This window comes from Peromyscus eremicus, chromosome 1 (genome assembly GCF_949786415.1).
Source record: "Peromyscus eremicus chromosome 1, PerEre_H2_v1, whole genome shotgun sequence".
Lineage (NCBI taxonomy): Eukaryota > Metazoa > Chordata > Mammalia > Rodentia > Cricetidae > Peromyscus > Peromyscus eremicus.
Window position 1 is genome coordinate 62518993 of NC_081416.1, and position 124139 is coordinate 62643131.

General features: G+C 48.5%; 5 protein-coding genes and 1 pseudogene across 10 annotated transcripts; 5 read left to right on the forward strand and 1 right to left on the reverse strand.

The window, feature by feature from the left end:
* Nucleotides 1-18824: 18824 nt before the first annotated feature.
* LOC131904934 (homeobox protein MSX-3-like) lies at nt 18825-20347 on the forward strand. Its single transcript, XM_059255944.1, is given in 4 exon segments — nt 18825-18952; nt 19059-19104; nt 19106-19313; nt 19950-20347. Coding segments are annotated over 4 exon segments (780 nt in total).
* A 4759-nt stretch (nt 20348-25106) lies between these two features.
* On the forward strand, nt 25107-26131 carry LOC131905041 (cytosolic 5'-nucleotidase 3A-like; annotated as a pseudogene).
* A 4153-nt stretch (nt 26132-30284) lies between these two features.
* On the reverse strand, nt 30285-34653 carry Znf511 (zinc finger protein 511). The gene is made up of 6 exons (XM_059264908.1): nt 34456-34653; nt 34158-34231; nt 33646-33847; nt 33428-33552; nt 31357-31476; nt 30285-30656 (listed from the first exon to the last, which is right to left on the reverse strand). Exons 1-6 carry the CDS (start codon nt 34606-34608, stop codon nt 30578-30580), a joined length of 753 nt encoding a protein of 250 aa, XP_059120891.1. The 5' UTR covers nt 34609-34653; the 3' UTR covers nt 30285-30577.
* Nucleotides 34459-59614, forward strand: Tubgcp2 (tubulin gamma complex component 2). 3 transcript variants are annotated; one of them, XM_059264893.1, is made up of 19 exons: nt 34459-34715; nt 34932-35191; nt 39266-39451; nt 40884-41012; nt 42212-42388; nt 43463-43622; nt 47373-47580; nt 48223-48422; nt 48874-49063; nt 49744-49889; nt 50478-50658; nt 50955-51135; nt 54130-54302; nt 54592-54720; nt 55995-56115; nt 56454-56597; nt 57263-57391; nt 58569-58732; nt 59289-59614. In XM_059264893.1, exons 3-19 carry the CDS (start codon nt 39302-39304, stop codon nt 59422-59424), a joined length of 2718 nt encoding a protein of 905 aa, XP_059120876.1. In that variant the 5' UTR covers nt 34459-34715; nt 34932-35191; nt 39266-39301; the 3' UTR covers nt 59425-59614. The 3 variants fall into 3 exon arrangements, with proteins under 3 accessions (XP_059120876.1, XP_059120867.1, XP_059120881.1); XM_059264884.1 differs by having other exon boundaries at nt 34932-35127; XM_059264898.1 differs by lacking the exon at nt 34932-35191.
* A 3606-nt stretch (nt 59615-63220) lies between these two features.
* Adam8 (ADAM metallopeptidase domain 8) lies at nt 63221-83602 on the forward strand. Its single transcript, XM_059256131.1, has 23 exons — nt 63221-63231; nt 64128-64272; nt 65282-65358; nt 65501-65579; nt 65660-65736; nt 66048-66228; nt 66467-66529; nt 66610-66678; nt 66902-67068; nt 67236-67317; nt 67581-67729; nt 67812-67989; nt 68278-68367; nt 68476-68665; nt 68750-68825; nt 69147-69312; nt 69731-69808; nt 70169-70262; nt 74667-74781; nt 75466-75625; nt 80408-80473; nt 80712-80762; nt 83457-83602. Exons 1-23 carry the CDS (start codon nt 63221-63223, stop codon nt 83577-83579), a joined length of 2487 nt encoding a protein of 828 aa, XP_059112114.1. The 3' UTR covers nt 83580-83602.
* Nucleotides 83603-85176: 1574 nt separating this feature from the next.
* LOC131912649 (sperm flagellar protein 1-like) lies at nt 85177-92054 on the forward strand. 4 transcript variants are annotated; one of them, XM_059264971.1, is made up of 7 exons: nt 85177-85412; nt 85816-85927; nt 87170-87323; nt 87694-87886; nt 88229-88278; nt 88397-88495; nt 91717-92054. In XM_059264971.1, exons 1-7 carry the CDS (start codon nt 85277-85279, stop codon nt 91849-91851), a joined length of 879 nt encoding a protein of 292 aa, XP_059120954.1. In that variant the 5' UTR covers nt 85177-85276; the 3' UTR covers nt 91852-92054. The 4 variants fall into 4 exon arrangements, 3 of the variants coding, with proteins under 3 accessions (XP_059120954.1, XP_059120962.1, XP_059120951.1); XM_059264968.1 differs by having other exon boundaries at nt 85179-85412; nt 88229-88316; nt 88399-88495; XM_059264979.1 differs by lacking the exon at nt 88397-88495 and having other exon boundaries at nt 88229-88379; nt 91717-91822.
* The last annotated feature ends 32085 nt before the right edge of the window (nt 92055-124139 follow it).

The following is a 124139-nucleotide window of genomic DNA, read 5'->3' on the forward strand; positions in this document are numbered from 1 at the left end:
AACAAAATGGCCAGGGCAGGTGGGACATCAGACTGCAAGAAGCCCCTGGAGCTGGCCACCCCTTCATGAGAGTCAGGCTGAGGACCCCACACTTGCCTCTAGCCACATACAACTCAGAGTCTCATACACCTTTAGCACCTGTAAATGGCGTATTCTCACACTTTGGGCACCATATTATAGTGGAAGCATGGCAGCTTCCTCCAGATGGGATGTTTTAGGGGGAATGTGACCCAGGGGTGACCCTCCTAGGTCACAACACAAGGCCTCATTGATTTTAGCAACTACACTGTGGACTTTCAACTGCCTGTGGCACTTGGATGGGATTCCTTGTGTGTGTGTGGGGGGGGGGGTGTCCCTACAGGTGTCAAGGCCAGCAGTGATCCTCAAAGAGGTGAGAATGAAAACTTGGTTCAAATTGACTTCATCAACCTGGATCAAACCTCAGGGAGTCTGATGCCAGGCAGTTTATTGCCAACAAATTTAAACACAGCATAATTTTTGGGAATACAATACAATCCCTAGTGCACAAGGAAGCATAATTACATCAAAACTCAACTCAGGATACATGTCATTTCTTCTAAGAAGATGAGTTCTAGAGATAGGCTACCTGTGCTAGCTTAAGGACCTAAGGAAGGATCTGTCCTGGTTTCAGTTATACAGATAGCAAAGAGGACATTTAGGCTATTAGCCACCTCTGGTCCTGATTGTGGGAGCTTGGGAGAGCCTCTGGCTATACAGATAATGTAAGGATCATTTAGACTATTAGGTATCTCAGGTCCTGGCTGTGGGACCTTGGGGAAGCCTATGGCTGTACAGGTAACATAATGGTCATTTAGATTACTAGCTACCTCTGGTCTTGGTTGTAGAAGATTGATATGGCCTAGCCCAACAGATATTGAAGATCATCAGGCTATTAACCACTTCCAGTTCCAAGCTTTCTGGTTGGAAGAAGAGGTTTTACATATTTTCCATTGAAAAGACAATCCTGCATACTTAACATTCCTGGTTTCCCTGGTGATTTGTGTGCACAAGGACCTTTGAGCTCCCAACGCTTGTGATCCTAGAATAGCCCCCACCCTGTAACTACTCCTATAATCTCATGGTGCTTGTCTTCATGGAGACATAAAAAGCTAAAGTTGTGGGCTAGAAAGACGGCTTAACAGTTAAGAGCACTGACTGTTCTTCTATAGGATCCAGGTTCAATTCCCAGCACCCACATGTCTCACAACCATTTGTAACTCCAGTCCCAAGGGATCTGATGCCTTCTTCTGACCTCCACAGGCAACAGGCACATACATTATGCAAAGACCTACATATAGACAGAACATATACGCATAAAATAAGTACCTTTTTTTTAAAGCTAAAACTGGGACATACTCTTCTCCCAGGAATCCTGTGATCCAATGCCCTGCCCCTCTCTCCTCCAGTCTCCATGAGTCCATGTTCACCTGTGAGATAAGGAACCTTTGGAGAGGAGCAGAACGTGGCAGCTGTCCTGGGGATATACAAGGGGCTTCCTGAATGGTGAGAGCCGATCTGCCGCCATAGTCTGGGCTTTACTCAAAACATGCCACAGAACCGTAAGGCTAGACCCAGGAGGATATCCTAAGCCAGCAATGTGCATCTCACTACTTGGCATCAGTTAGGGATGAGATAGACAGGGAAGACTTGGCCAGCTGTGTTACATATAGGAGCTGTATTAGTCCCTCAGGACCTGACCTAGAGACCCCGTTTCTTTGTAAGCTGGTAGCTGTGGAAGCAGGCACCAGTCCTGGGACCTTCTTGTGAGTAGTGAGTCACTTGCCACAGACAGTTCTGTTGAGCCCCTGACGTCACTTGGGCTCTGCCCACTAAGGGTACATACTTTGCAGCCCCTGTCACCTGATGGAGTAGAGGGTGGAACAGTCTACAACCCTTCTAAGGCTGTAGAGTGTTTCTTACAGAGTTCCAAAGGTCTTTCTGACCAGTGAAGGGCCCCACCAGTTCTGCAACTTAGACCCATTGCCTGGACAAGTTTAGGATGGTACCCCACTGGCCTCAGGGAAGAGTGTGTCTAAGAAGGCCCTGGCCTATCCTTCCCATCCATGGTGAGACTCAGTTAATCACAGAGACTGAGCAAGACCCAGCCAGATAGACAGAGCTTGGAGGTCCTATGGCTGAAGAGTGCTGGGACATCCAATCAGGATCCTGTATATTGGGTTCAAATCACTCTACCAGAATCAGGCCTGTAGTCTAATAATGAGAATGTCGTCATGACACAGTAACCTCAGCCTGGAGTGCCTTCCTCTTTGCCTCATGAAAAACCCACTGGACAAGGGGGGAGTCACTGTGGAGGCCTTGGCACTCACCTTACCAACAGTGGAGTCATATATCATGACTGGTTAGCTGGCCTTGACCACACAGGAGAACCTGATGGCTGGCAGCCTGGCAAGTTCATCTGTCCCAACACTCCAGAGTCCACAGGCCCAGCAGCAAGAGATACTTTACAGAGACTTGGTGTGATGAGGCTCCTAGGGATGGGGTGGGTCTGAGAAACCCATATCCCTTCCTCAGCATCCTTCCCACATTCTCCAGGTGTGGTGCACCCAGAATCACATGGGGGGTAGCCCAGGGCTGTACAGTGGATCCCTGAATCCAAGGTCCTGGAGATGGAGACCTGCAGACCACAGCCCTGGGAGAAGGTGATAGTTGGAGTAGAGGAAGAGCCAGGCAGGGCTCCAGGCTACTGAGACAGGGCACATTGCTGTCCTTGTCACCAACAGAAAGAGGCAGTGCCTCCTGGAGCTTCTCACAGCCCATGTGAAAGATCAATGGCAGCGTAAAATGGCTCGTTTTACATGTTTCTCTTTGATTGTGTATACAAATGTGTTATTTCATGACTCTAAAAATCTTGGTCCTTTGAAGTGACAGACCTTTGTTGTGTCCTTTTTGTCTATCTGCCCTGTCTCCTGGCTACGAGCCTTTGGCTGCAGGGACAGGAATGTCATTGTAGCCCCTGACTGCCCAGAGGAGTTGCAGAGGCATGTGTGGGCATGTTTGTGTATGTGTACATAGATGATGTATGTGCATGCAGGTATGCACCTCCCTAGGTGTGTACATATGTAAGAGTGTGCCTGTGCGTGTGTATGCAGAGGCATACCAAACCTTTTCCTTCAGGCCCTGTACACCCTGGTGCTGAGCCTTAGAATCAGAGTTTCCAGAAGGCCACGGAACTCCTATACTCTGGCCTACCTGTTCTCTGCAGTGGAACTGTGGCCATGGCAGGGGCTGCCCACACAGTATGGGATCTACCCCTCAGTGTCCTGGGTACCTGCTCTGCGGTCCCTGGGTCTGGCCCTGGTGTAGATGGAAGGCCAGCTCTGTGGAGGGGCCAACACCCAACACTCAAGTATGTGTTGGTATCTGAGGTCCTTTCTATAAGCTGTGACTGCTGGCGAGGCAGGCCTGAGGACCAGGGGGAGCCCAATGGAGTCTAGTATGCCCTAGAAGTCTGTGAGGTTGGAAGACACCTCATAGCTTCTTGGAGGTTCCTCTACCTGGGTATTTGGATGGAGGACTTGCTTTGGACATCTCAGAGTCCAGAGACTAGAGTCCCTGGAAAAGCTCAACTTGGCCTATGGGGGCATCCATGTGTAGCATGAATCTTAAATGTCCTTATTAATAAAATCAAACCTGAAGCCAGTTATTGAGGTGAACACTGGATGATCAGAGAGACAGAACAAGCCACAGCTATCTCACCTTGCCAATTCCTCAGTTGGTCCTGTTTCCTCAGACTGGAAGCTTCTGTGTCCTCATCCCAATCGCTCTCAGCTGAACTGCTGCTCGAAATCCTGAACGCTTAACCAGCCAAATGTTTAACCAGGCAAATGCTTCCAGTTTCTGGTCCTCACGCCTTATAAACCTTTCTGCTTTCTACCACCACTCCCTGGGATTAAAGGCTGCTTTCTGGGATTAAAGGCGTGAGTCACCATGCCTGGCTGTTTCCAATGCGGCCTTGAACTCACAGAGATCCAGAGGGATTTCTGTCTCTGGAATGCTAGGATTAAAGGCGTGTGCTAACCTTTTCTAGCCTAAGTATCTTGTGGCTTTTCTGTTCTCTGACCCCAGATAAGTTTATTAAGGTACACAATATTTTGGGGAACACAATACCACCACATCCATGTCTATCATCAGCTCCTGGCCATGCTGATCTCAGTCAGCCTCAGTCCTTAAGTTACAGTAGCTCTGTTTACTTGCAAGAACATGCCAGGCCACAGCTGTTGCCTAACACAAAGTCTCCCCTCTCCTTCTGCTCCTCACACCCTTGTCTGCTGATTTTTTTGGCTAGGGGTCCAGCCCAGTGGTAGAGGGCTTGCCTAGCATGCACAAGGCTCTGAGTTCCATGCCCAGTGTCACCAAAGCAACAGCATTTGCTTCTCTTTGGAAATTACCCTTCAACTGTTCTTGAAGATGTGTAAAATGCATACCCAGAGAAGAGGCCTCCAGGTCTACCACTGACATCAAAGTTCCTTCTCTGAAAGTGTTGGAGAGATAGTCCAGTGGTTAAGAGCTCTGGCTGCTGCTTTTCCAGAGGATCAGAGTTCAATTCCCAGCACCCAAATGGCAGTTCACAACCATCTGTGCCTCTAGTCCCAGAGGATCTCATGCCCTCATCTGGCCTATGTGGGCATCAATAGTAGATGCAGACAAAACATCCATACACACAAAATAAATAAGTTAACAAAAAAGTCCTGTCTTGGTGGGTGTTAGGGAGTGGAGTCAAGTGCATCTGTAATGACACTAGCAGGATCTGGAGGAGTACTTAACCCTCGTCCTTCTTCATCTTGTCCCACACCTCTCCTGCAGAGACCAGGAAATTAAGTTTGTCTTGGACAGATGGATACTATGCTGGCTGAACCCTCAAAAGACATAATTCAAGCTGGGGATGTAGCTTAGTAGTAGAGTACTCTCTTATATGAGGCTCCAGGTTCAATTATAAGCACACACACACACACACACACACACACACACACACACACACACACACACACACACAAAGAGTGTTCAGGCACATCCCACAGATAGCACTGGCAGAAGCACCCCACTGAGGAAGTGCAATTTTATCCACCTCCAGGAGGTGGCACTGCAGCCAGGCCTCCAGGAGGTGGCGATGCTATTCAATGGAGGTCTCAGTTGCAGGATTATGAGAGCTGAGAAATGAGGGATCATGGACAGTGAATGATGACGTTGGAAAGAACACATGTTTGCTTCTGTGTGAGGAAGTCTAACCTGCCTGACCCAGTGGGAGTACTCAGCTGAGAACAAACTCAGGCCTCCTCCAAACCCCCTCATTTCTTCAAATGGGTGGCTGTGGCCAGCTCTATGCAGACTCTCAATGTATAGACTCTCAAAATGCACAAGGCTAGAGAGCCTATGGCAGAGTCCAGGAGTCATCCCATGACAGGAACACATATTTAGAGGACCAGCTTCTGCATTTTCTTCCTAGGAAACCTTCAGAGCCAGCATGGGGGTGGGGGTGGGGTGTCACTTCTCAAGACCATTGCAAAGGGCAGAGAAACATATCGGCAGCAACTGCAGAGATCTGCCAAGCTGGGTGTTCCCAAAGCTCCCCAACTAAGGAGAGGAACAGCAAAGAGAAACAATAAACAAATGCCCAAGATTGGAGGCAGGGACTCACTCAGAGTATATGGTACTTCTGAACACTGGGGTACTAACACATCTTCCCAGAAGCCTAGATATCCAGGGTGCTATATACGCCACCCTCCACAGGCCCAGATGCCCCTGTCAACAAAGATCAGAGGCACAGGTGTGTTTGGGCTGCTGAGGACATGTACTATCTTGCAAGAAAGCAAGGTGGGCCACCCTCAGGTGCTAATGTGCAGGGGACTTTCAGGGCATTAGCTGGACAAGAGAGTGGTGGACGTCCTGTCCTGTCAGACTCTGAGGAGATGCTGAGATTAGGATGCCAGGACACTACTGAAGGAGAAAGTCCTACTCACCAAGCCAGTCTCAGTCCCCTGGTCAGCACCCAGCTCTGGGGAACTGACAGGTCCACTTGGGGTCCGTACTGCTCTAACTCATGAACAGGACTTTCCATGCCTTCATTAAGGTGGGCAGAGTTAACCTGTCTGGCCGTGTGTCTGTGGGAACTAACTGCCTTCAGTCTGTTTCTTGTTTCCTGAGAGAAAGCCTTCTCAGAGAAGCACCCATGGTTGTGAGTTCCTGGATGAAGAGAACCCTGGGCACAGCAACCCTCCCAGGGGCAACTAGGACTTCATCCAAAACTGCCAGCTTCCCTAATTTCTATCCCCATTTCCAACTTGGGACCAACCTGAGGAAGCATGCCCCGTAGACCTTGGCTTCCCTGTCCTGCCTCCCAGACCAAAGACCTTAACTTATCATGCTTGTATCTTCCTCTGATACCCTGCAGCTGGCACTGTGGCTTTCTGGGCGAGCAGGGCCCACTCCACTGCCATAAGGCATCTTTGAGAGCCTTCTGTTAAAAAAAAAAAAAAACAACTGGGGTATATAGAGGTCGTACTTTCTAAGCTTTTCTTTTCTGAAGTAGCTCATGAAGACACTGGTCATAGGCTTCCCCACAGCTCTTGGACCAGCAGGGCTCTCTCTGTACTAGCTCAGACCCATGGCCAAGAAGCCCTGTTCAGACAGCCTGAGCACTGTGGGTGGAGATCAGCCTAGGGCTGAGAAAGGTGCTTAATCACCTATTACTAGGGCCAGGAGCCTCAGGATGCCTAACTAAGCTGGATACTCAGGTGAGGAGGAGCAAGGGCAGGGCTCAAGGTGGCAGGTTAATGCCAACCTTGCGAGATGAAGCTAGACCAGGCACAGTGGGGCAGCCTGGTCTCCTGACTTTGTCCACATGCGTGGGAGGCAGGCCACCACCTTCCCTACTCCTACTTGCATAGAGCAGATCTTTATGCAGTCTGCTTTCTTCTGGAGAATATGGCACACCCACTTGGAGTTACAAGTTGCGTGGTGCCCACTTGCCCCACCTGGGTGAGATGTCTGTTTACAGGAGATTACTGTAATCTTCATAATAAATAGCATGGTATTGTAAGGAATGTTTGTGTCAGTAAACCAAGCACATTTGAAAGGCAAATCTCATGTGGACATCCTAATTGCTAGATGTGTCATAGCCCTGTGGCTGGGCTCCCAGCGCCTACCTACTGTTGCCTGGAGGTGGGACTGGAGAGTGGACACGACGAGAGGAAGGGTTATAGAGGAACTGGGCCGCCATGTGTACACTGGGGCAAGTCCAATGGTCAGGACTTGGGGGTGTCCTGAGAAGGAACCTGGAATAACAAGGCAACTGTCAGGTATAGAGGACCCCAGCACAGGGAAAAGAGGTTTGGTGGGATTTGCTGACTACTGCATCTGAAGAAGACAGCAGGGTTAGCAAGATCCACCATCCCCAGGAGTGCTTCCAGTACTGAGGCTTTCCCACAAACAGTCCAAGCACAGCCTCAAGAGTTCTGCAAACCACAATGCACCTTCCTAAGGAGGCTCCATCCTTGGTGGACCATATATACAGGACAGACGTCCCATGCCTGCATAGTTCCTGCCCAGCCCCAGGTACATTGGCATCTGAACACTAGTAGTGATTAGTGTTGTGCCTTTCTGGCCATCTCTGCCCATCTTTTTCCTAGAAGTCGGGACAGGGAGCAGGGATCCCAGGCTAACATGCACTGAGCCTGCACTGTCCACAGCAACTTTGACAAACTTTTGCCAAACCCTGTCTGCCTGCCACCCTCTGTTCCACACTCTGTTCCTGAGACTTCCTGGCATGTAGGGTACATAAATTCATTTCTGCCCTCTTGAGAGGCACTCCGGTGGAGCAGATGATAAAAGAGGACCAGCTGGGGAAGAGGCCCTGACCCCAAGGGCTTCTTCCTGAGCCACCACCTCCACCTCTTAGGACAGGACCTTTGGGTTCCCACCCCTAAGGTTCCCAGCACAGCTCCCAATTGTCTTAGGCCCATTAGGATCTTGATCTTCTCATTAGTCCAACAAATTTTACATTCCAAAGACTGTCAAAAGACGAGGTCAACATATTCTGGGGTCACGGCTGGGCTAGAGGAGAATTGTGCAGGGGGTCTTTCCCTAGCCTTGAGCCCCTCATCTCCAGCCGTCTGTCTCGTCCAGCATAGCTACTAACTGAGCTGAACTCAACCAAGTCGAAAGGATTGGGCAAAAAGCAGGTGAAACAACTGCCTCCCTAAGCGGGGCGGGGCGGGGCGGGACGCAGAGGGTGCCGCCTCCAAGGGGCAATTAGGGGGTAGAGGAGGGAGGGAGAAAAGAGAAGAGGCGGAGGAGGAAGGATGAATGGGAGGCCATCAAGGGAAATGAAGGGGTAAGCGGGGGAGGGAATAAGTAGGAGAGGCCGGGAGACCCGTCCCGCTGGCGCGTTCCTCCCGATCTGTGGCTCGGCCCTTCAGCACGCGCGTGAGGGGCGGGGCGGTGGCCATTGAGTGGAGCTGCCATTGTGCCCGCGCTGCGAGTGGCGACACGCTCGAAGTCCGCTCCCTGGTGACGCCTGAAAGCTCCTTTGACCGGCAGCTCACCTGCAGAGCCGGCTCTATAGAGCCTCTGAACGCGCAGCAGCTGCCAGGGGCCGCGGGCCGGGCACCTAGGGGGACAAAGAATGGGGGCCGGGCCCTTTGAATGAGAGGCCACTTGGAAGCAGCAGGCATGTGCCAAGCCTCAGACTAGGGAAGAAAAGTGCCCTTGGTGTGTCTCAGCAGTGAAGGGGACCCTTTCTCAGCCGCTGCGCCCTCATGTGCATGACAAAAGCCCGGGCGCGAGAGCTTGGCAATCGCGAGCCCGCGGGGCTCTACTGCAGGCATCCTGTGTCCTAGGCACTCCCTTCCCTTCACCCTGGGCCTCCACACCCTGGTAGGAAAGCCGGGAAGAACCTGAGCCAGATCCATCTTGCCGAGCAGCCCTGGGTCGGACCCTCCAAGCTGGCAAGATCTGAAGGACCAATGTTTTCAGCTGTAAAGATTTGGGTTAGTCTTTTGGGCCGTCCCGGGGGCCATATAGCTGCTATAGCCCAACTCCAATAGGCATCTGCCATGGCTATCCAAAGTTTCATGCCACTACTGTCTCCTTCAGGACAAAGCAAAACTTTGTTTTCACCCAGGAAAGGCTCCTGCTTCCATTCTTGCCCGTTGTTCCCACTCACTGACCTCATCTATCCCTAGGCAGTCACAGCACGTAAGCCTACAGGAGTCTCTCCTCTTCAAGTAATCCTTGACCACACCACACCTCTTGCCCGGTTTTATTTGCTATCTTTGCCAAACAGCTTTTAAGGGAGGTCTCCCACTCTGCTGTTTCTTCCTCACTTTCTGCTGTCCTTGAAGTCAAGGAACTTGCCCCGAGGCCTCTGTAGAGAGCAGATGAGCCTCACTTGGCCACACAATCACCTTTCCCTTTGGTCTGGCTTCATGGGCTGGCCAGCGTGGCACAGGCAAGGTACCTACCTTTCATTCAGCTCTTATCTGAAAAATTCCAACTTGGCCATTCCTTGAAGTTCAGGCTATGGCCCTAGAGGCCACAATATCCTTGTTTTCTTTTTGTTTTTTGTTTTGTTTTGTTTTGTTTTTCAAGACAGTGTTTCTCTGTGTAGCCCTGGCTGTCTTAGAACTCACCCTGTAGACCAGATTATCTTGGAATTCGAAGATCTGCCTGCCTCTACCTCCCAAACGCTAGGATTAAGAGTATGTCACTATGCCTAGTGATGTCCTTGTTTTCAATACAAGACTTGTGTTCAATTTGACCATCCTGTTGATGCTGACTGCTCAGCTAAAGATAACTAGAGAGGCCTCTGCCTTGTGATTTGGGCTCAGCCTCGGCCAAGCCTTTTGCATTCAATCCTACTCCCGTTGAAGTAGGCAAGGCTGGCCACTTGCCTGTCAGCAGGCATACTGTGCATCAAACCTGTGCGCTGGAGCCCCAGATCCCATGGGGCCTAGTGTCTGCAGGGATCAAAAGTCAGGTTCTGAGCAGCTAAATCCACTGTGTGTGGCCTCCCAGTGCCTGCAGGGATGGGGCTGGGCTGCTGACAGGATTAAGCCGGATTACAAGTTCCCAGTGGGCTGAGTTCTCTCTGCATTGGCTGACCCAGACTGCTGGGTTCTGGAGTGCAGGAAGAAGGCTAAGGTGACTGTTTGTAATCCAGTGGCCCTGGCTTTTCTGCACACCTTAACTCCCTGTCCAGGTCCGAGAAAGGAAGAGGTGGGCAGGGCCTTAATGGTCACATCATACCCAACTGATTGTATTTTTTCTTTATCCCTTTCCACATAGGGTCTCGCTTTGTGTCTCAGGTTAGCCTACAACTCGCAATCCTCCTGAGTGCTGGGATCATTGGCAAGAATCACATTCAGCCTTCTTTGTAAGCTTTCTACTTACACAGTGCATTCCACAGCTAAGCACGATAGTGCATACCTAGCACTTAAGTTGAGGCAGGAGGATAGCTTCAAGGTCAAGGCCAGTATAGGCTGTATGAGACTGTCTCAAAACAGCAAACAAACAAACCAAGATGTGCTCCTCTCCATTCCACAGCCCAGTACCTTCACAGGATGAGACTATGTAACACCCATGATTCTCACTCTACTCCTTAAATCCTGATACAACTGACATTTGGATTGGACCTAGCTGGTGCTGGGCCTGGGGTTTGCCTTATGACCAAGCCAGTGCAGGGCTGGGACACAGAGAGGCCCAGGGTGGCAGGGGTCCATACACAGACACTTCTTCCAACTCCAGTTACAAACACAGGCTGGATTGAACCTGCAACCTTCCCTGAAGGAGAGGGCTTGTTTCCTGCCAATCTTGCCCAAGGCCTAAACTTAGGTGGACAACCCACTCTGTTCAGAGCTCCCAGACAGCCCTAACTTCTTAGCATATAATATCCACTTGAGGCTACTGATTAGGGAAGAAAGTGCTCTTTCCTCGGGATGGAGAAGGAAACAGTCCACTCTGCAGGGAATGAAAATGCCCAGAGTGAAGGTTGTTTTTATTTAAACTAGGGGTCTGAAGCATCAGTGTGCCAATGTGAGAACCCAGCTAGGAGGAATGCCCCTGTACTTGGCTGATGCCCCTTTCTTCCCACAGTTAAATACCTTTGAAGAGGCTGTACTCTAATCCTGAGGGAGTGTGTGGGACCCAAGGGATCCACCAACAGGGACCAGAGGAGAGGCTTGGCACATGCACCACCCTTAGTCCAGTTTTCCTGAGGCCAGTACCAGTCAGCATTTCAGTCCTGAGGCCTTTCTCTGGGTTTGCAGGCCTCTTCATTTACTGATTCCAGTTCCTCTGGGCTTTAGGAAACTCCAGGAATGAGATTCTAATGTTTTAGCTCTCAACTCCAGGTCCTAGGAGAGAACAGCCAGACACCCTGTTCTACATGAAGATCTCCCACATTTTTCGTAGTTCCCCCGTACCAAAGCTCCCAAGAGCTGCTGAGTACAGGTAACAATCTTCAAACCTGGGCAGCAATGGGGTTGATGGACAGGGGCTGGAGGTGAGAGGGGCAAGAAGCAGATTGCCCTCTGTTCATTTCCTCCATGACTGTTTGGGGCTTGGGGCTGACTGCTATGACCTCTATATTAGTATATGCAGCCCAGTGAGTCAGTCTGAAAAATGAGAAAAATAAACACAAAAATGTTGGACACTTTACTTTCTAACTCAGCAATCTGTTAACCTACTGGATCCTCTAATTTGGCTGTGGTTCAGAAACACGTGCAGCAAGGCAAAACCACCTGCTTTCGGGTCTGAGAGATGTCGAGGGCTTGTCGTTTTTGTCCAAGTAGAGTTAGGATGGCCAGTGTCTTCTGGGGCCTTTGGGCAGGGCTGAACAAGCAGATGCCACCTCTAGGTATCCACACCCAGGAGCTAAATTAAGGCCAGCACCGAATGGGGCAGGCGGGAGAACTGCGCTGCGGTCTAACTTGAGTTTTAAGCTTGGAATCCTGGGTCCCCTCCCACTTAAGAGTCCGCTTGGGGTCTTTCTGCTAGAGGCAAAGCCTGGTCGCCATCCCTGCAAGGATATGCTGGGGCCCTGGGGACAAAAGAGATCAATTCCGGGGTCTCCCAGCAGCCAAGTGACGCCGCGGTCCTTTAAACGATTTTCACAGCCGGGGAAGCCAATTGTATTTTCCAGCTCATTAAGCGGCGCACAAAGAGCCTGGCGGCCGACGGCTCGGATTCCCCAGGTCCCACCCCGCCAGAGACGGCCGTGCTTTGTCCGTGCAGTGTACCGCCTGTTTATCCAGGCCCTTTGAACACTGCCCTGCACGGCGGGGCCGCCTGGGAGAATCCTACTGGACCCGGAACAATGAGCCTGCAGCCGCCGGGCAGTGATTAAAGGGGCCGGACGCTCACAACATCTGGCCGCCGCTGGGGGCGCGGCCGTCAGCACCTCGGGACAAAAACTCGGTTGCAGATGCCAAGAGATGGCAGGGTGCAGTGGCCACAGGGACTCTCTGCGCGGCTGGAAGTGGAGCCAGGATCTTAGGGCGTGCTGGCTGGTGGAGCTACCTGTGGGAGGGACAAGCACTGTCCATCCTCATTACCACCACCGAGTAACTTAGCGGGGCTGGCGGAGGGAGGGTGGGGGTGGGAGTGGGAGGGGCGGGGGGGGGGAGGGAGTAGGCTCATGAGGACAGGATGGGCTGGGGAGCTCCCTTGACAGTGAGAAGGTTGAATGGTGGAAGGGCGTTTTCTAACCCCTGCTCACCCCATTCTGAGCTGACCTAAGGGCACCTCTCACCCACATGTTGGTGAGGCAAGGGAAGGACCCACAGGAATGAGGAGACCGGGATATCTCCCACTCAAGAGGCCTGCTCCCATCCTCACTTCTCAAGACAGCTGGCTGACCACCAGCACCCTTAACACACAGGACCAACCAACCTCTACCAGGATGCTACAGACATTTCTGTGAACAACTGCACCTCCTCTGGCCTGCAGCCTGAGAGAGCTCATACCCATCTAGCTATAGGTTTTGATGCCCAGCACACCTGAATACACAGTACTCCTCTATGCACTGATGGAAGATTTGAGGTAGTCCTTTGTGGTCCCCATGATCTTGCTCCTGAGATTCAAGGAGTCAGGAATAGGGTAGAGTTAAGACCAGCTTGGTGGCTATTGGCTATGAGAACTTTGGGGGTCCAGGAGTGGGAGGAGCTGTGCTGTCTCTCGCATGGTGTGTGTGTGTGTGTGTGTGTGTGTGTGTGTGTGTGCATGCTCCTCCTTCCCATCACTCTGAAAGGCAATACTGCTTCTCCCCAGGTGAGGGATCTCCATTTGGCACCACTCTGCAGGGATGTCCTAGCCTGTTGCCCTAGTCCCAGCCCCAGAGTTTAGGAGTGCAGGGTTGTCACCTATTATGACCACAAATATGTTCTTGCTTCTGTTTTTTAAGCACTGATCTTTTTTTGAAATGCCTCAAAAAACTTCTCTTTGGGCTTACAGACCCAAGAGTAATCTTGGTAATTTTTTGCATCACCTGTGTGTCGGGGGCTGGCCAGCAAGAGTTAAATAATCTGAAGATACCTAGAGTAGACGCTGGAGCCCAACTGATCTGTTGTGGAATATTATTTTAACTATGTAAAGATGTGTTGCATTTGTTTGTGCTGCATTTGTTTAATTAGGTAAAGATGTGTTACTGTTTTACCTTACCTGTCTAAGGCACTTGATTGGTCTAATAAAAAGCTGAATGGCCAATAGCTAGGCAAAAGAAGGATAGGTGGGGCTGGTGGACAGAGAGAATAAATAAGAGAAGAAGAGAGAAGAGAAGGGGGAGAGAAAAAGAGGGGTACACCCGAGGCCAGAAGCCAAGCAGCCACCAGCCAGCCATGGAGACAACAGGAAAGAAAGATATACGGAAAGAAAAGCAAAAAGCCCCAAAGCAAAACATAGATGAAAAGAAACAGGTTAAGTTATAAGAAGCAAGCGTAAGATAAAGCCGAGCATTCATAACTAATATTAAGTCTCTGTGTCATGATTTGGGAGCTGGTTGGTGGCACAAAAGAAAAGCCCACTACACTGGCCCATGGTGGAATGGAGGAGAGCCTGGGCAGATGGACATACAAACCTGGCTTCACAGAAGGTAGAGCCACAGGGCACAAGAAAAACTGCCCAAGCTGCACCATTAGCTGGCTCCAGGCACTAGATGGGGAGGTCAATCATCCCATCCTAAAGTCTTGAGGGACTCATCACACCTGCTGAGCTGGTATTGTGTGATCCACCCCTCACCCCCATACACCAGGAAGACGGGAACAAATGTCTATTTGCACCAAAAAGGGGGTCACAGGCAGACCAAGAGACCTATTCCAATCTAGAGTTACAAGAGTAGGGGTATAAGGGGCTACTCACAGGAGTGGGGGTGAATCAAAGGGAGCTGCGTCGCTGAAAAGCCCAACCCAGTACAGATGAGAACTCACAAAAGCTGCATTTGTGGAGCTCTCTGTACAGTCTGCAGCAGCTGTGACCCTGGAAGAGTTTCCTCTCCCCGACCATTATTACCGTTAATATGACCATAAGGAATGTGGCCACACTGAATAAATCCCCTGTCTCTGCTTTTCACTATTATTTCTTTCTTGGCCTGTTGGAGAAGAGTGGTCAAGTCTAGTTTGTTGGAGCTTCCAGGACCTAGGTTTTGACCCTAAAAAGGCTCATTTACCAAATCTGTGGCACTACCGGGAGGTTGTATGTAGTGGGTAGCTGTTCTAGCTTTGACCTTGAAGCACCACCCCTAGTGAGGTAGCAGGTAACTGTTACATCTGCCTATGACCTTGAAGTACATGACCCTGGGGTTTTGCCGGTCAGGACCCTTAAGATCTGGGATGCACTGCACGTAAGAAGCTCTCTTTTCTCTTCCTTGTGGTATTAGATGCTGAGATCTTGGACCAGGCAAATCAGTGTGGGTTACAGCTCAGCTTTCCCAGGCCCTACGATAAATCTCCCATGGTAGTAAATTAACCCTCAGATAAATTCCTTGCTCATTAAATAGACTCCGTGGATTTCTTGCATTAGTTGTAAAGTCTTTGTACGAGATGGGTGTAGGTGGACGTGTGTCCTTGAAGAAGGTGTCTTGACTTGACCACCACCTCACTTTGCTTCCAGCTGCCACAAAGTGAGCAGCTTTGTTCCACCACATGCTCCCCACCATAATGTTCCCACAGGCTCAGAAATAACAGGGCCAAGTGACCATGGACTGAAGGTTTGGAAGCCCTAGCTAAGGTATTTTATCCTAGTATCAGAAAGCTGAGTAAGTTTGTGGGAAAGAGGTCTTCCCACAATGCTTCTCAAGTCTAGCTGGGGTCGAGAGGTTATAGACAGAGGGCCAGGCCTCAGTCAGAGAACTGACTCTGGTCAAGCACTGTGGCAGCCCTGCCTGAGAAATCTTAAAAAGCAGACCCAAAAGGACCAACATGCTTCCAAATGATGTGACTGCCCCACAACAGAACTCAAGAATATGGAGCTGGTTGTGGTGGCACACACATTTGATTCCAACACAGGTAGAAAATGGGGCGGGAGTGTCTGGCAGTTCAAGGCCAGCCTGGTCTACATAGCAAGTTCTAGGCCAGCTGACATGATTTGGAAAAGAATGGCCTCCATAGGTTCATGTATTTGAATACTTAGTCATCAGGGGGTGGCACTATTTGAGAAGAATCAGGAGGTGTGGCCTTGTTGGAGGAAGAATGTCACTGGGGCGTGGACTTTGAGGTTTCAAAGGCCCATGTCAGACCCAGTCTCTCTCTCTCTCTCTTTCTCTCTCTCTCTCTCTTTCTCTCTCTCTCTCTCTCTCTCTCCATTTCCTCCCCCTTCCCCTGCCTTCTCTTTCAGGATGTAGCTCATAGCTACTTCTCCAGCACCACGCCTGCCTGCTGCCATGTTCCCTGCCATGATGATAATGGACTAAAGCACCTAAAACTTTAAGCAATTAATTGCTTTCCTGTATAAGAGTTCCCTTGATCATGGTGTCACATCAGAGCAATAGAACAGTGACTAAGACACCAGCCAAGGCTACACATAGAGATTTTTGTCTCAAACAAACAAACAAACAAACAAAGAATACAGACCAGACCTGAGAGTACAATGTAAAGGCTGATGCTGCCAACTATAACATTTACAATGTGCATCTACTTTTTTCCCTATAGAATGTGTTTAAACCACAAAAAAAGCAAAAGATTAAGAAAAAATTGCCTGGCGGTGGTGGCACATGCTTTTAATCTCAGCACTCAGGAGGCAGAGGCAGTGGATCTCTGAGTTCGAGGCCAGCCTGGGCTACAGAGCAAGCTCCAGGACAGGTACCAAAACTACACAGAGAAACCTTGTCTCGAAAAAAAACTTTATAAAATAAACTGAAACATTTTTAAAGAAAGAAAATTATGTGGGGGCTGGCAAGATGGCTCCATTGGTAAAGGCACTTGCCTCAAAAGCCTGACAAAACTGGATCCCTGGAATGTATATAAAGGTGAGAATAAAGAACTGACTCCACAAAGTTATCCTCTGACCTCCACCCCTGTGCCCCGGCAAAGGCATGTCCTCAATCGTACACACAATAGTAATAAACTAAGTTTATTTTTAAAAGTCAATGAGAAATTGGTCACAGTGATTCATGCCTTTAACCCAAGAACTTGAGAGGCAAAGGCAGGTAGGTGGAGCTCCATGAGTTTAAGGCCAGCACAGCCTACATAAAGAGATCGGTGTCTCAAAAAACCAAACATGCAACAGTGGCACAATTTTTATAGGAATAATCAAACACTTTTTGATTGAATTTAAGGTCTACTCCATCAGATGGAACCGACCCATGATACTGTTAAAGTGGTTAAGAACCTGAGACTGGATACATCATATGCTTGGGGGAAACCTACTATTACTATTCTGCTAAAGGAACTTGCAACAGGAGCTGGAGATGGCTCAGTGGTTAAGAGCACTGACTGCTCTTCCAGAGGACTCAGGTTCAATTCCCAGCACCCACATGGCACCTCATAACTGTCTGTAACTCCAAGATCTGACACCCTCACACAGACATCTATTCAGGCAAAACACTAATGCACATAAATTAAAAAATTTTAAAAGGAACATACAACAAAGTGACTCCTAATGACATATTGCTACACCCATAGAGCAGAGCATCACTCAGCCCACATCAGAGCATTTTCTTCTTCCAGTAGATGTTAATTAACAAGGAGATCCAAAATTAGGCAATGTGCAGAGAGAGCTTTTGGAGCACTTAGCCTTAAATGGGATTTTTTTTTTTTTTTATCAAATCCCTCCTCTCAAGGCTCAGGGATCTATACAGAAGAGGAGGCAGAAAGACTGTAGGAGCCAGAAGTGGTGGATGACTCCAAAGAAACAGTGTCTTCCAGACATGACCAGACTGATACAAATATGAACTCACAGAGACTCTGACAGCATGCAGGAGGCCTGTACAGATTCAAATCAGACAAAATCCCTAGCCTTCTCCAATGGAGTATACATAACTGGATTTATCTACCACACTCCAAAGCATGCCTCATGTCCAGGAGTAGATGCCAACACAAAATGGACTCCACAGTTTTTGTGCTATTTTTGTTTTGTTTTGGCATTTTTTTTCTCTTACTGATTTTCTTTTTTTAAAGTTTGTTTTGATTTTTTTGTTTTTGTTACTTTGTTGTTTTTCCTGTTTTGTTTTTGTTTTTGTTTTGAAAGAAAAAGAGAACAAGGAGGTTGGGAAGCTCTAGAAGGAGTTGGGGGGGGGAGAATATGATCAAATGAATTATATGGAAAAATAGGAAATAATAAATAAATATAAACAGTAAATACTGCTTTTATGCCCTAGCATATTAATCAGACTCGATTTCCTAAATCAATTTCCAATACTATTCTAAAATCCAAGCCCAGTTTTCTTCCTTCAGAAAGAGGCTGCGGAGCCAGTTTGCTCTGCGGTGAGGTTTGGGGATAAGAATCACCAGCAGCGACAGACTCTATCTGGCCTCAGCCACACCCTTCCTGAGCCCAAAGAATCCTCAACTGATGCTTTTGAGAGCCAATCGATCGAGCGGTTCCCACCCTGCTTGTCCCGGTCAGAGAAAGACTGCATCACTGGAGACCCTCTCTAGAGACCTTTCATGAATCTGCGTCAGCAATTCAGCCGGACAAATACAGGGCACCCAGAAGATGATCATGCACCCGGCATCTAGTTAAGGACTCTCAGCTCTGAGCAGCTTGAGGCACTTGCATCCTGCGCTGCATCTTAGCTGCATCTAAGGCTAGTAAGAGATCTTCCTCCACCACCTTCCCTTGACCTCTGCCTTCGGGATCAGAGACATGTCTCTCCAGCCGATTACTGGCCCAAGCTGGGACGCAAGAGCAGCCCTCGAAGTTTCTAATGGCCCGGAAAATGTTTGGAGACTCCAGAAGCCCTAAGAGAGACCCGAGACTAAAGACACCACAATTCGACCTCAAAGGATCAGAAAGCAGAATCTTGTTGGTCTCATTCGAACGCTATGACTAAAATAGTCGTGAGCCAGTTTCTCAGCAAGAAAAGCAGCCGGTCAACACACCATTGTAGGAGGCGCGAGCTCAAAATTGCTCTCTGTCTAAGCGCTTAGGCTCGAGATCCGAGCAAGGTCAAGAACTGATGCCTAGACGGTGGCTACACCGTACGCGCCCGCGCGCTGTCCCTTCCTCCGCTCCAGGAGGCTGAGGCCATCTCTTCGTCGGTGCCTGGGTTCCTCCTCAGCCTTTCCCGCAGGAGGAGCTCGATAAGCTCCCCCACAGACGGCAGTAGGTCCTGAAAACCTGATGTGGGTGCGACAATGCCACCCCAGGTCTCGGGGCACTCAGTTCCCAGGCAGCGGCCCCGCCCTTCTCTGTCGGTCCCGCCCCCGAAAGCAGTGAATCCAACCCGCACTGAGGCCCGCACAACGGCTGAAACGACCATTGGGTAGCGGCTCATGAAAGCGGAGCCACCTTTTTATAGGGTGCGGAGGGGCCCGAGAGCCACCGAGTCCAGGGTCCTGGCAAAACAAGCTGCGGCTGCGTCCCGCGAGTACCAGCCGGGCGGGTAGCCCTGCACCCGCCATCCCATGCATGGCCCCGGGCGACACTCGACATGAACACCGAGGGGCTCGGAACACGCGGCGGGGGCCACGTAGGGCATGGACCACTCCCCTTCAGCGTCGAGTCACTGCTGGAGGCAGAGAGCGTACGGGGCTCCGAGCCTGGGGAGCTAGGGGAGGAGAGGCCGCCGGGTGCCTCGAAGCCCGGAGCATGGCCCCCACCGGTCACGCACACGTGCCCCCCACGTAAGTGCTCAGTGCCCGGGTCCCAGGCCCTGAAAAGCGTGCGCTCATTCAAGGCAAGGAAGTCTGGGGGCAATGGTCGCTGTGGCTCCGAACTTAATTACTAGACACTAACCCGCCCAGCCACAAATTGGTACAAATTGGTGATGGGATAACTGGTGATGGGAGCCCGACATTGTGCACAGGCCCAACAGCCACGTCCACATCTCTTCCTGGGCGAGGTCTGCAGCCCAGGACAGACACCCCTAATGCTTTTCCACTCCTTGTCGCTCTCGCTTTTGCACCCCTTACCGACTTTGCGTATGCTCGCGACGGCTAACTAGTCTGCATATAGCCCTGACCTCTACTCATCCTGCTATTGCAGCCGCCTCCCGCCCCAGCTTCGCTCTTTTTCCAAGTGGGCAGTCTCCAGTTTCCTTGGGGTGCGAGGTCACGGATTGGGAGAGTCTAGAGCGCCTCCCCCCCTCCCACTTCCCTGCCCCCTTGCTTTGCTTATCCATGTGGCTTTGGGGACCTCGCTCCTCTGAGCGGAGTGGTCACCGGAGCACCAACCTTCCTTTGTAGGGGATGGGACAGTGTCGGGATAGGGGTATGCAGCTAGGGTTTGAGCGCTCGCCCTGTGCTTCTCTTTCCTTTCAGGTGCCCCCAGCCCCCCACCCTGCACCCTCCGCAAACACAAAAACAACCGCAAGCCACGGACGCCCTTCACCACTGCGCAGCTGCTGGCGCTTGAGCGCAAGTTTCACCAGAAGCAGTACTTGTCCATTGCTGAGCGCGCCGAGTTCTCCAGCAGTTTGAGCCTCACTGAGACTCAAGTCAAGATCTGGTTTCAGAATCGCCGAGCCAAGGCCAAGCGGCTGCAGGAGGCTGAGCTGGAGAAGCTGAAGCTGGCAGCCAAGCCACTACTGCCGGCGTTTGCCCTGCCGTTTCCGCTGGGCACCCAGCTGCACAGCTCCGCGGCCTCTTTCGGCGGCGGCGCGGTTCCTGGCGTCCTCGCTGGGCCGGTCGCGGCTTATGGCATGTACTACCTGTCTTAGCCCATGGAACCAAGTTCTAGCCTCTGGGGTTCAGGCCTGCGCCACAGCTCCGCCCGCCGCTGATGCTCCTGGTAATTTCTGAACCTTTAGGTATCCCTTTCATTTTTAGTTTTTCGTTTTTTACTGTTCATACGATGTTATATTTGATGACTGGAACCTCTTTGCAGGCATCTTACAAATATTTTAAACCTTCCTAAAATCATGTTCACACCAATCTGTTTTCTGACAGTAAAGGGCTTCATACAGTCCTTGAAATGGATAAAAGTAGATCTTCCTACTTCGTACAAAGCAGCACCAAGGACTTTAGAGAGGCTGTTTTGGACTGGCATAATAATTCCATAAAAAGAAATTAAAATAAAAATGATGTAGTAGGATTGCTAGGAAGAAACTTAGAAATTACTATCACTCTAACTAGATGTGGTACGTTTTACCCCATTGTTATTTTTTTAGATTACACACCGTTATTTTTTAGAGTATACACCGTTGAAGGAGCCGGAGGCAAACGCTGCATGGGTGGGAGCGTGGGGAAGGTGATATGCCGCTGGCACCAAGCACCAAAATAAGGGTGGTGGCTGGGGCAGCGCCTGCTGGGCTTCAAGACTGGAGGGCTGTAGCTGTCACGCTGAAGGCAGCGGCCCGCAGGGACCAAGCCCTAGCCTCTTGGGTGCCCAACCAATGAAGAGAAGAGACTGAAGGTTGAGAGCCTTACTGTGGGCGCAGTAGGAGGCGGGGCTTGAGAAGGTCCCAAAGGACTTGCTGTGAGTGCCAGAGGCCCCTGTAATCCAGATGCGCCTTAGAAAAGCGGTGGACTTGTTTAGGAATCCGGACCCCTACCTTTATTTGAGGAACGAAAAAAGGACATCTGCGCTGTCCTGTCCCATTCTCCCTGTAGGATTCTCAACCCTGTCAAGACAGACTGAGGCCCTTTGGGTACCTGTCAACCGCACTGGTAAAGCCTGTGGCTGTTTCCACAGTAAGCTTCCGCCACAACCTCGAGATTTAAGTCTGGAGTGTGCCGAGGGCTCACAAAGGTCCCCTGGAGTCTCAGCCCCGCCATGGACAAGCCCCCTCTTCCAGATGCTGCCTTGGAGCTGAAGAGGAAGGACTGGGCTGCAGAAGTGTGCTTGCTGTGTGTTCATGAGGACCTCCCAGTGATGGCCCTGGGTTAGGATATTCTGGTTGGGAGGAGGGGGAGGACTGGGCTGTCTGTGCTCGGCAGCCTAAGCCAGAACAACTGCTCCAGGAAAACCGCTGTCCTGTGACCCTCACTGCTCCATCTGCTCCAAATAAAACAGAAGAGATGATATTGCATGGAATTGCCTATTGATGCCCACCGACATTCCTCAGCCCTGTGTCTCCTGGAAAATGGAAACCAGATAGGTTGTTGTTTTGTTTTGAGACAGAATCTCACCATGTAGCCTTAACTGGCCTGGGGCTTGCTATTCCCCAAGGATGGCCTTAGACTCAGAAAGGTCCACTCGCCTCTGCCTCCCAAGTGTTGGGATTAAAGGCGTACACCACCATGCCCAGCCATGTGATTTTTTTTATGTCAAATGGCTCTGTTTTAGGGGTGTCAGATGCAGAGAGTAAAGAACAGTTGCAAGGGAGAGTGGCTGTGTCTCAGGAGCGTGTACAGATCGATCCCTCAGCCCAGGCTGTTTAAACTTCAGCCCTGTCCTACCGCTGCTCTCAAGAGGTCAGACCCTCTCCTGGTGTGCAAACGCTGGTGTGCAGAGGGTCTGGGGGAAGGGTCCTGAGATTTCACCATTAAGTCTGCTCCTTGGAAAGCAGACCTGGAACTACTTGTGTAGCCCAGGCTAGCTTTAGACTCAAAGCAATCCTATCTCACCCCGCTGAGTCTTGGGATCACAGACATGAGCCACCACACCCAGGCAAGCAGCTGCCTCTTAGATCCCTCCATCATTGCTTCAGTTCTGCTCTCAGATCTGAGGTACTGAGTGGCACTGGGCACAATCGCGTACAGCCATGGCCAGTGCATGGACAATCCTGAAATAACAGGAAAATAAAAATCAAATGTTAATTTCAGGAAAGAGGGTGTGTGCCACCCTACCACTTCACAGTGGATCTAGATCTGTGTGGCGCATCTCTATCTGCTGTGCAAGAGCATGTGATGGCATGAGCCACCAAGGGCTGAGCAAAAAACCTGCTGTTCAGCTGACTGGCCAGCTTGCTAGTTTGCCTCTCTGACCCAAAACACCCAGCCAGGAATATTCTCCCCAGTTCCTTTCACTGAGCCAGTCCAATTATGTGTCTGGTTCTGAGAGTCCTCCCCCTGAGGGTAGGCATGGCTCTGGTGGTCTAGCAGGTAGGATGTATCCATACCTTCACATCATCCAGCAGGTGTTCTTCCTGTCGCCCAGTGGTGCTTGCTTTTGGGACAAGGCTGAGGCACACTCACACTTTTCTGGAGAGCTGACTACCAGCCTTCTTACAGAACTCAGACCCCTTCTGGTCCAGCCAGGACCTGATGCTGTACATACTCACTGATCTAATCCTGAATTCAAATAGTATGTCTTCAAGTTCAAGGTCTTTAAAGGCCAGAAGTGGCCCAGAGCCAGTTGTGAAAGGATTTCCTTATTGTGACAATGCAGATCTTTGGGCCTCTGCCATTCAGCATCATATGGATAGACTGCTGAATCCCAAAATCATGGCTTCCAGTCTAAGCCCTTTCAGCTGCCAATTCTGGACCACTGAGGGTTGACTTGGAGACCTGGCCCTGCCCTTGGGAACTTGTATCAGGGAGGCCACTGGACAAAGTGACCTAAAAGCTGTTGAGGGTGGACCATGCCTCTCTGGGCTTGAAGCAGGCAAAACAAGAAATAGAGAAGTAATGAAATTATGTGGACTGCAGATGACCTTGGGCAGAGCGTAGGTACAGAGGTCTGGACTGTGACTTACTCATCAAGTATATGTGGCTCATCTTTCCCATTAGAGTGACCTGATGTGTTGGATGGGTACGGGAGGTCAGAGTATTGCCTGAGCTCTGGGAAACAGCCCTGGTGCCTTTAAGGTCAGGATCACCCCAGGGAGGGAGCCAGGGCTCATGTACCTACTAGCTTCCAAACAGAGCTGGGGTTGGCCACCCATATCAGCTTTGGCCCCTCTGGGTCTAGGGGACTGGTCTAGGGTCTCCAGCATAGTGACATGAGGGCATAGGTACTTGCTGTGGACCACTCAAGGTGGAGCCTGGTCAGTCCCGTTGGTGTTTCTAGAAGGGACTCTTTAGACATGACTAGCAGATCCTGGATGATGTAAGAGATCTGGAGGGCAGCATCTCCTCCTGGGGATTTTTGCACAGCTGATACACAATAGGCAGACAAGGTCATAGGGCGGGCATTAAAGGACAATGTCATCCCTTCCTTGCTTGAGGAATGGTGAGCATCCTTCTGCTGAGTAACATAAGCCTGGTGCCGGGGAAGAGCAACTGTCTCCTGTCCTCTCTGTGCTTCCGATCTTCTCCAGCTCCCAATCTGGTGGTGTTCTTGGGAAGCCTTTGATTAAGTGGGTCACCGTTTCCCTGAAACATTGTGAATAATGCCATGCAGTTGGTGCCAGAGTCTGATAATCTCATTTTTACTGTGAAGAAATATTGTCTAAATATACACAAGTTTTGCTGTTCCTGATTGGCACATTGCATTCGTATTGTATTTGATTGTGTTATTAAGAAAAAAAAATCAGCCAGGCAGTGGTGGCACACACCTTTAATCCCAGCACCCAGGAGGCAGAGCCAGGTGGATCTCTGTGGAGTTCAAGGCCAGCCTGGTCTACAGATCGAGATCCAGGACAGGCACCAAAACTACACAGAGAAACCCTGTCTCAAAAAACAAAACAAAACAAAACAAAACAAAAAAAAAAACAAAAAAAAAAAAAGAAAAGAAATAAAAAAAAACCCATGCGTTAAACAGAGATGGTTGATAATAGAGAGAAGCTAAGTTCCAGAGATGGCCAAAGGAGGGAAAGAAATGTCTTCACATTTATAATGTGTGTGCTTTAGAAAGCCAAACCACACAACCACAACATTCCCCTAAACATTCAAGGGGTGTTATCTTTGAAACTTTATGAGAAGAACCATGGGCTCATCTCTACTCTGAGCATACCTGTTTTTATACAATAATAGGGACACCTGCTCTGGCAGGTGACTTTGGGTCTAATCCTGTGCTTACTTTACTAGCAGCTTTTGGGGACCGAGGTTCAGGACTTGATAGCAGTCTACCTCCAACTCCTAGCTTGCTGGGCTGCTGGGGACCTGTGTGAACACTCAGGTGTCATGGGCCCATTTTTGCTTTTGAAGGAGATGCTTCCAACCTCAAAGGTATTGGCAGTAAATTTGCAGCCACCATTTCCAGATTATTAGGACTCATTTCCGGAAGTGGTTACTAAGAAGTTTTATGAATGGATATTGTAGTTTATCATATGCCTTTTTTTCTGAATATATTAAGATAATCAAATGGCTTCCTCGTTTAACCTGAGGAGTAAAAAGTCGTAAGATTTTCCTTTGTGAACATAGTGGCCTACGCATTTAATCCCAGCACTCCGGAGGTGGAAGCAGAGGCAGGTGGATTCCTGTGAGTTCCAGGACAGCCAGGACTGTTACATAGAGAACTACAACAGAAACAAAAAAGTGGCTGCAACCCTGAGCTCATACTCAAAGGGACGTGCAGGATGCAATTGTGGGCCTGTCCATGGACCATGTGGCTGTGTGTGCGGATGGGCACAGTGCCGAGTGCCAGGTGTGTGCTCAGTGGTGGTGGGCATGGTGCTGGCCCTTGAATAGAAAGACAGGCTGCAAGATCAAAATCATCAAGATCATGCCAGAATTTCAGAAAAGCACAGTTTGTATCAACAATCCTACAAGAAATTATCTGTGGTCTCATTAAAGGAGGAGCTGCCAAACTTCAGATAATAACAGACTTTTATATGACACTTAAGTAGGTTTTCCTACAAAGGGAAAAGATGGCCAACATGTTATAATATTATTGATAACTGTAGGCTTTTTCTTAAAAAAAAAATCTTTATTTATTTATATAGAGTATAGAGTGCTCTGGCTGCATGTATGCCTGCAGGCCAGAAGGAGACACCAGATCTCATTACAGATGGTTGTGAGCCACCAAGTGGTTGCAGGGAATTGAACTCAGGACCTCTGGAAGAGCAGCCAGTGCTCTTAACGGCTGAGCCATCTCTCCAGCCCCAACAAGTGTAAACTTGTTACAGATGAATGTCCAAGAAAGTTACTATAGTTAAAGGAGCAGTATTACACTGTTGAAGTTGGCCCTGTTCTCTGTGGAAGAGAAGTTCCCTTACATGGTAGAGTGGTGTACTAAGTCACATGATTTGCTTGTTGAACACAGCATATCAAAAGCCAAACTTAACAGAGACTCTGGCAGACTCTGATGTTATGCTCATGGAAGGAGATGAGAATTTCTTCGGTAAACTTCAACAGCACAGTATCCCTATGTTCATATTTTTGCCTGGTCTCGGTGACATGCTTGTAGGACATGATTCTCAATTCTCATATGATATTCAAGGGCCATCCTCCAGGTTACGAGATAGCAGCAGTATGAGGGTTTGCTGGACTCTCATGATTGTTCAGTTTGTTCTGTTAAAAAGCTATGCTGACATACAATTCACAAGCCTTCTGGTTGCCCCATTCAGTCTGTCATTCACCACCACCACCACAGTCAATGTTCAAACATTTTCATCATCACCAAAAGAAACTCTCTTCTTTAGCCATCATCCCTGTTCCTCCCCACCACCCAGCCTTAACCTAACACAACAAACATTCTACCTGTGTTGCTTTTACTATTCAGGACTTTTACTAGAAACAGAATCATACAGTAAGGTGTGTGTGTGTGTGTGTGTGTGTGTGTGTGTTGATATCAATTCCTCATTCTTTTTGTTTTGTTTGGTTTGTTTTGGTTTGGTTTTTCGAGACAGGGTTTCTCTGCATAGTTTTGGTGCCTGTTCTGGATCTTGCTCTGTAGACTCACAGAGATCCACCTGGCTCTGCCTCTCAAGTGCTGGGATTAAAGGTGTGCACCACCAACCCCCAGGTCCTCATTCTTTTTTATGGCTGAAAAATATTCCTGTTATATGTATATAACCCATTTGTCTATCAATTTGATAGTTGGTGAATATTTGCATTGCTTTTATCTTTTGCCTGTTGTGAATTATGCTGCTATGAACATTCATATATATTTTGTGTGTGTGTGAATGTGTGTTCATTGCTCTTGGTGTATATACCTAAGAGTGGAGTTGCTGGGTCAGATAGTGACTGTGTCTAAGGTACTGCAACATTATTTCCACAATCATCTGTCCACTCCAGTGTGTGTGTGTGTGTGTGTGTGTGTGTGTGTGTATCCTGAGGAGTGAGATGTGGCTCATGTTGTTAGTTTTTGAGTCACTTCCATTTTAATTCCTGTAGTATAATTTACATTGCACCAACAGTATTAAAAGTTCCTTTTCCCCACATCTTCTCTAGACTTTGCTTACATTTAAGTTTTTTGAGACTTTATTTTACGTGTATGGGTATTCTGCCTACATGTATGTCTGTGCACTATGTGAGTGTAGTACTTGGTCAGAAGAGGGTGTTGGATCCGCTGGGATGCTTGTAAGCCACCATGTAGCTGCTGGGAATCGAACCCAGGCCCTTTGGAAGAGCAGCCATCTTTCTAGCCACTCATTGATTATTTTTTAAATTAATTTTATTGTCAGGTGCAATAGTGCATGCCTTTAATCCCACAATTCAGGAGGCAGAGGCAAGTAGATTTCTGTAAGCTCAAGGCCAACCTGGTCTCCATATCAAGTTCCAGGTCAGCCAGACTACAGAGTGAGACCTTGTTTCAAAATATTACTTTTTAAAGTTACCCATGTGTGTATGTCAGTGTGGGGTTATATGCACAGAAGTGTAGATGCCCATGGAGAACAGAAGGTGTTGGGTATTCGGGAGCTAGAGTTACAGGTAGTTGTAAGCTGCCTGTTGTCAGTGCTGGGAACCAAATTCTGGTCCTCTCCAAGTGCAGTACATTGAATCGTGAACCTAATTAGTCTTATCAATAAAAAACAGGAGTCAGATATTGGGGTAATAACTGGAAAGATCAGAGAAGCAGCGGAGCAGCTACCAGTGACTTTCTACCTCTCCAGATCCTCCAACCAAAAGGGCCAAGATCTTGTCTCCACCCTGTCTTGTCTCCACTCTGCCTCCTGAGTGCTAGGATTAAAGATGTGAGCTTCCCAAGGGCTGGTATTAAAGATGTGAGCTTCCCAAGTGCTGGTATTAAAGATGTGAGCTTCCTTGGGGCTGGAGAGATGGCTCAGAGGTTAAGAGCACTGACTGCTCTTCCAGAGGTCCTGAGTTCAATTCCCAGCAACCACATGGTGGCTCACAGCCATCTGTAATGAGATCTGGTGCCCTCTTCTGGCCTGCAGTCATACATGCTGTATACATAATAAATAAATCTTTAAAAAAAAAAAAAAAAAAAAAAAAAAGATGTGAGCTTCCCAAGTGCTGAGATTAAAGACATGGGCCATCACCACCCAGTTCCTATGGTTAACTAGTGGCTAGTTCCACTCTCTGATCTCCAGGCAAGCTTTATTTGTCAGAACACACAAAGTATCACACAACAGTACATGTGCTCTAGAACTAAGCCACTTCAGCCTTTGTTCTCATTTTATTGATGATTATAATTCTGACAGGTCAAGTGGAATCTCTCAGTGTTGAACACTTTTTCATGTATTTATTGGCCACTTCTAACAACTGTTCGATTCAGTTGTCTACTTATTGACAGTATTATTTATTCTTTTGGTGTTTAATGTCTTGACTTGTTTCTATATTTTAGATCAGTGATTCTCAACCTTCCCAATGCTGTGACCCTTTAATGCAGTTCCTCATGTGGTGGTGACCCCCAACCATACAATTATTTCACTGCTACTGTAATTTTGCTATTGTTATGAATCATAATGCAAATATCTGATATTTGACCCCTGGGGGGTCATGATCCACAGGTTGAGAACCACTGTTCTAGATAGTAATACCTTATCAGACAGCTAGCAAGGAGCTTCACCCATTCTGCAGGCTGTCTGTTTTCTTCATTGTGCTACTTCTATTTCTTGTAAACCTCATTTGTCAGTTATTGGAGTTCCTGAGATGCTTAGGTCCTTATCAGAAAGCCCTTGCCCATGCCTTTATCTTGACATGTTTTCTCTGATTTCTTCTAACAGTTTCAGAATTCTAGGTCTTACATTAAGACCTTTGATCCAGGTTGACTTTTGGCAGACAAGAGTCAAGGACCCGGTTTCCTTCTTCTGCATGTGGAACCCACTCTTTCCCAGCACCGTATGTGAAAGAGTCTATCTTTTCTCCCAGGTATTTTGGCACCGTTTTCAGATTAAGTGACTGCACTGCATGAGCTTATTTCTGGCCACTTTATTCTCATTAGTCTGCTTACCTGCTTTGTGCCTCCACCATGTTTCTATTACAGCTTTGTATTCTAACTTGCAATCAGGTATGGTGATATCTCTAGCATTACTCTTTCCTGCGTCCATATGTTTTTTTTTTGGTTTTTTTTTTTTTTTTTTTTTTTTTGGTTTTTCGAGTCAGGGTTTCTCTTTGTAGCTTTGCGCCTTTCCTGGGACTCACTTGGTAGCCCAGGTTGGCCTCGACTCACAGAGATCCGCCTGGCTCTGCCTCCCGAGTGCTGGGATTAAAGGCGTGCACCACCACCGCCCGGCGTCCATATGGATTTTAAGATCACCTTTTTTATTCCTGTCCTGCCCTTCATCAAATCTGGGATTTACTCTGTAACCCAGGCTGGCTTTGAACTCTCGGTCTTGCCAGTGTTGGGATTACAGATGAGAGCCATGCAACCTTGTCTTTTCACTTTTCTCAGTTCCTTGACCTGCATTACCCAGTTGATCTGTCCAGCTCACTTAGTCTTCCCTGTGCCATCTCAGCTCTCCCTGCGAGTCCTTCAGTGAGTTTTTAAAGTTCAAGCACTATACTCTCAACTCCAGAATTCCCATCTGGCTCTTTTGAAAGCTGGAGAGATGGCTTAGTAGTTAAGAGCATGCACAGCTCCTCTAGAGGATCTGAGTTGGATTCCCATCAATCATACCAGACGTCTGTAACTCTAGCTCCAGGCCAGAGCCTCTGTGGACACCCGCTATCATGTGCACATACACATAATGAAAATAAATCTCAAAAAACAAACCCCAAGTATCTCTTTATGGAAGGTCTCTGTGGGGTAGTGTGTTCCTGCCTTCCTTAGTTTTGTGAACATGAGTGATGGCAGTGGGACTCTACTAGTCCTGGCATTCTGCCACCTCATAGGCAGTTTCCACTGCCTTCAATACCAGGAGGTGGGCTGTACATTCTGTTTCTTCTGACCTCTCATTGCTGCTATTTAAATTTGACATTAGTAACAACTAATTGATCTTAGAACTACTTTGGGGCTTGTTATTGGTGTGTTTGTGGTTAGATGGAGCATGGTTTTGGTAAAGATGGCTTTCCTGTGTTTGGCTTTCCCAAGCTTCTGGTATCTCAGGAAAAATGGGTTTTGCTGGCCACAGACCTAGGATAGATTTTTTGGTTTGTTTTTGTTGTTGTTGTTTTAAGGCTTTTGGTAGGACCCGTGAGTTCTCTCAATATCTATCCCACAGCTGCCCCACTATTCCTGCAGTGTATGTACAATCTCTCTCCTAGAGTTTCCTCCTGCACTCTTCCAGATACCATGTCCCAGTGGAGTTTAACTGGCTGCACAGGGCACAAGGACAACAAGGCTGTCTCTTAGAGCATACGGATCCTGGATTCCACCTGTGGCTATTCTGGATCCCTTCCTCACAGCTTTTGTGGGATGCAGGAATTATACAAATCTCCCTAAAACTTTGTGTTGGAAGCAAAATAGTCATGGCTCACAATCACTCCCTTTTCTGATCATCAGTGAAAAAAATTTATTTCATATGTTTAATAGTGACATTCTTAGAGCAGCCCCCACGAAGCAGGTAGGCGGTGTCTCCATCTCATTCCTTCAGTGTGTCCTGGTTATTTCTGGAATCTGCAGATTCTGAGTTTCTACATACTGGCTGCTTCATGTGCTCAGACATGAAAATAAGGGGGTGGCAACGGTCCAGCTCAGGGCAGCTATCCAGAAGCAAGAGAAAGGCCCTGGCACACCACTCCCTGAAAGTCCGTCTGGCTTTCCTCGCCAGGATCCATCAGTGGTGTTTGTTTCTTTTCTTAGTGCTTTTAAAGCCTCTGGCTGCACCCTGGCCAAAACAGACAGTAGAAGGTATTCTGAAACAGAAAAATGGTCATCTCAAACAATGGCATTATCTTTAACAACACACAGCTTGTCTCTACTTCCTTCACATTTGTATTCTGGAATGTTCTCCTTGTGCTTTGTGGAACACTCAGGAAATGGAGTCTGGTCTCTTGGGTCCTAGGATCAGCTCCTGGTCTCAGGCTTGCTTCCTGTGGGATATCTTCCTGGTAGCAATGTGCATTTGCTTAGAAGAATTTAGCCAGCAAGGTTAGCTCCCCTATGGCATTGGCTTCCTGTTATCTCCATTGCTGAAACCCAGTCACCACAGGCAGGCAGGGTACTCACAGGCCAAGGTCCAAACAACCATGGAGGATGGCTGCTGGAAGGCAAATGAGGGGCATCCATGTCCATCTTCCTGCCGGTTTCGATTCTTGGGCCACCCCACCACCAATTTCAAAAATTTCCCCAAAATAATAGTTAAAGCTGATGTGAGTGCAATCTGAGAAAGACAGTCTGCCAGGCAAACACAGGAGAAGGTCCCTTCCACTCAGCAGAGGTGACAGTGACAAGGGGGTGGTGCTGGCAAGCTGGGCTCCAGGGTCCAAAGCACAGGAAAGGAGGGAAACTACAGCATTCAGGTTGTCACCAGCAATGAAGCCCATCTTCTTGCCCAGTGGTACCCACTCTTAAGCCTAGGGTCATTAATACACACGGAAAGATGCACACACTGACCTGTGGCTGTAGGTCCGCCTGCAGGGAGGTGGGGCAGCAGGTTCAGAGCAGATATCCATGGCGTCGCTGTCATCTTTCAGGGCTCTGGCTGGTGGGTCTGGAGCAGCTGGCATGGCTGGGCTGTAGAGGACAAAGCAGTGGGCAGCACTTGTACCTGGTTCCCCAGTACTAAACTCTCAAGACACTTTTTTTCCTGCAAAAATGTTTGTTTTTTACTATTTTGGCATATTCTACTATTACAATGAAATTTTCAGGCTATGGAAAAAAGAAGAATGCTTTATGGCATGGTCATGCATTCATATAGCTAAGTCTGATAATTTATAAATTTAAACATAATGATTCTTCATCCCCACCCCCCACCCCCTTTTTTTTTTTTGGAGACAGGGTTTCTCTGTGTAGTTTTGGCGCCTGTCCTGGATCTCCCTCTGTAGACCAGGCTGGCCTCGAACTCACAGAGATCCTCCAGCCTCTGCCTCCAGATGCTGGGATTAAAGGCGTGCGCCACCGCCGCCCCATCCTTCCCCCTTTAAAGACATCCGGGGCCAGGTGCACTAGTGCATCCTTTAATCCCAGCATTGGAGAGGGAGAGACAGGTCATCTCTGTGAGTTCTAGAGGATAGCCAGGCCTACAAAGTGAGTTCCAGATGAGCCAGAGCTACAGTACATACAGTGAGACACCTACTCCACCCCTGCAAAAAAGAAAAGAAAAAAAAAAAAAAACAGCTGGCCAGGAACTTGATATGTAAGACCAGGATGGCCTCAAATGCAGAGATCTGCCTGCCTCTGCTTTCCAAGTACTGGGATTAAAGGTACACTCCACCATGCTCAGTCCCCACCAGTATTTTTCCTTAAGCTTTTCTATTTATCTATTTATGTATATGTATGTGTACTTCTCAGTGCCACACATATGGATGCCTAGAGGACAGAAAAGGGCATAGGATCCCTTGGAGCTGAAATTACAAGCAGTTGTGAGCCATCTGATGTGGGTATTGTGGACAGCACTCTACTACTGAGCTCTATTCCCAGCCCCCAACTGTCTTTCCATGAGGGAGAGATTTACTAAAATTAACTAGATAACATAGATTCTTGTCCCCTACTACCAACGAGCTAATCCAGCATTGTAGAAGTACAGAAGTATTGAAGACTCAGATTCTCATGAAGCATTCCACAATGCAATGGGTTCTCTAATTATTTTACATAGAAAGGTGCACTGTTTGGAGAAAATAAGGACTTCACAAACTTTTTATTCATTTACTTATTGTGTGTGCTTATGTGTGTATACCCACATGTGTGGTGTATGCACGTGTGTGTAGGACAGAGGCCCACCTCAGGTGTCATTCCTCAGTAGCCATCTACTTTATTTTTTGAGACAGGGCCTCTCCCTGGGACCTGGAGCTCACAGCTGAGGCTAGGCTGGCTGGCCTAACCCCAGAGACCTCTGTCTCCACTTCTCCAGTGCTAGCATTGTATGTGCACACCATGATCCTTGGCTTTTTTAGATAGGTGACAGGGACTGAACCTCAAGCTTAAACACTCCACTGAGCGAGTTGTCTCCCCAACCCCAATCAATGCAATATCTAATGATTACGGAGAGTTCACTGAAAGGAGTCATGTTTGAAAGGAAGCAAAGAAGTATTATACTAAGAGTTATTCCAGGTGTTATTTTCCTGGGCAGTACAAACAGTCAGGTTAACAGCTTTGTTTACAAGTTTGTAAAAGTAAGCAGAGAGAAAAAATGAAAACAACAACAACAACAACAACAAAAACCTAGGAGGTCCCATGGGAGAAGTGTGAAGAGTACATGCACTGGGCTAGTCCCCAAATGCCCCTGCTGGTAGATTCAGAGGGGCATGAAGGGCACAGATCAGCACAAGCACCTGCCAGTACCACTCCCTCTGCTCCCAGCCAGGAAGTGCCCTCCTGTCTCCACCAATGTATACCCCAAGCATACTAATTCACTGTCCTCAGAGTTTCAGCTACCTGTGTATAAATAAAAACTAAGTCAGCTTTGACTACAGTGTCTGTTCCCAGGCTTAAGACTGGGGGCAGTCACAACTGGGTCCCTACGTACCCTCTGTTTGTCTTGGGCTTATCAAATCGGAAATCCGCAGGGTACAAGTGGAGCCTCACCATGTGATCCTTCCGGTCTTGGCTGGTCTTGAACTTCTGCGGGCAGCCTTCAACCAAGCACTGGTACTACAAAGAAAAGGTGTCACCTCCACTCTCTCCCTGCCCTAAGCCCTGATCCCAGTCACCGTTGCAGATGTGTTCAGTGTAGCCAACACCCACCATATCTTGCCTCTGGGCCAGGATCTGGAACAGAGAGTCATGCCATTCCAGGATGTGGACGTCCAACAAATGCCCAGAGGGGAAGGCACGGCTGCAGAGGGAGCAGGTGTTTCCATGTAACATGTGATAGTGATGCTGGTAGTCCTCTAGGGCGGCGAACACTTGGCAGCAGCCAGCCACCTGACAGGTGAACTCAGGCACCCTGGGAAAGGATGCGTGTTACTTGGAAGGATGCCTCCACCCCAGGCAGGAATTCTAGGAGGAATTCAGGCTCCTGTTGGTGAGCCTGAAACAAGTTCAGAGTTCCTGTGCCACTCCCAAGATTTACTAATAGACTAGGGGAGGGAGGACCCAGCCAAGCCATGCATGTGTGCGGGCAGGGTGGTGCGAAGCCAATGATACTCAGGGTGTCATCTGGAAGGGGTTCGAGTCCTAGCCTGTATGCGGGCGGGAGAGGAGGAGCCAGGGTAGCGCTAGCAAGAAGAGAAAGGCCTCGAAGTCAAGCTGCTCACATGGACTTCTCCGGCGTCTCGGACACTTGCGTGAGCATGTCCTGCAGGTAGAGGTGCCTCTGCACATCCCCATCCTACGGAAGATACGCGCCAAAAGCCAGGGGTGGACCCGGGTCTTGAAGCCTCGCCCTGCAGCTTTGAACCACGCCCCAACCTACAGAGAGGTGTCCAGCCCCTAAGTCCCGCCCACACAGAAAGCTCCGCCTAGCCTAGCCCCGCCCCCAGCGGCAGTCCTGCCCCCTAGGCCCCGCCCTGCGGGGGGGTGCTCAGGAAACCTACGGCCCAGGTTCTCACGCACCTCAAAGAACTCGTGATCCCGCGGGAAGCGCACGGGGCGCGGTGTGAACCGGAAGGGCGCCGCCCCAGCTGCAGGGCTCCGCTCCACCGGCAGCGGTTCGGCTGCCCAGGGCGGCCCGGCCAGGCGGGAATAGAGCGCAGGGGGAAGCAACATCTCCACGGCCGCCGCAGCCCTTCGGCCACCGTCGGCGGGGCGGGGACGGACGTGACGTCTATTAACTTCCTGTGGCAACCCTGCGGGGCGGAACGCGGCGCGCGGAGGTGAGTGAGGGCTGGTTCTGGGTTGTGGCGGGAACCTGTCGGGGAGGGGCGGGGCTGGAACCGGGCGCGGGGACCGGGTACGGGAACCCACCTAACCTGCAGCGGTGAAGAGTCTGATTCTCTTGGGCATCTGCCACCGGCAGTTCCGACTGCCAACCCGGGCCTGCCCCGCAGCTCGTCGGTGCGACAGCCTCTGGCTGTTTCTGTCCCCTCCAGGCGTCCGTCCAGCTGGAGGCAGTGGCCGTGGGAAGTTCACGGTTAATGTGACTTCTCCCCTGAGAGCCCCGCGGTGACTGCGGAGCTGGCTTGCGGGTCTTCTGGAGTGAAGGAGTCAGGGCCACCTTCAGTAGAGACAGACGTGGGAAGAAACCCTAAACTAAGCAAAAAGGCGATTGAGATGTGCAGCTGACAGGTTCGGGAGCTTTAACTTTCCTCCTCTCCCAAAATAGGACAGAGCAGGGCTCACCTGTATGAAGGTAATATCAAGGAAGAGGAAGGGGTACTACTGTTTAACAGATATAAACGAAAACCTTTCGGGGCTATTCTCCCTTCAGATAACCCTGGCCATGTCCAGTCTATTTTTCTTCCTCTCTGCTCTGGACTCTTCCAGATGTCTCTGGATATTTTCTCTCTCTTATTTACAATAAAACTTTACCCTTAACCATAAAAAGAAAACTTTTTTTTGTCATTATGCCTTAGAAATCAAGGTCTGTGTCCATGTCTCTAGCCATCTGTCTGCCTACGGGCTAGCGGTGACGTCATCTCTCTCACTCGTCTGTCTCTGTAAAAGCATTTGGATTCTTGACATTTTGCAAGTTATAAAATGTTTTTGACAGGCCGTGTCTTGGTTAGGTTTCCATTGCTGTGATAAACACTGTGACAAAAGGCAACTTCGGGAGGAAAGGGTTTGTTTCAGCTTACAGCTGTAGTTTTCCATGAAGAGAAGTAGGGCAGAAGGACTTTCTCAGTCTGTCTCTGTCTCTGTCTCTCTCTCTCCCTCTTTCTCCCTCCCCCCTTCCCTCCCTCCCTCCCTCTTCCTCTCCCTCTCCCTCTCCCCCTGTCCCCCTTCCCCTTTCTTTTTCTTTTTGGTTTGGTTTTTTGAGACAAGGTTTCTCTGTGTGACAGCCCTGGCTGTCCTGGAGCTCACTTGTATAATACAGACCAGGCTGGCCTCAAACTCAGAGATTGGCCTGCCTCTGCCTCCTGATTGCTGGGATTAAAAGTGTAAGCCATCACACCCAGCCAGCCTGCTTTTTTATATACCCCGGAACCACTTGTTCAAAGGCACCACCCACAGTGATCTGGGCCCTCTCGCATTAATCATCTAACAAAGAAATGTACAGGCCAGCCTGGTGGAGACAGTTCCTCAGTTGAGAGTCTGTCTTCCCAGATATGTCTAGGTTTGTGTCATTTGACAAAAACCAACCAGCACACTCTGGTTTGTACTATTATCCAGGAGCCTTTAGTGGCTCTCAACCTTCCTAATGCTGCGACCCTTTAATACAGTTCCTCATGTTGTGATGACCCCTGACCATAAAATTATCTTGTTGCTACTTCATAACTGTAATTTTGCTACTGTTGAAAACTGTAATGTAAATATATGAATGCAGGATATCTGATATGTGACCCTGTGAAAGGGTCATGGGGGTCTTGACCCACAGGTTGAGAATTGCTGCTCCAGACTCCCCTTTTCACACCTCTTCTACCCCCACCCCAACTCCATTTTAGCCATTGTTCACTGAAAATATGCATCTGGTTTGCTCATAATTGGTTGTGCCAGACTTTGCTAAATAAGTTGTGTTTGGTCTAGTGTATCTGTGGTGACTGATACAGATAGGAACCAAGGAGTATGAGAAAGTCTTTTACAGATAGGAACCAAGGAATATGAGAAAGTCGTGCAGGCTGTTGAGGGTTGATCAGACTTCTCTACAGTTGGACCTTTCAACTGTGACTTTGTCTTCCTGTATGTAGAAACCATTGTGTGGACATTACTGTCTGTGTCCCTTGTCCACTAACTGCCAAGAGTGTCTTTTCATTGTTGTGACAACCAAAAATTTAGGTATGTCTCTAGGACATATCTAAATCCTTAAAGGAAGCTACTGTTTAGAGATGAGAGAAGTCTCCCCCCACCCCCAAAGATCTATAAATCAGGAAGCACGGCAGGCTCCTAGGATTAATACACGGGAAGTAGTGATATCTGAGGATTTACACGTTTACTTGGATATGATTTTAAACAAGTATCTGTGTAGATGATCCTTTCGTGGTAGTACCCTGCCCTGTGTCTGGTGGGCAGAACTTTGTGTTGGTGGTTAATACCTTCTTTGCCATCTAGCATGTTGCAGGACAGCCTTTGGGCCTTGCAGAGCCTCGTGGTTACTGCTGAATTTGAAGAGACCATATGTGGGGGAAGTTTGGGGTTTTGCATTCTGCTTGCCAGGTAGCTTAAAGTGCCTCTTTTGAGAACTGCCAATATTTTTTAAAAAATTTACTTGTACATTGTATTTTTATTTTTTTAATGTATGGGTGTTTTGTCTGCATTTTTGTTTGTGCACCATGTGCCAATGGAGGCTAGAAAAGTGTCAGTTCTCCTGGGATTAGAATTACAGACAGTTTTGAGCTGCCACATGGGAGCTGGGAACTCAACCCAGGTCCTCTGCAAGATGCTTTTAACTGCTGAGCCGTGTATCCAGCCCCAAGATACCTGCATTAAAGATACTGTCAGCATCTTACTGTCTCTCTAAAACTAAATAATTCCCATGTTACTTAGTGAGCATAACCAGTTCCCAGAAACCAGAGCAAACATGTTGAGGCAGTAGCTGTTATATTTAATCTCCATAGCAACTCTAGGGAGCTCTGTTAAGCCCTCTTTTCATGAGCAGCATGCAAGGGGCTAGCTAGCGTTTTGCCTGGTGTCCACACCCCACAACTGAAAGAATCATGTTTCTATTGTGTAAGACTCCACAGCCCACACTGCTGTTGTGTGCTTTTTATTGTGGTTACACTGAACACCTCTTGATTTGGAAGTTTGTGTGCTGGGGATTTGATACCCACTTTAGGCTTTCCATTTTGTTTTAGTTCTTGGAGACACCTGTTTTGACCATTGGTGGAGGGTGATAAACTAAGAAACTGCTTTCTACTACATGGGTTTACAGTGTGGAACTCTCAAGGTAGAGTTCCAAGATGGTACTGTTTGTACATTAGCATACTGTGGGAGTGTGTGCTGAGTCTCCTGCCCTTGACACTGTTTAACTCAAGGCTTGTCTCAATTGGAGATGCTAGCACAGCAGTTCTTAACTTCTGAGTTACACCTTTGTCAATGTACAAGAATACTCAGAAAATTTGTGGATCTCAAACTAACAATCCTGACTTGGGTTTATTACTATGTTCCTATAACATCCATAAAGTTTTTATTGGGCTTAATTTTTAATCTGTAGCAAATGTTTGTTTTCCTTAATGCTGTTTAATAGCAATTCTGGTACTGACTGACTAGCTCAGCCATCAGTGGAAGACCCCATGTTCTCAGCTATTAGAACCAGGATGTTGGTACATCTGTTACCCACTAGGATGTTATATACAGTCTCCACAGGTCAACCACTTTCCACTGGGATGATGGGATAGAAGTCACCATACCTTTCCTAACCAGTAGAACATTGCTTTAGAAATTGACATGCTGTCTTCTGCTGTTGCTCTGTGATGTCAAATACAGTTCTGTTTGATTTTGAGATAGGTTCTTGCTGTATCCCAGACTGGCTTTGACTGTGCTCTTCCTGCCCAGCCTCTCAAGTTCTGGGGTTACAGCCTCAGAAATTGTTTTGATCTCCACCACTTTAGCAATGTCTAGACCTCAGTACAGCTGGTCCTAGAGCATCAGTAAAGCTGGAATATGTGGACTATTCCACATATTCTTACCTACCTAAATCTTACCTACCTAAACTATCTTTGTATGTTGTCAGGCCTGGACCAGAAAAAGAAACATTGAATGTTTTAGAGTGCAAAAAGAATTCCAGACAGGCATGTGAACAGAGGTACCAACTTACAGTTTAGGGTTTAAGAATTGAGTATGGCCTCATGAGCGGGAAGTTTTACTACATCAGGACAGAGACAGTAGCCTAGGCCTGTGCAAGTTCCCTCAAAGGGCAGGATCATTGTGTCTGCCCAGCCTGGGCCAGAAAAGCTGAGACAAAATATCAGATCTGCTTCCTGCTGGCCCCTGGTTACATGAGGATGAACTGAACCAGGAAGAGAGAGCCAGGTTTGTCTGGCCCATTTCAGTGATTAGCTGGTACAGCTGGCTCAAGTGGTGGTGTGAGCTGGAAAACAACTGAAAGCTGTGTCGACAGGACCATGGTACAGGTGAATGCAGTGACGGTGGCAGTGACGGTGGCTGGCAGATTTTGTAGATCAGTAGCATTTTGATAGATCAGACTGCCGGGGAGAGGGAGAGGCTCATGGTTGACATAATCTTGACAATGATTTTTATGTCGAAGGCTTGAATCAGTCAAAAGACATTTTAGGTTTAATTTTATGAACAGCTTTCTTCCTGCCTTCAGGAGAATATTGCTATGTTGGTGTCTCAGAGCTAAACTATGAGTGAATTTCGGATTCACCATGATGTCAATGAGCTGCTCAGCCTGCTACGCATCCACGGTGGGGACGGGGCTGAGGTCTACATTGACCTGCTGCAGAAGAACCGGACGCCATATGTTACAACCACAGTCTCTGCCCACAGTGCCAAGGTGAGCACCTATTCCTGATACAGGACCATATGAATGGGAGCCTGAAGGTGCAGCCATGGGTGTGGACACTCATCCTAGGGCTGTGGAGATGGGGCCCTGCCCTTCATAGCCACAGCATGGCTAGTGCTGGGCCAACAGCACCTAATGGATGCTTCCTTTGAACCTGGCATTCACTGTGCTCTGCTAGGCTTCTGGTTCCCAGCAATAGCTCCTGTTACTTACCCTATTATAAAGATGAATCAGTGGATGTCCAGAGAGAGAGTAGTCTTGAATTCTCACTTACACAGTCCTCCTCTGTTTCTCCTCCACAGTTTACACATATTAAGGAGGAGACTTAACGTATGTAAAAATTACTGGGTGGGAAAAGGAAACCTACTGATATTAATCACATTAAAATTTCTTTCTTTTCTTTTTTTTTTTCTTTTTATCTCTTTCTTTGTGTAGCCTTGGCCTGTCTGAAACTCACTATGTACATATGTAAAACAGGTTGGCCTTGAACTCAGATCTATCTGGGATTAAAGGTGTGTGCCATACCACACCTGGCTTCATAATTCAGTTATGCATCTTTAATAAAAGATACCTTTGAATTTGAAATCTACGTCTAAAAATATAGGTGTTTTTAGACCTAAAAACATAAACGCTACAGAGATAGCTCAGTGGTTAAGAACACTTGCAACAGCTAGGTGGTGATGATGCATGTCTTTAATCCCAGCACTTGGGAGGCAGAGGCAGGTGGATCTCTGTGAGTTTGAGGCCAGCCTGGTCTATAGAGTGAGTTCCAGGACAGGCTGCAAAGCTACACAGAGGAACCCTGTCTTGGGGGGAAAAAGACTGCTTGCAGCTCTTGCAGAGGACCTGGTTCAGTTTCCAGTTCCCCACATGGTAGCTCATAACCGTATATAACTCTAGTTCCAGGGGCTCCAATGCCCTTTCCTGGTCTCCATGGACACTGCATGCACATGGTATATAGACATATACGTAAGCAAAACACTCAGGCACATAAAGTAAATCTTTTGAAAGTTAAAATGCAATAAAACAGACATTGTGAAGTGTCACTTAAACAGTATAATGATGGCCCCAGTACAGTCAGACAAATTGAGTGGAGCATGGCTCAGGAAACACACGCCACATCATTAAAAATTGCTGAGTGAAACATCCCTGAATTGGTACAGGCAGTGAGTTCAGGAGGCAGCAAGTATGAAAGAATGCATGAACTTGTAGGAGAGTTGTGAGGAGTGCTCCCAGGCCTGTGAAGCGTAAGCTATGAGAAACCATAAAAGAAGCGTGGCTGCTCTTGGTGGAGCATTGACATTCATTTCTGTTTACTTCAGGGATGGGATTATTTAGCTCACCTAATTCAACTGTGGTATGTTTATTTGTTTAAGTATTTGATTTGTTCCTATCATTAAATTACTTATGCTTGTGATATGAGGTTAAAATTGCAGAATTTTCTCGTACTCCTGAGGACTTTTTAAAGAAATATGATGAACTGAAGTCTAAAAATACAAGGAACCTTGACCCACTGGTATACCTGCTATCGAAGCTCACAGAAGACAAAGAGGTAAGCTTCCTGCCTCCTCTGCATCACCACACCTGCTTTGGAGACATTGAAAACACCCCCCAGTGTCTCTACAGAGTCCTGGCTTGTGGTCCTCAAGGAGCCTGGGGTGCAGATTATGCCTTCCATGCGTTTACTTCTGCACATCCTTGTCCTGCTTTCACTGACTGGCAGCTGTGCCCCCTGAAGGCAACACTTTGAAGGCATGTGTTTGGTGAAACATTAGCCTTTCCATACTGAAAGAATACCTGTAAACTTAAAGGGAAGTGGTTGTATTGTATATGGTTTCAGTCCCCATTATTTTTGGGCCCAAGTTGAGGCAGAACATCAGGGAGTAGCCTGGTAAGAGGTGACAGAGCTGCTGACCTCATGGCATGAAGAGTTCAGTTTGTATTATCAGTGAGTTAATCCATTGATAGATAAGGTTAGAGTCTTCACGATCCAATCCCATGTCAATACCATCACCAGCTGGATACTGGCCTTTAACATGTGAATCTTTTGGAAAGACTTTTTTTTTTTTTTCAAGACAGGGTTTCTCTGTGTAATTTTGGTGCCTGTCCTGGATCTCACTCTATAGGCCAGGCTGGCCTTGAACTCACAGAGATCCGCCTGGCTCTGCTTCCGAGTGCTGGGATTAAAGGTGTGCGCCACTGCTGCCCGGCTAGGAAGACATTTTTATATCCAAACCATAGCAGTAAATCATAATATAACTCAGGATGGGCACAGACGAGGAAACATGAAAGTAGTAGCATGAGGTGGCACATCTGCTTTTCTCTAATGCTGTGCTGGTCCCCACCTATTGTGTGTGTCATATGTCAGTATGGAGCCAGTGAGTAGTGTGTTGAGCCCTACTCGCCATCAATGCAGAGGTGTGTACCAGGCACTAGGACAGAAAGGGGAAGTGGTACTGCAGCCCAGATGTTGTAGGTAGAATGTAGAGGAACATTTGTCCATTGGGGGTGAAATTGGGGGTTGACTATCAAAGAAGGCTGTAGGCTTTTGGTACCCTGTTGTCACCCTCCCCCCACCCCCACCCCCGGAGCTGAGGACAGAACCCAGGGCTTTGCTTGCTCGCTAGGCAAGCGCTCTACCACTGAGCCAAATCCCCAACCCCACCCCTGTTGTTTTGGTGACGTGACAGGTGGTAGAGCACAGCGAGCTTTTGTGGCCCAGTGTGAATGTATGGTTTTATGTGTTTCCAGACACTGCAGTATTTGCAACAGAATGCAAAGGAAAGAGCTGAGCTTGCAGCTAATGCTGCCATCAGCAGCACCACCAGCTTCAACATCCCTGTTACAGCCTCCAAGATGTCCACACAGGAGCTAGAAGAACTGAGGAAGCAGCTTGGCAGTGTGGCCACAGGCTCTACACTGCAGCAGGTACCAGATCTACCATGGTCCACAGCTCCACCCACTGTTTGCAGCAACACTGGGTGCTAGCTGTGCAGATATTTCTATTCTTAGTAAAAAATAATGTGCCGTAGGGAGGCTAAGGCTGGATTGTGTTCTGTAGTCATAATTCTGACCCATAAGAGTAAACAATGCAGTGAAGGTCTGACCAAGTCCACCTGCAGTGCATCTGAGCCAGCACCGGTTACGGAATATGTGACAATTTCTAACAAGGTGGTACTTTTTAAATTACCAGTTATTTCTCTAGGTTATTTTCTTCTACAGTACTTGCTGCTGCTTGGATTTATTCTGCCTCACACTGGGTGGTTTTTTGTTTTTTTTCTGAGTTTCCAGTGTCGTCATATAGCCACCACATGCCTACCTTTGAGACCCTCAGACCCCTTTTCACAGCCCCAGCTCTGTGAAGTGCCCCAGCCTCCCCTCTGTGTGCTGAGCACAGAGGACACAGCAAAGTCTTTTAGGTATATCCCCATGCCAATTGTCACATTGTCCCCATACCACTCACCCTGTGTGACCTACAAGTATGCAGAGCTAAATTGGTGCTTCCAAAAGTTTCCCAGCATTGTTAGTCTCCCAGGAAGGCCAGTGCTCTGTGCATGGCCTAGAATCTAGCCTTTGTGGTGGGCCGTCTTTACATGGCAAGGGTGTATGTCAGTTGCTACCTCCCGTCTTAACTCAGCAAGTGGTGTTAGAACTCTGCTAAGAAAATCGATTTAGACTTCCTGCCTTGTGTCCTAATCTGAAACAGCTCTGTGGTAAATTGCAGACACTCTCCCATGGCCCCCATAGCTGATGCTCTGACGCCTATGGACTCCTTGATGGACAGAAGAGAGACCTTCGGGGGCCTGGCTCTCTTGTTCCTAGGCCCAGATGTTGTGATGGGCAGATAGAAATATGTCTCCTTTTTAAATAAGATCAAATGTCCTATGTTCTAAAACAATGGACTTTTTCTATTTCAAAGATATGTTAATTTCCATAGATATCTTAGTTTTGTTTGCACTATGGTATATTTTTCTTTTTGTTTTTTTAAAATGTCCTTACTAGTCTCTGGAACTTACAAGAAAGATGCTTCGAGACAAACAGAACAAAAAAAATTCAGGCCAGCCCCTTCCGGTCTTCCCAGCGTGGGTATATGAGAGGCCAACACTGGCTGGAGATTTCCTGATTGGTTCGGGCTTAAGCTCAGACACAGCTTTGCCTATAGGTATGTGATGGATATCTTTCTGACACCTGAAAATTTCTCCCTGCTTGCATATGCTTCAGCAGGCTGGGAAACTCTGGGTGTCACACTGAAGCCCAGAGGACTTGAAGTGGCTGTTCTGCATTCCTCCTGCCAGATCTTTGGGACAGCCGGAAGCTGGGCTCCCAGGCTGTGCACAGATGGGCTGGCACAAGGACCAGGAAGACACCTTTTTCTGAAGTGATTTGTGATTACCACAGATTCCATCAAATATTAGTACTGTGCTCACAAAGGCCTTCAAAGTTGTGTCTACCTAATAGCACTGCTGGTACAGGACAGGTTCTTGGGAATCTGAAATGTGTGTGTTGGCATACCATGGGCTGCATGCAGCCTTACATGTTTTTTTCAGATCAAAATATGAAATTTTGTGCATTGGCATAACTTACATGTGGTATCCTGCCCCTTTGATGGCAGCCCCAGTTCAAGAGGAACATGGAGTGGTGTGCCTTGCCACAGCTCATGAGTTCTGTGTGGTGTTGGTGCAGAGGTCTGCTGTCACCTTTAGAAATATCTTATAGGGCTGTTAGACAAAAAACGGCGTTTTCTCCTGTCCCTAAGCAGACGTATTCTGCTGAAAGTTAGTGGGAAGGTAGAGACAGCTGGCTGGATGTCATGAACTTCTTGTTTGCAGTGTTGGTATTTACCTAATTGTCACCTGTCCCATCACCTGGTAGAGGTATCTTCTTCCTGTCTGCTTTCCTGTCTACACATGGACCCCTGTAGTCAGCATAGTCATCGTCCTTGGCAGAGACTCAACCTTAGACCTTACCTTTCTGCAGGCTGTGGCTTTAGCTGGTATTCTGCATATTTGTGTGTCCCTCAGGACTCATTCCTGTTGGATTTCACTCTCCTCAGCAATACTTAGCATCATGAATCAACATTTCTCCAGTTGTCCCAGCTCTATGCTCTTCCAGCCAGTTTTTCCAGTGAGCTTCCCTGTCTTCTCCCATTGCCTGTGCTCCTTGGGGTTTAGTCCTGGACCTGCCGCCTCCATCTCCCCTTCCAAGTGGTGGGTAAACTTTGTCACCTATTCCCACTCTGCTGCTGTACCTGCCACCTCCCCAGTGGTTTACTCATACCTATAGCTGTTGAACATTGAAATTCAAAGTGTGGCCAAGGAACCAGTTTTCTGTTTTATTACCCTAATCCCGGTGGCTATGGCATCATGCAGGGGCATGGATCTGATCACCTCATCTTGCTCCCCTTCCTGTAGTTCCTGTACATATAGGCATAACTATAGGCATAACTAGAGCCCACTTTCAGTACAAGGCCTGAGTCTTGGGTAAGCCTGTTGTGACAACCCTGGAACCACACACACACACACACACACACACACACACACACACAGAAACCCTGACAGTTTGACCAGGCCGGCCCCTTCTGACCCTTTAGCTCCATTTTTCACTCAGGCCTCGCATACCAGTCAGATAAGCCAGGTCTACTACCTCAGGGTGTTTGCTCCTTCAGAGCGAAATGAAGATCCGGCAATACTTGCCCATTGTTCTTGGTCCTTCCTTGTCACCCTTAATACGGTGTATGATGCTGGTTCAATTTGTTTGGTATTTTTTCCCTATCCAGGCATGTTGATAGGAGGACGGGGCTGGCATCTGCTGTGCACATGTGTTGACTAGAAGCAGGAGAGTATCTGCCAGACTCATGCTTAGCATGGAAGAGCTACTGGTAGTCATTTGAGTAAGCATGGTGATTCACAGCATTTCAGTCATGACAGGAATACTGGAGCACCACCTACTCCCTGCTCTCACTGCTGAGGACTCCATGCTGCCAGTGAACCCAGGGTGGTAGGATGAGAAATAACCTCTACAGAGGGTCAGCTGTTCTTAGAGGATCCTGCCAAACACAGCCAGACTGTCACCAGCCATGGAGATTAGCATTGTGGTTTTACTGGTCAAGAGAAAGCCAGTGGAGTAAAGTGAGCAATGGAACTTGGAATTCAAAGGCATGGATCTAAGCTAGATGTCATCTTGGGGCTGGAAGGCAGCTATACAGAGAGCCTTTTTTTCATACAATATATTTTGATTATGTTTCCTCTCCTCAAACTCCTTCCAGGTCCTCTCACCTCCCCACCCACCCAACTTTATGTTCGTTTTCTCACTTTTAAAACAGAATCAAAACAAACAAGCAAAAGACCAGTGAAACAAAAATAAAAAACAAAAAGCCCACAAAAAGATTCATGAAGTCAGTTTTGTGTTGTCCATCTAGTCCTGGGCATGGAGCCTGCCTTGTAGTTGATATACCCAGTGACATTCCATTGGAGAAAACTGATTCCTTCTCCCAGCAAATGTCAAGTGCAAATTGCTTCTTGGTTAGGGGTGGGATTTTGTGTTCATTTCCCTCTCAGTCTTGTTTAAATCTGTGCAGATCCTGTGCACGCTGCCACAGTCTCTCTGAGTTCATATGTGCATCAGTCCTGCAGTGTCTCAAAGACACTGTTTAACTGGCTTCTCTTTAATGGTGCTGATCTCTTCAGAAGCCATGCATACTTTAGCTGCAATCTTACATGGGCTTTTCTGATCAAACTGCAGGGTTTTTTTTTTAAGCCTTCATGCTCTGTATTTTATTTTACTTTATTTTTGACTCCCAATTGTCACTGTAAAACCCATCTAAAAAGAGTCTGGGGGCTGGAGAGGTGGCTCAGAGGTTAAGAGCATTGACTACTCTTCTAGAGGTCCAGTATTCAATTCGCAGCAACCACATGGTGGCTCACAACCATCTATAATGAGATCTGATGTCCTCTTCTGGCATGCAGGCAGAACACTCTCTCTCTCTCTCTCTCTCTCTCTCTCTCTCTCTCTCTCTATATATATATATATATATATATATATATATATATATATATGTATGTATATATATACATATATATATATATAATCTTTTAAAAAAAAGTTTGTAATAAACATGTCATACCCTAAATGAATGACTGCCTCAAAATTACCTTGCCAGGATTAATTGGTCTATTACCTTGAGACTCAGACTCAGAAATTTTCAGGGTATAAATAGTATGAAGACAAATTCTTGGCTATCTGACACCCGATAAGCTTGCCTTTCACTCTATTCCTAATGGTATTCTGGTCATTGGAGTTCACAAGACTTGCCCATTAAGTCTGCTTAAATTCTAGCCTCCTCCATCCTGCATTTCTAAACATTTCAACTTTCCTCCCACAAACTAGTCCAAAGCATAAGAACCACTTGGCCAGGTTTAGTCACAGCAAAATGGAACTTGTTGATACCAACTTTCTGTATTAGCTGCTTTTGATGTGACCAAAATAACTCAGAGGACAATTTAAAGTTGGAAGGTTTTTTGGGTGGTGGGGGAGGGGAGGCCCATGGTTTCAGAGATTTTAGCTAATGTCCTTTTCTCTATTGAGGAGTGTGTAGTGGAAAGGTTGTTCATTTTGTGGACAGGAAGCAGATTAAGGAAAGAGCTGGGGATCCTGTATAACCTTCAAAGATACACCCCCAGTATCCTACTTCCTATAACTAAGTCCTGTGTCCTGAGGTCTCCACACCTACCAATGGAACTACCAACTGGAGGTCAAACATTCAACACAACCTGTGGAGTATGTTCATATTCAGACCATACCATTTCCCTTTTTCATCCATCTGTGTCCAGGAGGTTACAGAGAAGGTTGGTAAGTAAGGTTATGGGGCCAGTGGCATGGGGAGCCTTAGTCTAGTGTTGCCTCTGCCTTGCAGGTACACTGCCCTTGGCCTCCCAGGAATCAGCAGTGGTGGAAGATCTGCTCTATGTGCTTGTGGGTGTGGATGGCAGGTACATCACTGCTCAGCCCTTGGCTGGGAGGCAGAACCGTACCTTCCTTGTGGACCCCAACCTGGACCTGTCCATCCGGGAGCTGGTAAACAGAATCCTCCCTGTGGCTGCCAGCTACTCTACTGTAACGAGGTGGGTCCCTAGTATGACCAGCCACCTCCCTAATGAAACAGGTCCTTCCCTGGCTTCTGATTCTCCCTCCTTCCTAACAAATTTTGAAGAGCCTGTGAGTCACCAATCCCTATCCTGACTCAGTTTAACTCTTTTTCTTTTTTTCTTTTTTTCTTTTTCTTTTTTTTTTTCCGAGACAGGGTTTCTCTGTGTAGCTTTGCGCCTTTCCTGGAACTCACTTGGTAGTCCAGGCTGGCCTTGAACTCACAGCGATCCACCTGGCTCTGCCTCCCGAGTGCTGGGATTAAAGGCGTGCACCACCACCGCCCGGCCTTTTCTTTTTTTTTAAATATGTTTTTTTTTCAAGACAGGGTTTCTTTGTGTAGTTTTTGTAGTTTGGGTGCCTGTCCTGGATCTCCCTCTGTAGACCAGGGTGGCCTCGAACTTACAGAGATCCTCCTGGCTCTGCCTCCCGAGTGCTGGGATTAAAGACGTGAGCCACCACCACCTGGCTCAGTTTAACTCTTAATGCCATAGATTCCCATTGCTATAAGTACTGGAGTGAGTAATTTGCTTCTTGGGTAAGAAGGGGACTTGGAATGGGCTCAACTTTTGTTTGGAAATTTAGCTCTTCCCAGAATGTCCCATATATCTTTGCTGTAGGTTCATTGAGGAGAAGTCTTCATTCGAATATGGCCAGGTGAACCATGCCTTGGCCGCTGCCATGAGGACCCTGGTGAAGGAATACCTGATCCTGGTCACACAACTGGAACAGCTGCACAGGCAGGGCCTCCTGTCACTGCAGAAGCTCTGGTTCTACATCCAGCCAGCCATGCGTACCATCGACATCCTTGCCTCTCTTGGTGCGGACTGCTGGTAGAGGTGCTGCAGGTGGAGGGCTCCCTAAGGCAGTGCATGGCAGACCATTCTGGCTGCGGGTGGCCATTCATATTTAACTCTCCAGTGGCAGGGCGGTGAGGCAAAGCCCTTGCCACTTCTCGTTTTAGTGAACTATAGAAGGACAGCTCCAGAGTATTTTTCTTGTTTTTTGAGTCAGGGTCTCCTGTGTTCTGGGTTGGTAGCAAACTCAACTGTGTAGTCCACATTGGCCTCTAATTTGCAGTCGTCTTGCTTCAGCTTCCTAAGTGCTGAGATTTGGGTGTGTGCCACCATATCAGGCCTGGAAGCTTTTCTTGATAGGCCTCATTAGCAACTATAGCATTAGCATCTGAGCATGGCGTCTTGGTAGGGGTCCTGCCTGCCTGCCAGGGGTGCATAGACATCTGGGTAGTGAGCCACCCTTTCTGCCCACAGCCACCTCAGTGGATAAAGGCGAGTGTGTGGGCGGGTCGACGCTGAGCCTTCTGCATGATAGGAGCTTCAACTACACAGGGGACAGCCAGGCACAAGAGCTTTGCCTCTATCTGACCAAGGCGGCCAGTGCACCCTACTTTGAGATCCTGGAGAAGTGGATCTACAGGGGCATCATTCATGACCCATACAGGTAGGACCTATGTGTGCCAGACACCTTTCACTTGGACTCTCCACTGTGTGGTAGCCTCTGAGAAGGGACATGCCACATATAAGTCCTCAACACAACAGTCAGCTTGGAGCTGAGGGAGTGTGTCACTCACTCAGCTGCCTTTTAGTGGCTTCATCCTGTTGAATAAGGAACATTGGTGTCTAAATCTAGAGCCCATATCCTTAGTGCCTTCATGTGGTTGTGTGTGCCACTTCAGCATGATGCCTTTGAACATGTAAAGCAAATGACTAGTTCACAGAGAACTCTCTTCTCTTGTGCTAGGCATGAATCCCAGGCCTTGCATGTACTCTAGCACAGAGTGGGCCTTGTGTTTCTTTACTGAGGGGCCAAATTAAAGAATCCGGTATGGTAAGCAATGCAATTTCCATCTGACTACAGGCAAATGATTCTTAACACTCTATGGAAAGGGTCTGGTTCTGTTGGTGACAGACCCACATACCCAGGAGAAATCATTCTGTGTCCATCCTTTGTCCATATTGGAAGAGTAAGGAAGAAGTCACCTAGCTTTGTCTCAAAGTAAACCCCTGCTCTCAAGTGAGGCACAATGCAGTGGTTGTGCATGTTGTTTCTGGAAGTATGTGGCCCCCTCAGAGTTGGCCAGCCTTGCCCTGGAGTGCCTTGAGACACTGTGTAACTTGCAGTGAGTTCATGGTGGAGGAGCATGAGCTGCGGAAGGAGAAGATCCAGGAAGACTACAATGACAAGTACTGGGACCAGCGCTACACTGTGCTGCCGCAGCAGATCCCATCCTTCCTGCAGAAGGTGGCAGGCAAGATCCTCAGCACAGGTGACTACTGCTTGGACCTCTCTCTACAGCCTTCCAGCCCTTCTGCCCCTGGAGATGACTTAGCTGGGAATGACCTGTTACCCTGAGCTGTTAGCCACTGGTAGTTCCTAGCTCTCCATGTCTTCATTCTGCCCCCTGATGAGGAATCTGTCTGCCTTAAACACAGCTTTCTATTTTGGGTTTTAACATCTAAAACTCCATCATATAGCAGGAAAAGCTGTGAGGAACTCACACCTCCCAGGCCAGCTGCATCTTTTAGTTTCATTGTTCAGGTTAAGGCCTGATGGAGATATTAGGCGAGTCCTCGGGGCCTTGGCATGTATGCTGTACTCTGAGAGCTGAGCAGCATCAGAAAGGGCTAGGAGATGATTTAGCAACCTAGCTCTCAAGGTTTTTCAAAATCCTTCCCATGAAGTACAGTTCTGAAGAGCCATTGCAAGTCACTATTGCACAATCTTTTCAGTGACAGGAAACAAATTGTGCCTCATGTTTGGCCCACTACCTCACGTTTGACTGGTGTCACATAGGTCAAGGCCTGAGGCACAACATGTACAGTGATACCGACTCCACCGTCCTCTATTTTTCCAGGAAAATATCTAAATGTGGTCAGAGAATGTGGTCATGATGTCACCTGTCCTGTAGCCAAAGAGATCATCTACACACTCAAAGAGCGGGCATATGTGGAACAGATTGAGAAGGCATTCAACTATGCCAGCAAGGTGCTGCTGGACTTCCTCATGGAGGAGAAGGAGCTGGTGGCCCACCTGAGGTTGGACTTCTTCCTATTCATGTGGCTGAGAGTAGAATGTTTCTCTTAGCAGCTATTTGTTTGTTTGTTTGTTTGTTTCTGCACAGACTTTCTGCAGCCCCAGTGTGAGGTGGCAGGGTCTTAGTTCTCTATACTGTCCAAGCCAACAAGTCTCTCAGCTCCTTGCTGTCAGCCTCTCCCCTGCCATCCCCGAGCAGTAGCTCCATGTCCCACTGAGAGCTGCCAAGCCTCTACCTTATATGTTGAAGGCTGGGGTCAGGGTATATGCTCAACAACTCCCCCCGCCCCCGGCACAGGTCCATCAAGCGCTACTTCCTGATGGACCAGGGGGACTTCTTCGTGCACTTCATGGACCTTACTGAGGAGGAGCTCAGGAAGCCAGTAGAGGACATCACACCCACACGCCTGGAGGCTCTGTTGGAGCTGGCCCTGCGAATGAGCACTGCCAACACTGACCCTTTCAAAGATGACCTCAAGGTGAGTACAATGTTAGCCATCATGGCACATGGCTTTGAGACATTGGAGTGAGCAAATAACAGGGCCCAGTCAAGGTGTCCCACCGTGCATTCATCCTTATTTCAGAGAACACTGGCTTGTAAAGCATTTTATTTGGCTTTGTGTCTGGTCTCACAGGGGACACTGGTGTGTACTTTTCTTGTGGGTTTGGTCCACACCTGTGTCAGATAAGGTTCACCTCACCTCACAGAGTGTATGGAGGTGCATGCTTCCTCTTTATGTTCTTAGGTTTGGGGAGTGGGTGAGTTACTTGAGTTCTGTGCCTGGGCTCTTTTTTTCTGGGAGATACTGCATCAAGGCTCCATCTCATGCCAGTCAAGGTCTTTCATAACTTCTGCTTCCAGAGTCATTCTGTCACCAAACACACACCTGTCACCAACAGGGTGTGTGTTTGCTGTCATGAAGTGCAGAGAGCTCTTAGGGTTTAGGAAGCTGGCAGGAAAAGCTCCACTTTTCATCTCTGAGTCCAGTGGTTCGAGTCTTTTTCTCCCTCGTGTAGGGAGAAAGCTTGTCAGTTCCATTGATGTTTGTAAGAACTCAATCTTGGTTTTATTACTTTTCTCCCTTTCTGTTCTTTGTTTCTGTTAACTTGTTTCTGTTAGCTTTGGACTTAGATTCTGTTCTTATTTTCTTGAGTTTTGAAGTTAGGCTATTTTAGCATGCTTTGTTTTCATTTGTTTCAAGAGATTCTGTAATTTCCTCATGATTCCTTCATTAGTGATTCATTTTGTTTAATTTCTACTTACTTGTTAATTTTCAGGGTTTCTCCTTTTCCTTAGGATTTTTTTTGTTTTTTAAATTTTGTTTATTTTATATGTGTGGGTGTTTTGTCTGCATGTGTATCTACAAGAGAGCATCCAATCTCCTGGAAGTGAAGTTACAGACAGTTGTGGGCCACCACGTGGATGCTGGGAATTGAACCTGGGTCCTCTGGAAGAACAGCCAGTGCTCTTAACCACTGAGCCATCTCTCCAGCCCAGTTACTTGGTTTTACTTCAGCTGCCGTGCTTGCAGAGTGTGCTCTATGTAGTGTCAGTAGTCAAGTGTCACGGTGTGTCCTGGGATTCCACACGGGTTCTTCCTCTGCTTTGCAGGTCTTGGATGGTTCTTAGTGCTGTCCAGGTGGCTTGCTTCTATACTGAGAGTGGGCCTCAGTCTCCATTGTTCTCATGGAGCTTCGTTTTTCCTTGCAGTTCTGCTTTTCTTCACTTCATATAGTTCTGGATCTCTTGCTAGGTACAGGAGTAATTTTATGGGGTACAGTCCTAGTGACAGTCTGTGGCCTCATCATCCAGGTGAACCACACAGGAGCCATCTCAGGTGCTGGCCATGGGGCAAATGAGAGTCATGTCTGCTCACCTGATGTCCCCATCTGTGTTACTTTGACAAGCAGGATTAGAGTGGTCCACATTTTCATGACTGTTAGGAGATGGTGAGCATTTGATTTGTTCATGAGCTGTTTGTGTTTTTCTTCCTTTATTCTTTGTGTTTTGTCTTTTATATTTTATTTATATTTATATGTCATTCATGTCTTACAGGCACCTGTGTCACACTGGCATGTGGTTGGCTCTTAATAAGTATTTTAATAATTAATGTTGGGCTGGAGAGATGGCTCAGAGGTTAAGAGCACTGGCTGTTCTTCCAGAGGTCCTGAGTTCAATTCCCAGCAACCACATGGTGGCTCACAACCATCTATCATGAGATCTGGTGCCCTCTTCTGGCCTGCAGGGATACGTGCAGACAGAACACTGTATACATAATAAATAAATAAATCTTTAAAAAAAAATTAATGTTGTAGACAGTACTATTTGTCCATAATAATAACTGTGATATAGCTCACCAAGTATGCTTCATCTTCACAGGTAAAATAAAAAGTCTTCACTCCTAAGATTTATTCAGTTTCCCCTATGGTTTCTCATTTATAACAACAACATGAAAAACATTTAAAATGTTATTTTAGGCCTGGAGAGATGGTTCAGTGGTTCGGAGTTATCTTAGGTTTCTGTTGCTGTGATAAACACCATGACCAAAAGCAACTTGCAAGGACAGGTTTATTTGAGCTTACAGTTCTACATCACACTCCATCACTGAGGAAAGTCAGAGCAGGAATTCAAACGAAGAGGACCCCGAAGGCAGGAGCTGATGCACAGGTCACAGAGGACTGCTGCTTACTGCCTTGCTCTTTATGGCTTACACAGCCTGCTTTCTTATAGAACCCAGGACCACCAGCCCAACGGTGGCATCACCCACAACGGGCTGGGTAATCCCACATCACTCACTAATAAAATGCACTACAGACCTGTCTCTAGGCCAGTTAGAGGCGTCTTCTTGAATTGAGATTCCCATTTTTCCAAATGACTCAGTTTGTATCAATTTGACATAAAACTAGCCTGCATGAAAGTGTTTGCTGCTTTTTTAGAAACCTGGGTTTGGTTCTCAGCACTCACTGGGCAGCCTGTTTCTTTAGTTCCAGTGGATCTGGTGCCTTCTTCTCGCCTCCACAGGCACCAGATGTTCACATGTTATACATACACACATACACGTAGAGATACTCACATATATACACATAAGATTTAATTTTTACTGTGTGATGCTGTAGACAGAACCTAGGGCCTAACACATGGCAGGTGAGTGCTCACCAGTGTACTACATATATTCCAACCTAACTTTTTCTTTTGGAGACAGGGTCTCTACATAGCCCTGTCTTGGAATTTACTATGTAGACCAGGCTATCATTGAACTCACAGAGATCTGTCTGTCTCTGCCTCCCAAGTGCTGAGATTAAAGACGTGGGCCTCTGTCCCTGGCTCTAACCTAACTTATTAATTAAGGGTTATCAGTAGGTGGTTAACTTCTAATAATGTTTAAGAAACTGCTTGCTTTTCCAACTCCATTCAGGGGTAAATAAAGGTTAAGACAATTTTGTATGCATCATTTCTTTTCTTTTTTCCCAAGATTGACCTGATGCCACATGACCTCATCACTCAGCTTTTGCGGGTTCTGGCCATCGAGACCAAGCAGGAGAAGGCAATGACTCATGCTGACCCCACAGAGCTCACACTGAGTGGTCTGGAGGCCTTCTCCTTTGACTACATGGTCAAATGGCCCCTGTCCCTGATTATCAATAGGTAAGGTCCCGTGGTCCCGTGGCCCAGGCCATTTGTGGTCGAGCAAGTGCATACCACTGAGCTGTACCCTGACCTAACTTTTTAGTTAAGGCTTTACAGTTGGTGTTTAACCTCTAATAGTATTTAAGAAACTTAGTTGCTTTTCCAACTCAGTGCAGGGTTGGGTAGGAGTCGGGCAGCCTCACGCTGCAGGATGCTGGGCTGTTCTTGCTGTCTGTTGGTGCCAGCCTGCAGACAGTCAGAAGCACAGACTGCCTTGCCCAGGTTCCTAACATGCCCCTCTTTGCAGGAAGGCGCTCACCCGCTACCAGATGCTCTTCCGGCACATGTTCTACTGCAAGCACGTGGAGCGGCAGCTCTGCAGTGTCTGGATCAGCAACAAGACCGCCAAGCAGTACGCGCTGCACTCTGCAAAGTGGTGTGTCCTGTTTTGCCCTCCATGTCATTCTAAGAAGAGTGGCTCTGCTTTTTAGGTCTTGGAAAACATTGTTTGAAAGTCACTTGTAGCTTACCTGTTTCCCTGACTTTCCCACTAGCTACATACTCACTGTCTACATCCTCATAGAGTTGACTTCAGGCTCTTGTCTGCATCACACAAGCCCCTGCCTGCATTCCCTCTTCTTGAGTACATAGAGTAATGAGTGCTGGGAAGTGCTCTGGTAACCTTTTGTACACTAGTGTGTGGAGCTAGCTGATGTTTGAAGGAAAGTTGAGGATAAAATTTCTTAAGAATTTGCTTCAGGCCAGGCAATGGTGGCGCATGCCTTTAATCTAACCAGCAGTCGGGGGGCAGAGGCAGACAGATCTCTGTGAGTTTGAGGCCAGCCTAGTCTACAAAGGAATTCAGGACAGCCAGGACTACACAGAGAAGCCCTGTCTTCAAAAAGACAAAAAAACAAAAAACTAAAAACAACCAAAAAAAAAAAAAAAAAAGAATTTGCCTCAGGATGATGGGCAGTGGTGGCACACACCTTTAGTCTCGGCACTAGGGAGGCAGAGGCAGGTGGATCTCTGAGTTCAAGGCCAGCCTGGTCTACAGAGTGAGTTTCAGGACAACCGGAGCTACACAGAGAAACCCTGTATTGGAAAAACAAAACAAACAAACAGAATTTGCCTCAAGAAGCTGGAGCAGTGGCTCAGGGGTTAAGAGCATGTAGCACTCTTGCAAAAGACCAGAGTTCTGTTCCCAGCACCCACATTGGAACAGCCCATTAGTGCCTGTAATTCCAGCTCCAAGGGATCCTCAAAGACAACCCCCAGTAAGATACTTCTTCCAACAAGGCTGTACATCCTAAGCCTCCCTACACAGCCACCAACTTGGAACATGTCATCCAAACCTCCACACCCACTCTGAGTAGCTTAGTTAGCTACAGATCCTGCTCTGTGTCTTCATGGTATGGCTAGTTGGCACTGTCTTTTCAGGATGCAGGGGAGTAAGAGTTGTGCTGAGTAGGACATTTACCTGATATGCCAGTGAAGCCAGAAGTGAGTGTCCTTAGACTTCAGCACTGAGGCATCTTCCGTGTTAATATCATTTGTTCCTGTGTCTGAACTCTGCGCACATGAGAGCTAGGGTCATGAGAGTGAGTCTCCTCTGCAGTGGAGTTGGGGGCAGGAGCCATCACTGTGTGTTGTAGGTACTTTGTGATGATTCTGCACTTCCTCCTCAGTAACTGTGGTTTATGCACTCAGGTTTGCTGGTGCTTTCACTTTGCGGCAGCGAATGCTCAACTTTGTCCAGAATATTCAGTACTATATGATGTTTGAAGTGATGGAACCGACCTGGCACATCCTTGAAAAAAACCTGAAATCTGTGAGTTTCTGTTATACAGAAATATACGTAGGATCTGAAAGGCTCTTTCCCAGCCAAAGTGCATTTCATAGCGCCATCATGTGCTAGTCAGGTGTCATGGTGGCCACAGAAATGTCCGCAGTCTCACATCTGCCTGCTTCCTTCTCATGTGCAGACAGGGCTTCCTTGCAACATGGGGCATGAGAGAGGAGACAGGGACAGAAGGGACAGAGACAAGTAGTTCCTAAGAGGTCACAGACCTATTGAGACAATAGAAATGTACAGGCAGTAGAGTACCAAGCAGAACTGAAAACCACATGCACAGTATCTTCAGGGAAGTCTCAGGCCTTTGTTTGCAGGCTTCCAACATTGATGATGTCCTTGGTCACCACACAAGTTTCCTTGACAACTGCCTGAAGGACTGCATGCTGACCAACCCTGAGCTGCTGAAGGTTTTCTCCAAGCTCATGTCTGTGTGCGTCATGTTTACCAATTGTATGCAGGTGAGGACAAGGAGGCAACATGGGAATGTTTAATGTCTGGGCTGTTGCCGAATTCTGCTCTGTCCCACAACTTCTGCCCTTGCAGAGCTCGTGGTCTTTGTGTCCAGTCCATCCCATTCTGGCTGTGAAGCTTTCTAGGGGCCCTCCCTTATTTCTTATAGTGTCCTGGTACTGGTCTCTGTCTTAGGCCTCTTCTGAATACCTTGGCATTCATTTGTCAAAGTGAGTATTAAGTTGGGTCAAACTTGTCACAAGCAGTTGTCCAAAATAATGCAGAAAATATCAGATGACAGAAGAGTAGCCTGGTCTCTGGGCTGGAGGATGCTGGGAGCCAGGTGCTTTTCAGGCAGCACTTTGGAACAGACAGGAGGTAGAGCTCTAGGTGTTGATGCTTTATAGAGGAGACAAGGCTGTGAAGCCCGATCCTTAGATGTTTAGGGCCCATGTTAATTCCCATATAAGAAAACATGAAACAAGTTTTATGAAAATTAGTTGATAATCATTGAGAAATGTAGGCTTGCAAATGCTGAGAACTAACATCCTGTCTACAGCTTTGTGTCCCTGTGTCTCTGGGTTGGGTAATGTGTACCTATAGATACCCGCTGTCTTCTATGGAACATCGTATCTAGAACTAAACATAACCTTTCCTCATGGTCCACCCTTAGAAATTTACACAGAGCATGAAACTGGACAGTGAGCTAGGCCGGCTGACACTGGAGCAGGGTAGTGTGCAGGGGCCACCCACAGAGACTGAACGGATTGAAGATCGCCCCCGGAAAGAGCCTACCAGGAAGGTATGTGGCCTTGGAGTTTGTCCAGAAAGACCCTCTTCCTAGTCAGCTGTGACAGTATTAGCACTGCAAACTTATGAAAAGAAAACCTTAAACAAGACAAATATAAAGCCGGGTGTGGTGGCGTATACCTGGAATCCCAGCACTTGGAAAGTGGAGGCAGGAGGACCGCTTGTTCAGAACCAGCTTCAGCTCCATAACAAGTTTGAGACCAGACCTGTCTCAAAAACAATCAAACAAACAAAAAAAGAAAACACATAAACACACCATGTATCTCCCTTTCCTGGCTGTCACCCATGTGATGGGGAAAAAAAGGTCCTGCAGTTAGGTTGGAAACACAGCCGCTAGAGTCTTCCCTCTTCTCAACACTGAGCCTCTAGACATCTGGCCTCCAGGGTGTGGCAAAGCCGTCTATACAACAGTATTGTGTGGAGTAGGCCTGGCTGCCCTAGAGCGCAGAGCTTTGCTTGGCTGCAGTCAGTATTTAGTGCGTATTCTGGTTAGAACAGTCAGCTGGTGCAACTGACCTATGCAGCCTTTAGGATTCGTGGTCACGTGTTAGCAAATGGGAGATGGTCTAGGAGCATGTGAGGGTCAGAAGCCATGGACAATAGGAAATAAGGTCTATCCTCCTTGCATCTTAGTGGCCAGGAGTAAGCACACTAGTTCTGAAATCAGACCTACAGAGAGCACATAGTACCTTGCTGTTGGTTCTTGATACTGTGAGTCTGGAGAAGCCCCAGTGTGCTAGGCCTGCTACGCTAAGTATTTCTCCATTTGCTGTGTTCTGATGCCCCAACTTCCCATCTTTTATAACATAGGAACATCACAACTTTTCATTAAAAAACTAGGGAGGCTGAGTATGATTGTATATACCTGCAATCCCAACATTTGGAAGGTAGAGGCAGGAGGATCAGGCATTCAAGGTGAGTTCAAGGCCAGTCTGGACAACATGAGATTGTCTCCAAAAAAGAGAGAAGTGGTGGCACATGCCTGTAATCCCTGCACTCAGGAGGCTGTGGTAGGAGAATTACAAGCCAGGCTGAGCTATAGTAGCAACAGTCTGTCTCAAAACTAAAAAAGCAAAGAAACAAAAAGGGGAAGAGCATCCTCGTAGCTTGCAGAGAGGCTGAGTACCTACCTGGTAACCACTACTGAGCTTCCTGCGGCTTGTTTCCAGCACCTGTCCGAGCATGTGGATACTCCTCAACTGGCCCCTGGTTTGGAGGCCACCATCAATAACTTTGACAAAAACTTTTCTGCCCATCTTCTTGATTTGCTGGCCCGACTAAGTGTCTACAGCACCAGTGACTGTGAACATGGCATGGCCAGCGTCATCTCCAGGTAAGTAACACCTGACTTTGAAGCCTAGCCCTGCCATCTGCTTTTACTGTAGCCCTTGCTCCCCAGAGCCCCCAGCAGCAAGCACCCTAATCCAGGCAAAGGCCGAAGAAGGAAGAGGGGCCAGCTGTGAATACTCTGGTGAGGGGTTGTTTGCTTATCATTGGAATAGGAAGGGTCTCTGACTTCATCCAGGAATTGGGTACCATCCCTGAATTGCCCTTTGAAAAGTGATAGTTTGGACATTGGGACCATCTAGCACCCTGTGCCACCCTGCAATGCCCTAGTTTCTAGGGTCACTAGCACTAAAAGTCATTGCCAGGCTTCCCAAGCCTGGGGTATCCTCAGACTCCATTTGCCAGGAGATGCTGGGTGATGGGAACCCTAACCCATGGTGTTCAGTAGAGCCCACCAGGGTTGAGACTTGCTAGTGTACCCATGTACTGGCAGATAGAGCATGCCCCTCCCTCTGCCTGGCAGAACTTGTGTATCTTCTCAGCTTAGGCTGGACTCTGCTCTATCCTAGAGTTTCCCTAACTCTCCTTTCTCTCCCCTAAAGGCTGGATTTCAATGGCTTCTATGCCGAACGCCTGGAACGTCTGTCTGCAGAGAGGAGTCAGAAGGCTGCCCCCCAAGTGCCCGTCCCAAGGGGGCCCCCAGCACCAACCCCCAGGGTGGCCATCCCTGCACAATGAGCTCACTTTTTAAATCTCTTCCTGGAACATGGGTGTTGTGTGTTATTACTGTTTAAATGTGGTTTGAATTTCCATCTTGGCTCAAGGAGTTTCTTCTTCAAGGTGCTAGATTTCCTTTTAGAAGCACTCCAGAGGGCTGGCGCAATGACTCAGTCAGTAAAGTGCTTTCTGTGCAAGTGTTAGGACCTGAGTTCAGATCCTTGCCGTCTGTCTTCGTTAGGGCTCTTATTGCTATGATGAAACACCGTAAGCAAAAGCAACTCAGAGAGGGTGGGGTTTGTTTGATTTTAAAGCGTGTAGTCTAGTCCATCATCCAGGACAATCAGGGCAGGAACCTAGAGACAGGAACTATACAGAGGCCATGGAGGAATGCTGTGTACTGGCTTTCTCCCATGGCTTGCTCAGCCTGCCTTTTCCTCAGGACCAGGACCAGGACCAGCTCAGAGGCAGCACTGCCCACAGTGAGCTAGCCCCTCCTATCAAACATCAATCAAGGAAATGTACCTTGTGGGGCATTTTCTCAGTTGAGGTTTCCTCTTCTTAATATTATTTATTTTTGTTTTATGTGCATTGGTGTTTTGACATGGGTGTCGGGTCCCCTGGAACTGGAATTACAGACAGTTGAGAGTGGCCATGTGGGTGCTGGGAATTGAACCCAAGTTCTCTGGAAGAGCAGTCAGTGGTCTTAACCACTGAGCCATCTCTCCAGCCCGAGGTTCCCACTTCTACAATGACTCTAGTTTGTATGAAATTGATGTAAATTTCACCCAGCACACCTCCTACATAAAAAGTTGAGTGTAATGGAACACTGTATTCCCAGTGCTGGGGGATGGAGGTGGGAGGATTCCTAGGGCTTACTGGCCAGCCAGTCTAGCTGAATCATGAGCTCAGGAGACCCATAAATAAATAAAAACTAAAAAATAGGGTGGAGAGTAATAGAGGAAGTAAACTGATGTCAGTCTCTCACTTCCACACGCACGCACACACCCACACACCCACACACAAATAAGTACATGTACTTGCAAAAAGAATAAAAATGGAGCCAGGCAGTGACGGCACACGCCTTTAATCCCAGCACTTGGGAGGCAGAGGCAGGCGGATCTCTGTAAGTTCAAGGCCAGCCTGGGCTACAGAGTGAGTTCCAGGACAGCCAAGGCTACATAGAGAAACCCTCTTTCAAAAAAACGGAAAATAAATAAAAAATAAAAATGGAAGCTGCTTGTACAAGAGTAAGGTGTCCCCAGACTTAACTGTTTGCTTTTAAAATCCAGTCTGTGTGTATGTGGGGGGAAGGGGTGGGGGGAGGGGAGGTGCTTTTAGCCTCAGGCAGTAAAAACACGTTTGTGAAAGGAGCAATATAATTAGAAAATGCCATGTAGGGAAGGTGTAGCATGGGGTTGGAACTGTTCTCTACATGTTTTGGATCTGCCTTTGTGGACACAAGGGGGCAGCATTATTCCTGACAAGGTATTCTGACTGAAGCTCTTCAACAAAAAACCTTAAGGTGTACGAGGTCTCTGAGGCATATGCTTGGAGACAGGCTAAGCTTCAAGCTGGAAGCTACTCCTGCCTCAACCAGGGTCTGGATGCTCTTTATCCATTAGATGCAGGCCTTGCCTTTTGGAAATTACTCAGCAAAGTAGCTAACAAGTTGTGTTGTAGCTGCCTTGTCTCAATGGCTGTTTTAGTCCTGGAATGGACAATATGTCCTTGATATGATAGTTCCCTGCTCTAGGGTGGCCTGCTCTAGCTAAGCTGCCCTTCCTATAAATACATGTGTCCTTTTCAGAATCCAGTTTTAAACATCTGCCCCAGGTGAGCTTGAGGAGTGAGGAAGTGTTTGGAGGAGTGAGAACCAGAGGCAGATCTCTTGGTCCTGTGCAGATGGTAAGACTGGTGGATGGCCCAGTCAGGACTGGTTAGCTAAGCAGAGCCCCCCTGGAGTGCTTGGTTTTTTCAGCCACACAGTTTCTTCTGGTCTGCAGCATGTGTGGGCTTGCCTGAGTAAATGTCCATTGGCCAACTTAGTGTCAGAATGAATGCCAGACTGAGCAGAGCTTAGTGGCCTGTCTCCAGGAGCCCAAAACCCATGTCGGGTTGATCTGCTACTCCTCGGCTTGCATGGGGCCCAACTCCAAACCCTCCAGAGCTTCTGCTGGGTGAAGATGGCAATAAGTTGAGTCTGTCTGGTGTGGTGGAGTGACTACCCATCATTTCCAATGCATTTCTGCCAGTGCGGGATAAGATTGGCCCCACCTGGTCCTGGCTTTTCATTATACCCTGTTCCTTTGCCTTTACTATGGATGGTTGGACTTACAAGACAATGGTGCATACTGGCAACAAACAGCTTTTGATTTTGCCTCTGATTTGATTAAGGACACTATTGCCTTGAATCTTCACTGTCACCTAACTTGCAATGTAGAAAGGTCCCGTGTATGTGGAAGTCAGCGTTACCCAAGAGCTCTGCCCGCCACTTCCTGCAGCTGGTGTCTGCTCTAACTTTAAGCACTGTGGGCTGACGCCTCAGGTAGCAGGTTGCTGGTGAGGTTCCTAAGCCATTTCTATATTTCTAATCATAACTCATTCACAAGGGCAGTGGGGTGACATTATCATTTGTGCCCTAGCTTAAATTCTTAGGTACAGTCATTGGGATATGTTCCAAGGCTCCAGCCTAGCCCTTCTAGGCTGCCCTTCAGAGATGTCAGGCCCTTTTGATAGTCTGGGTGTTTCCCCTTACCCCTTAGGTTACTTACCCCTGTGAGGTCTAACCACATCTGTGTCCACAAGGCTGGGTCACAGTAGAAGACATTGCCACAAATGATAAACAGGCTTGACCACATCCCCAGCAGTCCTGGGTTCCCACAGTAATAGACCCACTTGGAGAAGCTGGGAACCGGCCATGGTAGGGTGTTGAGAGCTCTGGTTCGGAGACAGCCCTACCCCTGGGACATGAAGGACAGAATTCAGGCCTGTGCAAGAAGACTGGTGTATCAGGACCCCTACAATGGGTTAGGATAGGACCCCAAAGGGTCAGCCAGGTAGACTTCTTGCTTGCTGTCACTTGGTCACCTGGGCCTAGACACCCACCTATCTGGTTCCTACCTCCATTTCTCTCCCCAGTGAGGCCTTAAAAGCCTGGTAGAGCTGGGCAGGGACTTTGGGAAATGTCAGCTCCCACAGGGTAGTCCTGGGCCCCCACTGCCCATCCTTGCCCCTACCTAAGGGACATCCTTGCCATCCCATCATGCTCAGCCTTTCAGTTGCCCAGGAAGTCATAGGGTCCCCACCTTCTGAAATTTCAGGCTCATAAGTCACTTCCCCATCAAAAGTCATCTTCCTCCAACTAGACCATCCAATTAGCACCCCACAGCTCTGGTAGGGCTGGAAGGCTAGGCCTTGGTTTCTGCACCAGAACTGGGAACTTGTAGAATTGTAGAGTTGCCCAAGTTGGCCCATTTACCATCTCTAGCTCTCATTAATTGGGTCCAAATTATGGGAGAACAGTAGAAGATGCAAAGCTACCCAGAAGCCACTGGAGAAGAGCCTCTGTAACTCTAGACTGCTCTGGAGGTGGTTACTGCCAGCAGGGTGCTGGTACAGAGGTGTACACCTCTTGCCCCGCCCAGCCCCACCCCACCCCGCCCCCATGACCTAGCGATTGGCCAGTCCTGATCACTGGGAAGGGCTCTCAGAAAGAATAACTACCCCAGTGCTCAAGCCAGAGTATTTTGTGGAACCTCTAGGGTTAGCGTGCCCAAGATCCCGTCATGCTCGGCCTCTGGCTTCTCAGCGTCCTATGGACACCAGGTGAGTGATGATTACTTGATTTCAAGGAACCCATTCAGGGTTTGGTGGTCTGCCATACTACCATGGTCAGGTCACCTTGCCTCCCTAGAGTTGGTCCTTGGGTATGAAGAAAATAGATACAGAGTTTCGATTTTTCAAAAGTGGAGTGTAAGAGAAGTTGATTCCTAGGACTTTCCTTTTGAGCTGGTTACAGGAACAGTGACACCACTAGGTGTGGCACCCACAGGGCAGCTTCCCTGGCTGCTGGAGAAGTCCCAGGCAGCAAGGTTCACCTGTGTGACCATGGAGGGTGCTGAATCCTCTAGTCAGGCAGGCACAGAAGCTCAGAAGTCCCGAGCAACATGGGGTCCTGTCTCCTGCTGGAAGGCTTGCCTTACCTCTGTCCTGAGAGGCCTTTGGCTGGAGTGGTCTCTCCTCTTAACTCTCAGTCCTGAAAGTTTGGGGTTAAGAAGCTGTACCCTTTGTCTATGCAAAAGAGGACACTTCTTTGGAATAGGTGGTCTCTAAAACTGGACCTGCCTACAAAGGGTCCCTCATCTGTTGATGGACACTGATGTTTTCTGTTGGGAAGAGAAAAACCTGAAGGAGGGGGTGCTTCGTCATCAATCAGATATGATCATGTAACTAAAGATGCGATCAGGTCAACTCTAGATGTCTGGCAAGCCGACCAAAGGGCCTATATATGTGTTCTCTCTGGGTAAGTCTAGATAGGCACTGGGGAAGGGTGCGAGGTTGTGCTAGGTTCAGACAGACTGACTCTAGTGTGATGGATCTGGTGATATTTTCGGCACAAAGTTCTTATCTGGATCACAGGGCCAGATCCCATTGCTGGTACCTAGCTATGTAGTGATTCCCCAGATAAGAGGGATAACACTGACCAGAACTTCTTAGGGTAGGATAGCCCCTGATGTGTCTTCTGACCCCCTTTCTTCTATAGTCATAGCCCCTGAACCTCCTTTGCCCGATGTGAAACAGTATGAGGTGGTATGGCCTCGGCGCCTGGCAACATCCCGCTCCCGTAGAGACCTGCCCTCCCATGAGGTAAGTCCCTTAGCTTGGCCACACAACCTGTTTCTGTAAAAGGAGCAGCAGTCTCTAGGGGCTGCCCTGCACACCTCCAGGACCTAAATCTGTCTGTGCGTCTGGGCATGACTATGGTCCCTTCCTCCTGTGCTCACTACTTCGCTCCTCCTGCCACCACCCGGAACCAGAGTCTAGGGCCTCCAGGTAGGCACTAGGACCCGCTACCTTGCTCCTTTGGAGGCATTGGCTCAGCCTGGAGAGACCTCTCACCCAGGAAAGGTACAGCAGCTTGTGCTGCCCCAGGCCACTCCCCAGTTTCAGTTGGCAGTGGTTTGTCAGATTATCTAGCAGCTGCTCACCCTAAAGCTGTGTAAATGCCTTGAGAACCTCTTGACCTGGGATTTCCTGGGGCTGGGAACTGAGAATAGCCTAAAGACCTCCAGGAAGATTCCTGGCTCTATCTTTGTTTGGATCTCCAGGAAATATCTCTGCCTGGGCTTTCCTTTTTCCTGGTGTTTGCTATCCCTAGGGCTCGGTGTATGAGTGAAGGGTCATAGAGTGTATAACACACACCTGCCCTGAACCTCAGGCTAGACACCATAGCCAGCTGTGCAGTAGTGGTACTGGGGACATCTTTACCTTCCCCACCCCCATGTTGCCCTGGATTCAGTGGCAATCTGCTAAGGATACCTACCACTTCCTACCCTACTTTCTCTGGGAAGGAATGCCCTCCTCCTCCTCCTCCTCCTCCTCCTCCTCCTCCTCCTCCTCCTCCTCCTCTTCTTCCTCTTCCTCCTCCCCCTCCTTGTGAACAAAAAGGGGCCAAGGAGCTCTGTGTTTTTCTGCTTCATCTGGGAGACCTGCTTTCCCTGTCCTTCCCAAACAACTCAACCTGGCCCCAGCCACCTACTTCTCTGCCTGAAACTAATGAATCCCCAAGGTCTCCTAGGGAGGCCCTTCTGGGGGCTCTCTGCTATGAAACCCTTGGTCCTAATCTGAAGGCCATTCACCCTGACTCCCCATCCAGGGCCTGTACCCAGAGAATCTGAGCTATGCTCTTGGGACCAGAGGGCACATTTTCACCTTGCACCTTCAGAAGAACAGGTAAGCAGATTCTGGCCCTTGGGTCAGTCTCCGAATCCAGTGGGAAGTAAAGGCTGCTGTGTGCCAGAATCTTGGCCCAGACTCCCTATGAGGGCCGCTTGGGGTGAGGTGGAACTAGGGAACTTCATTGCTTCTCTTCCAGGGACCTGCTGGGCTCACGCTACATAGAGACCTTCTCAGCTGCCAATGGTTCTGAGGTGAAGGAGCAGCTGCATGGACAGGTATGGTGTCAGGGCAGCATTCCCTGGGCCAGTGAGACCATGGCAGCAAGACCTATGACCTTCTCCCACTTCTTCTTCAGGACCACTGCCTCTACCAGGGCCATGTGGAAGGGTACCAGGGCTCAGCTGCCAGCCTTAGCACCTGTGCTGGCCTCAGGTATGTATTGCAGACCCAGGCAGGAAGTTCCATTCTACAGAAGGGTAAACTGAGGCAGTGAAAAAAGGGCCTTGGCATGAAATTTTGAAAAAAGAATGTCTTTCCTGTTCTGTGTTTGAAAGGGTTGGGGCTCTTAGACTCCATTAGGAATTGCCATCCATGCCAAACCCATGTGCCTTCTTGCCTCCTGTGTCCACAAGCATCTCTCACAAGGGTTGTTCTGAGGCAGTAGGCATGGACCACCTGTCCTCTCAGATATGCAGGTAGGAACAAGCTGACTATACCCTCTGTTCACCCGGCTCTTCCCTCAGGGGCTTTTTCCAGGTTGGGACCACTGTCCACTTGATTGAACCTCTGGAAGGTGATGAAGAGGGGCAACATGCAATGTACGAGGCAAAGCACCTGCATGAGAAAGCTGGAACCTGTGGGGTCAACACCAGCCTGGATGACCTAGGACCTCGGGCCTTAGAAATCTACAGGTCTCAGCCCCGGGTGAGCAGCAGTATCCCCTGCTGGTCAGCCAGCCACAGACGCCATGCTTGGGCCTAGGCATGGCTGTCTGTAGCTCTGAAGCAGGCCCCATGCCTAGTGGTCAGGCCTGGCTCAGCCCTGCAGCTGGAGAGAAAGCGCACTGCACTGGAGATGTCTAGACTTTGCCTCCCAATGTAGAGTTGGGCTCTGGGCTAAGTTGGGGACAGGGCCAAAAATGCTGATTAGATTCTTTCCCTAGAACTGGCTAATCCCCAGAGAAACCCGCTATGTGGAGCTGTATGTGATCACAGACAGCCGAGAGGTATGGGATGCAGGGGCTGGGGGGCTGGATGAGCTGGGGTGAGGTTGCCAGGCCCCAGCCTAAAGATCCTCTGTTTCCAGTTCCAGAAGTTGGGGAGCAGAGAGGCCGTGCGCCAGCGAGTGCTGGAGGTAGTAAACCACGTGGACAAGGTGGGTCGCCCCGAGGGTGCGACACTTGAAGAGAAGTGCAGCTGTTCAGGGTGGAAAGGGCAAGATAGCCAATCAAGAGGGGAACTAGTTCAGGGCTCTGTACTGAGCTCAGTACCTGGCCAGCACCTAGACTCAGTACCTCCCAGTGATGAAATGGATGTAATGCCCCTGTCCATCCCCCACCCCTGGCCTGACCCTGGGGGGGACTTCTTATCCTCTGCAGCTTTATCAGGAACTCAATTTCCGTGTGGTCCTGGTGGGCCTGGAGATCTGGAGATGGGACAAGTTCTCCATCAGCCCCAGTGCCGATGATACATTGGAGAACTTCTTGACCTGGAGGGAACAGAACTTGCTAGGCCAGCACCCACATGACAACGTGCAACTTATCACGTGAGTGGGGGCACACACCCATCCACCACAATGAGACAAAGCCAAGACTCTAGAGCCAAGCTCTGTACAGCCTGGCCTTGAGGGCAGGACACTTGAGCAGAGCTATGTAGGGATGAGGAGGGGCCAGGAACCATGTCCAAAGCATTACATGCCATGTCTGCTTCTAGGGGGGTTGATTTCACCGGGACCACTGTTGGACTGGCTAAGGTGTCTGCCATGTGTTCCCGGCACTCAGGAGCTGTGAACCAGGTAAAAGAAATTCTCTCTCACCCAAGTTTTCCAAGCTGTCTGGTGGCTGAACAGTCAAACATAGAGCCTAAGTTGTGGGTAGAAGTGTCAGTCCGGGTCCCTACGACACCATCAAGCAGTCACCTACTCCGGGGATGGATTTGGAACCTGTTTTTTTGTTGGGGTATTAGCAGGAAGCAGTATCATGCCTATTGGCACCTAGGGTGGCAGAGGGCATGTGGGTAGATGGTAGCAAGACAGTACTAATGAACATATCCTCATAGGACCACCTCAGGAACCCCATTGGTGTAGCATCCACCATGGCCCATGAGATGGGCCACAACTTGGGCATGACCCATGATGAAAACATCCATGGCTGCTATTGTCCTATACCACGGGAGGCTGGTGGCTGCATCATGACTGCAAACTTTGGGTAAGGTCTCGAGGGACATGTTGGGTGGGAAGGGACAGACTGGCATGTGGAACTTCCTAATGGTGACATCCCTTGCCCTTAGCTCCGAGTTCCCCAAGAAATTCAGCAGGTGTAGCCAGGTTGACCTAGAGTCATTCGTGATGAAGCCCCAGACAGGCTGCCTGACCAATGCCCCAGATGTCAACCGGTTCGTGGGTGGCCCCGTGTGTGGAAACGGATTTTTAGAGCGTGGAGAGCAGTGCGACTGTGGTACACCTCAGGTTTGTCGTATCCCATCCCTGCCTCTTGCTGGTCAGCTTCAGCATTAGTACAGGGACCTCAACCCCAGGTCCTGTTGCTTAGGTTAGCCTCAGGCCTGATGTTATGTGCCCACACCACCTGTGGACCTTGGGATCACCAGCTACCTCATGTCCCTTTGAGCCCCTAGTAACCTATAAAGGAGTTGGAGATAAACTGGCTGCGCCCCTTGCCCAGTGCTCACCAAATGCTAATCTCCCCTGGAGCCAGATCTGGCTAGGATGTAGCTGCTCAAACGGTTGTCCTTCTAGGACTGTAAGAACCCCTGCTGCAATGCTACCACTTGCCAGCTGGTCACAGGGGCGGAGTGTGCCTCCGGTGCCTGCTGCCATAAGTGCAAGGTAAGTTGAACTCCACCCAGGATCTGCCCCAGTCAAACAAAGGGCAACGGGATACCTGTGAAAGCATCATGTGAGTCTGTCCCACAGTAAGCTTCTCTCTGGGACCAGGTGAAGCCAGCTGGTGAGCTGTGTCGTCCTATGAAGGACAGATGTGACCTGGAGGAGTTCTGTGATGGCCAGAGGCCAGCATGCCCTGAAGATGCTTTCCAACAGAATGGCACACCCTGCCCTGGGGGCTACTGCTTTGATGGGAACTGCCCCACACTGACACAGCAGTGCCAAGATCTGTGGGGGCCAGGTGAGGCAGGCATGAGCATAAGATGGGGGCCAGCTTGTGGAGTGTCTATGACCTAAACCAAGCTAACTTCTCCTGGCCCTACAGGTGCCCGGGCTGCATCAGACTTCTGTTTTACCTTTAACATCCCTCAGGGTTGCAGTGGCAGTCTGTACCCTGACAGGTAAGTATCAAGGACAAACTGTTGGGAGCTGGATGTGGTATGTCTTCAATGGCAAGGCTGGTCCACAGAGAATTCCCCACAGAGGAGGCCTGCTCTGTGAGGCAGGTGACTCTCCTGGAGTCTGCCCTCCAGGAGAGTCATCTGCCTCACAAGGTCCACATGTGGTGTGGGCACATAACATCAGGCCTGAGGCTAACCTAAGCAAAACCTGAACCTATCATCTTTGAAAAAGGAGAGGTCCTGGGACCATCTCCTGCAGCACCCAGGCCCCTGAGCGCACAACCAGGATTCCTGTAACCACAGCCTGCCCTCTCTCTACAGGATGAACCGATGTGGGGTGCTGTACTGTGAGGGAGGCCAGAAGCCCCCTGAACGTTCCTCCTGCACTTTCCCCACCATATTTGGAGTTTGCCAAGCCCTCTCCACAGACAGCAACACTGACACCTATGAGCTAGTACTCCAGGGCATCAAGTGCGAGGAGGGGAAGGTGAGCTGATAGGCACTTAAGCTATCTAGGGCTATTGAAGATCAAATGTGCCCATATGAGTCTCTGATAATGTCCTATACAGACAATGTTAACTGGTGGAGGCATGTGCATGAAGCCTCTATTATGCCCTAGTCAAAACTGAGAAGAGAGCCAGGCAAGTGGAGACACCTATCTAAAGACCACCATACCCAAAGTGTCCCCAGGTTCAGCCAGTCCAGTACCACCCTCATGACTGAGCCCCCCGACACACACACACACACACACACACACACACACACACACACACACACAAGTGTGAGGATATGGTCATCCTGGAGTATGAACACACTAGCTGTCCTGGACTTACCTTTGGGTTTGAGGATAATGGGGTAGAGATTGGGTCTAGGTCAGCTACCCAAGACCCCCTTCCACCTTCCAGGTTTGCATGAATGGACACTGCCAGGACCTCCGTGTATATGGACCTGAGAACTGCTCTGCTAAGTGCAACAACCATGGGGTATGTGTGGCCTTGGACCTTAGGGCATGGTATACCCACTGTCTGGTGTCCTCAAGCTAGGTGGCTGCCACCACTTACTTGTCTGATGGAACTGTGGCAGAGATAGCTGTAGCCATAACAATGTGGGCTCAGACTAGCCTATATCCTTCTGATGGAGGCATCAACAAGGCCTCTCTGGGGCTGAGGTAGGACAGGTGCCCTCCGCTGAGCTTGTGACCAATAGACAGTGTGGTCACTAGGAGACTCCTTATATGCCTAAGACTGACATATGTGGGTGGGTGGAGGGGAACCCTATATGTGCTGCAACCTGCCCTGCTGCCCTGTGGGGTACCTGTCCTTGAGGCCCAGCTTTCCCTCCAGGTATGCAACCACAAGAGGGAGTGCCACTGCGATGCGGGTTGGGCCCCACCCCACTGTGCACAGAGGCTGGCAGATATACCAGGTAAACAAGCAGGTAAGTTCCTGAGGACCACAACAGCTGGTATTTGTGGAGTGCTGTTGTTGGTTTTTTTGGGTTTTTTGTTTGTTTGTTTGTTTTGTTTTTATCTTTTAGGGGCTCACCACCTATCACACACAGAGGCTTATTCATAAGTATAAATGTCTGGCCTTAGCTTGGCTTGTTTCTAGCCAGCTTTTCTTAACCCATCTACCTTTTGCCTCTGGCCTTTTTCCTTTTCTATTCCTGTATAACTTTCTTTGTTTCTTACTCTGTAGCTTGCTGTGTAGCTCAGTAGCTGGCCCCTGGAGTCATTCTCCTTCTCTGGCTCCTTTTCTCCTTCCAGATTTCTCCTTCTATATATTCTCTCTGTCTGCCAGCCCCACCTCTCCTTTCTCCTGCCTTGCTATTGGCCATTCAGTTCTTTATTAGATCATCAGGTGTTTTAGACAGGCAAAGCTTCACTCACAGAGTACAACATAAAAGTAACACACCTTAAAATAATATTCTACAACATTTCCTCCTTTTTGTCTAAATAAAAAGAAAGGCTTTAACTTTAACATAGTATAACTATGTACAATAAAACACTTATCACATAAAAATTAATTTACAATATTCAGTCCATTCACATTTAGCAAAATCAGAGAAAGCTTTCCACCATCCATCCATCTTAGTGACTCCAAAGTTTTATACATAATTTACTTTCTATCATAACTCATGACCTCTGGCCCTACCTCATTGTTCCAGGGCCCTGGCTTCCTCTCTCCACCAAGTTTTCTATTGTAATTGAAGACCAGCTTCTAATACTTCTGAAACTAAATCCTCTCAGTCTTGTGGAATAATTCTATTCCTAGTTGCCCATGAATTTAACATCTGTCTTATAAAGGGTGAATGCATACCATATGACACTACTGCTTCCTTAAATTTCTTTATCTACACAATTCCAATTAACTTCTGCATAGCCTTGGGGATACATATTATCTGGTGGTTGTTGTTGAACAATAACTGGATATTTTAAAGTTGGTGTTCTAATAACCTTAGGCCATTCCTCTCCAGTTTCACAATTCAATGGTGTGTCAAATTCTGCTCTAAATTCCTCTGTGTCTGAGCATTTTTCTTTTTTTCTTTAGTATATTTTTCCAAGGCCTGCATCCTATTAATCCACTTGTCATATTTAGCACAAAAAACCACCAAGGCTATTATTGATATATTAATTACCATACTGATAGTATGTATTATCAGTATTATATCAGTGTTGGTTAAATCATTAACCTTCCCATATTCTGATTCTAACTTCAAGCCTTCTAAGGTAGCAATATACAGGGTCTTGGCACCCTGCATTGTTATGTTTCCCATTCTTAATGTAGAAAAACATTTTTTTTCAATATTTAATTCTCTCCTAGTCTCCTAAAGGATTTGCCAAATCTCTCACCAATTCTGTTGACTTCTCTGGGCAAGCGGCAGCCGATTGCTAGCGTGGAGAAGTCCAGATGGCAGATGCAGCAGAGCCGGCAGTGGAGAGCCCCAGAAGGATAATATTATTTGAGTAAACAAAAAGTGCATTGCAAACAACTTCCAAAACTCTGGCAATGACAGAGTCATCTGACTGCCTGGACAGTCACCCAAAGTTCCTTCTGCAACGCTGGGGCATCCATCTTCAGTTTACACACCCAGAATATCTGGCAAACTTTTCAGTGAAGCAGTAAATTTGAAGGACTATCCTGCCTTGTATTGGCAAAGTTCGTCAGTTGCTTTCCTCTGTGTCCTGCAGAATATCTGGCAGACTCTTCTGTGAATCAGGAATTTTGAAGGACTCTTCTGCCTTGTTTGGGCAAAGTTCAACAGTCTTTTTCCTGTGTGTCCTGCATGTCATTCTGCACAGCACATTGTCAGCAGTCAAAGGCAAGAGCAGTTTCTTTGCCCGGTGGCTAACCTTGCCACAATGAAAGCAAACTCCATAAGGAGTTTCTTCAATGCCCATCATCTCTGAAGTAAATTGGTGCTGCCAGGAGCAGATGTGTCTCATTGTCATGAAAACTTTAGGTTAACAAAACATTTACATGCCATCTTTTATAGGTCTTTGAAGTGTTTGAAGACCAGTTATCTATCTAAAATATACGTATTTAACCTAAAAACATACCTAATGTGACTACAAGTTTGATTATTAAATTAACTACTAATTTCTTAATTGTACATTGCATTTTTAAATGAGCTGCATAAGCACAATACCCCAAACAAGAGTAGAAACATATATACAGTGTAACAAAATTAACTTTAAATTTGTATCAATATATCAAAATCCATGCCAATGCAAATTATCTGAGATTAATAGTTGTCCTTTTATCCTATATTCCTATATTTCCCTAAATTATAACATCCATAACCCACCAAATAACCAAAGACCATCCACACACTCCCAGCTCATGGGAATGTGGATGTTGTTTTCTCCAAACTGCTTCCCGCTGTCTGTGGATGAAGTATCTTTAGGGTCCCAGAGAAAAAATTTGATAAAATGGCAAGTCCTGGGAAGACCAACTATAACCTTTGTTGATAGATATCACCTGTCAAGGTTCAGGAGGTCTCCCCTGATCAAACCTGATCCATATTAGCCTGGAACAAATCCACAGCCTCTTGTTTCCTGTGGAAACAAAGCAAAACGTCTCCTCCAAAGCATTTTCTACTTCCATTCAACAAATACACTTTTTGACTTTTTTAAAAATAAGACATTCCTAAAGTATATAGGCTGGTTTACTTTAGCAGTCCCTCTTTCAAGTCCAGGTCTCTTAGCAACTGTCCTTGCTTTTCAGCAATCAAAAATTTCAAAATCAATACAATAACAATAAGGATCCAGACTCCTTGTGTATTTCCCATCTCTATGTGGCTTATTCTTTTTTATTATTTTACTTCTCTCTTTAAAGACTTCATTTTTTTTTTAACTATTCCTTTCTATGACTGTCCATACCCTTTTTCTTTCTTTGTTAAGCCTTCGCACATTGTAAAACACACTGGAACCTGTTTAGAGGTTTTTCCATCTGGACCTCTTTTAGTGAATATATTTCAGCCTATTATGTCTGCATGAGCTAAAAAAGCTGCTAAGCGGAGCAGCTTAGGATCTCTGCCTGAGGCTTTGGTGGCTGGCTCCACCCACTTCTCGGGTCAGGAAAGCCAAGCTGAAAGCTCATAGGCCGGGTCAGAGGTTCATGACTGCATTAAACCTTCCTAGAGCTCTAAAATGCAGAAGCTTGCTCTGTGGCAGGTGTTTTTTACTTACTTTTTTTGTTCTTACCTAACCTACTGACTGCTCAAGGACTTGCCAGCAGACAGAAACTCTTAAAGGAGCCATATCCTCTTTTTTTTTTTTTGTCTGAGACAGGGTTTCTCTGTGTAGCTTTGCGCCTTTCCTGGAACTCGCTTTGTAGACCAGGCTGGCCTCAAACTCACAGAGATCGGCCTGCCTCTGCCTCCCGAGTGCTGGGATTAAAGGCATGTGCCACTACCACCTGGCTTTTTCAGTTTTCTTAAACCTTATGTGGAAATTCGGGCCCATGTTGGAACACCGAAATGTTGTCATTTGTTTTTGCTCTTTTAGGGAGCCCACCACCCAGCTCCCAAATAAATCACACACAGAGGCTTATTCTTAATTATAAATGCCTGGCCTTAGCTTGGCTTGTTTCTAGCCAGCTTTTCTTAACTTATCCCATCTACCTTTTGCCTCTGGCCTTTTTCCTTTTCTATTCCTGTATACCTTTCTTTGTTTCTTACTCTGTGACTTGCTGTGTGCCTGGGTGGCTGGCCCCTGGAGGCATCCTCCTTCTCTGGCTCCTTCTTTTCTCCTTCCAGATTTCTCCTTCTATATATTCTCTCTTTCTGCCAGCCCCACCTATTGGCCATTCCTGCTTTGCTATTGGCCATTCAGTTCTTTATTAGACCATCAGGTGTTTTAGACAAAGTAACACAGCTTCACAGAGTTAAAAAAATGCCACATAAACAAAAGTAATACACCTTGAAATGATATTCTACATCATATGTCCTGCTCAAAACAAGGCTAGATAACCTTGGCTCAGGCATCCAGGGCCACTCTGCACAACCCCCACAGTGTCTTCCTCCCCAGTGGCCACTGAGCCTATGGCTGTCCACAACTCCACAGCCTCAGGGCACTGACTAGGCCTCAGTGGTGGTACTGTGGGGCTGGGAATCACCACTACAACATCTTCTAGACCATTGCCAGAGAGCTGGAAGAGCTAGTGTAATGTACTGGGCCCTCTGCTGGAGTCCTCAGGCACTTGACCATATGTGGGGTGTGGGACCTAGGACATGGTCAAGGTAGACTGGTCCTTGGGCCAGTATCTCTCAAGGGCCCTCCCCAGCTCTTGATTCAACTGGTCCCAGTCCTGGATGATCATGTGACCATATGTCCCACAGCATCTGGAAGCTTTCCAGTCGGTGTGCTGGTATTCCTGGTGATCCTGCTGGCTGCGATGGTCATCCTGGCAGGTGTCATCATCTACCGAAAGGCCCAGAGCCAAGTCCAGAGGAGGTGAGGACATGGCAGTTGTGACATGTCTACATATAAGACACACACTTCCTGTACTCAGCACTTGGGGAATGGCTTTGCTGCTACTTAGGAAAAAAAAACTGGGTTGGGGATTTAGCTAGTGGTAGCCTAGAAAGCACAAGGCCCTGGGTTCGGTCCTCAGCTCCAAAAAAAAAAAAACAAAGAAAAACTATTGCCTCCATCAGCAGGCCTAGGCAGAGGCATTCAAGGGGTCTTGGGATTCTCCAGGTATTGGACAGGCCTGGGTGGGAAGCTCAGGAGATTCCTAGGATCTCTGTTTCTTCTTCTTAGTGTCTGTAAAGGGCACAGTGTGGGCAACAAATAGGGTATGATAAGTCCAGAATTGAGATAACCTGCCCACTCCTAGCCAGGCCACATATGCCCCACCAGGTTCCCACTGTGCCCTGCACCAAGACCTTGACCCCCAAGCTGACTGCCAAAGGACAGCTTTTCCAAGGGCCACCAAGCATCTTCCTGTCAAGAGACTTGCTCCTTGGCATCCTGGGCTCACACATGTGCCTGTGACTACAGCTTACATCCTGTGTAGGGTGTACCAGGGCAGAGATGCCAGCCTGAGTTGGGGTTGGAGGTAGGGGGCATGCCTGGGAGTCCTGGATTCTCTGCCTGGAAGTGACTACACCATTGTTTGTCTCTTTTTCTCCTTAGGAGTGTGGCACCCAAGCCCACCACAGGGCTCTGCAACCCCCTGTTCTACACAGGGGATGGCAGCCTGCCAGATAAGAGCAGGCCTCCAGGCCCTCCAGATGTAGTTTCGACCAACCAGCCCCTGAGACCCACAGAGACACCAAAGAGGCCGCCCCCTGCAGTAAGTGCTGTCCTCTGACAGGTTCATGGGGCTGAAATGAGGGGAACTGTAGCACGAATTCTAATTGGTCTTAATAATAAAAACCCGGAGCCAGATATTGGGGTAAATGCTGAAAGATCAGAAAGACAAAGAAGCAAGCCACAGCTGCCTCTCACTTTTCCAACTCTTCAGCTGAAATGGGGCAAGCTCCCACATCTGTGAATCCTCAGATTGAATGGTTGAGGTCCTGTTTCCACCCACCTTATATTACTGTCTCTACCTCCCTAATGCTGGGATTAAAGGTGTGAGCTACCACCACCACCACCACCTCACACTGTTTCTCTTTTAGACAGATTCAATTTCATGTAGCCCAGGGTAGCCTTGAACTCCTGTTCTTCTTGCTTCCTCCTCCCCAGTGCTAGGATTAAAGGTATGTGCCACCACTGTCTGGCCTCTATGGTAACTAGTGGCTGGCTCTGCCCTCTGATCTTCAGGTAAGATTTATTTGTTAAAGCATACACAAAATATTATATTACCCCTTTTTTGTCTAAAATAAACAAGGTTATAACTAATATAAGAAAAACTATATATAATAAGTATACTATATACAGGCAATAATTACAATAATGTCTAATCCACTAAAATTTGACAAATTCAGAGAAAATACTCCATTATTTATCCTAGTTTGGTGAGTCCAAAGTGTTGTACCTAATTCATTTTTCTATCCTAACTTGTATTACCAACTGAAAACTATCTTTTCATGTCTCTCAAACTTACACACTTTACACTTCTTTATTGAATTTCTTATCTGAATTTGTTAACATGGAAGACTATAAATATAACTGTCTAGTCTTCAACTCCATCAGAGACCCAAGAAGGAAATAATATTATCTAAGTAAACAGGAAGTGCAAGCAACTTCAAAAAAAATGTGAGAAATGATAGAAACAGCTGGCTGCCTGGACAGTCACTCAAGGTTCCTCTGCAACATTGGGGCATCCATCTTCAACTTACAGGCTTAGCATATATGACAGACTTATTTGTGAAGCAGGGTTTTCTGAAGGGTTGTCCTACTTTGTCTTGGCAAAGTTCAGCAGTCCTTTATTTGTGTCCTGCTTGTCCATTTTGGACAGCATACTTTTAACAGTTGAGGCAAGGGCATTTTCTTGCTCAGTGGCTAATTTGCCACAAAGAAAGTAAACTCCATATGGAGTTTCTTCGATGCCCATCATCTTCTCCAAAAAAGATTGGTGCTGACATGAGCAGACATGTCTCATTGTCATAAAAATAAAAAGAACCTATGTTATTAAAACATCTTAAATGTCATATTCTGTAGATCTCTGAAGTGTTGATCTGGCTATCTAAAATATATCTCTGTTTGACCTTGAAAACATTTTTATTGATTGATTTTATTTATTACTTGAAAACAAGTTTGATTGTAATAGATGACTACCTACTAACCTTCATTTCTTTATTATCCTAAATAGTTTGTAATAATAACTTTCAAGGACTAGCAATTTGCATTACATTGTTAAATGAGATGTATAGGTACAATGCCTTGAATGAGAGTAGAAATGTATGTACAGTGTGTTCTAACAAAATTAATCTCAAACTTCTATCAGTATACACAATTTGTGTACAATATACAAAAATCCAATCCAATGTAAAACATTTAAAACTAGTAATTGCTTTTTAAAAGTAGATTCAATAATCTACCTTTTTATCTTATCATATCCATATTCCCCTTTTTTCTTTTCAGAATAGATTCAATAATCTACCCTTTTATCTTATCATTTCTGTATCTTTTTTTTCCAGAGTAGATTCAATAATTACCCTTTTCCCTATCATATCTCTATTCCCTTATTTTTTTTCAAACAAGAACACTGAATATAATCTTCTTTGTTCAACTTTTTTCCTGACCGTTACCAACAACTTGTAACCAACAACCCTAAACAATGACAAACATCCATAACCCACTGAGTGACCAAAAGCCACGTACCACACCTCTTGGGAATGTGGGCATCATATTCTTAAATTTACTTCCTGCTGTCTGGGGGCAAAGGCATCTTTAGGGAACTCTAAAAAGAAAAATAATTGGGTTAATTGTCAAGCCCTGGGAGAGGTAGCTGTATCATTTGTTGTTCAGTCTATGCAAAATGGGAAAATGCAGGGCTTGTCTCAAGTCCTGGCTAGAGTAGTCTATGAGGCTGGATCATATCAGCTAGACACCTGGAAACTGTCCTGAGCAGTTGCAGTTCAATGATGATCTTTGGGTGGTGTTTGTCAACTTAGTGGTGTTGTTGTCTTGGTGGAATTGGCATTGTGGGGCCCCAACATCTTTTTGGAGACTTCAAAGGTCTCTGTTAGGTGTGGTCATGGTTCATTGCAGAAAACTTAAACATTTTAAATGTCATATGCAGTAAATCTAAAAAAGGGTTTTAATTGCTCTCAGAAGGAGTTTCCTCCACAATGACAGGAAACAACTGAACCAAATTTGATACAGGGCCTGGAAGAGGCTCCCCCAAGGTATTTCCCTAAGGCAAAGGGTTACCTTGTCTGTCCCTTGTTGATCCACATTCATTAGTCCAATGCCTGCCTTTGCCATACCTTCTACATAACCCAGAAGGGAGGGGTGTTCTGTTCAGATTATTTTTAGCAAAAATATTATTTCTAGGAACACCCTGTTTATAATCTTCTTTTAGGTGATCTTGTTTACCACAATTGAAACACTTGACATTTTGATTTTTCTTCAAACCTCTGGAAATCACCTCTCCTATCCAAGCATCACCGTAGTTATGAGATTCAATATTGACTGTATCTCCCATTCATTCCTCCAAGGCTGCTAATCTTGCCTTTAACAGCCTAATTACTCTTTTGCATTGTGCATTAGCATTTTCAAAAGCCAGAAATTCAACTATTATTTGTCTAGCTTCTGAATTTGTTATCATTATATTTACTGCTGAAGTCAATCTTTGTAAGAAATCAGTGAAGGTGTCTTTTGGACCCTGTATAACTTTTGTAAATGACTCAATTTTCTTTCCTACTTCTTCAACTCTGCCCCAAGCATTCAAGGCTGCTATGTGGCATAAAGCCAGGGTGTGATCATTATATATACATTGCCTTTCTACATCAGCATAATCTCCCTCTCCAAGAAGTTGGTCTTGGGAGATTACCGTACCTCTGTCCCTACTTTGTTGTTCAATGGTCTTAGCCTCATCTTTCCACCAGGTCCTCCACTGTAACTGAGGACCAGGCTCCAAGACTGCTGTGACGAAGTCTCTCCAGTCTTGAGGGATAATTCTATTACAAGTTGACCACAAGTTTAACATCTGCTTCACAAAAGGTGAATGCATGCCATATAAGACTATCACTTTCTTGAATCTCCTAGAATCTAACATTTGCATAGGAATCCATTCAGCTCTTACACAGCCTTGGGGATATCTATCATTTGGCAGTTCCTGTAAGGTTACTGAATAAATTAAAGTTAACCAATTTTGAAAACCTTAGGCTTTTTCTCTCTAACCTTATAATGCAATGTTGAGATTGGTTCTTCTTTAAATTCCTCTGTCTAAATCTCTAATATCTGTTTTAATAAGCTTTTCTAAAACTCTTATTTGGGCACTCATATTAACCAACTTTCTTAATGATAAAACAAAAATGATCAAACAATAATATTTATAATTGACATTACATAAATCCCATCTAAATTAATTATCCTCATTTAATTGTTCCATTTTCAAATTGTCCAGCATATTATCATACAGAGTCCCAGCTCCCTCCATTGTAATAGTGTTTTCCATTTTTTAATGTGGGAAAAACTCTCTCTTTTAACTAATTCCTCCCTTTAAGAATTCCCAGTTGTCTCACCACATCTGCCGATGATGGTGATTCAGATGACGGTGAAGATATGAGGCTGACTGATGTGTGTAGACCTGGAGAAGCCTGAGCTGCTTTCCTAGTTTGGCAGCAGCCTGATGAGGGAGTCCAGGGATAGCCCACAACCAGGAGAGGGAAGAAGCCAAAGAGCCAGCTGTCTGCACAGTGTGTGCGGGGGGTGGGGGTGGGGATGGGGGTGCAATATGTGCAAAAGTGGCTAACTCCTACAGTTTGGGGAGCCCAAAAGCCTGTGGAGTCTGCTGCAGAGAGGCTACAACAGAGAAAAGCCCCAGACTCCCTCAGAGGGCTTGGGGAAGAAAAGGAAAACCTAGCGGGGCGGGGTAATGACTCTGGCTGAGTGTGGAGTGTGACTCTGGCCTGAGCTGGTGGCTACAAAGCCACAGGCAAGCAGCTTTTTCATGAATTCATGCCCCACAAGTACACAAAATATCACCACAGGGAACTCAGGCTCTCCATCCCTCTGCCTCAGGGTGCGGCCCATTAGGGATAGTGAAGGGATCTATTAGGGATAGTGAAGCCTTTTTGTGCAAATTAACTCATGGGCCCTGCAATAGCCTGAATCCTTGAGAAGAATTTCAATCACCCCAAGGGAGGGAGAGGGACTAAGTCAAGACCTGGTTCTAAGGAGTTTGGACTTGTGGGTTTGAGGGCTCTCAGACTTGAGCTGTGAGAGGAGAATGCCCTTGCTCCTCCTTAAGTGAGATAGTTGACAACATAGCTGGGAAATGGGACGGCCATGCATCCAGCTAGGATGAGCAGGAAAGGGTGCACAGGGTGGTGGCGGTGGGGGCAGTGTACCATTCAGGAAGTGTAAGAGCCTTGGGTCCTAAAGCAGGGGACCTGGTGGGCATGGGTTGAGGGCTTAGCACTGCTTCTTGAGCCCAGGCTCACATCTCTGTCCCTTGAAGCCTCCAGCTGCTGTGTCCTGTCCACCACTCCCAGTTCCAGTTTATGCCCAGCAGGTGCCAGATCTGGTAAGCCTTGGGAAACAGCCATTCGTGTTCTGAGGAGATGGAAACCTCCTGGGAGGTGGTATCTAGTGGCTGTCTCTGTGGGCCTGGGGCCCTAGAGAAATTAGCCCTGCCTAGTCAGGATATTAAATTGAACCTAAGGGTAGATTCAGGTAGCCTAGGAGGGAGGAGGGAATGCTCTATCCCCCAGCCCTGAAATGGTCCAAGCTTGTGGATCCTAATTCTATTTTTTTCCCAGCAGCTTAAACCTGTTCCACCCACCATGCCCCTCCCAAAGCTGAAACCCAAGCAGGTAAGGGGACAGCCTTAACTCTGAGGAGACCCTCTCCTCCTGCAAGCCTGTGGCCCTTTGTTCAGGGACAAGCCATCCCACACTTTCCCTTGGGAGGAAGCTATAAGGATTTGGAAGGTCTCAAAATGCAACTGACTAAAGCTTTGAAAGTAGAGATTCATTCCAGTTCTTTCCCCACCCCCTGCATTGTTGAAGTCATTCCCAGCAGGGTTCCTCACCTCCAGATGAACAGGAATCTCTTTTCTTAGCCCTGAAAGGAGCAGCCTCTTTGGTGTCACTGTGGGTTTAGGGGCTGGTTGGTAGAAACCACCTCTGGAGGGCCTGGAGGCCTGCTCTTATCTGGCAGGCTGCTGTCTCCCGTGTAGAATAGGGGGTTGGAGAGCCCTGTGGTGGGCTTGAGTGCCACACTCCTAGGGAGAAAAAGAGAGAAACAATGGTGTGGTCACTTCCAGGCAGAGAATCCAGGACTTCTGGGCATGTTCCCCAACTTGGGACCCATGGGACAGTGCCCTAGCCCCAGCCCTAGGTGGCTACTCTGGGGTCATGGCTGGGCTGGTGGAAAACCTGTGTGTGGGTGCATGGGTTTGCCTGTCCCAGGGAGCAAATGCAGGGTGGCCATAGGACTGCCACCAACTGGCCCCTGAGCTCTGACACAGGCCTTAACTGCACAGGCCAGCTGCCCACCTGACCTGTGAGACCTGAAGAGCATCTGTTCCTTGCTCTACCCGAGGCCTTGTTGAGAACGTTATCTGCTCTTCTGGGCACTTGTGGCTCTCAAGTGACTTTCAGTCTACATTTCCTATGTTGAAAGTGCTAGTTCACAGTTTTCTGAGGGTCCTCAGTTTGTCCACTTCTTATCTTCTTATTGTAAGTGGATGTGGGTGATACACTTTTAGCAAGAAGAGCGTGGAAAGTAACCAAGATGGGATGGGGGGCTGAATGTCAATGAGATCTCTGTTGGGAGCTATCTGTGTGAACTAATGCCTAGAGAAAGAAATGAATGAGTGCCTGGGAGATCGTCTGGAGCCTCTTAGAATTCCACAGCTCTGGAAACTTGGACACTTGGCCTTTAACAATCGTCACTATGTCCTGCTATAGTGGTTGTATGTTTTCTTCCTTTTTATGTATTTATTATTGTGTGTATATGTGTGGGGGCGTGTATGGCATGGTGCGCATGTGGAGGTCAGAGGACTGCTTTGTGAAGTTGACCTTTACTTGGTTCTGGGGATCAAGCTTAGGTCAGCAGGCTTGTGCTGCAAGCTCCTTTACTGGATGATCAGTCTCAGTGAACCTTGTGGCTTATTATTATTATTATTATTATTATTACTATTATTATTATTATATCATTATTGTTATTATGATGTGTATGTGGTGGTAGGCTGTGGTGTGTGCATACATGCCATAGCATGCAATCAGGATCAGAGGACAACTTTGTGGAACTGGTTCATTTCTTCCACTTTTACACATTTTGTAGAGATTGAACTCAAATGGCCGGACTTGCACAGCAAGTTCCTTTACCCAGTGAGCCATGTCACAGGCCCCTGGTTTTTGTTTGTTTGTTTTGATTTTTAAATTGGGTCTCACTCTGTAGCCCAGGTTGGTATGGAACTCACTATGTAGTCCAGGCTGGTCCTTAAACTTATGGCAGTCTTCCTGCTTCAGCCTCTTAAGTATAAATAGGTGTGATTTTCTGTTTTTCTTTTCACATTTTTTGAGGAGAGGGAGTTTCGTTTGTTTGTTTTTTGTTTTGTTTTGTTTTTGAGTCAGGGTCTCACTGTGTAACCTTGGCTGGCCTGAAACTCTACATGTAGACCAGGCTGGCCTCAAACAGAGATCCACTTGCTTCAGCCTCTTCAGTGCTGGGATTGAAAATGTGCCTCTCTGCGCCTGGCCAAAGACTAATTTTACACTTACATAAGAGCTGAAAAACTCTAGCCAGGTGGTGGTGGTGCATACCTTTAATCCTAGCACTTGGGAAGCAGAGACAGGTAGATCTCTGAGTTCAAGGCCAACCTGGTCTACAGAGTGAGTCTAGGACAGCCAGGGCTACATAGAAAAACCCTGCCTCAAAAAACAAAACAAAACAAAAACAATGAAAGAAAGACAAGAAAGAGGAGGAGGAGGGAGAGGAGGGGGAGGAGGAGGAGGAGGAAGAGGAAGGAAGGAAGGAAGGAAGGAAGGAAGGAAGGAAGGAAGGAAAGAAGGAAAAGAGAACCCTAGGAGAAGTCCTAAAGGCAAAGTGGGGGCAGTGCACAGGGATTTCTGATCAAGGATTAGAGAAACTGGATGAGGAGGAAGGCCAAAATGTGCCTCACCTAGGAGGACAGCTCAGCAGAGCCTTCAAGATACCCTGACACCTACCAATGCCAGGTTACCATCCTCTCTAGGAATGTGGACATGCAAAGAAATGTGTTGTAGTAGTTAACTCTTATCTGAGCTCTGGTAATGCTGTAGAGTACTGTCGAGACTATGAGATGGGTCAGGACAGCTAGCCAGGAAGAAGAGCGCTGCCAAGTTCAGTTTTCATCTCCTGAGTGCTACGGCCACAGAGGGCTTTCCTACAGAGCTGTGGGAAGACAGAAGCCTCAGAGCTAGGCTGGAGATGAGCAGGACAGCCCTGGGAGGATAAAGCTGAGAGCAGTACTTGGCCCGCGTGGGAGATGCCCTCCATCAGCTGTGTCTGGTTCCTCCCAGGTCAAGCCAAACTCTGCACCCCCAACACCACCAGTCAAGCCTGGGACTGAAGGGCCCATGCCTGGAGTGACTCAGGTGAGCCCCCATCAGGAAGGGTCTGTCTTGCTGGAACCATCCTGCTGACTGGCATTGCTCTGGAGGCTGGGGTGGGTTGTTGTTGTTGCTGTTGTTAACTGGTAAGTTTTGTTGACATCTGAAAAGGCTTGATGTCTGCTTTGTAATCTGCCAGAACTTTTCAGTGCTTGCTGCTGTGAGGGGTTGTCCATTTTCCCTTTTCATATGGCAATGAGAAGTCTCCACCATATGTGACGTATTAATGCAATCATCTTGTGTGGACGGGGTCATTAATTCTGCTGCTGGGGAAGTGAGAATCTAAATTTAAAGAATTATAAATGGGAATATTTAGCTGTACCTCTTGTGGCAGACCAGATGCTTTTAACATCAATTTCCCCCTTTTTTTTTTTTTTTTTTTTTTTCCTGGCAGAGAGCTGGTGATCCAAAGGTTGCTCTGAAGGTCCCTGTCCAGAAGAGATGACCAGCTAGGGCACCCCAGGGCCACTGTAAGCTTGTGGAAGTTTGGAGATACCAGTGCTCCTGTGGACATGCTCTTTCAGCAACAGCCCTTACTCAGGCTGGACCTGCTGGCTGGTGGGGGGGGGGGTGGTGGTGGGTGCCCAAAACAGCTTGACCACACAGTTGCCATGACAAGCTTACGGGCAGGCAACACCCAGATCCAGGAAAAGCCATAAGCTGATACCACACAGGGATCCACCCAGTAATGGGCCAGCATCTAAGGGGAAGTACCTGACATCCCAAATATTCCAGCCCTTAAATAAGATTAGATAAGATTGACAGATGTCCCTGAGCCTATTTTCTCTTTTTACCAAGATACTCCAATTTCAGCCAATTAGGGTCCTGAACCCTGGAAATCCCCTCACTCCAACCTCTGCTGTGATAAAAACCCTACCCTGCCTGGGCTCAGGCTCTGCTCTCACTGCTGTGTCCAACAGACAGAGAGACCAAGCTCGAGCTTGAAATAAAGGCTCTTTGCTTTTATATATGGGATTCGGTCTCCATGGTGGTCTTTTGGCGGTCTCTGGGCATAACACTTGCAATCACTGGTCCTACAGTGATTATTCCTCAGGAATAATTTCTATGTGGCTCTTGCTATCCAGCTGCCCTCCTGAACCAGTGTCCTCTCGCTGGCCTTGGCCAGCTTAGGCCACATGTCTGCAATTGCTAGGCTGGGGAGCATCACCTGCAGTGAGCGAGTGTACCTGTCTTCTGGTGTAGACAGGATGCCTGAAGCCCCCTCCCAGCAACCTCTGCACCAGCCCTCACCCAGTGACCCCTCCCCAAGTCTGGGGCAGCTCTGCACAGTTCCTGTATCTCCTACATCCACTGGCCCACGAGACTTAGTGAGAAGTCTACCTTCTGGAGGTGGGGTGGGGTGATGGGACAGGAGTCACCATCATTTCGGAGTTAGGACAGAATGGTTGTCTAACATACTGCTAAACACTATTCATTAATAAAAATTTTATTTTATCAGTAGATTACAGACCGTTTTCTAAAAAGCCAATTGTTTTTATTACACCAGATCACACGATTTCACCTACCTTCTCCCTTAATTTTAACCATCCACCGTAATTTAGTCCTGTCCCCTGCCTGACATGCAGGGGGACCAATCCTGCCTGGGATCGAGGGAGGGCCGGTGCGGTGCGGGCCCCGCCTCTTCCGGCTGTGCCTGGTCTCCCAGCAACGGTCCTACGCCTTCTGGTTTCTTCCCCTGCTTTTCGCTGCTGCAGACTCACACCTTTACCATGCTCAATGCTTCCAAGCAGAGCTCTGCTGCGCTCCTGCCACCGCCTGAGGAAATTCACAACCTCTGCGCCTGGCTGGACCGGCTCCCACTCAGCCGCCCCAAGCGCCACCTGGCTCGGGACTTCAGTGATGGTGGTGCGAGTGAGGCGGGCGCAATGGGGCCTATGATGAAGAGGGCTCAGAGCTGAGGGCCGCCCTTGACTCCAGCCCCATAGCACCGGGGCAGGGGAGGGGAGGGGGTCAGTGTCTGAGTCCACACACCGTGCTCCTTAGGAAAGGTAGTGGCAGATGTGGCCTCCTATGGCTCTTCCAGCTCCTCCAGGGCTCTCACCCCGTGGGAGCTCCCCAGACCATCCTACTACTTGTTCTGTCCTGGAGTCTAGGTGTGGTGTCAAGGACTCTCAGGGACGATCACGGGCTCCCCAGGACGAGCTCGTGCCCTTCCCCTTTCACTCTGTACATCTCATGGGATCAGGGATTACAACTGCAACCCAGGGTCCTTAGCCAGGCAAGCCAAGCTCACCTTGCATTCCCACAGTGCTGGTGGCCGAGATTGTGAAGTACTTCCACCCTCGCCTGGTGGACTTGCACAGCTACGTCCCAGCCTGCAGTACAGACCAGAAGCTGAGCAACTGGAGCCTTCTCAACAGGCAAGGCCTGGGAGCTCAGCCCACCTAGGTTGACCCAGGGATGCTCTCTAATGCCCCTTTGGGACAAGTTTCTAGTTGTGGGTCTCTGACATTACTGTGGGTCCTTGCCTACAGAACTGTACCACAACCAGGGTTCCTGGGGACCCCCTGCTAGGACAGCCCACCAGGTAGCCATGATCTCTTACAGATTAGTAGAGGCACGGTTTACTCCACCTCCCAAACTGTCCTCAGACCAGCCCCTGCCTGTGTGTCTGTTGTGTTACTTGATACCAAGAACAACCGGAGGACAGACATGTCAGATGTGGGCAAATCAAGATGGCCCTGAGGAAGTGACAGAGCAGAGATGGGGAACATGTGTGGGTACCCAGGATGCTGTATGGAGGAAGTCAGAACCCTCAGGACTGGCTCAGATTGGATTAGGGGCATTGTAGGACTCAGACTTGGGCACAGTCCCATGGGCTCATGTTTGAGAGGGTAGAGTTGGAATGAAACCTCAAGGGTGATCATACCTGAAAGGGCCCAGCTGCAGAGGTCAGGGACTGTTGAGCTGTATCAATAGGACTTACAGGCTGGGTGGTGGCGGTGCACGTCTTTAATCCCAGCACTCAGGAGGCAGAGCCAGGCGGATCTCTGTGAGTTCGAGGCCGGCCTGGTCTACAGAGTGTGATCCAGGACAGGCACCAAAACTACACAGAGAAAGCCTGTCTTGAAAAACAAAACAAACCGGGCGGTGGTAGCACACGCCTTTAATCCCAGCACTGGGGAGGCAGAGCCAGGTGGATCTTTGTGAGTTCGAGGCCAGCCTGGTCTACAGAGCGAGATCCAGGAAAGGCACAAAGCTACACAGAGAAACCCTGTCTTGAAAAACCAAAAAAAAAAAAAAAAAAAAAAGAAAGAAAGAAAGAAAAACAAAACAAAGAAAGAAAAACAACAACAAACAGGACTTACAGAGCAGAGGTCAAGCAGTCAGGAAGACAAGGATGGCCTGATGTAGCAGAGTGCATCAGGTGTTCTGTGACCTCCTGAGACATAGGCCCACTAGGCCAGGAAGGAGATAGCCATGGGCCCCTGGGCTGTAGAACAAAAAGGAAACCTTGTTAGCTTCCTCTCTCCGAGGAAGCTGGATGCTGTCCAGTAGCTGGAAGGCATGGCCCTCGAGGACGCGGACGGGACTGCAGGAGGGCTCACCTCCCAGCGCTCCGGTGGCACTGCTTTGAGAGTGCACCCCCACTTTCTTTGCAGGAAAGTCTTTCGAAAGCTGCACTTCTGTATCTCAGAGGCTGATATCCAAAAGGTGGTGTCCAACAGGCCTGGGGTTATCGAGTCTATCCTGTGTGCACTGAGGGAGAAAATGGAGGCCTGCACTGTTCATCACGTAGGCTCAGCTAGTGCAGCTGTAAGTGTCTGCACAGCAGTTCAGCCTGCAAGTCGGCGGTGTCTGTTGCCCTTTGTGCACCGTCAGATAATCTGTCGGTGTGAGACTAAAACAGAGAAATGAATGTCCCTGTGGTCCAGAATGAGATGAAGTCCATACGTGAGGTTATATACCCACTTACATTTACTTTCCTGCTGCCTGGCATCTTCCCAGGTCCCCATCTCCTTCCCATCCTGAACCATCTACCCTGGGGCAGTGCAAACACTTAAAGAATTGTTCCAACTACAACCACCTCAAGCCCTTCCCAGTTTACCCACTGACCCCACCTAGAGTGGAGACGAGACATACCCATCCCTGCTACACCTTACTTCCCAACTTCTGTACTCTGCAGGATCCAGGACTCTCCAATGTGGATGCTGTTCGGCCTTGGGTAGGGCTTACCACCCACCCATATACCACTAGGACTCAAGATCCTAATGTGGATAATTGTAGCCTGTCAGAGCCCCTCTGTGGAGAACATCACTACATTCCTGAAGGCTGGACACACAACAACCATGAGCTCACAAACCTTCAAAAGAGGGCAGGTATGTATGCTCAAGTGCATCCAGGGCCCAGAGGAGCTCGTAGGCCTCTGAGGAAGGCACCCTCACTTGTGCAGGCAGAGAACTTAAGGTCCTGGCTCTATCAATACCCAGAGAGCAACCGTCCAAGGGGGGAGCCTGTGAACCATGCAGGGAAGCCATTTCTGAGCTTTACAGAGCTATGCAAAGGGCCCTGACAGCAAGCTAGTCCTTCAAGGATGACTTCTGAGTTTGCTTTACCCTCTATGGACCACGCCCTGCCCCCCACTCATCCATGTTTACCCTCACTAGTAGGTGCCTGTCAGAAGCAGGGTCCTGAGCTGATGGTGTCTATTTGTCACACAGGCCTCCAGAGCCCTCCAACCCCCTTCAGCATGAAGACCCTTCAGAATCAAAGGGATTTGGAGAAAATGGGCGGCTGTGCTTGCAGAGGGTGGACCCTTATCTCTCATATTCTCCCTGCCCACCTCCTTTTGAGCCCTATCCTGGATTAAAGGTCAGTGTTTACCTTTCAGGGACCCAGTTGAAGGGCTCTGGGATCACCTGACCAGCATCCAGCAGCAGCTGGAGGATAAGGAGCAAGCACTAGCCATTCTGCAGGAGACAGTCAAGGTACGGTCCTGTTGGACATCCCTTGCTGCCCAACAAGGACGCAGAGGGACCCATTGCCCTGGTTTCAGACTCCTTGGCTGAGTTTCTGCAGAGCTGGCACTGACCCACTGAAGGGCATATGGGGTGTGCAGAGCCCTGACCAGAGCAAATCCACATTCTCTGGATTATTTAGAAAACAGTCTATGGACCGGACAGTGGTGGCGCACGCCTTTAATCCCAGCACTCGGGAGGCAGAGCCAGGCGGATCTCTGTGAGTTCGAGGCCAGCCTGGTCTACAGAGCGAGATCCAGGACAGGCACCGAAACTACACAGAGAAACCCTGTCTCGAAGAAAAAAAAGAAAAAAAGAAAAAAAGAAAAAAAAGAAAAGAAAAAGAAAAAACAGTCTATGGAACATTTTAGTCCTTCTCAGAGGCAGAAAATATATGGTGGCTCCCTAATGTACTCACCCTCTGCTTTACTGGCCTGTTCACATCACACCCAAGTGCAGCACAGGGGATAGGATGGCTGTATGGACCAAGGCCAATCTCAGGAAGCAGGTGCTAGGTGAACATCTGGAAAGCAGATAGAGTGGGATACTGGCTGGAGAGGCTCTTGCCTCCCCGCCACCCGCCACCCCCCATGAACCTGAAATGGGCCTCATCTTTCTCCCCATCTCCAAAGGCCAGGGCCCTGGAAACAACTCACCCGGGGATCCTTGTGAGCATTTAGATGTGCAATGCACACCTGGCTTTGGTGCACATCTGGTTCTGTGGAACACACTTAGTTCTGCAGTATACATCTGGCTCTATGATACACAGCTTATTCTGTAGTGCGTATCTGGTTCTGCAGTGCACAGCTGGTTTTGTGGTGTATGCCTGGGTGTGTGGACTAATGCCTGGTACCGCGCATGCACATCCAGTTCTGTGGATGTGCTCCTGGCTCTGTGAGCGCACACCTAGTTCTACAGTATATGCCCGGTTGTATGGTGCATGCCTTGCTCTCTGGTGTACATCTGGTTCTGCACGCACACATCTGTTCGGCTACTTTTTCACCAGAAACTTCCAGTGCCCTTTACTATTTTTTACCTCTCCTGGTATCCCGGGAGTACAAGAGCTGAAGTCTGGACCAGAGGACCTCAGGGTCACGGGGGCTATCGGAAATTGCAGTATCACCTCAGTTCCTGTGCATGTACTGTTATCTTCTTGTGAAACGGGGAAGTGTTGTATTATCACTGTGGCTTTGGAGTTGCGAGGCAAAAGTAGAGAGGAAGCAGTGAGGAGAACCGAAGCTGCTGCCTCCGTCTGCCCTGCTTGCGCACAGCCCAGCTCTCCCCACTGCTGCCCAGGCCCATCTGCTGACCGAGGGAACTGTGACTCTTCACTGGAGACCCAGAGCGGAAACACACCAACTTGCCATTTAAGGGTTGACACTACACTTGCCATTTAAGGCTTGAGTACGACTTATAAATTGTCACTAAGTGAGATACACAACTTTGGAGTTGAAGAGACCCCGGGAGTCATAGGAGAAATATATGGTGATGATAGACAGGATGTTGTGCATCAAGCCTGTGGCCGGGCCACATGGGGTGGAATCCATTGCTGGACCTAGCCACAGCTCCCTGGCTTTTCAGTTTGTCACCGAATGAAGAGTAGTGGGAAAGTGGCCAGAAAATAGGCTTTATGTACTGGCTACGAACACAGTGTCACACCCCCTGGGTCCAAGGAGGGGCCTTGTCTTCCACTGTCTGCTGTGAGGCTGGCTCCCCACCTTACTCCATATATGCCTTCCTTCACACTACGTGGAGATGAGACAGAGCCAGTTTTTCTGCCCGAGGACCATAGTGGGATCTGTGTTTCTGATGGGAAAAGGTTGGGGACAAGGTCATCCTTGAAGCAGGCGTGAAGGGGCCACAGACACCCCAGCCTATAAGCCTGTAGCCACTGTGCCCAAGGCAGGACAGTGGGGGGAGTCTCTGACTGCTCTTTCTGAAGGCTCTTTTTTTTTCCCCCTTTTCAGTGTTGTAAGACTGAGTCTTGCTAAAGAGTCAGGGTGACTTTGAACTTTCAGTGATGCCCTGTCTCTGTCTCCCCAGGGCTAGGATTATAAGTGTGTGTCACCATCCCTGGCTTTTACAAACCCATCTTCATTCACTGATTCTTTTTTATTTAGTTTTTTAGAAATTATCTATAACTGGGCATGGTGATACACGCCCTGAATTCCAGCACTCAAGAGGCAGAGGCAGGAGGATCTCCATGAGGTCAAGGCCAGCTTGGTCTACATAGCGAGTTCCAGGACAACCGGGACTACATAGAGAGATGCAGTCTCAAAAAAAAAATTAAAATTTTGTGTATGTGTAGGTATGTGTACCTAAGTGCAGATACCCATGGAGGCCAGATGCATCAGACCCTCCTGCAGCTGGAGTTATAGGTGTTTGTGAGCTGCCTGATGTGGGTAGTAGGACGCGAACTCTGATCCTCTCCAAAAGGTTACCAATATGTACATACTTTTTTTTTTTTTTAAGACAGGGTCTCTCTACATAGCTCTAGCTGTCCTTGAACTCTCTTTGTAGATCAGGCTGGCCTCACACTCACAGAGATCCACCTGCCTCTGCTGCCTCCCCACCCACCAAGTACTGGGATGAAAGGCTTGCACCACCAAATCCAGCAAGAACATGCACTCTTAACCTTAACCACTGGCCTACCTACAGCCCTTCCTTCACTTACTCTTGAGTCATCAACGTTTGAAAGTACACGCTGAACGGAGTCCAACAGCTACACACCTATTAGTCCGCTACTGGTTTGGCATATGTGCTCTGAGGAGCTTCCCAGCTAGGTGCTGGGCTCACAGTAAAGAAAGCTCAGTCCCTGCTGCCCTGCCCTGCCCTGCCCTGCCCTGCCCTGCCCTGCCCTGTTTCTAGCCCTGCCCTGTATCTAGCCCTTCTGGCTGCTACAGGGGAAACAGGCAGAGATGTCAGGGAGATCCCTGCAGGGAGCAGAAGGAAAACCCAGCCCTCCATGGCCTGCCAGCCTCCTAAGCTCCTCAGGCTCATGGGCTGTAGATTCTTCCCCAAGGATCCTGGTGTTCATCTTTCTCAGTGCCCCCACAAAGGGCCTTTGGTCCAGCCCCCCGCCATGAGACCGGGGGGTTGGACATTCATTTCTAGAGGATGAAACTGCCCATGGCCTAACTGGCAGGTAGGGGGCATCCTTGGATACTTGCAGACTCGTGTGCTTTCTGAAGATTTTGCAGATGAAGGTGATGAGATTGGAGCACCTGGTACAGCTGAAAGACCAACGGATCTGGGAGCTGATGAGACCTGGACCCGAGGAGCGTCAAATCTGGAGGGGCCCCCATCCAGAGTCATTCAGACCTTGACCCTGAGCCCAACGGGAGCCTCTCACTGACCAGGCAGCTTCGGAGTGAGACCTGTGAATGTGGGAACAGCTGTAGAAGCCGGAGCACCCTGGGGCTGGAGACAAATTTGGACAGATTTGAGTTTGGTTCTCCCAATCCCCCAGTGTCTTGTCATCATTATTGATTGCTGCATTTGTGAGCTCACAAGGTCCTGGCATGTGCAATGTCTCGGAGTTGCCTTCCAGGGTGGGTGGGAAATGTTAACCATATTGCCCCCGTGACAGCCACTCTAGAGTTTTCTGGGGAGTCCACCGATGGGACCCCTGGAAGATTTTTCAGGCTTGAGCCTGCCGGGCTTTTCCACTGCAGGTGGACACAGAGGGGAAGGTCTCAGGGCATGGCAGGAGGAGGAGCTATAGGAGAGGGAGGATGCTACACCCCTTCTAAGGTAGGCTGGTTACCTACTCTGCCCTGAAGGTTTGGGGAGCCAGGTGGGCCTGAACCCTGGGCCCAAATGGCCAGGGCAAGCTGTGCTGCTCTTTGGTTTCAAGACCTGGCTGCTACCTCTGGCCTCTGGGACATCCTCACCTTCCTGGACAGCAGCCGCATCCCAGGGGAGTGGGCATAACTAGCTGCTGCCCAGCTACCTTGCTCCCATATCCACAGTGGGGCTTGGCTGGGGTCTCCTCTACTCCCTCACACCCCCACTCTCGCCAGGGGCAGCCTTCTCTAGGCCGTTAGGCCATGGCTGGCCCCTGAAGGGTCTCAGGAAGTAGTGGCAGAGGCCTCAGACTCATGTCATGGTTTTACAGCTTCCGCCAGAGATTCAAGCATGGTTTCTTTCCTGAGTCAGAAGCACGTCACTGCAGGTCCTGTCATCCTCTCTACTGAGTCACTTTTCAGAGCACTAGTCAGGAAGACAGCATGGCAGTGACTAGCTCTGTCAGCACGAGTCACGTCTGGTCAGCTGACTGGGAAAACGTGGTGCTCGGAGCCTTGCTCCAAGTTGAGGCTGGGGACCTCAGGAGAGTGGCTCCTATTGTCTTCCCATAATCCTAGCCGAACCACATCGTGGAGGGGGACACCTCTGGTGCATGTGGCATGTTTAGGTTCCTAGTGGTCCAAGCAGGGAAATCGTCCCTAAATCACTGTAGAACCCCCAGATGGGGCTCCCACAGCACTATCTATAAAGCCATGCTTGTACCTCGGGGAGGCAGAAAGAATGGAGAAGGGCCAAGGTACTCAGTCAGCACAGGCCCAGGCAGCTCTAGACCGGGCCAGCCCTCCAAGTCCCCCTCATGCAGTGAGGGTACAGGCCAGCTTCTCCGGGTCAGATGCATGCACATGTGTACAGGCTTGCATGATCAGACATGCAGCACACAAAAAACACCGTTGCACACACGTGGAGGCTGCCGCTTTGATGAGTAGGAAGACCACCGCTGGCAGCATTAGGGCTTTAGGAAGTGGAGGCCAGTGTTGTGGGCTTTGGTGTGACTACATATGTGACAATATGTATGACTGTGTATGTGACAGTGTGATACTGTGTGTGATTATAGGTAACACTACGTACCTGATGATGTGACAAAGTGTGATTGTATATAACCGTGTGGCATTGTGAGTGTGTGTGTTGGTGTGTGGATGTGTATTTGACTATGTGATACCTTGTGACTGTGACACTATGAGATTATGTATGTGACAATATATAGTGTGATGGCCAGTAGAGGTGTCACGGTGGTAGCCTCAAGATGGATGGCAGAGATGCAGTCCAGGAGGCGGAGAGGCTGTGGCTCCCACGCTGGCAGGACAAGCAATGCACCCTGCACTGGCTGCTCCTCTCTGGTCCAACACTGCCTGCTGGGCCTCACAGGCTGGGCCTGGGCCAGCTGACGGGCTTTGGGGCAGAAGGTGTAACTGGGAAAACAGAAAACAAGGCTTCAGGGTGATCATGTCACTCCCTGGGGCGGGACTCACTCAACGCTGGAGTGTGTGTTGTGCCAAGGACAAACAGAGGTAAACAAGTGGGGCTTAGGTAACTGGTACCGCAGGTGTTTCAGAGGCAAGCTCTGGCTTGCCCACCCAAAGCCAGCACCCCAGGAAGCACCCGGAGAAGAACGGGCGGGGCAGGAGCCTGACTGGAGCTGGGGTTCCCCAGGCCTGAGGAATTAGAAGACTCACTCTGAGGTGACCTGAAAGAAGCCACACACTCGTCATGCTAGAGCATGAGTCAGGATCACCGTGGTGGCTTAGTGGTGCCAGTCCCACAAGATGCTGAACCCTTGGCTACCATGCCTGAGGACTCTGGGACATGCTGGCAATCGTCTGCTTCTCTTTGCTTCGGGTGGCTGTGCCCTGGACCAGCCAAGACCAGGACTGAGAACTTAACCCTGGTGGTTCCCCACAGCTCCAGGGTTCCTCTTTTATTCTATCCCTGACCATGATGTCATTTGACCCCCTCTCCTTAGCCAGTGTCCCCTCAGAAGCACCACCCATGCTATCAGTATGTCTAGAGTCTCCACGAGGGACTGTGTCTTAGTTTAATTTCCAGTTACTGTGACAAAAATACCCTGATGAGACAACTTAGGGGAGAAAGGGTCTATTTCAATAGTGGAGACGCCAGAGCAGCAGAAGCTTGAGGGAGCTGGTCCTATTGCACGGTAATCAGAAACAGAGAAGAGAATGTATACATGCCTATGCTTGGCTTGCAGTGCATACATGCTTATGCTCGGCCTGCAGTGCATACATGCTTATGCTCGGCCTGCAGTGCATACATGCTTATGCTCGGCTTTCTTTGTTGTACAGTCCAGGACCCAAACCCAGGGAACGGTCTTCCCACCTCAGTTAATGTAATCAAGATAATCTGCATAGACATACTCACTGGCCTACCTGATCCAGACAGTCCTCCATCGAGACTCCTCCCAAGTGAGTCTAGATTTAAGTTGACAAAATTAACAATTATGAACTACAATTTGGGGGATAGGGTGGCTGGAGCCACTCAAATACACCAGGCTGCTTGCCTTGTATGTTTGTCCTGGGTAGGGGCACCAGGTTTCTGTAAGCGGATGGAGGTAGGGGGATAGGGGAGGAGAGAGAGAAAAACTGAGAACCTAGGGTGCCACCTGGAGGAGAGTTATGGAGCTGCAAGCACAGGAGTATCCCAGGCTGGAGGTCTCCTGAGGCCTTTACCTAACCAAGGACAAACCTGGTGTGATGGTGCATGCCTTTAATTCCACCACTCGGGTGGCCGAGGCAAGCAGATTTCTGTGAGTTCGAGGCCAGCCTGATCTACATAGCAAGTTTCAGAACAGCCAAAGTTACATAATAGAGACCCTGTCTCAAAAAAAAAAAAAAAGTTGAGGACAAATGAAGACGGGAGGCCCCTGTCACAGAGCCCCCCCATCCCACCCCTTCCACCTACCCCCATCTCCCACCCCCCCATTTACCAGTATCTTTGGATAGAAAATTCGTTACAAAACCTGGTGGCATGGTTCCAGGAAGGCTCCTGGGGCATTCTCTGGAGAGGGCTCTAGCTTTCATGATCTAATTGACATTCTCTACCTTGGTCTCAGGGTCTCTTCCCTCAAGGACCTGACCTAGTATGTCAAGATGTCTTGACCCTGAGTTTTGTTTGTGTTTGTTTGTTTTGAGACAGGGTCTCTCTATGTAGCCCTGGCTGTTCTGGAACTTGTTATGTAGACCAAGCCGTTCCCAAACTCACAGAGATCCACTTGCCTCTGCCTCCCGAGTGCTTAGATTAAAGGCATGCAGCCAGACCCCGAGATCTTTAGAGTTTGGGATCCTTAGGGATATCTTTCTGGGCCCAAATAAAGACGTCCTTGGAGGGCAGCTGAGGCCTTCACTTCCCACAGCTGGGCCAGAGATGCCTGATTTCCTCAGAACTAAGCGGAAGTAGTTGCTGGAGGTCAGCCTGCAGTGCTGTCTCCAAACCTCCAGGAAGTGAGTGAAGACTGATGCTATGGCTAGAGTTTCCCTTTGCTTTCAGTGGTTGCTCACGGAAATACCCAGTTTCAACCAGTTTCAGCCCCAGTTCAGAGAAACTAGAGACTTTCTGGTGAGGTACAAGGAAGCAGCTATTACTTCCCCCATTTGGTGGAAATGTCTCCCATGAACTTAGGCTAGGAGCTGAGCCCACGAAAAGATGGGCGCAGAGAGGAGCTAAATGGAGCTCCGGGCCCCAGTCCTTGCTTCGTTTGCTGTTGAAAACTCATTCTGTAGTTGTTCCTGCTACACAATAAAGGAAATATGAAAATACCAGAACAAATTAAGTGCCCGTAAGGAAGGATTCACATGGGCCTGGAGAGATGGCTCAGAGATTAAGAGCACCAGCAACTCTTCCAGAGGTCCTGAGTTCAATTCCCAGCAACCACATGGTGGCTCACAACCATCTATAATGAGATCTGGTGCCGTCTTCTGGGGTGTAGGAATATATGCAGACAGAACATTGTATACACAATAAATAAATCTTAAAAAAAAAAAAAAAAAGAGGGATTTACTCCCGATGTGTGGTACACACTTGTAGTCATAAGAAAGGATTCACTCCAAATGTGCTGGTACACACTTGTGGTCATAAGAAAGGATTCACTCCAGATGTAGTGGTACATGCTGTGAAGGCCTAGACTTGACTTTACAGGCTCCATCTTAGGGAAAGGCCACCATCTCAGACCACCTGCTGTGCTCAGACCACCTGCTGTACTCAGTTCCAGGAAGGCCCTCAGGAATTTGCCATGACAACTCATACAACGGATACAGAGCAGTATCCTCCTGCAGACATCCTGTCTATGGTTTATGGCCCTTGAAGATATCTAGATAATCCTGCTGAGTAGTCCAGATCCTGTTCAGTGGGTTGTGGTTCCCCACCAAAATTCTAACCCAATGATTTCAAATGTGGTTTTGCACCCAAAGTCTAGACAATAGTTTCAAAAAATCACCTTGTCCCATATCCCTTCTACCCAACCCCAAGTTGCCAATTCCCGGCTTGTGGTTTTTCCCTGTAAAAGCTCTCTACACCTGGACTCATGACCGCCACCACATTTCCTTCCATCTGCCGTGTGGTGGCCCAGGTTGAATATGAATAAAAGGACCCTTATGTGCTTGCATCGGAAACCGGCTCTTTGGTGGTCTCTGGGGGGTTCACGAAATGGGTACAACACATGCTTATAGTCATAAGAAAGGATTCACTCCAGATGTGGTGGTACACGCTTGTAATCCTAATTCCTTTTTTTTTTTTTTTTTTTTTTTTTTTAAATATGGTCTCATAAACCAGGCTGGTCTTGAACTTATGGAGATCCATCCACCTCTGCCTCTGAGTGCTTGAATTAAAGGCACAGGCTACAACATCAAGCTGGTTTTTCGTTTTGTTTTGTTTTGTTTTTGTTTTTCGAGACAGGGTTTCTCTGTATAATAGTTCTGGATATTCTGAAATTTGCTATGTAGACCAGGCTGGCCTCGAACTAAAAGAGATCCACCTGACTCTACCTCCCAAATGCTGGGATTAAAGGCATTTTTTGTTTTGATTTGGTTTGGCTTTGTGTGTGTGTGTGTGTGTGTGTGTGTGTGTGTGTGTCTGTTTTGAGAGGATCTTGTTACATAACCTAGACTGGCCTCAGACTTGAAGCAATCCTGTTCAGATGGCCTCAGCCTCTGCAGGACTCCTGCTCCACACTCAGGTGTTGAGAGTACAGACATGAGCCTCCATGCCTGTCTTTAAGAACATTTCAGGAGCTTTAGGAAGGACACCTCACTGCGTCACTGACTCCATTGTCCCTTCTCGGCTCTTGTCACCTCTAACATTTCCCTCCCACATCACTCCTTCGGGTACATTGCATTCCAGGGGTGTCAGCTCTCACTAAACATCATCATGGAAAGGAACAAAATTAAGCCCATGGGATCAAATCTTGCAGGACTTGTCACACTCCCCTGAAAGACGGCAGGGCTGCACCCGAAATGGAGTGAGCACCTAGGAACCATGTCCCTAAATCGATGACAGTGCAGACTTCTGCAGAACCAGAACTGAGATACTGACTCAACAGACCACTGACGAGGACCACATGCTCCGTCAGCTATGCATTACCTAATCCCTCTTTAATTTCCCTTTTCTGTAACATCTTAGTTGCCACTTGCTCCTTGAGATGGACTTGGGTCACAGAACCCCTTTATCTCTTCTTCCCGATGTGTCCACTCTGATGAAACCCCCTTGATCCTTCACCACTACTGATTTGATTGGCATACTGGAGGAGTCGTTGAGCCTGTTCCACGTTGTTGCTTTTGTCCTAAAACCCTGTTAACACTCAAGGACACATATGGATGTAAATGAGCTGCTGTTAGACCCTTCTGTGCCTGGGCACGTCTGCAGAGACCTGGGAGCCCAGCTAAGCAGTTTTCTTATTTGCAAGTGAGAAACACTGACTCTCTAAGTCCCTAGAAGCACTGGCTCCCCAGGGTGATACCAGCAGGGTGTGGCTTAGACTAATGGATTGAAAGTAGTTAAGACATCTGCTGCTGAGTGGTCAGCAAGGGTTAGCTGCCTTCAGTCTCAGGATGACCCCGTGTGGCCAGTCTGGGCATCTCCGTTTCCTGAAGTTTGGCGTGCACAGTGAAAAATCGAGTTTTCCTATTTTTCTTTTAATTTCCTCCCCTTCTTGTCTAGAGAGGATTTGAGGGGCTCGTGTTGATGTTCACATCAACCATTTGCAAGGTCCCCTGGATGTGGGATGTGGAGTCCCCACTGTGTGCAAAGCTACAATGCAGTCAGTCTCTGCTGGGCCTGCTCATGAGGTGCCTCTGCTGCTTCTTAACAACAGAGAAGCCATTTCCCATGGAGAAATCACAGAAACCAGTGCTCTCCTCAACCCTAGACATGCTGAAGGGCCCTCTCAGCACCCTGGAGTGCCCCTGCACTTGTATGGCCTGTCCCTGAAGAGGGAGAGAAATGAGCAAGAGAGATGATAAGATGCTTGACCAGGAAATGAGAAGCCTCAGAGTGAGTTCCTTAAAAGGGTGGGACTGACTGGGAGTGTGGTCAGCAGGTACTGGGGGCAGACTGGACTTTCTCAGCATTGAGAGGTAGGCATAGCATGACAGTACTCTTTAATCACGGGGTATATGGTTCTGCATGGGTTAACTATTCTGCAACGAACAGCTTTTAGAGAAAATAACTGCACAAAAGTTGTGACATGTGAACTGATAGCCATTGCTGCAACAACGCATTATCACAACGTTTCCTTTGAAGCTCGCCTGAGGAGCTGGAGAGGTGGCTGGGCAGTGAAGGGCTCGCAGAGGACCCAAGTTACAACTGCCTGCAAATCCAGGAGATCCGACGCTCTCTTCTTCTAGACTCCTCAAGTACATAATTACAAATAAAGATTTTAAAACTCACTTAGGTCTGGGTGTGGTATCACATTATGCAAAACAACAACAACACCCCCCCAAAAAAAATAATGACAAACAAACAAACAAAAAATCACTTAGAACCTGAAAATTTTACTTGAACTGCTTTAGGTCAACCAGAGATCGTGCCAGAAGGCCTAATAAACAAATGGAAGGAGACCGGAAGCAGATGAAAGGACAAATAGGACAGGGTCCTCTGCCATAGTGGACAGCTTGTTTGGAGTGAAAGATGCCTATGAGTGTGGGTTCTGGGGTGGAGGGGACCACGACCCAGAGTACTCATGGGGGGATTCTGATGCTCCGAGTGTCTGGGGGTGTTCCTGTGGCACCTCCTCCCTCCATGCCGTTGCTCCGGAAGTCTGGGCCACATCACTCCATAGTAAACTGAAAGCAACTGCCAGCAGGACCTACCAGGACCCCCCATGGTCGGCATCCATGAAAGGCGGGTCACATGTATAGGAAGTCAGTGAAGGGGGCTGAAGAAAAGGCTTAATCAGTAAAGTGTTTGCCACATAAATTCAAGGACCCAGCACCTACAGAGAAGCCCTGTGTGGTGGTATATGCCTGTGACCTCAGCTCTGGGAGGCAGGGCTGGGGTCGGAGTGGGAGGACCACAAAGGGTTTCTGGAGCTTTCGGGCCATCCAATCTAGTCGAATTGGCAAGCTCCAGGTCAGTGAGAAATTCTTTCTCAAAAAAAATGAGGTGTGAAGTGTTTGAGAAAGACAGCCAACATTAATCTTTGATCTTCACACACACACACACACACACACACACACACACACACACACACACACTGTGGATGGACAAGAAAACCCAACACTGCTGAAAATAATTACCTCTTTTCTGTACAATTCAGACTCTCCATAATAATGCACTGTTTTACAATTAGGGAAAGTGGAAATAATGATTCCTTACAGGCCTGTGAAAGAGCATCACATTTTCACAAACTGAAAAGGACATCTGAATTTATAAAAGAAGAGCCCTGGAGGAGCCGTGGGTGTGGCCGGTGAGGACGATGACCTCCCATGGTTCCCTTGCAGTCTCATCATACTCTCGCTATGAAAAATGGGACACATGGATGGAAGGAGGGGGTGGTGAATCGAGAATGCCGTGGTGAGGAGCGTCACCTGCTTTCAGGGGATAGTTGTTGACCACCCCTGCTAAGTACCTTCGCTTCATCCCGTCAACTGGCCAAGTGAAAGGAGGGTGGGCAGGGTAAAGACAGGGTGGCCCGGGGGTGCTGGTCTCCTCGGTGCCACCTTGACCTGCAGATACCACCCGAGACAGCAGCCTCAGAGGACAGCCTGGGCAGCAATGAGCCATCTCTACCCAACCTGGGATCCCAGAGCAATGTATGAAAATGGGTCATAGGCCAGATGGCAGCAGGTCCTACCCGTGCCTGCTTTGTGTGCCGAGCCGAAACTTGCCAGGAACAGACAGACCCTCTCTGAATCCCCCCCCCTTTAAAAAATTTATTTTTTGCCAGAAGGTGGTGGCACATGCCTTTATTTATTTTTGAATTCTTCTTTAAACCTAATGACTCTCTTTCATTCCATTGCCCCAGTATCCTGGTGGTCCCCCAAACTTAGGCCCCTGCCCCGGCCACCCCTCACTTCAGCCAGGTGCATTGCATCATAAGCTTGGTCTTTCTATATTTTCTGCCATGACTCCCAGACTGAGCTGTGGAGGGCTGAGGGACAGTGAGGCCCTGGAACACCCTTCACCCTCCACCACCGCCCAGCCTGAAGCTGCCCACATCTGGGTTTCTTGTCATTTCCCACATCCCAAATTTAAGCCTGAGTCTCCATTCACTCACAGGCATGCATGATCTCCCATCAGACAAGTTCACCCATGTGCAGGCTGCACAACCCTACATGCCCACCGGTCTCTCTGACCCCACTCAACAGTATGTGATCCTGGAGATGGGGTCAACCTGGGCCTGACCTGGAGATAGAGGACCTGTCTGCTGAGGTCTATGGCTGCCCTTCCTTGTTCAAGGACAAACAGCAGAAGACCCGGACCATCCCCAGACTGTTCCAGATTCAGGAGGCACACAGCCTTTCTAGCCATACCAAGGCCCAGGGTATGAGTCCCATTGGCTGCATGGCCTGGGAGCTCCCTGGAGAGATGACAGCCCTCAGCCCAGCCACGTCAAGCCAGGTAGCCTCTCCCTTGATCAAGAGGGACAGGTCTCTTGAGATACTCTGGATGCTGGAGCCAGGAGACATGGGTGCTGACTGTGGCACTGGCACCTAACTGTTCCTCAAACTCCTCTCAGCAAATGGGCAAGGAGCCAGGACTAGGGTCCACAGGCCCATGCAATGCTGAGGGACCGAGGCCTGAGCCAAGAGCCAAGGATGAGCAAACCTGCCATAGTCAGCCTAGAGTCCCTCCCTGTCCAGCTGGTAAGGAGACAAGGGTAGAGTTTGGTGGGACCTCAAGTGATGACCCCTTCCGACCATGGGGAAACTTAGCTCTTTTCCAGGAGACTTCCGGGTTCCAGGAATCAATAGAAGTGACCATGCTGAGCTGGAGTCCTAGGACTCAATATGTTTTGAGTTTGGTGTCCAGATCCATGTGGACAGAAAAGAAGTCAACCAAATATGCAGGCTGACATGTGTACACACAAGCATATATGTGTGATGTGTGCACATGTGAGGGGCTTGCACATATATGTGGTGTATTCCCAGGTACATGTATGATGTGTCTTCTTGTGGGTGGCATGCATGTGCATTTGTGTTCATGATACCCAGCTCAGGTGCAGGTCCTGGCTTCCAGCCAGATGCACCAGGGTCCCCTGCGGTGGGCAGTCAGGGGAGCACGCTGGACAAAGCAATCACAGTTCTTCTAAGGTGGAACTTGGAGAGTTGTTTGCTTGGTGGCCTTGGAGGGCCAGCAGGAGTTCCCACGGCCCGAGTGTTCCTGATTTGTTGGTGTGGGCAGGGGAGAGGGAAAGAAACATCAAGAAGCTGAGATTATTTCCCTGTAGGGAGTGACAGGCTCAGCCTTGAAAGGAAGCCCTGGGGCAGGGGCCAGCTCCATCCAAAGCCCAGGGCTGTCTGTGCCCCCCCCTCCAGAACCAGGAACAGCCTGGGCATCACTAGCCACAAAACACCCCAAAACCCTGAGGACTTCCCATAGCCCCCCCTCCCCCCCACACACCTCATCTTTCCCAGCTGAGAGTGTAGACCCAGATCTAGCTCCTGGCCTCAAATCTATCTTCTCTTTGTAAATTGGATTTAAAGCCACTAAATTTAGCAGTTGAAAATCCAGGACATCCAGTTGAATTCAAATTTCAGAGGAAAGGGTAATTTTTGGGTTTGGTATCCTGGATTGGGAAGTACTTATGTTAAGAAATTGTCCATACCACTTTCCAGGCTCAGGCCTAGGCCATGATGGCATGGCTGAATGAACCAAGAAGGTCAGGATTATTAGTAAAGACAGGAACAGCTGGGGCTAAAACAGCTCAGTTAAGAGCACTCAGTTAAGAGCACTCTTGCAGAGGACCCAGGCTTGACTCCCAGCACCCATATGGTGGCTCACAACCATCTGTAACTCCAGTTCCAGGAGATCCAACACCCTTTTCTGACCTCCGTGGGCACCAGGAATGCATATGGTACACATACATACATACACAAAAAGTAAAGTTTTAAAAAATAGGACCAGTTATGGTGTATTCCTTCAGGAAATGGTGGGTTGAAATCAGCTGGCACATCAAGCATACTTGCTTTTTCTGTGACAAAAGCAAGATGAAGAAATGGGCCATTGGTGCCTGACACTGTGCTTCCTGAATGAACGGCTGATGGGGCTCAGGCCTATACCTCCACTTCTGCTGTCAGTATCAAAATACTGAAAGAATCGAAGGACCAGAAGAAGTGCTACCACTTGACACATCTCTAGTCTGCAATATATGGGCCAGTTTATATAATAACAAAAGAAAAAGAAAAAGAAAAAAACTTGTCCGTGTTTTCTGAGACTCCAATCTGACCAGGGCTCCCAAATGTGTCCCACGCTTGTGTGTGTACTCACAAGCCTCTGCACCTGTGGGCACACGTGAGGATGTTAGGTGTCTTCTTCTATCACTTTCTGCCTTGTTCCCCGGAAATGATCTCTCACTGAACCAGAAGTTAGACAGGTTTCCGCTAGGCTGGCTGGCCAGAGAGTTCCCAGGATCTGCCCGTCTCTGCCAGTACTGGGATTGCAAGAGCATACACCCAGGCCGGGCTTTGTTTCAATAGGGATTGAGGACTGAACTCGGGTCCTCTTGCTCTCACAAGTGCTTCTCTCCACTGTGCCCTCTCCCTCATCTGTCTCATGTTGATTGGGAAGAAGGCCTTATGGGATCAGCTGTTCAACGGTCTCAGAATGGGGACACCTCCCCCACTTCGCCGGGCAGCTTCCATTGTATTTCTCCTTGATTTTGAGACCTGTTTACACATGGTGTGACCCACAAAACCCCCACAGCTGGGGCTCGGTGGTAGGATGTTTGCCTTGCCTGTGTGCTGCCCTAGGTTCAATCCACTAGAATGCCCAAACAAACCAACCTCTCAAGTTCACTATCCTGGGAGATGACAAATGCATGCAGCTGTGAGCATCACCTCTTGGGACACAGCTTCCCGGGCAGTCTATCATCCCACATGATGCATGTGACTTCTACCTACTGATCCTCTCTCTGTGGTTTTCTCCATGGTCTGGGGAGTGGGGTCCAGCTTGGGATCATCCTTGCTCGAGTCTTGGGAGACCCGTGACTTTCAAGTACTCTTGGGCATACATCTTGGGTAAAATTGCCAGGCCATTGGGTACAGCAAGTTTATAAGACTCCCAGGGGATTGTGTTATTTCCAGCACTTAGTCTGGTGGGTGGGAACACTGAGGCCACAAGAGATGGCTGTGGTGAGCTACTGTTGTGTGGTACAGCTGGTGGCCAGTCTAGTGTGTCCTAGGGGTGAAACTCGGTCACTCTCAGGATGTTAGTCCCAAGGAGGGAGGAGAGGCATGTTGGGGTGCAAGGCATACTGACATGTGGTTATGTCTGGGTATAGGGAATGCTGGGTCATAGGACATGCTACATACAGTGTGAGGCTTAATTGGGTGTGGGCTATACTGGTGTGTGAGCCATGTTAGGCTGTGGTGCATGTTGGTCTGTGGGGCATACTTAGGTGTAGGAATGGTGGGCTGTGGTACATATAGGGCCATGGGGCGTGTTGGACTATGAGGCATACTTGAATTTAGGGGATGTTGGGCTGTGTAGTACACTGGAGTATGGGGTTCGTTGAGTCATAGGGGATACTGGGTTAGGGGTCATGTCGGTTTGCCAGAAATGCTAGTGTGCAAGGCATGTTGGCGTACAGGAGAGACTGGAGGAGGAGCTCAACCTTACACTGTGGCCAGCGCAGGGACGGAGGTCTGCACTGAGGCAGGGTGGCAGGCCCTTTCCTTGGGAACTGCAGCCGGGGAATCCGACAAGGTTAAGGGTGGATTGCCTTGGAGACTGCAGCCTGGTGCTACGTGAAGACAGCTGCAGCTCCCCTCATACCCGCCCCCCACCCCAGCTCTGAAGGGCACAGGATGGAAGGAGTGGGTGAGCTGGCCTGAAGGCCACTGCTTATCGTCGGAGTTCGTGCCAAGCACGTCCTCCTGATCCACAAGGATACTTTCTGTCTCCTGAGCAGAGGGAGGCAACCTCATGTGTGCTAGCTAGCTCAGGGGCCACTGCTGGTGGATACATGATGCCCTTGGCAGCTGGGATCTTGTGATGTGAGCACTGAGGTCTTCCTGGGGCTGGTGTCTGGCTGCAGCCCCCCAGCCTTGCCAGGTGTTGAAAGGATGCCCATGGAGGACTCACCATGAGGATGGGAAGAGGGTCTGTGTTTAGAGCATCCCCTTCTGCCTTCAGGCCCTTTATTCCTGTCACTGAAGATCTCAGGCTGGGGCCCGTGGGCACATGGGAGCTGGGCTCTGCAGGCAATGGGGCTGCCCTAGGGGGTTCTGGCATCCTGTGCACAGGTTTAGGGTTCACTCAGGGTATTGGAGTGCCATGGAGGAACTTGGCAAAGGGTTACCTGTGGGTAAACCTGTTGGATAGCCAGTCCTTGAAAGGGGCTGAGACTCCAGGAGTCACAGGACCTTCTGTAAGTTTGGCGAGGAAGGCCGGGCTCAAACTAAAATCTTCACCCTTAGCCTCCTGGCTCCCAGTGAAATCAGCACAGCAGCCTGAGAGAGGCTTCTGAAACATGGATCGCTTAGCCCCCACAATGTCTGTGACTCTCTGTGGCCCATGGGAAACACAGTGGGTCCATTACCTACCTAACCCCCATCCTCCCCAGGTACAGCTGCGAGGCCAGGCCAGGCCAGGAGAAGGACAGTGCCTCATATGCTTTTAGAGGGAGAGCTGTTCCCATACCAGCCACAGTTCAGCTCTCCTGCTGCGAGGCCCTCTTGTGATTCCCAAGTGTTGATTTTATAATCTGGAAGAGCGAGTGGGGTGGATGGAGAAAGGCAAAGCATACAGAAGCGTTAGAGGGTGGTCCAGGACTTGCCTCACCGGTTACCTCATCTGTCTCTCAGTCTCTGTTACTCAAAGTCTCAGCCCCCTCCACCACCCCATCCCCACCCCCACCCCCGTCTCTCCTTGTCCCTCCTCTTCTTCTCTCTTCCTTCCCAAATGTGAGGCCGAGGCCACAGCCCAAGGTTGAGGACAACACTGTAGCTGCAGTGGCAGAAGGGAGGCAACTTTCATGAGGTTGTGCTAGATGGAGGCATAAGAGGATGATGGATCCTCTGTCCGGGCCCTTTCGGCTCAGGTCCAGAAGGTTGGTTGAGTGCTCTTTTTTAGGCCCATGATAATTTGAAAGTGGGGCTCTTACCTACCAGTGTCCCTGAGAACACTTCCTTCAACCCAGGGGACTCAGAAATGTCTGAGGCCAGGCATGGGGGCACATGCCTTTAATCCCAGCACTCAGGAGGCAGAGGCAGGTAGATGTCTGTGAGTTTGAGGCCAGCCTGGTCTACAGAGTGAGTCCTGGGACAGCAGGGCTATATATAGAGAGGAAAACAAAATCATGGGTCTGTATACATGGTGTGTATGTGAATGTGAGCATGTCTGAACTCTTGGGGCTGTACCCCCTTCTCTGTGGAACTGCTCTCTACCAGGACAGGGTCCACAGGCCTTTTTTGTTTTGTTTTGTTTTTTTTGTTTTTCGAGACAGGGTTTCTCTGTGTAGCTTTGCGCCTTTCCTGGATCTCGCTCTGTAGACCAGGCTGGCCTCGAACTCACAAAGATCCGCCTGGCTCTGCCTCCCGAGTGCTGGGATTAAAGGCATGCGCCACCACTGCCCAGCTCCACAGGCCTTTTAAGCCTAGGCCTCATGGAGTCCAATCTGCCCAATGTAGTAGGCCTCCAACGGAACCCCTGAGTTTCAGCCATTCTTCTCTATACTGCCTCTCAGTCACCACTGGCCACTCTCACGGCCAAAATCCCAGGTCCATGGGCATGAGGCAGGAGATGGCTCTCAGGGTCATATGATTGCGGATACTGTCACCCCCAGAGTTCCAAGAGCTCCTTAAGCCCCAGCCCCAATGACAGCCTAGCGCCTGCAGTTCTCAAGCACTCTACCCTGTGCTACCACACAGGAGTCTGAGGACATTGTCAGGAAGACTCTGGGCTATTGGTCCTCCCTGAATTCTCTTGCATGTGCCCATTAATGGAGTCCTGTCCTTGTCCACTGCTCTCGGATCTAGGTCAGACTCTGCTCTCTTCCCAGGTGAATGAGGACTATCCAATGGCTGCCGGGAGGCACATCTGACTCATGGTTACAGATGCAGCATTAGGCCTGGCTGACCTCAGGCAAGGCAATGTGGCCTTCCTCTGAATATTATGGACACTTGCCATGTGGACTTGGCTATCCACAGCCCTGGCTAGCATTGACCAGTTAATGCTCACACACTGTGAGAACTGAGCTGCCCAGCCTGGGTAAGGACTCGTGGGCATGTTTGGATGTCTACTGTACTTGGGCTCTGATTCTGCAGATCAGGACTGGAGCTTGAGGCCAACACAGGCCCAGGAATGGTAGCACAGAGACCTTAGTTTTGCTTCCTAGCAGCCTCTGACTGCTCACACCCTGGAAGATGCCTGGCCAGGGTCAGTCCATGAGAATCTAGGGCATGGTCTTTTTGTGAGGTCTCAATGTAGGTATCCTTGGGTCCTCGCTGTCTCTGAAGAACCCCCTCTATGTGACCATGCTTTCTTGCTCCTGAAATCTTGTAGCCATGTCTTCCATACTCCTCTGGGGTTCTGGGAAAGGGACAAGGCTCAGGTCAGCTCTGTAACAGAGAACCTTCCCTGGGCCTTGGACTTCTCCTGGTCAGTACCCATTTGATCCTCTGTACAGAAGCCACCAGTGGTCTAGGTAGGGGCTTCCCAGGGGCAGGGGTCTAGATCTCAGCTCCCAGCTAAGTAGAGTATGTTATGAGACACTGTCGTATAGACCTCAAGCGTGGCACCTAGCAAAGGCCAGCTTCAGGGCTGCAGAAGCACCCAGAGACACAGCTATCACTGAGCCGGGCAGGTCCAGTAGGAGGAGTGCCCTTCTCCCCGGACAAGTAGTTCTCCTCCATATCCATTTCCCAGGCCCATGACGCAAGCAAGAGATAAAGTGTTGGGGGGGGCAGCTGGCCAGGACTGGCCCTGTCCCAGTTCCTGGGCCAGCAGCCCCCTACCCTGGGGGCCCCACTGCCAGAAGACCTGCTTGTTCACAGCAGGTCTTTGTGCCCCAGCCTCGCACGTGCGGGGGTGGGACAGGGTCCTTGGCACGGAACAGCTCTCTGACCACATGGGACTGCAGTAGCCAAGGTCTCAGCCATGCATAAATGGGATGCCCCGGTTGCAAGGAGCAGGACTCCACTGAGCAGCAGCCAAGTCCTCCACCACTCTTCCCAAAGCTCTGCATGGCTCTCAGGCCACCAAGGACCCTGTGCCCTCGCAGTCTGGACCCAGGTAAGACTGGTTTGCCTCCAGGGACACATCCTGGGCTTAGCTGGGCTCCTTTATCACACCCTCAGAATGGCAGCGCCTGCTGTCCCTGGCCTCAGTTCTAAGCTATTCCTGATCGTCTTTTGCAGGGGACAGCCTTCTGGTGGTTGCTGCTGCCTCCAAGTATCAAAGAATCGCCGGCACAGACTCGCTGGCTGTTCCTTTTTCCTATGCATATACTTCTTTGTGGATCTGGTCTAAAGAGGTATAGCGCATGGGAAAATGGAGCAGTGAGATCTTCCCCTCCAGAAGGATGCCCTTAGACCTGCTTCCTGACCAGGCGACTTCTGCTTCCCTCCCACTGGACCCCGGGGCTGGGCGCTTTCCTGTCCCGCTCCTGGGCACTGTAAGAGAAGAAGAGCCGCACTGCCTTTCCTGTGTCTTCAAGGGAACAGTGCTGGCCCTACCCAAGCAGATCTTAGGGACCAGTCAGGCATTAAAATGGAGGACTTGTGCTGGGTGGGGGGAACTCTGGAGCAGATCCTACTGATCCAAGGTCCTACAGAAAGTGTTAGAACAGGAGCTGAGGCAGATCTGTCTGAATTTGTGCTTAGGCAATCCTAGGTTCTGGGGACCATAGAGGGGCTCAGGACTTGATCTTTGAAATTTTCTTTACAGGTGTGAAATCAGTGTATGAACACATTTTCGCATTAGTGGGTGATCGTGGGTCTGATGTTGGAGGAGGTAAAGGGTCAACTGAGGGTTCACTGGGCTCTGTGTCCGGTCTGTGTCGTTTCCTGTCACCATTATTACATTTTTACAATGATGGATATGGTTGATTTTTTTGAAGTTCAGGCTGAGGCTGGGTGCCAATCAGTGGCTGAATGCTTCCCATTGATGGGTAAGGAGATCTTGGGTTCAATTTCCAGAACTAAGGGAAAATAAAAATTTGGAAATCTGACAAAAATAAAACTTTTGGACCAACCTGCTGTGCTGCGCTGTTCTTTCTTCCCATTGACTGCAGTTTGGTGTGTGTGTGTGTGTGTGTGTGTGTGTGTGTGTGTGTGTGTGTGTGTGTTTCACTGCGGGGAGCGACATCACCGGTGCCACACTCAAAGTGTCAGTCATATCAAGGGAGGAATATCAGAGGTATCACATGGGAGGTATCACAACTGGAGGTATCATGTCAAGGATAGGATACTTACTACAAGTACCACACTGGGGTTTGTTACACGGGAGTGTCACATTAGGGTAGGAACATAAGGGGTATCATATTTGGAGGCTAGACATTGGTAATGTCACATTGGGGGAGTCACACTGGACGACGTTACATTGGTGTAAGGGATACTGGGAGTGCCACATCGTGGGATGGGGCATCAGGGGAACAGACTGGGACATAAGGATCTCAGGTTCCTTGGTAGGGCCCTGGGGCTGGCACACGTTGGTTCACTTCTTAGAGGGCCAGACTCTTGGGAACTTGCTCAGCCAGGGAGCAGGGGCAGTAGAACCCAGGACTGGAAAACTTGTAAGTATAGGGTAGGGTCTTTATGAAGAAGGAGCACACGCTCTGTGAGCTGAGCTGCTGAGTCCTTCAGGTCCTTGCAGTGTGAGTCACTGGTCTCAGGATGTGGGAGCTTCACTCCGTTAGCCTAAATTGGGCCCAGCAAGCTACTAGCTCTGTCCAGTAGCAACCCACCCCACCCCCCATCTACCCCAAGCTGTGCCTCACCTGTTCCTTAACCTCTTCTAATTGTTACTTCCCTTCATGGGCCACTGCCTGAGTATGGGGAAAGGAAAGAGGAGAGGACACATTTAAGGGATTCCCAGCAGGAAAGTTCCTTGCTCTGTCCCCAGCCACTGGCTACCCAGTAGGGGAGAGCAATGGGGGGTGGGGCAGGGTCTGTTAAGATAAGTCCTGGGTATAATGACTAGGGAAAGCAGAGTTGTCAGGACACTCCCTGCCTATGGGAACACGACAGATCTGGGGAGACTGAGGGTTCCATGGAGCAAAGAAAATGTGGTTCAAGCCCTGGGGCTCCCAATGCCACGCAATCCCCTAGAAGACTCGCAAGGGAATAACAGTGAGGCGGGGACAGGCCGGGAAACAGGCCAGAAGTCTATAGGAGTCACTGTGTCCCAGCATGATGTCCCAGGACTGGCCAGTGACAGCTTCTTTGTGAAGGTCAGTTACCTGTGAAAAGAGTCACAGTCTCCTCAAGAACTCAAACTCTCTGCCTCACTGCACGCTCGGGGCCTGCTGGGCCCTCTAGGATCAATTATAGTTTCTGGGGATAGTCTGCTACTAGAACAGCTAGCTCAAGCTTGTTGGACCATGAGGCATCCAACTGCAAGTCCTCACCCACTGAGGGAAGGGTGTGGGGGCTGTGGTGGCACTCTCAAGACTGAGTCTTTGTTTGGTACAATAAGCAAACTGTCCAATCGTGGACAGCGCCCCCATTGACCTACCTATAATCAGCTGTCTCCAGTCTCCACAGTCCTCAGGGGCTTTGTTTAGATACTAGTCACTGTACATCTCAATGTAGATTTTATATAAGTCATGGGCTCATTGTTAACATTTCCACAATATGAACACCAAGAAAGGGAAGTCTAAAGTACTCCATGGTCCAAGGTTGGCTTGCTGAGAACTCAGAACCTTAGAACAGGCTCCTGTTTCCTCTTTCACTATAGCCGGAGTGTGTGTAGGCCTGACTCACAAAGGTCAGCCTCCCCTTCCTGAAGACTGAGCAGGGTCCTGGGAATGAGTGTCCCCTGCTGCATGTTCCGGAAACTTACATCCTGGCTGCCAATGTGCAGGCCCTCAGTGTAGGACTAGCAAGAGGTAGTTCACCCTAGATCAGAGCACACTATCACATCCCCCCACCTGCAGGAAGCTGCTGGTCCTTGATCATTGTGCTCAAGGGAGGCTGCTGGACGAAGGTTCTGTCAGCGCATCCTGCAGGTGAAGTCCTGGGTCAGGAAGACTCACACAGAAGACTTAGTCAAGGCAGCCTCAGGTTCTTGTTCCTCAGTTTATCATCGACTCTGTTCCTGGCTGCAGACACCATCATGGCCATTGACTAGGACCTTGCTAGAGGGCTTCAGAGACTCAAGTCCAAGCTGATAAACATATCACGTACCTTCCCTTGCACGGCTCTATATTACCTGTGAGGCTGATAATTTCTATTTTTTCAGTAGGAAAACCAGTTTTGCCAACACCTTTTATTGAATAAATTATTCTTGCTGACTATGGTAAAAAGCTGCACACAGATGCCTGGTGTGGTGCATACCTTTTTTTTTTTTTTTAAGTTAATTTATTTATTTATTATGTATACAGTGTTCTGTTTGTATGTATGTCTGTATACCAGAAGAGGGCACCAGATCTCATTATGGATGGTTGTGAGCCACCATGTGGTTGCTGGGATTTGAACTCAAGACCTCTGGAAAAGCAGTCAGTGCTCTTAACCTCTGAGCCATCTCTCCAGCCCGGTGCATACCTTTAATGCCAGTACTTGGAAGGCAGGCAGGAGGGTCTCTGTGAGTTCTAGGCCAGCCTGGTTTACACAGCAAGTTCCAGGACAGGCAGGACTACATAGAGAGATCCTATCTCAAAAAACAAAACAAAACAAAACAACAACAACACACACACACACACACACACACACACACACACACACACACACGCTTTAAATATAATAAGCCCATGCCTGGCTTTTTAATCTGTATACTTACCTATCAATTACTTTACAAATTCACCCTTTCAGTGAATTTCAGTGAAAGAATAGCTTTAAAAATTCTTCAGCTGAGTTGGACATGGTGGTTCCTGCCTTTGATCTCAGTACTCAATTTGAAGCTAGCCTGGTCTACAGTGTGAGTTTCAGGACAGCCAGGGCTACACAAGAAATCCTGTCTTCAAAAACCAACAAAACAAGGGTTTGGGGAGGTGGCTCAGTGGTTAAGAGCACTGGCTGCTCTTCCAGAGGACTGGAGTTCAATTCCCAGCACCTGTATAGTAACTCACTGCTGTCTGTAACTCCAGTTCCAGGGGATCCAACACTCCTACACAGCTGCAACAACAATTCACAGGAAAAAAAAAAAAACATTAAAACAAAACAAAGGGCTGGAGAGATGGCTCAGCAGTTAAGAGCACTGGCTGTCCTTCCAGAGGTCCTGAGTTCAATTCCCAGCAACCACCTGGTGGCTCACAACCATCTATAGCGGGATCTAATGCCCTCTTCTGGCATAAAGTTGTACATGCAGATGGAGCACCATATACATTAAATAAATAAATAAACAAACAAAACAAAACAAAAAACAACCGATGAGTGGTAGTGGCGCACGCCTTTAATTCCACCACTCAGGAGGCCAGAGGTAGGTGGATCTCTGTGAGTTTTGGGCCAGCCTGGTCTACAGAGTGAGTTCCAGGATGGCCAGGGCTACACAGAGAAACCTTGTCTGGGGGTTAGGGGGATCAACAAAACAAACAAAACAGCCAGGCGGTGGTGGTGCACGCCTTTAATCCCAGCACTCGGGAGGCAGAGCCAGGCGGATTTCTGTGAGTTCGAGGCCAGCCTGGACTACCAAGTGAGTTCCAGGAAAGGCGCAAAGCTACACAGAGAAACTTTGTCTCGAAAAACCAAAAAAAAAAAAAAAACAAAAAAAAAAAAACAAAAACAAAAAAACCAAAAAAACAAACAAAACTTCTTCAGCCATAAATTCCCTAGTATCTTAGATAGGACTGAAGCCCATCCATGGCCTGGGAGAGTTCATACCATCACATACAGGATGAGGCTACCACATCATGAATGTAAAAAATGAACATCTACCAGGCATGATTTGTGAACTCTGCCAGTGGAAGGCCACAGAATGAAGTGCTTCCTCAAAAGGCACACTTTGTCACAGGCATAGTATACAAACATAGCAACCCAGGAACCTACAGACAAAGGTGATCCCAGTGTGTGTACCTGGCTGCCAGGGTCTGGGAGGTGGTATGCATGTGCAGAGGCCTGGGCACTTGACTCACTTGACAGAACTCCCAGGAGGAATCAGAGGGCAACACCAAAGGCTGGAGCCAGGGCAAGGCTGCCTAAGGGCTTAGTAGCTATGAATGAGAAACAGGGAGAAAGTCAAGGGTGTATGTTGAAGTCCCCAGAAGTGCATTCAGTGAGGAGTCCTGAGTTTGACCTTTGTGTCATTTGATGATTCTGAAACCATGTTTGTCTGCTGAAAGAAACAAGCCTGGAGGAGGGGTGAGAGTCCACCCCAGCTCAGCCTGACGGTGGCCCACTCGCCTGCACCTCTGATAGCAGCTCTGTGTCTGTCTCTGGCCAGCTTCATCCATTCTAGGGACTGCAGGAATGTATGGTGCTGAAATACACGCCCGCCCCCTCCAAGTACTGAGTTTGTATGGGCTGTGCTGTGGGGTGAGGAGCAATGGTAGAGGGCTCCCCGTTCAATCCTCGGGAGGAGGAGGGGACACTGGGTCCATGTGGCTCAAATACTGTACACATAAGGCATGTTTCCCAGCTCTGAAGGCCACAACGGCTTGGGCCCTGCAGGTGGTGGGCAAATGAAGAGGGATGGAATGGCCCAAATGCCAGTTCTTGTCGGTTGCCCATCCTTGTTCTAGTATCCCGTGCAGTGCTGGCGAATATTCAACCAGTGAGAAAGATCTTCTGGCTTCCCAGTTCTTGTATGAGGCAGAGTCCAGAGATCCTGGACTCAGACGACCAAGGCACTGAAGGTTCAGAAGGTATACTCAGGCAGTTTTGTTTAGTGCACCCTACAGTGCTCTTCCTATGTACACACACACAAGGCTCAGAATCATCCGCAACCAGTACCCACTGGGGGAACGCATCCCCTGCTGATTTGGGAATGACTGGCCTGAGGCAATCACCCACTTGTTTAATACATGAACAAATCGGTGCAAATGTTGAAAAGAATGCTCCAATTCTACACAAGTTGTTACGGAATCAAAACCACCCAGGCAATGAGTTTAGAGGTGGCACTGAGAAAATAAAGCCACCTTCCATGACTTTGGCTGTTGCTAATGACGCTGTGCTCTCTGGTGTCTACCTCCTTCACGTCACACAGTCCATGCTGGTTCTGAGTGACTCAGTTTAGTCTGGAAGGTTGCTAAGGAAGACGGCTTGTTGGACCCCAAAGTTTAGGGTCTCAAGTGGGCGCCCCAAGAACCCAGACTCCAGTCCAGTTGATGCAACAGCATGAGGATTTATTAAGCTTCTATATAGAAGGGCAAACTCTGCTCCTAAGAGCAAGAGCTGCATCTTACTGCAGCCCTGTAAGGGCTTTTAAAGGAAAAACCCATAAAACCCATAAGATTACAATTCCCATACAATTTCATGGCCTGATCACAGGGTGATCACAGAGGGGGTACAGTTACGTAAACCTCAAGGGGGGTATCAGGGTGGGAGTGCATACAGGTCATGGTGGTCCTTCCTGGAACACCTGCAACTATCCCAGTCACAGTTGAGCACATCTCTTAACAGAAATCTTTTTACATTGTTATATTATTACAGGGGTGATTGAGTAGTGGCTGAGTCAGGTTGCCCTGGGAACTAGATTTTTAGTTTCTCATTTCCTGGTGCTTGAAGTTTTTCTCTTTCTGAGGTTTGGGGGTGTAAGCCTAAAGGGCTAGGGTCTTTCAGGCTAAAGAGAAAGCTGACATTTTGCTGTTTCCCAGTTATTATTCCGTGGATGGGAGAAACTCAGTGCTGAGTATTATCATAGTCGGAAGAGGCTGCACTTTGGGGGATGATGGGTATTGAGACAAAGTTTCACTATGTAACCCAGACTGGCCCTGAACTCAAGGTAATCCTTCTGCCTCAACCTCCTGAATGTTGGGATTCTAGGTGTACATCTCCACAGGTGGCTCTAACTGTACGTTTTATGACATGATTCCAACATTTGTAAGTCATGTCATTTCATTTCATGTGTGTGTGTGTGTGTGTGTGTGCGCGCGTGTGTGTGTGTGTGTGTGCGCGCGTGTGTGTGCCCGTGCACGCTCACGCGTGAGTACTGGTTTTGGTTTGTTTTTTTGTTTGTTTTGTTTTTTTTTGAGACAGGGTTTCTCTGTGTACCTCTGGCTGTCCTGGAACTCACTCTGTAAACCAGACTGGCCTCGAACTCAGAGATCCACCTGCCTCTGCCTCCTGAGTGCTAGGATTAAAGGCGTGAGCCACCAATGCCCAGCTTTTTAGATTTACTTATCTTATGAGCTTGAGTGTTTTGCCTGCATGTATATGCACCACATGAGTACCGACGGATGGTCATGAGCCAACATGTGGGTGCTGGGAACCAAACTCAGGTCCTCTACAAGAACAGCAAGTGCTCTTAACCACCGAGTCATCTTTTCAGCCCCTTTGTTTCATTTCTTTCTTTCCTTTTTTTTTTTTTTTTGTTTTGACATAGGGTCTTGCCACGTAGCCCTAACTGGCTTTGAACTCTCAGACCAGGCTGGCTCTGAACTCACAGAAATACACCTGCCTCTGCCTCCTGAGTAGATAGGATTAAAGGTGTGTACCACCACATTCAACCTCTTTCACCTTGTGTATAAGTGTAGAGCCCAAACTGTCCAAATGCTGGGATTCCAGGTGTGAGCCACCATAACGGTTTCCCAAACCATATGCCCCATCTTTCCTGTTTTTAATTAATTAATTAATTAATTAATTAATTAATTAATTAGTTTTTGAGACAGGGACTCACTATGTAGTTTTGTCTGGTATGGAGCTCAATCTGTAGACCTGGCTGAGCTCAAACCCACAGAGATCTGCCTGCCTCTGTCCAACATCCAGCCCCCCTCTCCTCAGTTTTGAAGTTTCCTAATTTTATTCTCATGAGGCTTCACACTGTGCCTTTGTACAGCATTTCTTTTTCCGATTTTTAAAAATTACATTTATTTATTTATTTATTTATTTATTTATTTATTTATTTGGGAGGAGGAGGTGGCACATGCATGCAGAGGTCAGAGGACAACTTGAGGGAGGCGGTCCTCTCTCTCTCCACTAAGTGGGACCCAGGATCAAACTCAAGTTGTCAGGCTTGGAGGCAAGCATTTTACCTGCTGAGCCACCTCCCTGAGCACCTTCCAGAAGAGGTCACATAGGCAGGAGTGCTGTCAGGGACCCTAAGCCTTCCCTAAGAAGCTCTCCCCAAAGACAGTAGGCAGCCTACAGGGCCCTAGTTTGGACAAAATGGTGTCTCCCTACAACTACTACCATGAAGCCCCAGTTTCCACTATGGCTATCTCTCAAGATAGGGCCTTCGAGGTGGTAATTAAAGTTGGACGAGGTTTCGGGTCTGCTAGAATCAGTTTAACCAGAGTCCTCCCCAGAGGGGAACAGCTGAGCACTCAGGGAGAGCCAAGGCCATAGGAAGACACACAATGAGTACGCTGCCAGACAGCCACAGAGCGGCCTTGGGTGACTAGGCCTGTAGGCTCTAGGACTGTGGGTTGAAGGCATCCAGTCTGTGGGATCTTGTTTTGGCAACTCTGGCAACCTGGTTCACTTTTGTCTAATTCCCTGTAGTCACCAAGAAGGTCCAGGCTCAGAGTTGTTGAATAAAAAGAACCGTGAAAGCTGTGTTTTCAGGGAAACAACTAAAATTAGCTAACTGAAAATGGGTAAAGGGGGGTGGGGAACTCCCATAAAAACCCAGATACGTGGCTCCCGTTTGTAATCCCAGCGTGCAGTACGTTCGAAGAAGTTTCAAGCCAGGCTGGCTTAATAGACACTTTGTCTCAAAAGCACAAAAACAAAACAAAACTGAGCTGGTGGGATGGCTCAGAGGGTGAACCGGCTTGCCACACAAGCTTGGCGACCTGAGTTCCGTCCTCAAACCCAAGAGAAGGAGAGAACCTTGTCCATAAAGTTGTCTTCTGACTTCCACAGGGTGCTGTGCAGGGCAGACATTCTTGCGCATACACGCACACAGTAAGTATTTTGTTTGTTTCAGGCCTGAGGCTGTAACTCGGTTGGCAGAGTGCTTACCTAGCATACCTAAGGCCCTGGGTTTGATTCCCAGCACGACACAAACCAGGCATCACCTAAGGTACACATCAAGTAATGCACACTACCCCCCCCACACACACACACACACACACACACACGCCGCGTCTCTCCACGGTTCTGCCCGGCTGACCGCCCACCAGTAGAACCACATACTTTCTCCTATGAAGCCTTTGAGCCGAGTAGGGGTGGTTCCTTCATTCCGGGACTGATCTCCGGACTTAAGTTCGCCCTCCCTCCCCCCGCACCTCAACCAGTCTCTCCTGCATCCAACGTTTCTCGGTACCCCGCGGTAGTCCCGGGTGTCTCCCCATTCACCTTCTTGTTCCCAAAGCCCTTCTAGGGAACGCGCTCTGCAAGAGAATTTGTGACACCCCCATCCCACCCCCCCATCCCCCCGGGACGCGATCTCCAGGCCCAGGAATCTGCCCCAGCACTCCTCCAAGAGAGGCACACTGGTTCCAGGGCGCTGAGATGTTAAAGGGGTGTGTGGCTCAAGTTCAAGAGCTGGCCAGGACCAAGATGATCCGGAGTTACAACTCTTAGATCAGGGGTCCTTGGCCCAGCCAGACCATCCCTTCACTCACGTGATCAGCTCCGCCTTCCTACACTCTAACTGCCTCCCCCAGACTTTCCAACCCTCTCTTCCCCCACACTTTCCCTACCGACCCTCCACCTCCTATTCACCTCCCTATCCACCTTCTATACTAGTCTCATCCCCACGCTCATCCTCGGCTCTCCAGATCCTCCTTATCCCTTGCCCCTAACCCGCATGCCTTTGAACTCTTAGTGGAGAGCGGAAGGGGTGAGTGTAGTGGCTGCGTGGGCGGCTGCGTGGGCATCACCACGTTCTAATTGGGCCAGCCTTGGGAGAGACCCCCTGCAAATGAAGGTTTCTAGATTCTCTGGAGATTGAGTCCTCATACTCATCTAGGGAGAAGCTGCCTTCTACCCAAGCCTCTAAGTCTTTTGGGGGTGGGGCTCTGGTAGCTGCTCCCAGGGCAGAGTGCTTTTCCCTGTATGCTTAGGAAGGGGCCTGCTTCTGTTTAGCACACCGGCGCCTAGAGTTCACCAGGGCTGTCAGGAGGGCTCAGTGGGAAGGGAATGTGGTGAACATGGGGCTAAGCTTGAAAAGCGTCCCCAACCAAACTAGGAAGCTGCAGGATGTGAGGGGAGGCCCGGTCCCAGCAGGAGAAAAACTCCGAAGACTGAGAGGAAGGTTGCAGCTGCTCATTGCGCTTGTTAGGAGCGCTGTGGGCAGTCAGCCCCCTGCTGGAACTCGTAAATGTGGATTAGAGCGCCACCTCCTGGGAGGGAGTTTGTTTCTGCCTTTCCTAGCTACGCCAGTGCTAGGAAAGCTTTGGCTGCTTAGCACTGTCTTGGCTGGCCCCAGGCTTCGAAGCATCTTACCAACCCCTCTTCATGCTGGTGTTTAGAGGGCCTTTGAGTGTGTGACCTCCAGGATGACATGCTCATGCCTCTCTTACAGTACGGAGACCCCCTATGGGCAATCCGTTAAGAAGATGCCACGCTCATAGCATAGCGTCCCTTGACTCTTCAGATGCTCCCCAGAGATATAGGACACAGGGGTGGGTACTGAAGGTGAATTTGGTCCTTAAGGGTTAGGGAGCTGTTCTGAGGCAGGTGACTGAGCAAAGAGCCCTGGCTAGTGCCTCTCTTTGCCAACTTTATCCCCAGGCTTGTAACCTGTGGTGGAGGAAATAGAACTTTGTACTGGAACAAATTTAAATCCAAGGTGCCTCAAGCACAGATAGGAGCAGAGTTATGACCCCCAGACACTTGTGGGGAGTGCCTTGAATTAAAGAAAATAAAACATTCTGCTTTAGCGTGGTTTGGTGGTACAGACCTGCAGTCCTGGCACCCAGGAGTCAGAGGCAGGCTGATTTCTGTGAGTTCAAGGGCAGCCCGAGCTACACAGTGAGACCCTGTCTCAAATAAAATAAAATTCAGTTTTGTGGTTATACTGGCCAGATTCCAAGGGCTCTGGTGAGTTCTAGAACATTCCGCAATGCCAGGAATGCTGCTCAACACTGCACAGTGGCGGGTACTGGGTTCACTGGTGCTACGACAAAGCTGGGCACATCAATAATTGAGACAGCACATTTCTAAACATAATAAAGTTCAAGATTTCATCTTGGAAATGAATGACAGAGATGATGAGTAGCTAGTGGTTATAGACCTCCATGAGAAAAGAGATGTTATTAAGAACTCACTTAAATCACCAGGCATGGTAGCATATACCTTTTCTTTCCCCAAGGTATAGACATTTTTTAAAAATTTATAATATTTTTTGTTTGTTTGTTTTTTGAGACAGGGCTTCTCTGTGTAGCTTTGCGCCTTTCCTGGAACTCACTCTGTAGCCCAGGCTGGCCTTGAACTCACAGAGATCCACCTGGCTCTGCCTCCCAAGTGCTGGGATTAAAGGCGTGTGCCACCACTGCCCAGCAATTTATAGTATTTTTATATTTTACATACCAACCACAGATCACTCCTCCCACCCCACCCCCCTGCCCACTCCCCATCCCCTCCTCCAAAAGGGTAAGGCTGAGGAATCAGCAAAGCCTGGTATATTCAGTTGAGGCAGGACTAAGAGCACCCCCTCCCCCCCATCAAGGATAAGCAAGGTGTCCCACCATAGATAACGGGCTCCAGAAAGCCAGCTCATGCACTAGGTAGGGATAGATCCTGACCCCACTGCCAGGAGCTCCTCAAACAGCCCCAGCTACACAACTGTCTCTGGTATGCAGAGGACCATGCAGGTTGCACAGCTGTGGGTCTAAATAAAGTTCGTGAGTTCCTATGAGCTTGGTTCAGTTGTCTCTGGAGATTTCCCCATCATGATCTTGACCCCCACACACCCCTGCTCATGTAATCCCTCTTCCCTCTCTTTGACTGAACTCCAGGAGCTCAGCCTGGTGCTTGGCTGTGGATCTCTGTCTGCATCTGCTTCCACCAGTTACTGGATAAAGGCTCTATAATGACAGTTAGGGTATTCACCAATCTGATTACCAGTGTAGGCCAGTTCAGGCATCCTCTCCACTATTGCCAGGGCATATACCTTTAATCCCAGTACTCCAGAGGCAGAGGTAGGCAGATCTCTGTGAGTTCGAGGCCTGGTCTACAAAGCACATTTCAGGTCAGTCAGGGGCTGTTACACAGAGAAACCTTGCCTCAAAAAAAAAAAAAAAAAAAAAAAAAAAAGTCACCAGGATAGAGTCACACATGGTGCAAAGGGACACTGTGCCCTCAAGGTTGAGGGGACTATGCAGTCAGGAAGCTAGAGTGGCTAGCTAGCTATGGGTTGAGGGTACAGGAAGCACCACAGAGAAGCGCATGGGACCAGAGAGGAATGTGGAGCTTGGGCCTCATCAGATGCCTCACCAAGCCCCATTTAAAGGCAGGACCTGCATCGACAACCATGTAGGTAACTGAACATTAGTGAGAAATGATACAACCAGTAGTAAATGGGGGTCGATCAGTCACAGAGGAACCAACCAGGGTAAAACTCTCTTTTAGATTGGCATGGGCATCATAAAGAAACATGAGGCCAGGTGGTGGTGGCACACGCCTTTAATCCCAGCACTCGGGAGGCAGAGCCAGATGAATCTCTGTGAGTTAGAGGCCAGTCTGGTCTACAGAGCAAGATCCAGGACAGGCACCAAAGCTAGACAGAGAAATCCTGTCTTGAAAAACAAAAAACAAAACAAAAAAAAAAAAAAAAAGGAAGAAAGAAAGAAAAAGGAAACATTGAGAACAGATGAATAAGTGCCCCACAGCTTAGCTTGAACAGGAAGGAAATAACTAGACTCTTCACTTAACAGAAAACTTCCATGGAAGAGCAACTGCTCACATGTGTGTAACTGGCTGAAATCAAGTTGCCAGTCAAGGAAAAGGATTGTGATGTCCACGGCCTGGTGATAGCCATGAGCTGGCCTGGCTATTCTGTTACAAACAGAAGATGAAGGTAGATTAACCAGGCATGGCGATGATGCTGAGAAATCCCAGTAGGTGACCAAGAGTAAGACAGCCCCACAGTGGACACTGAGGATGCTGGAAAAATGGGAACCTTTGTACCTCCGAAGTCATACAAAGAGGGAGCACAGGTTCTCCAACACCATAGGATGTGTTCTTTGCAGATACGATAGACCCAAATTCAATGTCATGGTTAGTAAAGCCAGTAGCCCCAGGGCTGTGAAGGGATTTGAGGATTCCTAAGATAAAAACAGTTTGCTGGGCATAGTGGTGCACACCTTTAATCCCGGTACTCAGAGGCGGAGGCAGGTGGATCTCTGTGAGTTCTAGACTAGCCTGGTCTACAAAGAGAGTTTCATGATAGCCGGGGCTGTTACCCCGGCTCAAAAAAACAAAACAATCAACCAACCAACCAAACAAACAAAAGCAGTCACTAGTGGGACACTGTATACCTGACATAATTCAGAGAAACGTGTGTAGATCAAGCATTAATTCAGACAGAGGAGAACCAGGAGATGGAAGAGGATGCACTTGAAATTGTAAAGGATTTTTTATGTACTGGTGGTGTTAGGGCTTGAGCTGAGGGTTCTGTGCATACAAGAGCTGTATGTCATTTACATTTGCTACATTTTAGGAAGACTAGACATGGAGACACAGTTCCACTGTAGATTCTTGCCCAGCATGGCAAAACCTTGCCTCTTATTTCCATCACAGCAAAAACAAACAAAAACAACAAAAAGCAAAAACCAACCAAACCAAAACCATAATAAAAACCACAGAGCCACCCACTGCTGGTATAATGAGCCCCAAACTGGTAAGGCTGTTTATATGTAAGTATTCACTTATCAACAATATACTGAACCACTAGAAGAACTGACATTACAGAAGCCCAGATTATATATTAGGCATAAATTTGAGGAAGCATCAGGATGCTGGTACCCTCACAGCATAGATTTGGGGTGGGATAGGAAGTCCACACAGCATGACCAGTGAAGAAGGGGATTAGCCTGGAACTGAGTGGAGGGCCCACATACAAAGCCTTTGCCTCAGGGACAGCCCAGTAGTAGAAGGAAATACCCAAAGGATCACCCCAATTTCTTATAGAAGACTGCTCCCAACTCAGGGTAGTAGTCAGAACTCAACAACTTAGTTAGGTTGAGACCAGTTAATTGGCTCAGATACTGCCCAAAAGAGCAGGTCTAACTGTCTTACTTGGTGTACTCTGTACTGACAGGCTACAGCACAGAGCAAGTAGGAAGCCCAGTTCACTGGGATGAGAGAGAAAATGAAACACCCACTCATGACCAGGACATTTTCGTAACTCCATTACCTCAAAAACAAGATTCAAACCTCACACCCACTAGGATGGCGGCAATTAAATAAATTTAGACTTAAGGAAACTGGCCGGGTGGTGGTAGTACATCCCTTTAATCCCAGCACTTGGGAGGGAAAGGGCAGCTGATCTCTGTGAGTTGGGGCCAGGCTGCTCTGGTCTACAGACTGAGTTCCGACTACACAGAGAAACTCTATCAAAAAAAAAAAAAAAAAAAAAAGAAAGAAAGAAAGAAAAACCATTGGGTTGAGAGTGGCAGTTCACAACTTTAATATCAACACTCAAGAGGCAGGCAGCTCTGTGAGAGAGCAACCTGGTCTACAGAGGGAGCTCAAGGCCAGACAGGACAACACAGTGAGATTCTGTCTCAAAACAAAAACCCAGGGACCCGGATCAGCTAAAGAATTAGCCCTAGTAACAAAACTCAAAACTTTTCCTATCCCTAAGGCCATTGAAAACAGACAAAACCAACTCCTCTCAAGTTTGAAGACAGAAGCAGTTAGTTTGAGATCCATTCCTGTCTCCTCGGCTCACAAGTAGTTAGCTCAGTCAGAGCCTCAGGTGAGTCTACTCCAAGTCCAGGGATCAGCTTCTCCAGAATTGTTTGTGTGCGTACACTTGCTGGTAAATATAATCTTTTATATTATATATATGTATATTTTATTTATCTATTGAGACAGGGCTTTTCTGTGTAGCCTTGGCTGTTTTGGAACTCACTATTGCCTGGCCTTGAACTCAAGAGATTCAACTTGGATTCAAGAGATTCAATTCCCTCTACCTCCTGAGTGCTGGGATTAAAGGCGTGCTCCCCCCACCCCCGCCTCCCCGCTAAGGGAAATACAATTTTTCAGAGTCTTAGAGACACCTGGGCTGTATCTGAGGCTCCCCACCTCCGGTGTCCACATCCTGTGGCTGACTGACCTCCCAGGTGTACGTGCTGGGGAGGTATTTGCAGGATGGGCTTATCCATAAGGTTTTAGGGACTTAATTTAATACTCATTGTAGAGTGGAGTCCTCCCCAAGTTGGTCTCTCCCACGAGGGGGCCCAGTACCTGGCTGGAGACCCAAAACAGCAGTCAGCACGCCAGTCTATTCCAAGTCTTCAGAAAGGGGCGGAGCTGTGACCTTGGGACCACCTGGGCAAACTCTTCAGGACTTCCCTTAGGCAAGACTGCACCAGTCCTGGGACTCACAATGTGGCCGGATGGGCCCAGAATTTGTAAAACGGAGCCAATCAAGAGTAGGTATTGTCATGCTAGTGAAGTGCCTGCAGCTACATCCTTTTCTAACTGCGGCCGAGCCCTCCCCCACCCTCTCTAGTCCCGGAGGCATTGGAATTTAAGCTAAAATTAGTAAATTCTAGCAGGCAGCTTGGCTGTGCTTTGTTGGTTGTGTCCAGGCCAGGGCCTCTCGATTGACCATACATCTCCACGGGAATCTTCCTGGGAGCTGTGCTCTTGACTATCCCGTTCACAAGGACTGGAGTAGTCCGTATTCAAACCTCAGGAGAGGGTAGAATTTTAGGGACGCTCTGCACTACCTGTCCAGCCTCCCCCCTCAAGCTTCACTCACAGTTAACCAG

Excerpts from the sequence above, each read along its gene's own strand:
- Znf511 (XM_059264908.1), bottom strand. The coding sequence starts at position 34,608 with ATGTTGCTTCCCCCTGCGCTCTATTCCCGCCTGGCCGGGCCGCCCTGG. Across the intron at positions 33,848-34,157 it reads GAGACGCCGGAGAAGTCCAT|GGTGCCTGAGTTCACCTGTC; the intron begins GTGAGCAGCTTG and ends ATCCTTTCCCAG. Across the intron at positions 30,657-31,356 it reads AGGCGGACCTACAGCCACAG|AATACCTTCTACTGTCTGTT; the intron begins GTCAGTGTGTGC and ends TTTCTGTTTCAG.
- Tubgcp2 (XM_059264893.1), top strand. The coding sequence starts at position 39,302 with ATGAGTGAATTTCGGATTCACCATGATGTCAATGAGCTGCTCAGCCTG. Across the intron at positions 48,423-48,873 it reads CGACATCCTTGCCTCTCTTG|CCACCTCAGTGGATAAAGGC; the intron begins GTGCGGACTGCT and ends TTCTGCCCACAG. Across the intron at positions 54,303-54,591 it reads CTGTCCCTGATTATCAATAG|GAAGGCGCTCACCCGCTACC; the intron begins GTAAGGTCCCGT and ends CCCTCTTTGCAG.
- Adam8 (XM_059256131.1), top strand. Across the intron at positions 65,359-65,500 it reads TTGCACCTTCAGAAGAACAG|GGACCTGCTGGGCTCACGCT; the intron begins GTAAGCAGATTC and ends CTTCTCTTCCAG. Across the intron at positions 66,679-66,901 it reads TAGTAAACCACGTGGACAAG|CTTTATCAGGAACTCAATTT; the intron begins GTGGGTCGCCCC and ends TATCCTCTGCAG.
- LOC131912649 (XM_059264968.1), top strand. The coding sequence starts at position 85,277 with ATGCTCAATGCTTCCAAGCAGAGCTCTGCTGCGCTCCTGCCACCGCCT. Across the intron at positions 85,928-87,169 it reads AACTGGAGCCTTCTCAACAG|GAAAGTCTTTCGAAAGCTGC; the intron begins GCAAGGCCTGGG and ends CTTTCTTTGCAG. Across the intron at positions 87,887-88,228 it reads AAACCTTCAAAAGAGGGCAG|GCCTCCAGAGCCCTCCAACC; the intron begins GTATGTATGCTC and ends TTTGTCACACAG.